The following is a 144,179-nucleotide window of genomic DNA, read 5'->3' as shown; positions in this document are numbered from 1 at the left end:
GTGGCAACTATTTGTGTTACAGTTTGGTGCTTTATTTGTATTTATTGTTTCTTAGTTTAAATGACTTGATAACAGAAGTTATTTAAATATTTTGTGTAAATTTATGCTGCGATTAATTTTAATGGAAGGAAGTAATCAAACAGAGCAGAATTACTGGTTCTTGTAGTTTTACTCATTGACAATTGTAAAAATGTACTTATAATGTGTATTGTTTTTTTGTGATGCAATAATTAAAGTGAAAAAGTGAAGCATTACTAGGATGTACAAAAAACCCCATCATAGTCCAAAACACACACACACACACACGCATACACACATATCAGGACCTTATTTGTGTGGAGTTTTTATGTTCTCCCCGTGTTTGTGTGGGTTTCTTCTGGGTGCTCCCATTTCCTCAAACAGTCCACAAAATATACTGGTTAATTGGTAAAACTTACCCTAGTCTGTGTGTATGATAGGGAATATAGATTTTAAGTGACAGCCGTAGTAATATAAATTGGGTTGAAGCACATTTGCAAACCTATACATTGCTTCCTGTGGTTTTTAGTTTTTTTCAATGTGACATTGTTTCATTGTTTTAAGTTGCAAAATCATCATCTAGAGAAAAAAACTGAAATATGCTGTTTGCAGAAGTATTTAATCCCTGTGTTGTGGAAGCCCAAGTTTACACTGGTGAAAAACACTTGACGAAGGAGGAAATAATTGGCATCCACCAGTGATCTATTAAAATAACTGTCATATTTTCTGGATAAAATCCCCCCAATTAAGTGATTATTATTCAGGTTTTGATTAAGGAGAGCTGTGAAATTAAAGACTAAAAAGCATCCAAAAAACATTACAGGCAAAGTAATACAAATGCATCAATACAATGTTCAAGTGTTTGGAGGTCCCACTGGGCACTGTAGGCTAAAGTGGAAGCAACATCAAACAACCCACATACTGTCTAGAGAAGGTTGTTCCCATAAACTAGTCCGTGCAATCAAAGTGGACACCTGAGACAGAAGCCACATTGAAGCCAACACTTTGAAGGTGGTACAAAGTTCAGTAACTGAGACTGGAGTAAAGGTGCACTAGTGAACCATATCAGGAGCTCTGCATAACACTGGTTGGTATATTAATACAATGCAAAAGAAATCATTACTCAAAATTAACCATATAAACGTATATGGGAAGTTTGTAAATAATTGTAACAGTGACCCAGATGTGGTGAAGTATAGTAATGGTAGAATTATGCAACTAAATATGGAGGACAATGATCCCAAATAAAAGGCTAAACTAATATTGTAAAAAAAAAAAGCAGAATGTTCTACCATGGCCCAATTATCTCAATCCAATCCAATTCAACTTTGAAAAGTTGGTGCACAAGTGACAGCCGACAAATGTGAACAGCCTGGAGCCTGGACGAATGGGCCAAATCACTCCTGAACAGTGTGAAAGATGAAACATACTTACCACAAAGACTTATAGTTGCTATTGCTGCAAAAGTGAACGTGTGGGGATTAAATACTTATGCACACAGCCTATTTCAGTTTTTTCCTTAATATGTTTCTGTAACATAAAATAATTTCACATTAAAAAAATAATAATTTTAAGTCTCAGTGCTTTGGAATAAAATATAATCACTATCTCTAGTGCTTCTTTTTTTAACTTTAGCTCATATCTATAGTTATAGCACTGACGATGCAATAATTATATTTCTTGTAAAGTAGTTCAGTAACTGTGAAAAATAATGTTAGATGCTATGATGACTAAAAATCACTTCACAAATAGAAATGCAAAACTAATGTGCAGTATCTTAAATCTGGCAAAAAAAGTTGCATTAAATGTTATCATGTACAAGAAGCACAATTGCTCATGACCTTTAGCGAGCAACTAAAATACATTATAGAATGCAGGTTTATCCACTTACATATTGAACCAGCAGAGCGAGAAATGTTTTGATGGTTGAGTTTTTATCAATGTTATATCATGAAAAAACAATCATCCGTTACTTAGCTGACCTTTCAGTAACTATTGATTTGATAAACAAATAAAGCTGTTTTTCATTATTCTCTATCCCTTTTTTCTTCTCAGATGCCCTTTAGAGCAATTAGAATATGATGACTGTTTTAGCAAATTCATATTACTACATCATTACGCCATTACTGTGTAGTAGGTTCAGCAAGTACATAATGGTGTGTCTATACGAATAAAATTCAAAATTGCTGATAACCCTTCGATGGCCAATCCAGGTTTTAGAACCCATAAATAAGAGCTGGAATATCTGTAGTCTTGAAAAAAATAAAGCAACAGACCAGAAGCTTTTCGTTGCTGTAATCACATAATATATGAATTACATAAATAAAGTAGCATGGAAATAATCTTTTTTTCTAAATCCAGGGAACCTGTGGTTTACTGTTCAAACTGTCAACAGGAAAGAAGCATCAAAATAAATTTAGTTTGCAACTTGTCTCTTGTATTAAAACCTTGAATACATACTAGTACTTGATAGAGAGACTCTGAAGTGATACATTACAAGCAGGAGATTGAGCAAGGTGCAAGGAAAGATACATGACATACCTTCATATCTACCCACTGCTAAAGCCTGAGAAGAGAAGTGATGAGACGAGAACATTAATAAAATAATAATAATAAGTAAAAATAATAATAATAATAATAATAATAATAATAATAATAATAATAATAATAAAATCTAGGGGGTTTATTTACTAAACTTTAAGTTTGAAAAAGTGGAGATGTTGCCTATAGCAACCAATCAGATTCTAGTTATTGAATTAGTTCATTCTATAAAATGACAGCTAGAATCTGATTGATTGCTATAGACAACATCCCCACTTTTACAAACCCGCAGTTTAATAAATCTACCCCTAGGACTCTCCGGTATGCTTTTATGAGTATGTTTAACTGACCTCAAATTTTATTATACTATTGTCATAATTGCGCCTTATATAAACCAATAGTTAATTTCTAATGTACTTATAAGTTTTAAAAAACAGTGAGTTGATGTATGAGATAAAATTATATCAAAGATTATTTTCTGGTTTTCGTATTCATATAATTGTTGCACACTGTTAGTATGATACACAGCAGTGGGAAGAAACTCATTAATGATGATTACAACAGACAGGCAGGAATAAAAACAGAAATAATGCAGCACTTGGTTGCAGCTTTTGGAAGAAGTAATTTCTAAAATAATCACAAATTTATATTTCGTATTATTATATATCAAATTTACTTTGCTTCACTTTATATCATATTTGTTCTAGTAACTTTAAACAAAAGGAATTTACGGTTCATGATAGTAATTCTCTATGCTAGCTGCTGCTTTTTAGTAATACTTTTAGTAATACTTGTAATATGTTGTCTCGTTTCTATTAATTTGTCTAGAATGCAATAAAAATTGAAATGCAAGGGTCACTGTGCATATGTATTTCTTTATTGCTTGTATAGTCACTTTCACAGTCATGTTTAATATTCACTGCTGTATCTGCAGACTCTGGTTGAGGCGCCTGTTCTGTGTTATTGGCCTAGTGTTTAAATGGGTTGAAATCCCAGTCTTGTTTGTTTTGCAGACAGATGTAGTCTCTGTTTTCCGAGGGCTAGATTTAATTGGTATGCTAGTGTTATTTCACAAAAGCTGGCTTGTATTATAGGTGATCTGGTGATTTTGTCAATCTTCCATGTTTCCTGAGGTAACCTTCTGCCATGGCCATGCATCATACTGAGAAATAGCAGAAGTTTTCTCACTGAGTTATAAGTGTAAATAACTCTATTTTCCAGATGTCATTTTACCTAAATTACTATAATAATTAACATAAATCTAAAATTGGCTAAATTCACAGAGCAAAAAGAGACATTTAAATAATATTTAGCATTTAAACTAATGAAACAAATTGATGTACCATAGCTACATTTGCAAAGCTTGCACATATTTCATGATTTCAGTCTTGTCTTGTGAAATATGTATTTTTAGTGGTGTCAGATAAATGCTGTTGAGAATATGCACTGAAAAACAGAATAAATTAAAAAAAGAATTCTCATTCTCATAGCCTGTAATTTAATTTAAAATTGCATCATCATAATATGTGCCCATTCAGACAGTCAATTAGCAATTAACCCACTTCTAAAGTTACATTTTCCATGTAAGCTTTTAAATTACCAGGGTAATTTTGTCTTTTCTCAATCATCCTCTGTGAAAGACAAACACTTGTATGAAGCAGTAGTTTTGTATTTTTCTGGAAAATGTATGCTTGGTTTTAGGAGTGAATAAAGAATGGTACCAACACATCCCCCAAGAGCAACTTCTCCCAACTATCCAAGAACAGTTTGGTGATGAACAATGCCTTTTCTAGCATGATGGAGCACCTTGCCATACGGCAAAAGTGATAATTAAGTGGCTCAGGGATCAAAACATCGAAATTTTGAGTCCATGGTCAGATAAGTCCCAGACCTTAATCCCATTGAGAACCTGTGGTCAATTCTCAAGAGGTGGGTGGACAAACAAAAACCCACACATTCTGAAAAACTCCAAGCATTGATTAGACAAGAATGGGCGGCCATCAGTCAATATGTGGCCCAGAAGTTGATTGACAGCATGCCAGGGCGATTTTCAGGGGTCTTCAAATAGAAGGGTCAACACTGCATATATTGACTCTTTGCATAAACTTAATGTAATTGTCAATAAAAGCCTTTGACACTTATGAAATGCTTGTAATTATACTTCAGTATACCATAGCAACATCTGACAAAAAGGTCTTAAAACAGCAAACTTTGTGAAAACCAATACTTGTGTCATTCTCAAAATTTTTGTCCATGACTGTATAGTCCATGACTATATCTTTATTCATATAATCCTCCATACAGCAAGCACTGAGCACACTCATTTTCCCCACTTAAACTTTGTCCCTCACCAACGCCATGCAGTCCAGAGACACAATGCACTCACAGGTAGAACATACATTTTATTGCAGCAGGCAGTCAGACATAGAACAGAAGTAAATTTTCTGCTGCACCTGAACCCCAGGGTCTCACTCAATCAGATAGCATATTCTCATTCACATTCTTCCCCAGCATGCTCCTGCATTTGTAGAACTACAACTCTCAGCATATCATTCATACTGGGGTTTGTAGTTTCATAATAACTGAAGAGTAACAGGTAGTATCATTCTGGTCTGCTTAATCTGACTACACTAAATTGTTCCTGCATCAACAATTTATGCTTTACCTACCTCTACTTACTCTCTCTATTGATTCTGCAGTGTTGGGTGCTGGTTGCAGTTAGATACTGATGCTGATGCCTACTCATTGAACTCACTGTGAGTCTGAACACTCTAAAAGGAGCATCTGTTTAGTACTGATTGGAAGAGCTCAGCATGTAATAACTAAAGGTCCAGAATGGTGATCATCCAAGGATTATGCGGTATGCACTACACTGTAAAGTGTTGGGGGTATATTTACTAAGCTGCAGGTTTGAAAAAGTGAAGATGTTGCCTAAAGCAACCAATCAGATTCTAGCTGTCATTTTGTAGAATGTACTAAATAAATGATAACTAGAAACTGATTGGTTGCTATAGGCAACATCTCCACTTTTTCAAACCCACAGCTTAGTAAATATACCCCTAGAAGTGGTTTGGGTACATAAGGGAGCAGAAAAGCCCTCCAACTATCACTGCAATCAGGACAAACCTGAAATCGGGACTGTAATGCCAGAATCGGAAAATTGGCCTACTGTGCAGTTCTGACTATCTGTTGCTGCTGGCATCTTTAGTTCATACTTGCTGACTTTCTGACTCTGTCCTCTTGGAGAACAGGTCATGTGACAGGGGTAGAGGGCGCATGGTTACATCTTTGCGTCACCATAGCACTGCCCCTTTATAAAATGCCAAAATTTGCGGCATTGAATAGCGGGAGGCGGCGCTTAATGATGCAATTAAGCACCCGCTCCCAATATTCCATACAGTTAATATGGGCATTTTTTAGGATCTGTGAGCCTCACGGTAATTCCGGTAGAGTTGGCAAGCATGCTTTAGTTAATTTGCTGGTTGGATGGATAATTGAATTATAGGGTCCTGTGTGGAAGAAAGATAGATACTGTTCACCCCAGGTCTCCCTTTACCCAAACAACCCAACATTAATTCAGTAGCAACCACATTTAATATTTATGCCTCCTTCTCACACAACTTGTCCTGATATTAAATTAATAATATTCACATTTCGTAAATTGGCCTATTTCCCCCAAAAGCATTGGGATATACTTGGCACTCCTTGCGTGGTAGGAACTATGATTAAAATTAGATTCCAAACATTTGTTGAAGTACAAGACTCAGCAAGCCATGGCAGCTATTGACTGCTATTGAAAGCTGTAGATTGTGGAACTATAAGCTCAAGCATGCTTATGGCAGACAGTACCTGCTAGGGCTTAATGGAGTTTGTGGAATATAAAAACACCAGCATTGTCTGGCCGCTAATGCCCACTGGAATATGTAGTTACTCTAGCGGATTAGAGGTGTCCGCCCGCAGGTCGCGGCCGCTACCAGGAGTGTCAGGCGAAACCCTAGGGGAGTAAATAATAGGATGTTATGTAGAGACACGATGGAAGTGGATGGAATGTAAGCTCTTTGGCCGGTGGGCCAGTGGAGACTGATGGATACAGGTGGAGCGTAAGCTCTTCAGTCAAGAAGCGGAGTGTAGACAGATGCAAGGTGAACAATTCCACTGGCGGGTTAATGAAGACTAGTGTGGCTTGAGCAGTACAGCCTGTAGTGTAGTGGCACAATAGATAGGAGCAGCGTGAACAGTCCAGCCAGCAGGGTCATGGAGCCTAGAGCAGCTTGAGCAATACAGCCTGCAATATAATGACACAATAAAGGTGTCACGGGCACTAGGAGTCTTTGCCCAGGACATCACCAGATGCTGATCTTACCAGAGTAGTGTGGGTTACACAGTGGTCCTCTGGTAGCAGGGTGACTAGCGGAACATATGACTCAGCAGATGGTGAGAGGATGCAAATAGAAAAGTCAATGACTAGCAGCAATCTGGTTAATGATTAGGTAGATATGAACACGAGGATCTTGATGGACGTGAAGAAGTGCAGGAAGGTAACGGGGAAGTCAGTGGTCTGCGGACAGCAAGTTGTACCACTGCTATAGTGAGAAGGCTTGTCCAGGTGTAGGTAGGTAGCGGGGAAGTCAGTGGTCTGCATATAGCAAGTTGTACCACTGCTTATGGTGAGAGGACTTGTCCAGGTGCAGGTAGGTAGCGGGGAAGTTAGTGGTCTGCGTATAGCAAGTTGTACCACTGCTTAATAGGTGAGGAGGTGTACAAGTGTTGATGAGTGGAAACATAGAATGTAGACAATGAGAGCACAAGGAACTTGATCCCAAACAATATGCACAAGTCTATGTTTGTGTGGCAGGTGCTGCTTGACAGAGACGAATTCACTACTGGAATCCAGGCTAATAGCAGAAGGTCAATTAGCATATGTATCTCACGACTGAACAAAGAGGTAAACTTCCCAGCAGATATGCGGAGTAATAACACAGTCTCAGGGAGATAGAGGATTCCGTGGGTAAGTGGAGAACAGTCCAAGCGGATATGCAGTAAATGAATACAGTCAATAGAAAGTAAGCATACCGCTGTTCAGTTGAGCAGGCTGTCCACGAGTGGATACAGGAACAGCTGAGCAGCTGCACGCCAGCACGAGTAAAGAAACCACAGGTGAGTGGTAGCGGTAATCAGGGTCCGGGTCAGCACACGGCAGAGAACTTGACACGGGTAGAACAACGATGAGCAATGCAGGAATTATTATTATTATTATTATTATTATTGTTTATTTGTTAGGTGCCACAAGGTATCCGCAGCGCTGTACATGGTACAAACAGTAGACTATACAGGGTAAAACAATACAGAACAATAAACACAAAGTACCAGCACTTCAGAAACTCCAGGCAGGCAAATAATGTAAAGACGGAGCGGAAGAACAGGTGTGGAGACAGGAGGGGAGAGGGGCCCTGCTCATACGAGCTTACATCCTAAGGGAGGGTAGACAAAATAAGGCACAAGAGGGAGCCAGTGAAGCAAAGGGGAGAGTAAAAAGGAGCCAGGGGAGAAACAGAAGAGGAGAGTGGTTAAGTGGATGGTTGGTAGGCCTTAAGGAACAGGTGAGTTTTAAGTGCCCGCTTGAAGGAGCACAGATTGGGTGAGAGACGGATGGAGTGAGGGAGGTCGTTCTAGTGAGGGGGGGTAGCTCGGGAGAAGTCTTGTATTCTAGAGTGGGAAGAGGTAATCAGAGTGGAGGAGAGGCGGCGATCATTGGCTGAGCGCAGTGAGCAGGCGGGAGTGTGAATGGAGAGGAGGTTAGAGATATAAGGGGCAGTAGACTGGGAGAGAGCCTTGTAAGTGGTGGTGAGGAGTTTGAAAAGGATTCTGTAGGGGAAGGGGAGCCAGTGTAAGGCAAGACAGAGAGGGGAGGCAGAGGAGGAGCGGTGTGAGAGGAAGATGAGTCTCGCAGCCGCAATGAGTATAGAGCGGAGGGGGGCGAGGTGGGAGCAGGGGAGGCCAGTAAGGAGGAGGTTGCAGTAGTCGAGGCGGGAGATGATGAGAGCATGGATGACAGTTTTGGTGGCATCTTGAGAGAGGAAAGGACGGATGCGGGCAATGTTACGGAGTTGGAAGTGACAGGCTTGAGCAAGGGATTGAATGTGGGGGGCAAAAGAGAGAGAGAGTCAAGAGTGACTCCTAGGCAGCGGAGTTGGGTTACAGAGGAGATAGTGGAGTTGTTAACAATTATAGAGAGGTCATGGTGGGAAGGGAGTCTGGGTGGGGGAAAGACAATGAGTTCAGTTTTGGAGATGTTAATTTTAAGAAAGTGTGAAGACATCCAGGAGGAGATGGCTGAGAGGCAGTCAGTTACACGAGAGAGGAGGGAGGAGGAAAGATCAGGAGAAGAGATGTAGAGTTGAATATCATCAGCATATAGGTGATACTGAAGACAGAACAAAGAGATGAGAGCTCCAAGGGAGGAAGTATAGAACGAAAAGAGTAAAGGGCCAAGAACAGAGCCCTGAGGGACTCCAACAGGGAGAGGGGAGGGGGTGGAGGAAGAACCAGACGTGGATACAGAGAAGGAGCGGTTAGCAAGGTATGAGGTGAACCAGGCATGAACAGAGCCAGAGAGGCCGAGAGAGAGAAGAGTATGCAGCAGGAGGGGGTGGTCCACGGTGTCGAAGGCCGCGGAGAGGTCGAGGAGGATGAGTATGGAGTAGTGACCCTTGGATTTGGCTGATAGGAGAACATTAGTAACTTTAGCCAGGGCTGTTTCGGTGGAGTGGAGGGGGCGGTAGCCGGATTGGAGAGGGTCAAGGAGGGAGTTGTCAGAGAGGTGTCCGGTGAGGCGGCTGCAGACAATCCGCTCAAGTAATTTGGAGGCATAAGGGAGAAGAGATATAGGGCGGTAGTTAGCAAGAGAGGTGGGGTCAAGATTGGGTTTTTCGAGGATAGGGGAGATAAGAGCGTGTTTGAATGAGGATGGGACAACGCCTGAGGAGAGTGATAGGTTGAAGAGGTGAGCGAGGTAAGAGCAGGCAGTAGGAGAGAGAGAGCGAAGGAGGTGGGAGGGGATGGGATCAAGAGGACAGGTAGAGGGTGGAGAGGAAAGAATAAGGGAGCGAACTTCTTCACCTGAAGTGGGGATGAAGGATGACCACAGCTGGTTAATGGCGGGAGGTGACGTGGTGAGGGGGGCGGGAGAGCAGTGGGAGGAGGAGATGTTCCGTCTGATGGCTTCAATTTTGGAAGAGAAAAAGGAGGTAAAGTCAGAAGCAGAGAGGGAGGGTGGAACAGTGGGAGGGGGGAGGAGGAGTGAGTTGAATGTGGCAAAGAGGCGGCGGGGATTAGAGGACTGAGAAGAGATAAGGGACTTAAAGAAGGATTGTTTAGCGTGGGACAGGGCAGAGCAGAAAGAGGAGAGGATGAATTTGAAGTGAAGGAAGTCAGCAAGGGAGCGAGATTTCCTTCAGAGGCGTTCAGCTGTGCGAGAGCACTTTTGGAGGGAGCGGGTGAGTTTGGAGTGCCAGGGTTGGGGAATAAGGCGACAACGGCGGATAGAAGAGGCCGGGGCAACGGTGTCCATGGCAGTAGCGAGAGATAGGTTGTAGAGAGAGGACGCCTGATCAGGGCAGGCCAGAGAGAGAAGGGGTGATAGGAGAGTATCCAGAGAGGAGTAGAAGGAGATGGGGTCGATGGCATCAAGGTTGCGCCTGGTGAGGGTGGCTATAGGCGGGGTGGGAGCAGGGGCGGAGGATAGAGTGAAGGAGAGGAGATGGTGGTCAGAGAGTGGGAAGGGAGAGTTGGAGAAGTCAGAGAGATCACAGAGGTGAGGGAAGACGAGGTCGAGGGAGTGACCAAGACAGTGGGTGGGGGAGGAGGTCCACTGAGTGAGGCCAAGGGAGGAGGAAAGAGTGAGAAGTTTGATGGTGTCGGGGTCGGAACGGTTGTCAATAGGGATGTTAAAGTCACCCAGTATAATGGAGGGCAGGTCAGAGGAAAGATAGTGGGGGAGCCAGGCGGCGAAGTTGTCAAGAAAAAGAGAGGTAGGGCCAGGGGGACGGTAGATGACGGAGATGCGGAGCTGGATGGGGGAGAAGAGCCGAATGGAGTGGACTTCAAAGGAGGAGAAGGAGAGGGAAGGTAAAGTGGGTATGACCCGAAAGATGCAGTTAGGGGATAGGAAGAGGCCCACTCCCCCACCTGGCGCTCGTCTGGCCTGGTGGAGTGGGTGAAAGAGAGGCCACCATAGGAGAGAGTGGCAGGGGAGGCAGTATCAGAAGAAGTGAGCCAGGTTTCGGTTAAGGCAAGACGATTAAGAGAGTTAGAGATGAAGAGGTCATGAATGGAGGACAGTTTGTTACGGACAGACCTGGAGTTCCAGAGGGCACACGAAAAAGGGAGAGATGGAGAAGGGGAGATATGGATGAGATTGTCAGGGTTGACGGAGCGAGGGGGGGGGTGAGAGATGGGACTGAGAGATTTGGGCCCTTGGTGGGGGCAGGGGGAGAGGATGGGTATAGGAAAGGAGCAAGGCGGCATGATGAGAAGTAGGGGAGTAAGAGAACGGCCGGAGGAAGCGGGGGAGGTGAGAGGGAGGAGCACAGCCGGGAGGGCGGTGGTAGGGAGCCGAGGTGGAACAGAGCAAATTAGAAGCAGGGACAAAGCAGTGTAACCAATGTAGACAATGTAAATGGAGACTAGTGGCAAAGCAATAAAACAATGTAAAGTGGAGGAGAATGAAATCACGATCTAAGCAATGTAGACAATGTACAGTGGGGAACAATAAAATAAAGGTGGAGTAAATAAAATAAATAGATTAAATTAAACAGTTTGGTAGTATGGTGAAATGAATGAAATCACGATGTAAGCAATGCAGACCGTGTGCAGTGGGGAACAATAAAATAAAATAAAATAAGAGGTGGAATAAATAGATTATAAATAAAATAACTAAATAAATAAATAAAATAAATAGATAAATTAATTAAATGGATAGATGGTATGGTGGAATGAAACACAAGAAAAGGCAGTGAGGGCTGCAGGTACCGGGAGAGTTCAGGAGAGTTCTAGGTATTCACAGGAGCAGTTCATGGGGACCAGCGTTCAGGAGCAGGAGGGTCCAAGAGTAGTTCGTGAAAGACCAGCGTTCAGGAGCAGGAGGGTGCAGGCAAAACGGATCGGAGATCAGATGGACAAACAACCGGAGCAGTGGGGACGCCTCAGGAGTTGGAGTAGCTGAAGTTCATGGCAGAGCAGCAGGAGGTCATGGGAGACAGCTCAGGAGGGGAGCCGCAGGCCTTGAGAAGAACAGCAGCGTCGGGACTGGAGGGGCAGGAGGAGGCGAAGTTACAGTCCAGGGCGTGGGTGGAGGATAGCTCCAGTGGAGGGCACAGAGAGTAACGGAGGGTCAGCGGAAGCGAGGAGGATAGGGGAATCAACAGAGGCAGCCGGGAGAGGCCACAGTGTCGGTCCGTCCGGAGCAAAGTGCAGTCATCAGGAGGAGTCGAACGACAGGTGCAGGATGACAGGCCGAACAGGACCCAGAGGAGACACACGAGGTGGAGAGGAAGCGGCACTCAAGGCCGGGGATGAGACCGGCAGTAGGCTTCACAGGCGGCGGCGGGAGGATCCGGGGAGACAGCCGGATGGATGTCCGCAGCAGAGTCCAGGCACTGAAGAAGAGGAACGCTGAGGTTGTCACTCTGGAGGACGGTGGAGGCCGCTGGGCCAGAGCCGGGGACCCGATTAGATGCTGCCAGGAGACGATGGAGGCACCGCCGGAGAAGCCAGGTAAGCAGACGGGAGCGGTAGGTCGGCGGGAGGCAGAGTGGAAGAGCGGAAGGCAGGTAGCAGGCAGCGGAGAGGTGCTGGGGCTACTCCACAGGAATAGGGAGCCCAGGCTCTGGGCTCCAGTGGAGAGCTCGTGCGGCACGTCCGACCAGGGCGGAAGCGGAAGGAATCACTGGAGATAGCGAACACGGGTAGAACACTGGATGTAATAGCGGACTGGAAGCCGCAGATGATTAGAGCAGGAATCAGCAGGGAACTGAAGACATAGTAGAACACGAGAGACTTGAAGCGGTCTGGAAACCGGCAATGAGTTGAGCAGGAATCAGCAGGAAGCTGAAGACACGGAGAAGTACACAGGAACACCTTCAGAGACTCACAGGGAATGAGACTCCAAGATCAGGCAACGAGGTAATGAACACAGGTGCTTTAAATAGGGAGCGTTGCCTGATCAACTAATTAACTAAAAGCAAAGGTCAGAAGAGTTCTTAGGAACTGCGCATGCGCAGACCATCAGGATGGCGGGCGGCCATGGTTCAGGATAGGTGCTGGCAGGAATACTGGAGAGCCACGCACCAGTGAAGAGGCACTCACGGTCCGGTGAGTGACAAAAGGTAGGTGCAGCGTGAACAGTCCAGCCAGCAAGGTAACAAAGACAGGTGCAGCTTGAGCGGTATAGCCCGTAGTACAGCAGCACAGTGGAGCCAGGTGCAGCTTGAGTGGTATAGCCCGTAGAATAGCAACACAGCAGAGACAGGTGCAGCGTGAACGGTCCAGCCAGCAAGGTAAAAGAGGCAGGTGCAGCTTGAGCAGTATAGCCCGTAGTGCAGCGGCACAGCGGAGACAGGTGCAGCGTGAACAATCCAGCCAGCAAGGTAAAAGAGGCATGTGCAGCTTGAGCAGTATAGCCCATAGTACAGCAGTACAGCGGAGACAGGTGCAGCGTGGACAACCCAGCCAGCAAGGTAACAGAGGCAGGTTTAGCTTGAGCAGTATAGCCCGCAGTACAGCGGCACAGCAGAGACAGGTGCAGCATGGACAATCCAGCCAGCAAGGTAACGAGGACAAGGAGGCGCTGAGGATCCAAGGTAAACGCACAGGAGACAAGACTAAGTCTAATCAGGCAGGTAACTTGATCAACAGGCACTGAGGAGAAAGAGGAAGTGCCTTTTCAAGTTTGGAGCTAGAACTGAGAACCAATGGAAAACATACAGAGGACACAAAGGCTTAGGGTCTGCGCATGCGTATTCAGTTGTGGAAGCCGAATGTGCGCCGTGTGACAGTGTGTATGTTGGTTAAGGAGATATCTTTATTTCTGAGAACAGGGGAAGAAATTTGTTTGTTTTAAATTTTCTATAGGAAATGCATTATATATCTGATACAATATGCCATTGCTGAGGAAGTCTTTTGTGCATCTTGGAGTAGGAAAATTACTTGTGTGGGGTTTTGTTACTTTCTTTGGGAATGTGTATTCTACAACTGAAGAAAGGATTCTAAAAATAGCTCAGACCTCACGGGGCTGGCTTACCCTGTGAGGCTGTATTCAAATCTGTATAAAAAGCACTGTCTTGTATTGAAAATTGTTCTTCTTGTTCCATCTGAGCTGCTTACTGGTACCTTTAACCAGGTGAGCAAATGAACTTCACTTGCTTCAAAGTCCTGCTTGGAAACTTCTCTATCCCTGTGACCTACAGGTTAGACCCAAAATCTAATCTGTTCCCGGCTGTTTCTGAGGTTTGGACCCAGCATCCAATAATACCGCTCTGCCCGCTACCCAGCAGCTCTGGCTAGTGTGATAGGCCAGGGAGGATTCATACACAGCAACCCTGATCCATAGGAAGAGGTCAGGAATACAAGCCCTGGTACACCAGTAACGGAAAGCACTCGCAGCGTGTATTACAAAGAAGAAACACAGTATTGGATGCCGGTAAGGAGTCCAGCGGTGGCAGCATTTCAAGCTCCTACTACTGCGGTTAGAGGGCACATTCAGGATAACTGAAGGGAACAGTTGTAAAGTAAGCCCAGCCAGTTCCCAGCAGCAACGGACAGGGTGGCACAGGTGGTCCATCCTGTCACAGTGGGTGATAGGACGGGTAGTAGGCTTAAGCTTTTCCTAGGGCGCACAGTACTCTTATTATTACTATGGGACATTTGTAGATAACCTTTGAAAATAGTACTTTGAACTTTGAAAATAATACTGTAGTTCAAATAAAATACTGATTTGTGTTAATACGTCCACACTAAAGTGTGGTTTGATCAAACCACAGGTTTTTATGCAATTTAATATGCAGTTTGTAAACTGTGTGATTTACAAAAAGCAAAACCGTACATCAAATCGCATGAATCAAAACAGCAAGGTCTCAAACCACCAGCAATGGTTTGCTGAACCACATGGCAAACTGCCACATAATAGTAAAAAGAAAAGAGCAGTGGTTCTAACAGATGAGGTATCTCAAATCACATGCTGTTGTCTCCCCAGTCATAAAGCAAATAAATAAATAAAAAATTAAATAAAGGAAACAGTGTTGTCTCCCTTACATTCCCTAACAGCCTAGCCTACTCTGCATCAAGCACGGAACTCTAGAGATGAGCCCGGAAATCTTTATCTAGTAATGATTAGCACTGGGTCCCATCTGGCTGTTGCGTACCAGAGTACATCTGTCCAAATATAGTGCAAGCTTGTGTCCAAATATAGTACAAGCATGTACTTGCAGATCTTGAGTATTCTTGCATGCTGGTGCTTGTAGAAATTCAAGCTACAACATCCACAAGGGATCCAGTGCATAAAAACACTTATAGTGCCACAAGTGTCAAATTTTGCCTTCATAAAAATGAAATAGAGACTGCTCCAGTAATACTGAAATAGAGAATGTCCCAATAATAATACAATAGAGATTGTCCTCATAATAATTGCCACCGTAATAATGGAACAGAGATTACTCCCATAATAATATATTAGAGATAAGGATAAAATAGACATTCAAATGCAAACTACTGTATAATTGCACACATTTTTCAGAGGCAGTATGTGAAAATGTAGCACAACAGACGATATACCAAATCATATACATGGGCCACATTTAAATAAATCTCTGTATCATGGGCATGACTAACTCTTGGTAACTAGATATAGTACTTTAGTCTCAAAGAAAGTACACCAACATCATGCCCACTCAGCCCAGCAATCTATATTACAACAGTGATGGCAGAATTTCTCTTTCTGTCAGTACTACACTAATGAAATCTCTTGTCAAGGCGTTTGTACAGAATTAATTCACAATTATGTATCATACAAGTGATTGGACCTCAGATCCTGTGTTTATATCAAAAACGGTAAGAGAATTCTACCACCACTACTATTATAATCCTAATTATGTGACAGCATATCTGACAGTCAATTCATGGCTCATATCTCCAACTACCCCTGTTGTAGGTCAAGGCAATTGATTGTAGTATTTTGTCATAAAGGTTCAGGTTGGAGTAGAGATAGAGGGAAATGATTGGACATGACTGTGAGTTATTTCAGGAATACTCAGGACACTCCGGCTTAGATTGGTCCACTGGTATACTTGGAGCCTCTATACTTGGTGGACAGTGGCTCCATTCCATGATGAATATAGTTAAGAAAGGCACAATATTAAGAGGATTAAGGTGTGTGCTATTCAAGTGATACACTGAGAGAGATCTCTTTCCTCACTACATCTAATCTTAGGGCTGATATGCTAATGTGTAATCTAATGAAACAAGAAAGTGTTATTATAAAGGGGATTCACTATAAGTGTTGTGTGAGGTTGATGTATAATTGGTAGAGGATGTAATGGCTTAGCATAGTTTGGGATTTAATCTAAATTTCATTTGGGGTAGTGTGTGTGTGGGGGGGGGGGGTGGGGAGGTCATGTTTCTTGTATTGAAGAAGAATGCAATCTCTACAAATGTCTACAGGAGTCCTCAACTCTCTCAAACTGTAAATAGTGTGTGTAAATACTGAACATGGACAGGTTTCCAAACCTTGGTCCTTTGACAGTACCGCTATTCAGTATATGTCATAGTTTTACACTTTTGTGTTGTTTCCCCCAGTTTAGATTTCATAATTAAAATAGCAAAAAGATACACTATGTATATATTTTACATTTCTTTTCCTGTACAAAAATATATGAATCCATATGGTAGACTGACATTTTGGGTAGATTATTTGCCAGTATAATGAAATATAGATGTTATTTGTCATTTGGATATATTGACAATTAGTCAAGTCATGAGTTGCCAGTTAGTAGTATCTGCAGAAAAGTATTCTCTTTGTTATATATTTATACAGTAAAGGGAACAATCTAGATCGCTATTGAAAGGGTTTGAAGATTGACTATTGAGAGTAAAATACAGTAGAAATAATAATACAACCTCCCCATAACTAAACAATACACAGAGTACTTTGGCCTTAGGCTTTAGCATTTATGCCAGATTGATATTCCAAACCAATCTTATTTCCTATGATATGGGAACTGAAATTCCTTGAGGACATTATTTTCTTTACAAATCCAAATTAAGATGGAAAAACCCATAAGAAATACTATCAGATCACAGACTGAAAATTAGGAAAGAGTGCTATGCTTGAAAGCTATGACCATCACATTCTCATGTTAAAATAACTTTTGTGTTAATATACTGTTTTATTTTGAGCTCTGGCAATCCTGCAAAATGTTGGCTAACGCATGTTTTCAAAGATGATTTTGGCTCAACTGACAAATGGAACAGAGGATACTACCTATATGTAACCTAAGTTCTCTATTTGAATTTTCAATGCTGTGACTAGCCCCACATTAATGGTATGTGGATCTGACCATTTAAATGTATCTCCAATCATTAGACCTATGAATTAAAAAAATCTGCTGCAGATGCTGTTTTACATTTTCAGGAGTACTCAGAATAAAAAAAACTCTTAATGCAGGATTTACAGTATTAGTTATTTACAGTATTAGGGATTTTAACCCAACAGCTAGTCATTCCTCAGTTTAGTGTGCAGATTCAAACTGTGTCTTTACTGGGATAATGAAATCATATTTAATATACTTATGTTATACTGTTATCCCTAGGGCACAAGTAGTCCTAGTCTCCCTTTTGGACATCTATTATAATTCCCTATGGCTGTGAGCACTGCAATGATCGGGGATGATATGCATACCACCATGCATAATGAAGCAATGTCCAAGCAAATATTTGTACCAATTTTGCTTAATTTAGAGGAATAACATATTTATTAGCACTAGCCGGGAGATTATTAGTTTTTGAAGAATACTTTCAGTACTATAATAATTCATAACAGAATAAACAAGCTCTTTGTAGGTGTGGAAACCCCCATACGGGATAGGTTCTTAATAGTACCCTGGAGGCCACCTTCTTAATCAGAAGAAAAACCTTTGATATGGCACCTTAAAAAAAGTAAAATGTACACACTACTCGTATGTAGCCTAATGGTCAAGCAGCTGCAATATACAGGGTGGCTGCAAACCACCTGTAAACAAAACACCACATATACTAAAATGAAATGCAGCGCTAAAAACCTTAAAGGCTAATCATCTAGAATAATACATCATGTAATAAATCATGAAAAATGGTCACAAATCACCATAGAAAATATTTATTGATAACATGTAAACATACTATGTAACAATAGAATGTTTTAAAAACATAGTCTGCAATACGCCAGCTATGCAATAATATAAAAAACACAATCAAATGGATAAACACCATTGATAGAAAATGTTGATAGCACAGTGAATTGTGATCAAAATTGTTAAATATAATAAAAAATACAACAATCCCCTACAATATAAAGTCCTTATGAGACAGCTGTCACAAAAAATAGCAAAAGAAGTTGGCCAATGGTAAAAAGTTCATACAGTCATATGAACTGTAATAAATCTGATCCAGTGTCCACAGAATATGTTGGTATAAATGTTGATAACTTGGAACAATATGTGTGGCTGTTAATTATACAATGTGAACAATCAGCCTAATTCTTCTCGGGCAAAACAATACAGTTCAGATGTACGTGTATGCTTACAATAAAACTCAATGTAACAGTCTCTGATGAGACTTTACCTTCATCTGTTTAATTTGTGTGCTCACTCGCAATGTCAAACAATACTGTCACAATAGCTCTGTATCCTTAGTAGCTTGGCACTCCTTAGCTGTAAAAGATATAGCATATAACAGATGCCTATGCACTCCCATATTTCTAAATTGGGTCTCCAACCAAGCTCATCCGACCCTGCTGCCGCTGCCGTGTACAACCCGCAAGCAGCGGGAATGAAAGTTTATCACAGCCAGCTTTCCAAAGATCTACGCCGCAAGCAATAATATCTCTACTGTGATTGCTCAAGGAAGGTATAGTTTCGATAAAGCTGTAGTAAGACTTAACCACACATCTGAAACGACTTAGTAACAAGAAAGGCGTAGATAAATAAAAATCTCAGTATTTAGCATACAAATCCTCTAACGCGTTTCATTACAAAGTAACTTCATCAGAAAGAAAATAAAATAGTAAACTTTAGGCTGGTACAAGTCTTATATACACATGAGAATTAATTAATTAATTAATTACTTAATATGCAATACAGCTGGTGACTACGTAAAAAACAGAAATGAACCCTGCTTAGAGAAAAAGAGCTGCAGCACATCAAACACATCATCATCATCATCATTTAATTATATAGCGCCAACTTATTCCGTAGCGCTTTAGAATTGGGGACAAATATAGTAAACTAATAAACAAACTGGGTAAAACAGACAAAGAGGTGAGAAGGCCCTGCTCGCAAGGTTACAATCTATTGGACAATGGGAGTTTCACACATGAGGTTAAGTCTACATTTGCAGTCGGCCCAGCCAGACTGCAAAAGTAAAAGTGACTCTTAAGCTAAATGATCCTGTCACACAACAATGGTGATCAAGGGGTAGTTGTATAACAGGTGGTAATAGGGTAATGTACTGAAGTTAAGAGGGTGGTTGAGGAATATTATAAGCTTGTCTGAAGAGGTGGGTTTTCAGAGAACGCTTGAAAGCTTGTAGACTAGAGGAGAGTCTTATTGTGCGAGGGAGAGAATTTCATAGAGTGGGTGCAGCCCGGAAAAAGTCCTGTAATCGGGAATGGGAGGATGTAATGAGTGTGGATGAGAGACGCAGATCTTGTGCAGAACGGAGTTGCCAAGTTGGGAGATATTTTGTGACAAGAGAGGAAATGTATGTTGGTGCAGCTTTGTTGATGGCCTTGTAGGTTAGTAAAAGTATTTTATATTGGATTCGGTGGCAAACAGGCAACCAGTGTAGAGACATACAGAGTGATTCAACAGAGGAAAAACAATTTGCAAGGAAAATCAATCTTGTCGCAGCGTGCAAAATAGATTGTAGGGGGTTTGAGTCTGTTTTTGGGAAGGCCAGTAAGGAGGGAATTGCAATAGTCTATGTGGCAGATGATAAGTGCATGAATTAAGGTTTTTGCAGTGTCTTGTGTAAGATATGTGCGAATTCTGGAAATGTTTTTTAGATGTATGTAACATGATTTAGATATAGAGTCAATGTGGGGAACAAAGGATAGGTGTGAGTCAAGGATTATACCTAGGCAGCGAGATTGTGGGGTCAATATGTCAATCCCAAATGTGTTAGCTAAGAATTATATAAACAATCTAAACATCACAACAAAATATATAAACAATTAAATAAGGGGATGAAAATAACAGAAAAAATTACTGACAGGAAAAATATTAACTAACAAATAAAATGCAAATGAAATGCAAATATATATATAAATATATATAAATAAATACAAATTCTAATGTATAAGTAAACATAAACCCCTAAAAAATCTATATCAAGCCCAAAGCTAACGTTTTCAATGAGCTACTAGAGCAGAACAAAAATTAAACAACACTAAAATGTCCAAGAAATATATTTGATATCACAACAACTAAATGACAAAATGAAAAATAAATATAAAAATGAAAAAAAATAAAAATAAACATAAAAATAATATATTAATGAGAATGAAAATGAAAAAGAGTAAATGAATAAAAATAAAAATAGAAATAAAAAAATAAAATATAAATACCAATGCAAATAAAAATAAAAATAAATATAAATAAGATGATAATAAAAAAAACAAAAAAAACAAAAGCAAATGAAAATTGCTTGGCGCAATGCAAAAAATATCTGAAGAACAGTCCAGAATAGCAAAATTTACCTCGATTATGATGACATTCTACAGATAATTTAAACTGGTTAGTACTATATCTAATAAGACCATTAAAATTATGAGATAAGAACCCATGTAAAAGGAATTGGTATAAACATGTAAAAGCTATATAAAAACCAGAAAATGTTCTTAAGAATATAATTCAATTCCAGATTTGCCCCGAGTTACGCCAACCTATACATGGGTGCATTGGAACATGAGCACAGCTAGGGTGGCGGATTTTGGGCAAGCTTGGTTTTCTGTGGCCGTTATATAGATGATCTATTTATTATTTGGTGGGGCACTGAACAGACGGCTATTGATTTAGTTTCTTATTTAAACCATAACACTTGCAATTTAAAATTCACACACACCTTTAGTAAAACCTCCATGGATTTCACTGATGTGAATGAGTTCTCTATACAGCGCTGCAGAATTAGTGGCGCTATATAAATAAATGATGATGATGATGATGATTTCTTGGATCGGACTTTTTTGTTGATGGGTCAAAAAAAGAAGCTCGTACCTTTAAGATAAAGATTGATACTAATAATTTCCTACACTATGATAGTGCTCATTGTAAACCTTGGAAGAAAAATATCCCCAAAAGTAAATTTTTGCGATTAAGACGATATTGCTCTACTATAGAAGGTTTTGAACAACAGGCAAAGGATAATCTCTTTTAAAGAAAGAGGGTATCCTCCTAATGATTTACAAACTATCTTAAGGGAAGTAAAAGAACTAGATAGAAGCAACTTGTTAACAGGCAAAAATGATAACAATTCTAATAAATCTCAGTTTACTGATCTAGCTTTTATTTCTAAATTTAATAATGCATCTCACAAAATTAAGAAGATTATTAGCAATTTTTATTCGATTTTGCAACAGGATCCAGTTTTAAGAACTGTTCTTCCGGAGAAACCCAAAGTATTTTTTAAAAAGAATTGTAATCTAAAGAACTTACTGGCTACTAGTTTTCTTAAAAATACCACTCAAACACAAGATAGTACCATTTTAGTTTCAACATGGTTCCCAGAACCACCGAGTGGGATCTATAGATGTGCTAAAACTAATTGCATTACATGTAGATGTGTCTAACATGGAGCTAAAGAAGTTACTTCTTCGAGTACTCAGAATTTTTTTATGTGATTGGCTTTATTAATTGTAACACAGAGATTCTAATTTATTTGCTGCAAAGCAGTTGTAATCTACAATATGTTGGGAGGACCACGAGACCTCTCAAAAGAAGAATTGTTAAACATAGACGTAATATTCTAAACAAATAATCCAATGTTAGCGTCTCACAACATTTTTGATCTGTTCATAACAGAGATCCTTCCTGTTTGTCTATATATGGAGTGGAACATGCTAAGATTACTGACAGAGGAGGAGACAGATACAATAAATTGTGCAAACCAGAAGTAGTTTAAACTCTATCATCCAGATGGTCTGGTCTGAATGAAGCTATGGAATTGAATTGTATTCTTTAGAACATTTTCTGGTTTTTATATAGCTTTTACATACTTATATCAATTCATTTTATATGGGTTATTGTTTCATAGTTTTAATGGTCTTATCAGATATACTAAAAAAACAGTTTAGATTATCTGTAGAATGTCATCATTATCGAGTTATATTTTGTTATTCTGGGCTGTTCTTCAGATATTTCTGCATTGCCCCAAGAAATTTTCTTTTCTTTTTGTTGTTATCATTCTTATTTACATTCTTATATTTATTTTTATTTTTATTTGCATTGGTATTTATATTTTTTTTTTATTTCTATTTCTATTTTTAATTTTATTTTTATTTTCATCTATTTTTTAATTCTGTTTTTATTTTTATTTTTATTCATTTACTCTTGTTCATTGTTATTCTCATTCATATATTATTTTTATGTTTATGATGTTGTGTTATCAAATATAATTCTTGCCCATTTTACTGGCAGTATAGCAAGGATTACTCAATAAGCCACATAATGAAAGCATGGTCAATGGTAATATAGTTCAAAAGTAGTGCTGTGAAGCCAGAGAAACCACAAGTGTCAGGGTACCTGGTTTACTCCGGAGGTACAAGGCACTGGATGAGACACAAGTGTCAGGACTGCAGGCTACTGGGACTCCAGAGGTACGAGGCACCGGATGAGTCACAGGTGTCAGGACTGCAGGTTACTCAGGAGGCACAAGGCACTGGGTGAGTCACGGGTGTCAGGACTGCAGATTACTTGGTTGCGTCATGGGTAGCAGGACTCCAGGTAACTCGGGAGGCACGAGACACTGGAAGATCAGCAAGCCGAGAAAATGTAGTGGTCTGCAGGGTGGGGTACTTGGGGGTCCAAGTAGGCAGGTAGCCAGGAGATTGGATCAGACACAGAGATGAACAACTGCAGAAATAGGATCTGGTTATACCACAGACTCTAGGTGCTGGATTGCTTGTAGTGCAATGGGATACAGACACAGGACCTGGATATGCCACAGAGTGTAGGTGTAGGATTGCTAGTTGTGCAATGGAATGCAGACACAGCAAAGCAGGATGGTCAAACAAGCCAGGGGTCAATGCCACATGTTACAAAATGATACCAGGGAGAAGGCAGAAGAGGAGTCACAATAAAGCCGGGTCTGGGTCATAAGATATGGTGCAAAACGAGGAGCCAAACAGAGGTCAAAACCAGAAAATCAATCAGGATTCACAAACAGGAAAACCAGCAGCAGTAAAGGCAACAGATGAACTGGCAAAGGCTGCTGGGACAGGCAGACTTATATAGGCCAGGGACAGGTGCTAAGCATCCTGGAGTAACGAGCTTAGCACTAGCAGGTAGAAGAGCAGTCCAAGTACCACAGTGGCCCCTTTGATGGAACAGTGGTACTGCAAGCTAAATACATATAAAGGCAAAAGTCCAACATAGCCCTTGGCAGACAGGAGCTGCAGGAGGCAGATCGTGACACCTTTTGAAGCTTGGAGGGCTGCACATGCAGCCATTGAATTATATCAGGTTGGCAATCACTAGACAATCTGAGCATCTAACGAACAAGAGGGCAGAGCATTGAAGATAGCCTCCTGTCACACTGGTGTAGACATGTTCAGTTCTTCAGTATGTAGAATTCTGATATTTTTCAGGATATTTCATAATTCTAAACCTTTTCTTTACATTGCTACAGATCACCATCCTGGTCTTTGTTTACAAAAAATGAATGATTTGTTCCTAAAAATTGTTGTCCCTGGAAAAGGCCCTATTTTTCAGTATAAAATAAAATTCAATAAAATTTCTCTTTTTCTGCAAGTTAGATTCTTACATGCTATATTTACTATCTAGGCTTAATAAAGTCATATTTATTTAATATATAAAATACAAGAAACATTATATAATGACATTCACTTCACGTGACGTGAGTCAAGGTCTCTATGATGCAATGGACAGTTCTATTCTATCATATTAAATTACAGTATAGGTAAACTATTATATTTGTGAGTTTGCAAATCTTTAAACTGATGCAGTCAAGGTTTCTTTTACTCACCTTTTGGATGTATTTTATTAAAGTAACAACATATTGTATGTCTGCATTCAAAAATAATTGGCACATATAGTATATCAAAGTCTTCAATATTTATTATAGGTGATTGTTGTCCAAAATGCACATGGTTAATATGTTTAACCATTATTGCAAATTAATATCAGGATTTTATAAATGTCACTATATTAGCATGCAGCGGTCATTTATCATAAATAATTTAAATTAAGATTGTAGCAATCTCTTAAATTGCATATTCATAATTTGCAGAAATACATGAAACCGTACCTTATGAAATTATTAAACAAGATACAATTCAAACATGCATATTAAACTGACTACCCACACTGATTTTTTTATAAATATTAATTTCCTATGTGGTACTATTCTACACTTTAGAATATTTAGTGTAACATACTTCCAAATTGTACTTTATGTTCATTACCTTATGCACCCTATATTGAGTTTTAGTATATTGTATTATTGGTGGCTTTAAATAAAGTTATGGTTATTAGTAATTTGTATCAAAAGATGACACTAATCGAAACTGTTCCCTTTCTACATTTAAAATGTTTTGCGTTGCATGCTTACACCTCCTTATGACTGGAAAGGCGCAACAGAGGACCTTCTGCAAATAAGGATGAGGCAGACCAACATGGAGATGCATATACAATTGCCAGGAGCTGTATCTTCTGCACCTATTAGAGGGTAGGGGCAATTACTGATGGTTGCCAGCACAAGCTGACTGCCTCTAATTGGCTGATAGTTGCTTTCTGTAATTGTGCATATATTATAGAATTGAAAAAAAATGTTCTTGCTACTTTCATTCATAAGCAAGAAGGAATATTATAACTGCTCTATTATATAAAGCCTAATAGTGACTGTGTTTTTCGTTATCAAAACAAATGCTAACAAACTTTTCTTGCACTTATGACCTGGTTGTGTGTATGCCTATACGGATATATGTATAGTATGCCTAACATAAACCTGGAGTATATGTAACGGAAGCAAAGATGTCTCTGACTCAGCAGATGGGCGTAACAATGCTGTTTTTATTGGCGTCCTTTTTGGACATAAATTACACCAAACATGCATTCAAGCCAGCATAAGGTCCATAGTGCTTAGTGAGCGTGTCTTTGAATTTAGCTGCTTACACAAGTACAAACAATTAACCCTTGAAAATGTGATTTCTTTTTACTGGGTATGATTTAATTCACATATTTATTATTAATTCATGCTTCACCATACATTAGTGCGCAAAAAGCATCATACCCGTCAACATATTTTTCTATAGAAATGTATAAACGGTACATTTCTCTCCATAAGCTACCCCATTTTCTTCTCTTCTGCATTTGTTTACAAAACTAATTGTGTGCTTGTTTACAGCCACCTGTCCCACGTTCACTCCACTCTTCACCTCCTGAAAACTGTGCAATCAAGCTTCCATCCTCTTCTCTGCACTAAGTGTGCCTCGTTGACAAGTTGACAAACTCATGCCCATGTTAAAGGATTTCCATCTATTTATCCTATTTGACCTCTTAGTCAAATTCGATACAGTCAATCACCATCTTGTCCTAGACCACATTCACTCCCTTGGCCTTAATGGAACTATTCTCTTCTGGTTCACCTCTCTAAATGCTTCTTAAATGTCTCTCCTTCTGGCATATCGTCCACTCCACTTCTTCTGTCTGTTGGGGTTCCTTCAGGTATACAGCGAAAGAAAGAAGGAGTTGAATTTACGAGCACTCCAGTCCTTAATTCCAAAGGTATCCTTGTCATGATTAAAATCAATTTTTATTTATAATCTTTAAAAGCAATACTCTTTTCTTAACATGATCATAGCAGGCAAATATCTTAAAATGTATTATAGAAAAGTGAAAAAAAAAGAAAAGTAACTTGATTAAAAATTACTATTGATCCTTCAGTAGAGCTGACAATGAAATGCTTATCTCCATATCTTACTCATGTGTTAATCAATAAACTTTATTTATTGCAACTTTTGTGAGTTATCTTCATTTATTCAATACCTGTTATTAGTGTGATTCATTGGTTCATATTGGTGGCATTACATTCATTATTTTTCTGGAGGTATTGTTATGGCTTATAAGGAATACAAGATCATTTCACATATTTATAATTTGTTTTTATGGCTCCTTTGATTATTACTTTAGGTATTTTACTGACCTATTATAGCTTGTCTTTAGTTTGATTTCATATTTGTAATATTATAGTAGTGTAGTAGAATAATATAATATTTTTATTGTTATTTCATTATAATCTTCCTATAATATTCCTGAACGATGAAATCACAGATGTTTGTTAAAGGAGAATTTATTTCTTTTTATAATGAGACTGTCATAGGAATTATTTAATTATTACCAGTGTCTGTTCCTGATAATATCTCTCTTCCGTGGAGAATCAGATCGCACACATAAGCACAGCTGATATTGTCTTTCCAAGAGAGGTCAGATTGAGTATATTAGGACAATAAATAGTAAATACATTCCTAATAAATATATACATAGATGTCACTCATTGTATATCATACCTATGTTGATGTTTTAAACTATGTCTTTCATATATTCGATTATTCCGCAAAATTATGCAATGCACCAAAAGGTATCCTATGCCCTCTAACGTAATAATACAGCTCAAGTAGTTGATGATTTAAATACAGCTTCTTTGATGTTTCAAGAGGTTTTGTATGATGTTGCAAGAAGTTTTGTTTATTCCCTAATAGTCCTATATGTTCCTGGTAGGATCTATAAGGATTCAGTCTCAACTAACAACCCTCTATCATTTTGTAAGGGACAAATGCCGGTTGTTGAAATACATATACATAGAGGTACCTGATCTATAATTCCACTCATATGCTGCAGAGTCAGATCCTATCTAATGACCCTCTTTTCTCTGTCGCAGTGATATTCTTGGGTGTTTATAAGTTAAACATTACTTGAGGTGATCTAATGACACATATCGTAAGACACGGCTTACACCGCTGCCGGCTCTTACTCTTCTGGGTCTGATGTCACTAAGGATGAACACCCAATGTACGCTTTGCCTGAGGAGTCTTAATCATGGAAATTCCTTAAAGCGCTGGTCTCATCACTGCGTTTTTGTCTCTTTATACCTCTTCTGTCAGTGAACTAATGTGCTCCTTAGGTCTACACTACAACTTGCAGACAACACTGAATTCTACCTCTGCCTGTCTTCCCTTCTCTTATCCTGTGTTTCCAACTGCTTCTTTGCCATCTGCATTTGAATGACTCAAGGGTTCTTAAAGCTCAACATGACCAGCTCATGAGCTCAGCTTTACCACACCTCCATTGAGATGTCATGTCACCTCCCCCTTTAAAACATTCCCAGAAAATTATTCTTTCTCACTCTGGGCATTACCAAAACCCTTATTCATTGGGTCATTATTTCCTACATCAACTACTGTCATATTATCTTTTTCTCACCTGTACAATCCATCATAAATCCACCCCATCAGCTCCACACAAGCTTCACCATTTCACAAAATTTCTACACTTGCTCCCTCTTACCTCCAGAATCCAATTCAAGTTACTCATCTTCAAAGCCCTCATCAACACCTTCCTTTGATAAATCTCTGACCATGTCACAACATACTTTCTCTCTTGCCCTCTTAGAATTCCCTCTGACTTGCACCTCACCTCCTCTTTGATAACCACCTCTCACTCCTAATTCCAAGCCTTCTTCCTTTCTGCTCTCCACTTATGATACTCTTTACCCCACCAGACCAAGGATCTCCCCCAACCTTTAATCTTTCAAGCACTGTCTAAAGCCCACCTCTTCACAATAGCATGTTCTACTGTATACCTACCTCATACTTCTCTTTCCGGGTCTACTACTGTGGTGTATGCAGTTCCTGTTACTGTGTGTATTTGGCAGAGGGAAACACTGGATCTTATTTTGTGATGTGTATAATTAGTGTAGGAAACTATCATCTGCATAATGTGGTTCCTGCAGATCTAAAGTAAAAAAGCATGCAATAACCACTGTGTCTTGGTTACTAAAGATTGTTATTGAAATATGAGTCACAGACTTAACACTGGCGTTGAGGATTAAACTCTTCATCGGCATCGCTCTGTTAATCAGTGGGACTGACAGCACGATTGTGGGGTGCAAAGAAGCAGCTGATGCAGACTGCCAGAATCACCCAGGCTGAATAAAAGGGCATGTGAGTTATATCATTCTTTCTCTAAGAAAGGCAGGAAAAAGGACATAAAGGCAAAATGTCAGGATACATTGGCACAATAACTGGTTTTGATTGTGCTAGGGTCATATATATTGAAAGAGTGGAACTTTTCTGTGATGCTAACAATGTACAGAGAGACAAGAAAGTAACAGTTTTATTCAGTGCAATTGGTGTCAAAACATACAATTTACTGAGCAGCTGTAAAGCCAGCCAGCAAAATACTTACAGTGGACATTTTACAAAAGTAAATAAATCCTAAATCATTAGTGATTACTGACAGATTTCGGTTTCAAGGAAGAAACCAAGCCAAGGGGCATATTTAACAAATCACGGTAGTGCACTATTGTGCACTTACCGTGGAATTAAAGTCCCGATGTGCCCTCCGCAAATTTATTAAAGGTGCATCGCAGCAGATATCATGGATATCTGCTGCTTTGCACTCCTGATCGTTTTTGCGAGCAGTCACCATTCAACAGAATGGTGACTGCTCTGGCCGCAATCTATCAAGTCCCGAAAAAAATTTTTTTTCGGGAACTTGTCATGTTAATGTACGCCAGCTGAGGCTGGCGTACATTATCAGAATTGAAGAAATCCACTGCTGTCAGCTCTGCTCCGAAGAGCAGAGCTGGACAGTGCATGTGTAGAGGGATCACATGATCCCTCCCTGTCACTCAGCGCGCTCTCTCTGCAATGATAGTTGCAGAGACAGAGTGGGGACTTTGTGCGCATGTGCACTGCACATGCGCAATTGAAGGAAGTAGAGGAACAAAGAGGAAATCCCGAGACAGCGCGTCCGAAGAGGCGGGTAAGTGTGATTTTTTCTATCACAGAAACAGCAGTTTTTCGGAACTGCTGTTTCTGTGTTCCCTTTTTAATAAATGTGAGAAATAGTTCAATCCTTATCCTTGCGATAAGGATTGATAACTATTTCTCACTTTTGCCGATTAATGATAAATGTGCCCCTTAGAGTGAAAGTGTGACAGAATACATTGCTGTACTGGGAAAGTTATCTGAACACTGTCAATTTGGAGCAGGGTTATCAAATGCCATAAAAGACTGTTTAGTATGTGAAACGAAAAGTGATAGTACCTAAAAGTAATTACTGGCTGAGCCTGAACTGACTGGGCATTGTCTATAGGTCTTTCAATGGAGACTGCAACCAGGCATGCATCAGAATTACAATAAAAAGGACTAAAATGTACTACACATCCAATCCAGTGGAATCAAAGATAGTCCTGTTTTTGTTGTGGGAAGTATTCACATGATACCAGTCAGTGCTGGTTTAAAGACAAAGGGGGGTATTCAATTGACAGCGGGATCGCCAAAAATCCCGCGCTCAAAGAATATTACCATTAATACGGTAATCCTGCGCGTAAATACCGTTAATGCTGTAATTTACTCGCTGGATTTACAGCTCGCAGCTCAGGGAGCTGCGAGCTGAAATCCAGCGAGTAATTACCGTATTAACGGTAATATTCTTTGAGCGCTGGATTTTCGGCGATCCCGCCGTCAATTGAATACCCCCCATAGAGTCTGAGTCATTAAGAAGAGCAAAGCATAAAAAAGAAGTAACTTTGCACCTGGACAAAACCATGCTGAATTGGAGGGGGAGTTAAATTTAAAATGTGGGGACAGATTTATAGTTAGGGTAGGGCATGCCCTAGATAACTTCAAATTTCAGTGTAAAATTAAAGTTATCAAATATTTGTGTGTTAGATGAAATGAAAAAACAGACAGTATTTAACTTATGTGCAAAATAATAAACTAATTTGTACCCCTTGAATTGTAACATGGTTTGTCCGGGACATTTACTCCTTTTTTGCCTGAGGTTCCTTGATGACTCAGGCCCAAACCGTGTAGAAAATGTCCCAAAATAAGCCATATCGGAGAAAATAACTGGCCACCCGCAAGTGTCAAAAGACCCTGGGAGAAAACATACAACACCCCAGGTGCATCAGGTAGCTGACAATGACTCAAATTCTGTCGACAGTAACGGGAAAGCAAACGGTCTAAGCTGCCTTGAGGTGCACACTATAATGGCAAAAGAGCGCCAAGTGATCTGGGTCAGTATGGACGTGGCAGGAATTAAATTGCACATGGTGTTAGGTACAGGCTCTGCTCTGTCAGTGATAAATGAAAGTGATTACAAATGCCTGTTTGCAAAGATTCCATTAAAGAAAATATCGGTAATGCACATATACTGGCAAAATGGTGTCCCTGCTGGGAAAAATAAAAATGCTGGTGAAATACAAAGGCAATCATTGTCATCCTCAGCTATTTATATAGAGCCACTAATTCAGCAGTGCTGTACAGAGAACTCATTCACATCAGTCCCTGCCTCATTGGAGCTTACAGTCTAAATTCCCGAACATACAATAACACAGACAGAGCGAGAGACTAGGGTTAATTTGATAGCAGCCATTTAACATACTAGTATGTTTTTGGAGTGTGGAAGGAAGCTGGAGCACACCCACGCAAACACGGGGAGAACCATAAATATCTTTAATGTAGGTTTATCCTTTTATAAATATTCTGTAAGTCTTAATAATAAAAGAATGTGAGTTGGAACTTTATTAAAAGTGAACTATTTACAAATGTTGGTGTGATTGTAAGTGTATTTGTTGTGTTTTTCTATGTAATTGTGTATTTAACATTTGTACGCCGATGAGTATGAATCACAATCACACAGGATTCTGTAACAACCGATATTTATTCATTTAGAACAATTTTTTTTACTTCGACACTGTAATTATACGTAACTCCACAGGTTGAACCAGCACTATTGGGCCATGGATGGATAAGGAAAATTCTACTTGAATGGCAGTCCATTCACATGTTTAAGCCTACCACATATATGTGTCCAAAAATGATGCAGCTATTAAAGGACTTTCAAAATTGGTAGCTGATGCACAAACCATTTTCGAAAAAGGGATGGGCATGTCAAAATTTATTAAGGCCAGTATAGAGTTGGGTTCAAATGTTGATCCAAAATTTCATAAGACCTGTATGGTACCATATACTATCCGACCAGAAGTTTTGGAGGAATTACGGAAATTGGAAGACTCTGGTATACTCTATCCTGTAGAATGGAGTGATTGGGCTATGCCTGTAGTCCCCTTAGTAAAGAAGGACAAAGTGGGAGCTATCCGCACCTGCAGAGTTTTTAAAATGACAATAAATCCAGTGCCCCACGCTGTACAGTATCCTTTGCCTAAAATAGAGGACAAAGAATGGATAGGGGGGAATCAGCGCTCCTATAAGAGGTGCTGGGGGAAAGGTGTTTGAATGCTACCTTCTTTACCCTTATGAAAGCAGCCTGGAACATTTAAAAAATAAGAGGAAGAGATGGAGCGGGTGTTTGGAGCAAAAAAATGGGGGAGGGAGAGCATGAGGGTTGGAAGGAGTGGGCAATTTGCGTGGAATATATAGTGTTGGTAAGGCTACTGGAATGAGCAGGTGAGAGAGTTAAAATGTGTCATCTTTTACACCGAGTAGTGTCGAGGATTTTTAAAGGGGACTTCAAAAATCCTCGACACTACTCGGATTTCAGATTAAGGAAATCACTTCATTCTACAGAGTCACCGCAGATCCAGAAACACCTTGGACACTTGTACAAATTTACAGACACCAATATATTGGTATCTGTGCTACATGTTTTACTTGCTATCTTTTCTCTTATGGTTAATATGCCATATTACCTTATGACTTTGTAGTATTATGGCATGACACATTTTGACACATTTTAACTCTCTCGGCTGCTCATTCCAGTAGCCTTACCTACACTATATATTGCCCGCAAATTACCCACTCCTTCCCACCCCCATATTTATCCCCCTTTTTTGTACCAAATACCTACTCCCTCTTTTCCTAAAATAGAGGTCAGTTTTGCTGCTCTCTCAGGGGGAAGCCGTATCTACAAACTTTACCTAGCTAAAGCGTGCTTACAGATAGAAATAGAGGAAGCATCCAAGAAATACCTGACTATCAATACACACAAAGGCTCACTCCTATATAACCATCTTGTGTTTGGAAAAGCTTCTGTCCCAGCGCTATGTCAGAGAGCATTGGATCAATTCCTGCAAGCAATACCAGGTACACAATGTTACCTGGAGGACATAATAGTGACAGACAAAGATGGGCAGGACCAGCTAAACAGTTTGGAAAGAGTAATAGCCCGACTACAGAAATACGCATTTAGAGTTAATAAAGACAAAAGTGAATTTTTCCAAGAAAGAATTTCCTATTGTTGGCATGTAATCGATAGAGAGGACCTGCACAAGTCGGGTGATAAAATTGAGTCAGATCTGCAAGCACCCCGGCTCCAGTCTGTGTCCCAACTGAGATCTTACTTAGGCCTAGTGAATTATTACCACAAGCTTTTGATGGACATCTGCACAGCACTCCACCCACTAATTGCCCTACTATAGATATACGCACATTGTAAGTCGACAAAAGACTGTGAAAATGCATTTTCAGAATCAAAAAGACTGATTACATCTGATAAGTTTTCACCAATTTTAATCCAAAACTGCCAATCAGACTGGTATGTGATGCCTCACCATATGGCATTGGAGCAGTGTTGTCACATCAAATGAGAGATGGAAGTGAGAAAGCAATAGTGTTTGCTTCAAGGTCATTGACAGCAATTAATTAATTATTAATTAACTAATTATTTAATGATCTACTTGTTCATCAATATATTAATTTGTATATTCAGTTTACATGTTTTCAAAAGCATAATAATTTTATATTTGTTTGTAAGATTAATTCTCATTATGGTATATATATAAACAACTTTATTAATAAGTATTTCATTTTAGTTCTTTTTTCAATTATATCACTGTTATCAATGTATTTGAATTAATGGATTTTTGTGTATGGTCATGATAACAGCTGATTATTTTTGATGAGTTTGATTACTTACATTTGACCGACTACATCACTGTTGTTTACAAGATTACCATGATGATTTTTATTTTTTACATTTTATTGGCTGCATTTTGTACACATGACCAGTAGTTTAATTGTTAAATAGTGCCCAAATACATTTCCAATATTCACCTCTGATGACACCGACATTCTTGAAATTTGTGTGTGGAGAACTGCGTCAGCTGAATCCAGCATTTTTACAGTGGATTCATTGCCCATTTATTCCCATGGATCTGTCTCCTATTGTAGCATTGTTATAATTATTGCAAATACTTTGGCTGACTAATTTGGAAACAGCCTATATGGACTACTATCATTGCTTCTCTGAGTTACCCAGAGACTAGGAACAGGTGCGAATATCAACTGCAACTTTCTGGATCCATATTACATTGAAACTGTGCCGTGGATCGGTCCCTCCACACATGGAGACTATTTATTGCAGCTAAGTACTGTCAACTTTGTCTATATGTATATATATATATATATATATATATATATATATATATATATATAAATAAATATATTTATATATATACTTTAAGATTGTTCCATTATATGCATTTTTGAGAGCATGTGAATTGACACTAACATCATTAATACTCAACAAGTGAGTTTATACTAATAGCTTTATCTAGCAGCTTTCTCATTTGGAGCCCTTATGGCAATTTGTATACAAATGAATACAAGTGAACCAATACTATTATTCTTCTGAGATTATTGAGTGGATTATCATTGCCACCCTGGAAGTTTTCTGTCAGTGATTGTGAAATGAGTATATATATGGAATTCAAATTTATTGATACTGGTGATAGACTGTATATTTTCTGTATGGACATTTTAGAAAGTCAATTAAGCTGAGTGTTATGATTGTTTTATATATGGTTTAATAATTTTTTATGATCTGGTCCAGTGTTCTTTTTATCTCTTATTGTGTGATTTGTATATATGCAGGCTACAGAATCCTTTTATCAAGAGCCGCAGTTCAGATAGACACTAATTAAGAATTATCTGTGTATTAGCAGCTGATTGTGTGGTTTTTGCATGGCACAACTGGACAGTAAATCAACACCTGGACATAGCCAGGCAAGTGATGTGGGGGTTTCTGTGATGATGACGTTATGGAGACTGTATACCCATCTGGATTTGCTACAGAGATTTCTCTTGAACCTTTTAGACAAGAGTTTTGTAAGGCACTCCATAGGATTGATTGGTAACCTTCTAGGCAGGCCCGGCGCTCCCATTAGGCAAGGTTAGGCACTTGCCTAGGGCGCCGGGCTCTGCCCGAAGGGCGCCCTCCAGAATAAAAATTACTTTAAAACTGTGCGGCGACCGCTGACCATACCTGTCACGGCCGCCGCATAGCATTCAGATGCACGGGGGAGGGGGGAAGAGGCTATTGCTCACCACCGCCGCCTCTCTGCTCTGTCTCCTCCCCTCCACTCACTAGTGTCAGTGAGTGGAGGGGAGGAGACGGAGCAGAGAGGCGGCGGTGGTGAGGTAAGGAAAGACTGGGTGAGGAGGGAGGAGGGAGGAGCCGTTTTTGCGGGGGAGGGGGGGGTGCCGATTTTTTCAAAATGCCTAGGGCGCCATGGACCCTAGCACCGGCCCTGCTTCTAGGGTAACATATACATTGTATTGTGATAACATTTTCTTATATCTGCATTTATCTTTGTTGGGAGGAGTGTGGTGTATGTAGTTCCTGTTACTTTTTGTTCTGTATATAGTGATGAAAAAGCGTGCAAAACCATGGCCTTTTGGTTATTATAGACATTTATTGAAATTTAAGTCACAGACTTAACAACTCCCAACCATGGTCATAATCTCTGCACTGTCTCCCAACAGATCCTATTTTCTCAGCATTGCCCTCTCCCACCAGACTGTAAGTTCTCACAGGCAGTGCCCTCTCTACTCTCAGATGTGCACCTCCTTCAGCAGCTTCTTCTACCTTTTTGCATTTGATTTGTGTTTCAAATGATCTGTTATACTGGCTGTCTGGCACTACAGAGATTTGAGGCACCGTAGATATAAAAGATAATGATGATGATGATGATAATGACGATTAGACAGATGTAGCCCTTGGCAGCTTTGGTTTTAGATACAGACATCGTGTCCTGACCAGTGATGTAAATAATATTCCTTAACTACAAGTATAAATGTGTCTGGCAGAACTTTCATTGGCCTTAAATGATGAATTTTGGAAGCCTGCATTGAAGTAGCAACAAACTTTCCCTTAAAAAAGAATACATCTGCTGTTCAGCTATACAAATAAATCATACTAATTAAAATGTTTCTGGTTGTTCTTTTGGAAAAATAATTGCTAATGCAGGATAGTACAAAGCCATCGATTAATACACAAAAATGCGTAAGTAAGTGTTTGGTAATTGGATGAATTGAAATAATTCTTTTAAGACATGAGCTTGTGAACTGGGGAGAAGCAAAACATTTAAAAAACCTTTGAAAAATTAATTGAAATGACAGGTTGGAATGGAAAACTTTTAACATTATTTGATGTTATTATTTCTTTCTCTTTCAACATAGTACATTTCTTAATTAGCCCCCAAAAATGTTCATTGAACATAACTAATCTGTAGAAAGCAAAAATTGCAACAAAATAAAATAATATTTCTTTGTAAGCAGTCAGGTGCAATCCTAAAAGTATCTTGCTTTGACACTTGTGAGGCATTAAAGCATAGAATATTAATAGCATCATATGCACAAACAATATTGATATAAAAGTCTGTTGTAAAAAAGTAGGTCAGCTCTTTTATAGCTGAGTGCAACATTCTTGCTATTGTGCCTATAGTGAGAGGAAGAGCTGTGAGGGGCATTACTCATTTTCTGCATGTAGATAAAAATAGTGTGCATTTACAAAGACTTGTCAGAGGTATGTCTAGTGCTGAGGAAAGAAAATACAAAGCAATAAAGAGATGTATAAAGCACCTGACACATCTCAAATACGGATGATTATACCCCAATATTGTATAAACAAATAAACATAAAATACAGTGCACCTAATAAAAATGCCACTGAAGATTCAAATTTTGAGTCAGTTCTGTACTTTTTGGGGGAAATGTAAGATTTTTGATGCATCCTACATTGATTCTTTCCAAGAGACCAAAAATAGAGTAGTTGTTCAGTTATCAGTTCTTAAAGGATAACTTCACATATGAAGTTTTTTCTCTCGTGGGTTTAATGTGCAAAAGATACTTTAAAGATCTGTAATTGTATGCAGGACTTTTTTTAAAACAACATTCACTGCTCAACTTTAAAAACTTGTAGTCCCTCAGTAACAATTGCGCTGCTCCATTCAGACCTTTCCTTGTTGGGCAGGTTCTGAAAAATAAAACTAGAACGGAGGGGGATGCAGGATAATGCATTATAATTTTATTGCAATTAGTATAACAAGATTAAAAAAAATGTACATAAAATCATCTTTAAACCTCTCACTAATCATTTGCTATAGCATGGTTCACTAGGCTGGACACAGTTCAGTTACCTGTCCCCTTACCAGTTACTCATGGCAGGATAGTCTTGAATGCTGTGTCCCAAGCCACTCTTTCTATATTCGAAGAGCCCACACTCCACACACCACTTCCAGCACCAATTAACTGTTTTGAAGCTCCTGCATCTTTATGAGGTCAACTATAGCATCAAATTTAAGCAGAATCAACCAAAAATGTATTCACACTACTCAGTTCAACCCCAATGACATCGGATTTGTAACACTCTGAAAGAGTCAATCATTACCAGAGGATTCACTATAGTTGACCCCAGAAGACATAGCTGACTATGGTTAAATCCAGAAGATGAGCTGCAGTACAATTAAATGCTACTAGAAAATGTTCATGGAAAATGGTTAGTGATGGAAGTTCCAGTGATACAGTCTTTGAGTTCTGCTTTTGCTTCATTATTCCATAAAATGCCTGTCTACACTGTATTTGTAAATTTGCTTAACACGGAATTTATAAAGAATAGATAAGGGGCAAAGACAGTCAATTAATGTTACTATGTGGTGGGGTTGGATCAGTGTAAATCCTTAAGACCAAATTTGTGCAAGTTTTCATGGCCAAATGAGAAATTAAAATTTCCCTCATATCTGCATAATATATATTTAAAAATGTTATATTATGTTAAAATACACTCACTTAGAACTCAATTTCCTGCACTGCATGAATCCAAACCAATCAGTGATACGCTGCCTACTTTTCCTTAACCAATTTTAAAGCTAAAGTAAATTTATTTGTTTACATAATATTATTTAGATTCATTCACAAGAATACTGTACAATGTTTACAGGAAGACCCTTTACATTATTTCCTTTTTAAATGTTGAAGTTGCAAAGTAAACATGAAACAAGCTTTGCATGCCTACAGAAACAACACTGTGCATGAAAAATGTTTCATTACTTAAATCTGCTGGTTTGCAGGGCATTGTCAGCTTAATTGTAAATTAATATATGCAGGTGATGCCTCTTGTGTCTAGTCATTAAGAGAAACCACTTAAAGTTTGTCGTTGTAAAAGTACTTCCTGTCATTGTTTAGCACCCTAACACAGAGATGGTCAGTTACCATACAAAGGAGATCATTATACTGTATATATCAGATCCATGTAAGGCTAGATACACACTACAGAAATTTCCAACCAATTTGTTATCTACTACAGTTTTATCAATGGCTGAAGTTCTGATCAGTCTGCCGATTCATATGCACACACTAAACACGTTTTAAACCATTCTTCCACGACTTCGCGTGCGGGCTGTGTTTTTTGTCTGTCATAACATTGTCTCAAAACATTGTGACTTAGTACACACTGAACCTATATATGGTCTTACTGCACCAATATGCTAAATAAAGATTCCTGAAAAGGAAACGCGTCATTGCCAATCATTCTATAGCATGTTTATGTATAGTGTGCGCTCGTTCGCAACTGCACATTTACTACAATTTATTTTAATATAATGGTCACAGTTAATCAACAGCAAGCTTGTGGTGTTTTACTTGTTGCTATGGTAAGAAAACTGCAAGCACAGACCCAGAGGGAAAGAAGAAGAAAGAATTGGAGTTGTTGGACAAAAGAGTGGTTCCAGAGAAAAAACTTTTTTATATGCCTCTGCTACAGGAGATACGGGGCAAAAGCCCTGATGACTTCAGGAATTTCCTAAGGATGAATGCTCCAGTTTGTCACCCCACTCATCCAGAAGGAGGAAACCTGTTTAAGTAAACCCATATCTGCAGAGCAGAGACTGGTTGCTACCCTGAAATTTCTGGCAACAGGATGGACACTGGCTGATCTTAAATACAGCACAGCAATTTCACTACAAGCTCTGGATTTGATAATACCTGAGACCTATGATGCTATCATACAAGTTCTGCATGGTAAAATAAATAGTCTGAGTAAAAACTGATTTTTTTATTAAAAAAAACCTAAACATATTAATTAACATATTAAAAACCACACAAACAAAATATACAGTATAAAATACACTAGATATGTATAAGTGCTGCTTTTGGCCTATATGCTGTCAGAATATGGAACCCTTCTCTGCTCATTAGAGATGTGCAGAGATGGGTTGAATTTGTGAAAGATGGGAAAGCTAAACAAATATTTATGAGAGAGTAAGGACAAACATTGCTTTGCGTCTAGAGCGGTATGAGACCCATTTCTAGTGTACAGACCAGAGATGGGATTAAGAAGGGAAAGCAAAATTAATATTTTAATTTAAATAGGGCACACATTAAGCATTTATAAACTTGAAAAAAACATTATTATAAAAAAATATATATAGGTGTCACAGTTGTTCATAATGTAAATGTTCACTGTTTTCCAATGGTGACTGACTGAAGCATATTTGTACTTACCATAGGTTATGAAATCCTGTATGCAAGTGTGGTAATTGCTTGGCTTCCCAAGGTAGGGTGTTGTCTGTGGAGTGGTAGGGGGCAAAATGTATACGATTGGGCCATCCGGAAATGTCCTTGCTCCTGTGTGTGTGAGAATTGTGTCCATATAGTGTCTTGTAAGAGATCCACCCCTCTGTGCCTCTGTGACTAAAATAAGAAGTTTCTCAAGTTAAGATCCTTAATGAATCAGGCCCCATATGATTGTTATATGCAGACACTTTTGCTTTCAAGTTCCTGGCTTCTACAGCTAGGTTGTTAAATCCAGACAGCGAAGGTCCAGGTGAAGGAATGTACCTTGTGACAGAAGATCTTCCCATAGAGGAAGTTGCCTCCCTGGACCTGCCACCATTCTTAGGACATCAATGTACCAGGCTATTCGTGGCCAATTGGGAGCCACAAGGATGACCGGAACTCCCTCTCTCTTTGCCTTTTTGAGGACCCAAGGTAGCATCGGAATTGGAGGGAAGAGATAGATCAACCTAAAGTTCAAAGGGACAGTCAGGGCATCCACTAGTGCAGCCACGGTGTCCCTGGTCCTGGAGCAGAATGTGGGCACCTTGCTGTTGTGTCGGGAGGCAATCAAACTTTTGGCTCACCCAATCTCTGTATTTGCAGGCTGAATACATCCAGGTGAAGAGACCACTCTCCCGGAAGAATGGAGTGCCGGCTCAGAAAATCTGCCTTTCAATTCTCCACTCCCAGAATATACACAGCAGAGATCGCTGTCAGAAAACACTCCTCCCATGACAGGATACGAAAAGACTCCATTATCATGAGGAAACGCTTTGTTCTTCCTTGATGATTTATGTACGCCACTGCTGTGGCATTGTAACCTGAATCTGGACAGAACATTCACCAATGCTCAGAGCTCCAGAACATTTATGGGAAACTTGACTTTGTCTCTGGACCAAAGACCCTGCAAACGAAGATGTAACATCACCGCATCCCATCCCTGAAGACTGGTGTCTGCTGTGGCAACAGTACAGTCAAGGATGGTGAATGGACAACTCCTGATTAAATTGTCTACTCTCATCCACCCCAGAGAGACAGGCATGTTTCCGTCTACAGCGAAAAGCACTGAGAGTTCAAGCGAAGGCTGGACCTTGACCACTTCCTGAAGACATCCAACTGAAACATCCGAAAGTGGAACCTGACATACAGTACTACTTCGTTGCTGGAGCCCATCTTCCCCATCAATTTCATGCATAGCTGAATTGATGGACATCTGAGGGCCTGAACTCGATTCACTAATGCTCGAAGATCCTTTGCTCCCTGATGTCGAAGATTACACCCAGAAACACCATCCTCTGACTCTGAACGGATTTTTTTAAAATGTTTAATCCACCCATGCAATTCCATAACCCAAGTTATCCTCGGGACTTGAATCTGCAACAAGTGGACTGACTCGGCCTTGATAAGCAGAATGTCTAGGTAAGGCACGATGGTAAAGCCATGAAATCTCAACAGGGCTGCCATCACTGCCATGAACTTTGTGAAAACGTGTGGCGTGATCACAGACCAAATTGAAGAGCTCTGAACTGAAAATGAGTGTCCTGATCAGAGAACCTGAGTAGATTGTGCTGTTCTTCCCAGATTGGAATATGGAGATATACATCCTTAATGTGTATGGACGGCAAGAATTCATAGCCATCCACTAAACAATTGTACTTGGAACCTGGAACAGTTGAAATACGAAACAGATTTCCCTCCAGCTTTATCCTTGAACCAGTTCATTTTTCAGGCATAGTAGAAATGGCACAGTGAGAGAAAAGAGAGCGGAACAGAATCAGACCGAGAAAATGAAAAATTCTCCTATATATCCCCTATATATGGTTTCAATAATGTTTGCGAAGTCAGCTATAATCTCCTAATAACTTCCCAAACCTCCCCCGGTAGTGTGAGGGGCAAGGGTAGGGGGGACAGGAATGTCCACCCCATCACGGTGGCCATCTTGGATTTCATCGCTAAACTGAGGGGACTCACTGATAGATCTGCAGCGAGAAAACCCCACTCACGTTGTTAAACAGTATAAATAGAGCGCATAATGGTGGAATGCTTGTCAGCACCACCTCCTCCGATATCGATATACTCACGCATGGAAGTGTGAGAGCAGGAGTACTGTGATCGCAGCACTGCCTGCAAACTATAAGGAGTAAACAAAAAAATTAAATAAATAAAATAAATTGCCACTAACTAGGCTGCCATAGACAGTTCTATAATACCTTGATCAACTTCTTCGGCACTTAAATTAAAACTGAGGAACACTAGGGTTGGAAGAGGGGAGGAGCTTCAGTTTTCAGAAAAGTTAACTCTTAAGTAGCAGCGTCCCCAGATAGATGATGCAGAAATGACAGAATTCTGTACATTTACAAACTGTAATGAACTGCTTTGTTCATCTATGATTGAGAACTAATAATAGGATTACTCAATGGGAGGATCTAAATATAAATATTGTCCCCCTTAAATTACATCTTTGCTTGTGTGATAATATCATCATATTAACTCTTCAAATGACAGAAAGTTTTGTAAATTTAATTAATGATTATGCTCTAACTGTACATTTGAGTGATACCAAGAATGTTAAAAACATTTAAGCAAAAAAAAAATAACATGAAATATATCTGTTGCAGTAGGAATTTAGCTTTTCTTGATTGTTTTCTCCTCTCTGCTTTATATAGCTTCATATTGTGTCTGAAGCCCTTTTCTTGAATTGTATTGCTGTGACTATTTACAGAGAGAAAATAGCTATTCCCTAGTGTTTTCTGTGTTTTCTCTGTACCAACCAGCTAGCTACTGAGCTGCTACATGGAACTTCTATTATATTGAAAGAGCTAATCAGTAGCTAATTGGTAATAAGGAAAACAGAGACAAATGGGGACCAAATACTGTATTCTCCCTGAAAAAAAGTCAAGTCAATTCTTCAGGCGAGCTCTTTACTCCCTAATAGTATTGCTATGATGTTATTGACTACTTCTAAATATGTTAATTATTATATATTTTTTTTAGGGGATTTAGCTTTTTGTTTAAAGAGTCAAGAACATTCAGAAACCAAGGAGCCAACGTCATATGAAATTTATTGCAAGTCTATCTGCGCATAAAATGATTATTATGTACATTTTGGGGCATATTCAATAGTTTTTTTCCGTGACGCGGAAAAACTATTACATTAATATGGTAATAGTTAGCTGGATTTCAGCTCGCGGCTCAGGGAGCTGTGAGCTGAAATCCAGCGAGAAAATTACAGTCAATATTAATGGTTTTTCCGCACACGATTACCATAATAACTGTAATCGTGTGCGGACCGCTAAATTTTCGGCGTTTCCGCCAAGAATTGAATATCCCCCTTTGTGTTGATGTTGGGACATTAAAAAGTTTACCAAAATATTATGACTATTCTATTATTTACTTACAGCTGTTTTAACAAGATTGTCATGTCAATAAAAGGCATATTGATAGAACTCATGTCAAATCTTCAACCTTCTTTTGGAGTTTACCTCTCTGTGCTATGGCATGTGGACCATGGCACAGAGTTGTAGCATTTGGGTTAATAATGGAGCACACTTACCTATGCATATCATACTTGCCTACTTGTCCTATCTTCTGGGAGGTCTCGAGACAAGAAAAACATGAGAATCCACCAGCACACTGCTGTCAGCCAGTAAAAAAAAGCAAAGAAGACTGCCTCCCATTTGTAAATAAAATGCACAACTATTAGTTACACACATCTGCACAAATATGATAAGCTATCAAGCTACTTTCACTGCACTTTTGCTCAAAGGAAGACCTAACTGTAAACTCTGCGGGTTATATTTAGTAAACTGTGGGTTTGATAAAGTGTAGATGTTTCCAGAGGTAGAACAACTAGAATCTAGCTGTCATTTTGTAGAATGAACTAAATAAACGATCAGTTTTGGATGGTATTTTAAGATGGCAACATAACGATGGAGCTGTATATAAAATAATTCAAATCCTACTTAAGATGTACCCATCATATCACTACAATACTTATATTATGCATGATTTTGTACACTCTATCATATTGTGCTGATATTTTCCCTGCAGCTGAATTATATTTCACTAGTGTTCTGTCACATACATGGTATACTAATCCACCAGGCATTCCAGGGGGTATATTTGCTAAACTTTGGGTTTGAAAAAGTGGAGATGTTGCCTATAGCAACCAATCAGATTCTAGCTGGCATTTTGTAGAATGTACTAAATACATGATAACTAGAATCTGATTGGTTGCTATTGGCAACATCTCCACTTTTTCAAACCCGCAGTTTAGTAACTATACCTCTGAGAGTTCCTACATTGCATGATATATTTTCCCTATATTGGGTGGCCTTTTTAAATTGAAAGTTAACTTACCAGGAGGTACCCTAAAAACCTCCAAAATGGCATTATAAGGATCACTCCCTGTAGCGACTGATCCTATGCATGCCACACAAACAGTGATAAAGAAAATGGAAGTTGCCGAATAAATTTATATTCAACAGCAAGTGTTAATAAGGGAAGGGTTATTAATGTACCTCCCTCTGTGTTCACCCTCGATGGGCTGGCCACCTCCATGGTCAATGTCTCTTTCTCTAGCCCCTATATCTGCAGGCCCACATGTTCTTGCATCTCCTCCTCCGGGGCCTGTGCAACCTGCTCACTGCATCACAGCTCTGTGAAACAAAGACGCAAAATAGTTTATTTTATATTTTATTTTTAAACAGGTACACAGCTGTAATGCACACTTATGTCCAAGTTAACAATTTCAAGTTTTTTTTGTAAGAAAGTAAATAAAATAACAAACTGTTTTACAACAGCCTTCAAATATATATCTTTTATTATAAAACTTTGATTAAACTTTATAAAGGAGTGGGCATAAAACTTATATTATAATTTTTTATATTATTTTGTTTGCTTAAAGTTATATTTATCTTAAAATTATCAATCACAATTGCATTGCACTTTTTTTGTTTTTGTGGGTTGGGGTCTTATAACAATTACACATTATTTTAAACAACATTCCAAAGTCATCTAGGATTTGGCCTATTTGACTTTTTTAAAGGTAACAAATATTCTCATGAAAATGAACTCCTAACTTAACTCTGCAGGCTAATGTGAAGCTTGGGGTGCCTCCTCCTTATGTCTCTCGACCTGCGCTGTAGTTGGGTGATGTAGTGCCTTGTGGCCCCCTGATGACACAAATGCTGATGGTAGATTTCTAGTCCCTGGCTTTCAAGGCATTACTAGTGTCAGGTAATTCAATGTCAAGGTACCTGTCTATTGTTTCTGTAACGAGCAGCAACACCTCTTTAGGAAAATTTGCTGTTCACATGCTTACAATTGAATGAAGCTTTTAAATAATTGCTATGCTGGTATGTCAACAATCTTAAACTGCCTTGGATCACAAAAATCCCTAAGAAACCTGCTGCGCAAACATTTATATTATAATATAAATTAAGAATAAATGTGCACGTGCATGATTACACCATAGCAATGCCCTACTAGGAAAAAGCACCAATATATAGTGCACAAATACGCCAAAAAACACCTGCAAACATGTCTAATCATAATATATATAAGGCACCACAAGCAAGTCAAACATTAAAAAGTTTCCAATTTCATCCTACTACAAAATACAAATATCTAACATAATGGTACAACATGAGCAGGAATACTCTGACCCCAACCCTTTGTCCATGAAGAAGTGTCAGTCCAACTTCACCTATACTGAAGTTGAGGTACTGGTGCTGAACTTGGTATAGAAGATACTTAACACCACCAGGCAACTAATGGTTGGATCCAAGCAGCGTACCTGGGAGGAGATTACAGAGGAGGTCATTGCTGTGGCCCCTATCTGCTGCCCAGTTATCTAGATAAAGAAGAGGTGCGTAATGGATTCAAACTTTTTTAAAAAATTAATACCTTATATTTTATAGTTGTCTGCAAAAATATTTATATTTAGGTAAACAATTGTTGGATCATATCGTGTGATTGGGAAAAATAGAACTAAATATAGATATACTTTCCCACAAATCCATGCAAGTGATAAAACATCTTTTTTACGCTTTACTTTATTTATGCAATATGGATATGTATATATATATATTATATATATAGATATATATATAGATATATATATATATATATATATACATATATATATATATATATATATATATATATATATATATATATATATATATATATTTCTACTTGTACATAAAAATGCAGAATTCTCAGTTACACACATTTGCAAATAATTCTAGTAAGTTAGCTCTCAATTTAAAATCACACATATGTATGCTTCAAAATAGAGAATCTTGTTGTATAGAGTTATGACCACCCTAGTATTAGAAGTGCCTTGACGGTGCAGGTGACTTACCATATATTTGCAAATGTGTGCATATGAGAATTTTGCATTTTTATGTTAAAACAGAAATAGCAACTCCTTTACCGGTTATAGCAGTGTGCTGGGGAATTTTTTTTCTGTATGATAGACTAGTTAGACTGCCTTTGTTGACCCCTGTCCACTGCCAAAAGCGATTACAGTGGGTACGTGTGCGCCAGATTTGAACCATGAAGCAATGAAAAAATGTGACCCTGTCTACTTATAGGACTTTAAGAATCTGCTGCTATTAGTTTGGCAAAATCTTGACATAAATAATGTTCTGACTGAGAAGTATATATATATATATATATATATATATATACAGAAATATAGAGAGTTAAAAGTAGTAGCTAACTTAATGACAAGAAACAAAGCATTAGCAGATTTTATTATGAAAACTATGTATAGAATTCTTCTTTTTATCATTTTGCAAAGGTGGGCTGATGCCAAAGGAAAAACCAAATAGTATATATTGGTGGTATTTTGAAAAAAAAAATGCTTTTAGTTCATTTTCTTTCAATTTTAACACCAACATAGTTGATTCAAATAAAAAAAGCATGGTTTAGGTCATCCGTTATTAGATGTACAGAGAAAATAGGAAATATGCAGTATTTGTGTTTAACAATATATAGTTTATTTTTATACTTACAACTGAACTATTGTTGAAAATTAATTTCAAAAACTCTTATTTTATTCCATGGGGGAGATTACAGATCATAATCTCACCAAAATGTACCACATTCTTAATGTAAATGATATGAAAAATGTCACACAGACCAATATTGTTGTAAACAACATCTGGCACATTGTTCGATGAGACATGTGTGGAATTGTATGCAACTTGATGGTCTTTGGCTAACTGTAAAATAGGAATGAGGCGTGATGGTCGGAAAGAGTAGTTGCTGTCTCCTGCAAGTAGAAAAAGCACACTTTAGTTAAAAAAAACAATGCAGGGTTTTGATCATACATAATACAGACACTTTAAGGTATCTGAAATGTGTAGATATAAAGGGGAAAAAAATCCTCTCTATTATTTTTTTAAAGAAAAATCTTTATGAAAAGTTTAGCCACATTGTAAAAATTTGATTTAAATATATGGAGCATTGTGGCAGCTATAGTGCTCAGTGTACAATAATACTTACAATACCAAAGTCATTTTAACTAATTGCTAATCAAGAAATGAGCTAATAGGCATACATGGTGACCTTGTCTCTTTGATAATCTATTGCAAAATGGACAAATTAGAGCTACATTTAATTGTGTTGATGTGTTAGAGATGTGGTGGTTGTAATTGAGTAACTTGCTGGCTATGACCAATTTCAAGATATTTGTTCAAATGACTACATTTATTTATTATTAATGGTAGCAAAAGAGTTTGAGGGGTGCTAAGCTAGTAACATATAATGCCTAAATACCATCATAAAAATTCACAGCCTTATATGTTTATGCAGGTACCATTAAGCATAGTCTCTAAAATGTCCAGGTGGAGAGTGCGCTGATGTTTAAATTTCTGGAGGTCCAAATATTGATCACCAGTGTAATAATCCAGATGATACATTTTAAAGTTCAAACCGAAACACATCAATGTAAAAAACTTGTAGCATTAGCTGGGTCCTCCTGTGCTGCTTCTGGAATTCATGATTTGCGTGCCCCTTTGATGTAAATATCATTATCTACATTGTGAAAGATTATAGTGAGGAACAATAATATCCTTCCACTCCTAGTTGGTTGAAAACTTGAAATGCCACTCTGCATGATATTTGCAAGAGCACTGTATCAGGTTGCAAGATTACAATCATGAAATACTAATACAAAGAAAGAATGATACACTCACAAACTATGCATAAGAAAGAGATTTAATAATTAATATGACAATTAAAATACAATAGCTTCGATAGGCTGTTAGATACACACATAATTCCCCGGATTCACAGCATGGAGACCCCACATTCAACAAGCAGACCCCAAGTTGGATGCATCATGCATCCGAGAATACTTTGATGAAGGAGATCTGGCACAGCCTTCCTGACTCACCAGCAAGGTCTAAAGAAGGTCTGATCTATGCCATTCTTATATAATCATTTTCAGTGAATACTGATGCAATACATGAAGTTGACGACAGTATCATTCTGAGTAAAACAGCTAAGTTTTCAAACTGAGCAATTACATTCATATATTGCTTAACAACAAACATTACAACAAATACTTAAGAATACACAAATACTCTCTGTCTGTTGTGAAACCAACATTACCTTAAGTTGGTAAATAACCATTGTCTGAGCTGAGTTGAAGGACATAGTCCACTGTACTAGGTTTAGGGAAAACATGGCCATAAAAGACAAGTAAATAATGGGATGAAACATTAGATGACTTAGTATCTGTTCATAAAGAGGCACATAGAAATCAATGATAGACTCCATCTTGTTTCTTAATAAAAGGAAAATACTATACTACTACAAGAACATTGTTTGGTCTTTAGCATTTGGACATGCCATATTAACTTGAAGTGTATGTACTACATTTGTGGCGCTCACATTGAAGTTCCTTGTTGTCAGCAGCAACCTTATAATGTTAGTAACCTTATGTTGTTTTTAATTTTGGGTGTGCTGTATTGCTTATGGGACATGTGAGGTTGGTCCCCCCACTGCTGTTTTGAAGCCTGACTAATGTTAAACCTTATATTCATAGTTGTCCCTGCCTGTAGGTCAGGTCTTTATATTTATTTTATGTAGTCATCACTCTACAACAGGATGTGTGTTCTACCGACTAAAGTTTGCTTGAATTAAAGGTGACCTGATCAGGAACGGGTGTAGTATTGTTGCTAATTATAAATATGTAATGATCCGGCTGTGCTCATATTGAGTTGCTGTAATATTATGGTTTATACTTGCTTTGTGATATATGTCACATAGAACATAAGGTAGGTGATTTCATGTTGAGGTGCAGGATAGTGTCTCCAATGTAGTGGTAACGTCAGATTCCTTTGTAAATGTCAAACCAATTTAGTATGTTGGACATAAGGAGGAGGTTTTCTGATCTTTTTTTCAGTGCATTATTAGACATATGAGTATTACAGTTATATGAAAGTATGTTTATCAATGCGTATATTGCTACATGCGACAGTATGGAATCAGGATTTTCTCCCTCCTGAATCCATGATATTTCCCATGCTGCCACCCTCCCCCCCCAGCACTGGTACAATCTCCCTCATTCTATCAGACTAACCCCTATCCTGTGTAGCTTCAAATGGTCATTGAAAACCCACCTGTTCATAAAGGCCTACCAGATTTTAAGCTTTATTGAATGGGGCCCTCTTCTCTTATGTTCACATTAGCTATAACTTTTGCTCACCAGCTATACTGCACACCTCCTGTTTGGGTTCTCTGCCCCTTGACTCCTCTCTTCCATTGTCTTTGCACCTTGATCAGAGGCTCTAAACTTGTTAGTTTCACCCACGCTAATGGGCACAGATTTCACTTTGCATTGAATAATCCTCGTGCAAACCATTACCTATCCAGGCTATCAGTAGATGTGTTGAGAGTTGTAGTGTTATTTATTTACTGTATTATACTGTTATACCATGTATCTTGCTGCTTGCCCTCTGGACCACATGTGGCACTCATAAATAAAGGTTATTATTATTATTATTATTATTATTATTATTATTATTATTATTAATAATAATAATAATAATAATAATAATAATAATAATAATAATAAATAATGTGTGTCAGGTTGAGGGCATTAAATATGATATGATGAAATAGAATATTACATTTCCGGGCTTAAATAAAATATTATATTGAGAAATAGAAGTGGACATGATTTTCCCTTCAGATAAATGTTTGTTTCCTTTTTAAAACATTTGGTCAATTAGCCCAGTAGGAGGTAATTAGGTTGAAAAGACACTTTGTGAGTAGACTAGCTTACGATATGCAGATCCATTGTTTTTTACAGTAAACACTTCCAAGTCACGAGTGCGGAAAGTGCGGTTTGTAACCGGTAAAGGCAGTTAGGATAGGTTTTCCTAACAAAATAGAGGTGGTATATTGTCTGACTGTGTGAATATATGATAATATATCTAAACAGGGAGTAGCTAGAGGGGCTTATCCCTGACAATGTGGTTTTTAATCAGTCTGGTTCTAAGATCTGGTGCCTTCCGGTAATCTATGACTGGTTTTGTGGATAGGATTTTGTATAGACCTTCGTCCTTTAGCAGGACAGTCCATTGATTACTCAAAATATGCTTTATTTTGTTTTCTCACTCTTTGTAATCTGTAATGAAAAAAAAATCCCAGTAAAAAATTTTGTGGGTCTGTAGTCTTCTATGTGAGTAGGTAGCTTCTATTTAAGAGCCTGATTAAAGTCCGAACGCTACTTGCATGTAACTTGTGCAGTTCCTACTATGTTAAAATCCAAGTGTATCTCAAGATGCTTTTTAATTTGAATCTGGATGTAAATATGCCCTGCCTAAACAGTGTTTGCAGTGCTTAGACACATAGACAAGATAACAAAAAATTTTTTTAACATAGAAAAAAAGATGGATTCTGAACAGCATAATCATGTATAAAAATATTTTTTAAAGAAAATCTTTACATTTTTTTACATTAATTATGTAAAAATTATGATTTCAAAACATACTATACATACAATTTGTTATTGTAGTCTATTTTAGTTAAATAATGGTGTAATTACTGACAGACATTTCTGTACTTTTTAATTCAAAAACTATCTATGTCAGTCGGCATTTACACATGCCCTGTAGTGCAAATAATGTGGGTGAAACCATGAATACTTTCGAGAAACACAGGACATGAACCAGCCACATCTTAATTGGAATACTCTTGAAGGAGCCATGGGCACTCACTGGATATTTAGCAACAATGCTATGGATGAGGAGACATGCATCACATAAAGCCTGGACATTGATGGAATGAAAAGAATTCCAATTTCCCCCCAAAAATATATATTTCTTCCTGATGGCACTAAGGTTACAAGACTATAATTCCCTGCCCCTATAACATGCAGAAATTGAAGAGTGGAGTAAAAATCGCTGCTTCAAATTAATAAACTGATTAATGCATGATAGGAATGCTGTAGCAACTATTTTAGTACCACACTAAGAACAGTCTGGGATATTCTCACCTCCACAGCTACTGTAGTCTGGAATGAGACAGAAATGTAACACCAACAATATACACACATAAACAAGCAAATAGCACTGTAAACGATATACAGAGGGAAATATTGAATAATATAATACCATTAGTTGTTACATGTGTTGTAAATGTTTATTAAAATTAGAATAAGAAATAATGATAAATCAATTATTAGATGGCAGAATACACACTCTGGGATAAGTAAAATAAATATAGTTTTATTACACAATAAAAACAGTCTATGTAAATAAATAAATACAATCTAAAAAATATCATATATCAAATATATCTGAATTAATAAATGCCAAAAATATTTTATCAGCTGCAAGTAGGTGAAACAGTCCCAAAATGAAATTTATATAGTTGATACAACAAATGTTTATGTTTATGTGTTAAGGCATAGAGTTGAACATCCAATTAGCAATGGCTAATGAGCCGGCAAAATAATGTCCATTGGATACACACTCTTATATAAAGTAAACTCATATCACACTAATTAACAGCTGTGAAAACAAATAAACAAATTAAGGGATTTACAACACATGTAACACCTAATGGTGGTACATGGTTCAAAATATTTCCTCTATATCTCATTTATAGCACTAGTTGCTTGGATGGACCGCCTATACCACCCTGTCTGTTGTTGCTGGGAAACGACTGGGCTTACTTTGCCACCGCCCCCTTTCGTTATTCCGAATATGCCCCTGCTGCCGCAGTAGGAGGAGCCTGCTGTTACCACTGAACTCCTTTATGACGCCCAGAACCACCTTCCCTCTGGGTAACTTTCACTGCTAGTGTACTTCCGTGCTGGTACACTTTTGCTGGTACCCCTGACCGCTTACTATGGATCAGGGTGCTGTGATTGGATCCCCCCTGGCCTATCAAACAGGCCAGAGCTGCTGGGTAGCGGCAGAGCGGTGGTACTGGAGAGCTGGGTCCAAACCTCAGAAACAGCCGGAGGACATATTAGATTTCGGGTCTAATCTGCAGGTCACAGGATTACAGCAATATTAAAAAAGTTGTCAAGCAGGGTCTTGAAGCAAAAAGTGATGTTTTTTTTCACAGGTGCCCTAACAAGGACAGTTCCACTGATTAAAGGTGCCAGTGGTCAGGTCATATGGAGCATCAGAATGATTTTCAATACAAGACAGTGCTTTTTATACAGCTTGGACACAGCCTCAAAGGGTAAGTCAGCCCCCTTGAGGTCTCAGCTATTATTAGAATCAAGATACCATTTGTTTATAAAAACATGGATTTACATGCATTGAAAGCTAACAATATTTACACTTATCTGTGAAATTCTAGAAATGCTGTGATGTCCTGCATCTTGTTTTTAGGAAATCTAGTATTAAGTCTTAATAAAAAAAAATAAGTCCATTGGCAATTATATAAATAAGCGCCCTGCGCTTTTTCCTTTAAATCAATTTATACCATAAGTTTCTAGTAAGTGATCCAGTCACACTGTGTATGGGGACTATCAACTTTGTTCCCATGCAAATGTTAACTTCTGGATGATATTAATACCTATTATTGTCATATATTAGCTCTGTTCACTTTTCTGTTTGTCTTCTTTGTTTCAGCCAACAATATAGTCAGCAGTGGTATGGCTGTGTGCTGATCATAGGCTCTAGGTCAGGGGTGTCCCATCTTTTAGCTTCCCTGGGCCACATTGGTCAACGACGAATTGGTTTGGGCCGCACATAAAATACACTAACACAAATGATAACTGATCATCCCAAAAAAAACCATAGAAAACAATGCTCCCTTGTTGTTGCTCAGTGCTTCAATGACATGCTAATGGCTGCTGTCAAACATTAAGTGATATTGTTACAACATTTTATGAAGGGCTTCAACACAGAGCCATTAATACAGGGAGATAAGGTCCGTGATACTCCAGGACCAGGTGATTTTTATGCACTAGTCTTTGTCCCTTGAAATAATAAAAAAAAAATCCCCTTTAACTTACCTTTTAATCGGCTTGTCCTCCGATCCTCTTCTCTTGTTTTCTCCGTTTCACTACTACTGATAGCTCGCGCGGGTGACTCTTCTGTGCTGCGCTCCGCAATGTATGTCGGGTGTTTGACGTCACGCCCGACATTCACGGCGAGTGCAGCACGGAGGAGGAGACCAGGGAGGGAGCCGGAGCGTCATCTGACGTGATCTCGTGACCGCAAGGTAAGTATTTTCTTTTCTTCTTTTTTTGCAGGATTTTTTTTTTTCATTAACAGCGTTGCCCCCTTGCCACAACCAAAACTCCTGCTGGGCCACATTTACAGGAATGCTGGGCCGCGGGTTGGACAAGCCTGTTCTAGGTTATTCTAAAGAAACTGCAGACTTTCCAGGAGGAAATGAGGTGGTTGTTTCTGCATCAGGCATCTCAAAAAGGCTCACACGTGACCTGTATCTTTGTTGTTGTTGCTGCTGCTTGTGGCAGAGGTGATGATGTCATTGTCAAACAATAACGTATCATTCTATTGGACAATGAATATGATATATATCAGAAAAGCAAGAAAATTTTTGAAAACTACTAATAAAGAAGGCAGAACAAAAAAAAATCATGATTACTGTTCGCTAGAAATGCAAAAAAAAATTTTACTCCCAAAAACTTCTATGATATATTTACAAAATAAAAATTAAATAAGGTTTGCATGGCTATTAGAAACACATAAAAATATATTTAAAAAATGACTGGCAAGAATCCTGGCATGTTTGATTTCCAAAAATGTTTCTCTAACCACACACAATCATATATGCCTATATCGTTTTAATGTAAATGTACTGAGCAGAAATGATTGTTGAGATTCGATTTGACATGCATTCACTCGTTAGTGTAATGTAAAAAAGAGAAGCATACCAATTTAAAACTCCAGTGCTCTATTAGTATGACTGCAAATAGTAAAATAACTCACACTATCAAGTGGACACTAAATTCTATAATATAGTCGCGAGCAATGAATTAAGCATTGTCATCTGTCAAGGTGAATCCACGATTATCCAATCAAAAGCGGTTACCTAGTGTTGCCAGTTATCACCATCAACATGTATTTGCACCTGACATTAGACACATGATAGTGAAATTGGTAACGATAGGCATATAAGTGTCTGCCTTACTTGTAATTACGAGAACACACCCTTACTGTACAATTCTACTTCAAACAGCCCCTTACTTCCCTCGTTCCACCGCTCCAAGCGTAAGGAGGTAAAAGCATTAGATATACATATAGATGTAGTTCACCATCATCAGTAGCAGCTATTTTTATAACTAATTCCGCAGCGCTCTACAGAGAACTCACTCCCATCAAACCCTGCCCCATTGGAGCTTGCAGTTCAAATTCCCTAACATACATACACACACACACACACACACACACACACACACACACACACACACACACACACACACACACACACACACACACACACACACAGAAAGAGAGAGACTAAGGTCAATTTGATAGCAGCCAATTAACCTACTAGTATGTTTTTGTAGCTGCACGCTTTTTTAGCGGGCATGCACAGTACAAATTGACGTGTTTTATGCTACGCAAATGAGCATATGCTCAACTAAGCATGAGCTGATAGGTCTTTTTTTGATGATGCAGTACACATCATAGTCCCATTCACCTAATGGGAGATTTACTTGCTCTTTCAATCAAAGTAGAGAACTGTGATATGTATTTTTGCTATCTTATTATATACACACTATATGCAAGCAGATTAAGTAACACACGTGTATTATTTCCAAAAACTTTTTGCATCTTTGAAGTTCTTTTAACAGCTTGGACTGTAGTTGTAATTTTCAAAATCAACTCCATATAAAGTTCATTGTTTACATTGTTTGCAATACAAATATATGCACTCATTCAAAAAATAGTATAAAAAGGAACATTTTTCAGATTGGCTATGTTCTTCATTGTACAGATAATTATATTTTCATTGAAGACAATAATCCCCTTTGTTTTCACACAAAAGATCTTTGGTTCCCCAGAGGCAGTCAGCGAAGCACACAGTTCTGTATATCTGCCTTAGTGAACAGAACAGTTTATGACTTCATATAAGATCAGAAGAAAAACCAGATAAATCAAAAATCTATTCATCTATCTTACTGAGCAGTACGAGATTATATTGTAGTATTATTTACGAGCTACATATTATTTGCTCCACATGATTTAGCTGCAAAAGCTACAGATGACAGACCAGCAGTTATAGTACCAGTTTAAATCTGTATAATCCATTTCCAGAAACTGCAAATAGGATTTACTCTGTAATGTTTGTTTCAAAAGTACTTATTAATACATATATACAGTATATATATATATATATATATATATATATATTAGAGATGAGCGCACTCGGATTTCTGAAATCCGAGCCCACCCGAACGTTGCCGATCCGAGTCGGATCCGAGACAGATCCGGGTATTGGCGCCAAATTCAAATCTGAAACTGAGGCTCTGACTCAAAATCCCGTTGTCGGATCTCGCGATACTCGGATCCTATAAATTCCCCGCTAGTCGCCGCCATCTTCACTCGGGCATTGATCAGGGTAGAGGGAGGGTGTGTTAGGTGGTCCTCTGTCCTGGTAGATCTCGTGCTGTGCTGTTTAGTTCTGTGCTGTGCTGTTTAGTTCTGTGCTGTGCTGTGCTGTGCTGTGTTCTGCAGTATCAGTCCAGTGGTGCTGTGTGCTGTGCTCTGTCCTTCTGAGGTCAGTGGTGCTGCTGGGTCCTGTGCTGTGTCCTGTTCAGTCCAGTGGTGCTGTGTCCTGTGCTCTGTGCTTCTAAGGGCATAGTTATTTCCCCAATATTCCCCTGTGTTTAAAAAAATAAAAAAAAGTTATTTAAAAAAATACCAAAAACTAATTTAATTTTTTTTAATTACCACAATATTTGCACAACCAATCCTGCAGTATAAGCCCATTGGTACTGCAATATTACCAAGTTCACACATTCAGCAGTAAAAGTCCAGTGGTACTGTGTTCTGTGCTCTGTCCTGCTGAGTTCCGTAGTGCTGCTGGGTCCTGTGCCGTGTCCTGTTCAGTCCAGTGGTGCTGTGTCCTGTGCTCTGTGCTTCTAAGGGCATAGTTATTTCCCCATTATTCCCAAGTTTTTAAAAAATAAAAAAAAAGTAAAAAAAAATAAAAAATTAAAAATTAAAAAAAAAAAATATAATTATAACCAAATTTGCAAAACCAATCCAGCAGTATAAGTCCATTGGTACTGCAATATTACAAAGTTCACACATTCTGCAGTATCAGTCCAGTGGTGCTGTGTCCTGCGCTCTGTCCTGCTGAGTTCCGTAGTGCTGCTGGGTCCTGTGCCGTGTCCTGTTCAGTCCAGTGGTGCTGTGTCCTGTGCTCTGTGCTTCTAAGGGCATAGTTATTTCCCCATTATTCCCAAGTTTTTAAAAAATAAAAAAAAAGTAAAAAAAAATAAAAAATTAAAAATTAAAAAAAATATATATAATTATAAGCAAATTTGCAAAACCAATCCAGCAGTATAAGTCCATTGGTACTGCAATATTACAAAGTTCACACATTCTGCAGTATCAGTCCAGTGGTGCTGTGTCCTGTGCTCTGTCCTGCTGAGCTCCGTAGTGCTGCTGGGTCCTGTGCCGTGTCCTGTTCAGTCCAGTGGTGCTGTGTCCTGTGCTCTGTGCTTCTAAGGGCATAGTTATTTCCCCATTATTCCCAAGTTTTTAAAAAATAAAAAAAAAGTAAAAAAAAATAAAAAATTTAAAATTTAAAAAAAAATATATAATTATAACCAAATTTGCAAAACCAATCCAGCAGTATAAGTCCATTGGTACTGCAATATTACCAAGTTCACACATTCTGCAGTATCTTGTGCTACATATAATGGAGACCAAAAATTTGGAGGATAAAGTAGGGAAAGATCAAGACCCACTTCCTCCTAATGCTGAAGCTGCTGCCACTAGTCATGACATAGACGATGAAATGCCATCAACGTCGTCTTCCAAGCCCGATGCCCAATCTCGTAGTACCGGGCATGTAAAATCCAAAAAGCCCAAGTTAAGAAAAAGTAGCAAAAAGAGAAACTTAAAATCATCTGAGGAGAAACGTAAAGTTGCCAATATGCCATTTACGACACGGAGTGGCAAGGAACGGCTTAGGCCCTGGCCCGTGTTCATGACTAGTGGTTCAGCTTCACCCACGGATCTTAGCCCTCCTCCTCCTCCCCCCCCTACAAAAAATTGAAGAGAGTTATGCTGTCAGCAACAAAACAGCAAACAACTCTGCCTTCTAAAGAGAAATTATCACAAATCCACAAGGCGAGTCCAAGGATGTTGGTGGTTGTCAAGCCTGACCTTCCCATCACTGTACGGGAAGAGGTGGCTCGGGAGGAGGCTATTGATGATGTAGCTGGCGCTGTGGAGGAACTTGATAATGGGGATGGTGATGTGGTTATTGTAAATGAGGCACCAGGGGGGGAAACAGCTGATGTCCATGGGATGAAAAAGCCCATCGTCATGCCTGGTCAGAAGACCAAAAAATGCACCTCTTCGGTCTGGAGTTATTTTTATCCAAATCCAGACAACCAATGTATGGCCATATGTAGCTTATGTAAAGCTCAAATAAGCAGGGGTAAGGATCTTGCCCACCTAGGAACATCCTCCCTTATACGTCACCTGAATAACCTTCATAGTTCAGTGGTTAGTTCAGGAACTGGGGCTAGGACCCTCATCGGTACAGGGACACCTAAATCCCGTGGTCCAGTTGGATACACACCAGCAACACCCTCCTCGTCAACTTCCTCCACAATCTCCATCCGATTCAGTCCTGCAGCCCAAGTCAGCAGCCAGACTGAGTGCTCCTCAATACGGGATTCATCCGAGGAATCCTGCAGCGGTACGCCTACTACTGCCACTGCTGCTGTTGCTGCTGTTAGTCGGTCATCTTCCCAGAGGGGAAGTCGTAAGACCGCTAAGTCTTTCACAAAACAATTGACCGTCCAACAGTCGTTTGCCATGACCACAAAATACGATAGTAGTCACCCTATTGCAAAGCGTATAACTGCGGCTGTAACTGCAATGTTGGTGTTAGACGTGCGCCCGGTGTCTGCCATCAGTGGAGTGGGATTTAGAGGGTTGATAGAGGTATTGTGTCCCCGGTACCAAATCCCCTCGAGATTCCACTTCACTAGGCAGGCGATACCAAAAATGTACAGAGAAGTACGATCAAGTGTCCTCAGTGCTCTAAAAAATGCGGTTGTACCCACTGTCCACTTAACCACGGACATGTGGACAAGTGGTTCTGGGCAAACGAAGGACTATATGACTGTGACAGCCCACTGGGTAGATGCATCCCCTTCCGCAGCAACAGCAACAGCTGCATCAGTAGCAGCAACTACAAAATGGCTGTTCGTGCAAAGGCAGGCAACATTGTGTATTACAGGCTTTAATAAGAGGCACAACGCTGACAACATATTAGAGAAAATGAGGGAAATTATCTCCCAGTGGCTTACCCCACTTAGACTCTCATGGGGATTTGTGGTGTCAGACAATGCCAGTAACATTGTGCGGGCATTAAATATGGGCAATTTCCAGCACGTCCCATGTTTTGCCCACACCATTAATTTGGTGGTGCAGCATTACCTCAAGAGTGACAGGGGTGTGCAGGAGATGCTTGCGGTGGCGCGCAAAATTGCTGGACACTTTCGGCATTCAGCCAGTGCCTACCGCAGACTAGAGGCACATCAAAAAAGCATGAACCTGCCCTGCCATCACCTCAAACAAGAGGTTGTGACGCGCTGGAACTCCACCCTCTATATGCTGCAGAGGATGGAGGAGCAGCAAAAGGCCATTCAGGCCTACACAGCCACCTACGACATAGGCAAAGGAGTGGGGATGCGCCTCAGTCAAGCGCAGTGGAGACTGATTTCCGTGTTGTGCAAGGTTCTGCAGCCATTTGAACTTGCCACACGAGAAGTCAGTTCCGACACTGCCAGCTTGAGTCAGGCAATTCCCCTGATCAGGCTGTTGCAGAAGCAGCTGGAGAAAGTGAGGGAGGAGCTGGTAAGCCATTGCGATTACACCAAGCATGTAGCTCTTGTGGATGTAGCCCTTCGTACGCTTTGCCAGGATCCGAGGGTGGTCACTCTTTTAAAGTCAGAGGAATACATTCTGGCCACCGTGCTCGATCCTCGGTTTAAAGCGTATGTTGTGTCTCTGTTTCCGGCGGACACAAGTCTACAGTGGTGCAAAGACCATCTGGTCAGGAGATTGTCCTCTGAAGAGGACCGTGACATGCCAACAGCTCCACCCTCATTTTCTTCCACATCTATGGCTGCGAGGAAAAAGCTCAGTTTTCCCAAAAGAGGCACTGGCGGGGATGCTGATAACATCTGGTCCGGACTGAAGGACCTGCCAACCATTGCAGACATGTCTACTCTCGCTGCATTGGATGCTGTCACAATAGAAAAAATTGTGGATGATTACTTTGCTGACACCATCCAAGTAGACATGTCAGACAGTCCATATTGTTACTGGCAGGAAAAAAAGGCAGTTTGGAAGCCCCTGTACAAACTGGCTCTATTTTACCTGAGTTGTCCCCCCTCCAGTGTGTACTCGGAAAGAGTTTTTAGTGCAGCGGGGAACCTGGTCAGTGAGCGGCGAAGGAGGTTGCTTCCTCATAACGTTGAAAAAATGATGTTTATAAAAATGAATAATCAATTCCTCAATGAAGTACAGCACTGCCCTCCAGATACTACAGAGGGACCTGTGGTTGTGGAGTCCAGCGGGGACAAATTGATAATGTGTGATGAGGAGGAAGTACACACTGTAGGGGGAGAGGAATCAGAGGTTGAGGATGAGGACGACATCTTGCCTCAGTAGAGCCTGTTTAGTCTGTACAGGGAGAGATGAATAGCTTTTTTGGTGTGGGGGTCCAAACAAACCAATAATTTCAGCCAAAGTTGTTTGGTAGGCCCTGAAATGATTGGTTTGTTAAAGTGTGCATGTCCTATTTCAACAACATAAGGGTGGGTGTGAGGGCCCAAGGACAATTCCATCTTGGAACTTTTTTTTTTGCATTATATGACCAATCAACAGTCGTTTGCCATGTTCAAAAAGTAAAACCAAATTTAAACAAATTCAAGAAATTAAACCAAAAGTAAAATGCCCTGTCATAATTTAAAACAAGAGGTATTGACGTGCTCTAAAACTACTGTATTGTTGTTTATATTTTATAAACACTACACTTGAAAGCTTGAGTCTTTCAATAAAAAAGTAACTGTCCATTGCACGAATATTTGCAACAGGGACAATTTTAGGGTTAAGAAAGTCAACTAATAACACTTCGACGCTGTCTGTCTTTATAAACACTATACTTGGAAGTTGGAGGAGGTATTGTGGCCCCGGCACCAAATTTACTACCGGGGCCACTCCACTGTGCAGTCCATATTTAGGTGTATCAGATATTAAACAACGGTGACAGTTGATGCCCAATTTTTTAATTATATTGTGGCCTCGGTACCAAATTGTGTACCGGGGCAACCACACTACGCAGTCAAGATAGATAGATGCGTATCATAGATAAAGTACATTCAGTGGTGTGGGGCAAATTGAAAAATATTCAAAATGCACTGACATTATCAAAAACAAGAGGTTGTCACACGCTAAAACTCCAACATGTAGATGATGGAGAGGATGGAGGAGCAGCCGTATGTGCAGTGTAATGCAGACCTGTTGAAGGTTTTTTATATATTTTATTGTGGTGCCCAGTGCCCACTCCTCTACGCAGTCCAGATACATTTATTGGTGCGAATCATAAAAGTTCAGGGTTTTTAATATATATTGTGGTGACCCACTCTTCTACGCAGTCCAGGTACATTTATTGGTGCGAATCATACAAGTTGATGGTTTTCTTATTATATATATTGTGGTGACCCACTCCTCTACGCAGTCCAGGTACATTTATTGGTGCGAATCATAAAAGTTCAGGGTTTTTAATATATATTGTAATGACCCACTCCTCTACGCAGTCCAGGTACATTTATTGGTGCGAATCATACAAGTTGATGGTTTTCCTATTATATATATTGTGGTGACCCACTCCTCTACGCAGTCCAGATAGATTTATTGGTGCGAATCATAAAAGTTCAGGGTTTTTAATATATATTGTGGTGACCCACTCCTCTACGCAGTCCAGGTACATTTATTGGTGCGAATCATACAAGTTCAGGGTTTTTAATATATATTGTGGTGACCCACTCCTCTACGCAGTCCAGGTACATTTATTGGTGCGAATCATACAAGTTGATGGTTTTCTTATTATATATATTGTGGTGACCCACTCCTCTACGCAGTCCAGGTACATTTATTGGTGCGAATCATACAAGTTGATGGTTTTCTTTTTATATATATTGTGGTGACCCACTCCTCTACGCAGTCCAGATACATTTATTGGTGCGAATCATAAAAGTTCAGGGTTTTTAATATATATTGTGGTGACCCACTCCTCTACGCAGTCCAGGTACATTTATTGGTGCGAATCATACAAGTTGATGGTTTTCTTATTATATATATTGTGGTGACCCACTCCTCTACGCAGTCCAGGTACATTTATTGGTGCGAATCATACAAGTTGATGGTTTTCTTATTATATATATTGTGGTGACCCACTCCTCTACGCAGTCCAGATACATTTATTGGTGCGAATCATAAAAGTTCAGGGTTTTTAATATATATTGTGGTGACCCACTCCTCTACGCAGTCCAGGTACATTTATTGGTGCGAATCATACAAGTTCAGGGTTTTTAATATATATTGTGGTGACCCACTCCTCTACGCAGTCCAGGTACATTTATTGGTGCGAATCATACAAGTTGATGGTTTTCTTATTATATATATTGTGGTGACCCACTCCTCTACGCAGTCCAGGTACATTTATTGGTGCGAATCATACAAGTTGATGGTTTTCTTATTATATATATTGTGGTGACCCACTCCTCTACGCAGTCCAGGTACATTTATTGGTGCGAATCATACAAGTTGATGGTTTTCTTATTATATATATTGTGGTGACCCACTCCTCTACGCAGTCCAGATACATTTATTGGTGCGAATCATAAAAGTTCAGGGTTTTTAATATATATTGTGGTGACCCACTCCTCTACGCAGTCCAGGTACATTTATTGGTGCGAATCATACAAGTTCAGGGTTTTTAATATATATTGTGGTGACCCACTCCTCTACGCAGACCAGGTACATTTATTGGTGCGAATCATACAAGTTGATGGTTTTCTTATTATATATATTGTGGTGACCCACTCCTCTACGCAGTCCAGAAAGATACCTCGTTGCAACGTTTTGGACTAATAACTATATTGTGAGGTGTTCAAAATACACTGTAAATTAGTGGAAATGCTTATTATTGAATGTTATTGAGGTTACTAATAGCATAGGAGTGAAAATAAGCCCAAAAACTTGATTTTTAAACTTTTTATGTTTTTTCCAAAAAAAATCCGAATCCAAAATCTTAAATCCGAACCGAGACCTTTCATCAAGTGTTTTGCGAGAAATCCGGATCCAAAACACAAAACACGAGACCTCAAAAGTCGCCGGTGCACATCCCTAATATATATATATATTTATCAGACTCAGACCAATCGAGGGTGCCAGACAATGCACTAAAAAGAGCCGTTGTAACTCACAGCAAAAAGCAAGTTCATCATTGAGCTTCGAATCAGCCCCAATTCCTAAAGAATTATAATATAGTTAGGTACCTTTGACGTAAAGTGCAGATTGCAAACACTTTGTGCAATACTGATGAAACAGCAGCAAAGTGGAAGGTAATACATATATACACACATCTATTTAGACATCCATGCTTACATTACTGTGGCTTTACAAACGCTACAAATGGCTAAACAAATGTTGTCAGGATTTGGGTAAAACTAATTCCACACATAAGAGGTGGATTTTTTGGTCTTATGCCCAGGCATGAAAATGGCCTTCTTATCACGTGCAAGAACTGCTTCCACTGGGGCAGGATTTACACAAACAACATCATCCTCATCAACATCCTCATTAGCGCCCTCGTCAGCTACACAAATATCCCCCTCATCCTGTTGCAATTCCAAAGTGGCATCCTCAACTTGTGTATCACTGGCTACACTTGGGCTGTTCATGCACACATCTGTAGAAATGCTGAAAGGGGGTACACTATCAGACAGGTCAGGATTACAAATAGCACTCGTGGATAGACTCTCCACAGGGATTTGTGTCATTTCTGAATCTGAACATACATTTTCCTCTAATGCCTTACTGCTTTCTTCCAGCTCGGCTTTTACACGTAAAAATATTTGGACACCACCTTTGGAGTCCAAATGACAAGGTCTTGCTTGGTTATGACTGACCTTACAAGAAGATGCCTCAGTGACAGTTGCAGAACTAGCACTCATAGAGAAAGGCGAAGGCCTCATTCTTTCCTTGCCACTGCGTGTGTAGAATGGCATGTTAGCAAATTATTATTTTTTTCTGCAGATAACTTTGCCTGGATTACAAGTCTTTTTTCTTCACCAAGGTGAAAGGTGTTTTTTTACATTTTTGTTACCACCCCTTCATACATCTCAAATCTCATATCAAAATACTCTTCCTCCTGTCCTCTTAGATCTACCTCCCTTTGACCTGCACCGTGTCTCATTTTTGGTAAACACCTCTCATTCGCGCCTACAAGATTTCTCCCGTACTGCTCCCCACTTATGGAATTCCCTACCACACCCATTCAGGCTTTCCAACAGCCTACAAATCTTTAGAAGTTCTCTAAAACCCCATCTCTTTTTTAAAGCTTACCTTATCCCTGATGATACTATTCACACTAATACACCATCACCACTGTAAGCCACACTCGCTCCTCTTGTTTCAGCTGTGCCGTTTCCACTTACAATGTAAGTTTTCTAATGAGCAGGGTCCTCGATACTCATTGTTTTCATGCCTGCATTTATTTTGTCTGCCTTCTCTGTCCTTGTTTTATGTATGTCTTTGTTTTCCCCACTGTACTGGACTGTGGCTCCTTACAAATCTACAATATTAATAATAATAATAATAATAATAATAATAATAATAATAATTAATAATAACAATCAGAGTGAACAAAATGTAAATAATCCAATGAACAGACCCTCATATAGTCATTCTTCCTGTTTTGACTTTTAGCAGCCCAGACTACAGTACAATTGTATGTGCATTGCATTTGTTATATAACATTGAATACAGTACTGCAGCATTGGCAGTGTGATTTATTTCTCCCTTTCTTATTACATATTTTATACCCTCACTACCACACACTGACCACAGCAAAACTCAATTGTTTTCATTACTTGTCATTAGCACCATTAGCTGTCATGGTGATCTCAATCAGGGGTGCCAAGATAGGGAAGCCCCCCTTTGGGCCAAGCAGTGACATTCAGGTCCCTATCTGAGTCAGACTGAGATCTTGGAAAAGTGACTTCCTGGACTAATAGCTTTCAATCCCGGCTTTAGACAAAGCTGCTTACTTAGCCTCAGGGGGCACCATTACATATCTTGGAGTAGAAATACACACGTAATTCATTGCAATTCCAAACTGTATGACTTTTATAAAACACAAACTGGCACAAAACACATTTTTTCTGTACTTAAGTTAGTCATTACCTATAAATATAGAAATACAAAGAAAATCCATTGTGATATCAACCAGTTTATTTGATCAAATATTTCAGGCAGGGGGCATTTTAAAAGCAAGTAAATGCAAGTGCATTGCTAACAAATGGTTACATAAAATATTGTTATTCATACAGCAAAATTTAGTCATTCATACAGCAAGAGAAGGAGATATGTCAGTAGAAAAAGTATCTGTGTGTTCACAGCACCCTCATGTCATTATTAATGAACGTAAAAATGAAACTCAACAAGCTGTCATGAAAGCTCCCTCCAGGAAAAGAGAAAATCTATTAGCAATCCGCTAAAAATCTATTTTGATAAAAAATGATGGAGCAGTTCTTTTAATAAACAGGACTAAAGAGTCACAAAGTTCCACAACTTATGGACAGAAACTGGTAGAATTATACCAGATTTACTCAATAGCACTTCCACCTAACTGTCATTGGACCACCTACCCATGTTTAAGTGAATCATCTGAATGTGTGTATAGTGCTGCCAGTTGAATTGTTACTGAAAAGACAAGTACCCCTAAAATGTGGAGATAATGACTTCCTTAAAAGTCAATCAACAATGGTAAATTGTAAATTTACCCACCCATGCAAGATGTACAAGAACAATAAGTACACTTATTGGATCATGATATAGGTAACATTACATTGATTTGGAACAAAGAAATATTATGCAATAATTTCAAGCTCTATATTTTACAAGATATTCAATAACAAATATAAATGTTAAGTAGCACCATCTTAAGATTCTAAGACTTTAGGGCCTGATACTGAGTTGAAGGAGTGTTCTAATGTAGGCTGAGTACAATAAGGGCATGTTCACTCAAATGCAGCTGAGGCAGACCAGCACAGAGATGCATATACAACTGCCAGGAACCATACATTTTGCATCTGCTCGAAGATGCACTGCTACTTCTCATGAGATGTCTATGACACAACACAAAAAGTGACACAAATATGCTATTTTTATGGATGGCTTTATTTTTAACAGTACATTACACTCAATTTGCAACTCAGCATCAGGCCCTTAGCAAATAATGTATGATGTGCAATACTGCTGAGGCACACCAAACTCGATTTGGTGACATTGAGTGCCTTACTGTGCACTACTGATTGAGTTTTTGAGGCCGTCTTTGCACTGACCAATTTGAGGCGTTTGGCAGCATAAGGGTTTTCCTTTGTAAGTGTGAACTAATGTGTTAAGTTCAGGAGACAGTGCTTACCCTTTGCAACTGTTGCTCCTCACTTCTCTGATAAATGCCATCTCAGAGCAACAATTGACATGCAGTTCAGCAGATACCTCCAACAGATTGGTCACAGAATGAACATTTGACTTGCTGAAAGGAAGATTTCATTGTGTGCCATTTGGCATAATATGGCTATTAAAAACTGGCTTCTTATAGAAAAGAAGTTCTGGCTGAAGAAGATTCATGTAAGGATATACGGAAGAAGGGCACAAGATTAGGGATTATGTTATCCAACAATACTAGAGTTATGCAATATTATACTGTATAAAATGAAATATAAAAAAAACCTATGAGTCTTATTAACAGTTTAGAGCAAACACACCCTGAGGCTGAAATATTAATCATTGTATACTACGTTTCAAAGCAAATCAAAGTAATATATAGTATCAATATAATCCATGTTGCATATAAATACTGATCAGCCATTATTTTGTTCTTAAATATAATTTGCCTAGGATATGCCACCTACCAGAAATTTGCCCCATGCATTTAAAAGACATACCTGTATTTAAAATCCTGTATATCATATGTTATGGGATTTTCACATGGCTAGATAAAATATAAGCTAGAGACATTTGTTATTATTAACAAATGTTTTAGTACAATGAAACAAACAAAAAAGAAAACAATTTTACTGGAGTCTACTTTGCCTCGACTTTTGCCATGTGGACCTTTTAATTGAAGGAGCACCTTGCAGAGGTAGGTGGTTTTACATCTGCTACCTGTTCAGTGGGGTCAACCTCATCTGCGAAAGATGTATCCAGGATTGTGACCTGGTCTATCATTCCCTTGGTTGATATTTTTTGTTAAGTATTGTATTAGGAAGTTCTACTTTTTAACCATCTTCATCCACTGGGCATTCATTATTTTGAATTCCTGTACTGTACTATTTTGTTCTATGAAAAGTAAATAACTGATTGTCTGACTCGATCACTGTGGTTTCAAAGCAAAAAAAAATGTTTTAAGATGCAAAGGAATCACATACTCAAAAAAAACAGATTTTATAAGAATGATCAGATCAGAACAGAACAAAATATCACTAGCAAGATTAACAAACACAGCTAGTCTAGCACAAGAGCTTCTTTGAGATACACTGCAATCCAACTGGTCACAGTAGTACAATATATTCAGAGAGATAGGGTCATAAATATTATTATTGCCAACATCAGGTTTCAGGTCCACTGGTCATACAAGGACATTGGTCATTACTACAATGTTGAATTTAGGATAAGAACTTGTGAGTTTAGCACAGACATGGAAAATGAGAATTGTTTACTGACCAATGTAATGTTGAATTTAGAGAAGTGAGAAGCAATAAATAATGGTTAACATCCCAAGGTGATGTTGAATCTGGACAAAAACTCAGTAAATGAATATTAGTACAGTTTAAGTATATATAAGGTCTAAACCTAGTATTGCATTGGTATTGATTGTTTTTGAGTAAAACCCCTTTCAATGAGAGAGCAATTCTCATTGTCCTCAAACCTCTTTAATGAATGGAATCCCTGCCATGAGCAATGTCTATGCATATCCTATTGCACAATGAGTCTCTATGGGAATATGATGAAATAGTGATATTAACAAGTGATGGGGTTACATCTTGCCACTACGAAGCAATTAAATGCAACCACATTTCTCCAATCATGCAATCGCAAGTCTCGTTGAATCGCGATTAATTATTCCACCCCTTTTTCTTGTAGCGTGCGGTTGTCTTTTTCTGACCAAGAGCTATTGTCTTGTTGAGCTTTGCTGACCATCTTTGGAGAATATTTGGTACCTAGGCGGTGATGGAATCAGAATCATTGGTCAAAGGGTCAAAATCGTATAGTCAGCAGAGTCCAAGTTATACATGAGCAGAAATTGGATGAATAACAGACATATGGAGCACAGTAATCTGGCAAGGATTGCTGCTACTGGACTGCCTTATGCAAGAAGGAGCAGCATTGTTTGTGGGTATTTAGTGAATGCATGTCTTTGGGAAGATTCATATTGTGTACAAATTTACACAATATGAATCTTCCCAGGCAGCCTGAAAAAGCCTTTTCCAAGTTTAGCGAGCTACTTTATGGTTCTCCATCTGCTCTGCCACCCAGATATAGTCAATGCGGTTACATAATAATGTCATAATTCACACTCCTCGTGATGAATGTCATCCAATCATTTTATTAAATTATTTAAAAAAGGAAAACAATTGGTTGGAGTTTTGCAAGCTACGGGTAATACATATTTCCCTGGATGTACTGTCCATAAAGGTGAATTGCATAGATTAATACATTGTGTTACAAATTGCCCCCTGTATACACCAACTCCAGCAGTGATAGAGCAACCTCAATAGGCAGCAGTCATGTGCCATAATTAAAATAAGGAGAAAAATTGCAAGAGGTTTACCAAACATACTTTAATATTACAAAAAAAACAACTGCAACCGTGTGTATGGTGTCAATCAATGGGTCAATGTACTGCGGTAAATAAAACAGATTTATTAATAACAAATATCACATATAAAACCCAATATGCTAAAAAAAACATTAAACTGAATATGTATCCAGACATACACGCCCAACATTGGTAAAATAGCTTCTACAGTTGCTCCTAAATAATAAACACAAGGTTCAACATATACCATGAGCTGAGATACTGAAAGTGAACTTTGCTTAGGTGTATATACAATCACCCTCAATAACTCTGTTCCATATGCCCAATTTATGAGCTATAAATAAACACTTTTCTCGGTGCGTTTTTTGTTCCACATATGGTCAAACAATGGAATGGGAAAAAAATGTCAGCATAAAAGTTCAATAAACACAATTCCCGATGTACGTTGTTGATGTGCATCAATGAACATACGCATAATTGGACATGTGCAGAAAACTCTTACCGGAGATCACAGTCAACCATAGCTGGAGTTCTTACCAGGATACTTGGCTAAGGGCAGACTAATGTGTCACACAGCTGCATGTGCACTAGTTTGATAACGTCCCACAATGCTGAAGCTATCCGGCGTTAATACGGCTCCTTGTTTAAGCCGTTTGTACTATTTGTGACTGTAGATGAACATCCAAAATGTAATGTGTCCTTGATGCAATAAAATTAGCCACAAGGAAACGCGTACTGTTAGGAGCACAGCACGGTGGGCAGCAGGGTGGTCTAGTGGTTAGCACTTCTGCCTTACAGCACTGGGGTCATGAGTTCAATTCCCAACCATGGACTTATCTTTGAGGAGTTTGTATGTTCTCCCTGTGTTTCCGTGGGTTTCCTCCGGGTGCTCTGGTTTCCTCCCACATTCCAAAAAAAACATACTGGTATGTTAATTGGCTGCTAACAAAATTGACCCTAGTCTGTGTGTGTGTGTGTGTGTGTGTGTGTGTGTGTGTGTGTGTGTTAGGGAATGTAGACTGTAAGCTCCAATGGGGCAGGGACTGATGTGAGTGAGTTCTCTGTACAGCGCTGCGGAATTAGTGACGCTATATAAATAAAAGGTGATGATGATGATGATGAACACTCCAACTACTCAGATCAGGGTCCAAGTAGTATAGTCATCGCCACTCAAGACCCCTTTCATCACCCCTATTGTGGTATTGGTAACAGCCCATTTAGCATCAGAGAGTATATTTGGTTTTGTTTTTGATACTTTAATATTAACTGTGATGATCATTGATCTCCAGTTATATGCAAAATTTGAGAAAATACATATGTGTAATGGTATTAGGAAAATAAGTTATTAATAATAATAATAATAATAATAATAACAATAAGATTACATGATAAATGGCCAATGATTATCAATGTGATATGAGAATAGGTTGTAAAGTTTACATGAATACATGTATTCAAAGTTTCATATAACAACAAAACATATAACTGGAATATTCATATTTAGTTCTATATATTTCATATGTCATTTATGATGAATTATGATAAATATGAATTTTTGAACTTATATAATAATGCACAGATATTTGCATACATAATACTATACTTTTGGGTGTATGAAAATATAAAATGACACAGCAAATTACACAGCATTTTATTTTTTTATTGCACTGTGCACATACACAAAGCAATATCATTTTTTAAACTATAACACATCTGTGAATATTTTACTGAACAATTTCCAAAAATCTGTCATTCTGTAAGAGATAGATGTTAATTACAAATTATAAAAGTCACTAACATTAGACCCCTTAGTGCTATAGCAGGACCTTATTGCATTTAGCAAGGCCTTTACAAATAAACATATTTATTAGCAATGCTATATATACTGAAAATATATTCATAAGATGCCAAAAAAACAGAACAATATTGACCAAATAACAGATATATTTCTATACACACAGACTTTTAAAACAGTGCTGAAAAACGCTACAGTTAAAAAAAGAAAGAAATATTAAAAAAAAAAATGTTATCTGACATATACTGTTACACTAAATGCTTCTTCTCATATACAGATCCTAGACATGTGGAAGGAGTTTGAGAAGACAAGCAGACTCCAAACAAAATGTAGAGAATGTCTTATTGGAGGTGATAGCTGCTGATGAATAATATTTTGTACTAGTTGCATTTTCTTTTTCAACTTTATTATGGTTTGTGTTCTTATTGTTGTTTTATTATTTAATATTGACATATTTGTAAATACATTTTCTTGCTTTCTCACAATTCTGATTCTTTATGCTTAATTTAACATTTTTGCTATTTTTAATTTTACTATGTATTTAAATCAGTTTTTCATAATTAGCTGATATAGTGCTGCAGGACATCATGTGATAAGCATAGCAAATGCCTGACACACAATATTGTAGTACACTGGCAGAAGTATAGTGAAAAATGTTGCATTCAAATACTTCTAACTACTGTGTAAAATTATAGGCAATGCATATAATATATGGCACTTAAAATTCGTTGTATCATATATGCTAGACACACCGCTAAGCCCTATTTTAACTTGGATGTTTCCATATGCATGACTTATCTCTATATTCTCTTTTGAGCTGGACTTTTCTATATGCTACATGCATCTATATGCTATGTTAAATTAGATGTACGTTGAAATATCTGCAACTCAAAATATACACATAAGATGCTATTGTGCACACATATTTTTGCTACGTTCGGGTGCATTTTTACATTTAACTGTAAATCACGCCCAGTGTATTAATTGTTATTGTTTTTTCTTTGCCTGAGAAATGTATTAGCATCTTAAAAGCAAAATCAAATGGTTATTAGAGTGTATCTATATAAGTGATTGTTACTAAGTATATATTTTGGGTTATATGTGACAAATATAGGTGTGTACAGTATAGTACAAAATTGATACAGGGACTTTGAGTGTGGTTAAGGGTTTTGTGTATTTAGTGATGTAAAACATTGGAGTGGGTTTTGGTGTAAGCAGAAAGAAAAGTCTGGGGAAAAGCAGCAAGACTTTCCTTGACTTGTCTTGCACAAGTGAAAACATCATCACTGCCTACAGCACACAGCCTACACACCTTGGGCCCAACCATTAAATTCAACAATTATGTTTTCTCCTATATATTATATACCATTATTTATGTTTCATGTAACTGCTGATTTCATGTAACTGATTTGTGAAACCAAGGAATTTGTTTTATTTTATTGGAAAACTATTGATTTTCATTACTCGCGTGGTTAGGTAAGTTTGAGGTCCATTTCTATGGCATAACCACTTTGCATTGTCCAACAAGAGAAGAGACACTTTCAAAGATACAGATTCTTTACCTCTTCTTGGTCTTATTGTTGAAGGTTTAAGTGTATAGTAAGGGGCTTCATAGGCTTATTGCACATCAGTCAGGAATGCCCAGGTCCGGCAAGGTTCACCCATTAGCCTGTGTGAAATGTGTTTTCTGCATTTCATTGCATAGATCCATGCAGAGTTCTATAAAAAATATGTGTACAGCCAGCAAGTACCAATTTGTGTTCTCATAATGCCACTTGTGAGACTCTGGCTCAGTACCTATGGTTCATTAATAATTGACAGTTGTTTCAGAAAATGTTTTCCTCCTTGGTTGATCCCTGGATAGTGCACTTTAACATAATGGAGACTAGGGCAAAAGGTGAATGATCAGGATTGAGTGTTATAACCTAATGGCTGCATATCTTCTTTAATGGTTTAAAAACAGAACAATCTAAATAAATATTAGTTGACATTAATTGGAAAATTCCATTGGAATATTGGAATTGTAGTACAGTATATTACTGGAAGGAAAAATATTAGAACAAGTAGACGTGGATCCCCTCCACACAGATTGGTTACGTTAGGACCAGCTATAAAGGTTATTAATTGAGAAATACACTTCTGTGTTAGGAGTTACAAAAAACACATTCCACAATAGATCATGTCTGATAGGGTGCTCTAATAATACCTTAATACATTATGTTAATTTGTTAGCAGCACTTTACAGCTGCACAGGATTTAGCATGGATAATTCTGGATTATTGTTTCTCCTTATTATTCCCTGCTCCCTATAGTGTTTACATCTATTAATGTATCAAGCAGAGACATATAGCTGAATTGTGTGTTTTCCAGCAGTAGTAGTTATTAAGCTAACTGATGCAGTCATACCTTTCTGGGCCCTGGGGGAATTATATCTGGTAAAGCACTCATTCCCTCTTTGGAGTGGGTGCTAGTTTATGCATACCGATATATTATTGCCAGCTTAGCGTATACTTATTTGAAATATTTGGTGTATATTCTAATTATTGAAATTCCTTTTTTTACTTATATTATAATAATCTAATATGTATTTGGGCATGATTTGGCCTTTTCTCTTTATTACTTCATTAGTTTTGTTTCCATGTCATTGTGAGGTCCTCGGACAGGTTTGGGTGTATATTAAACGGGTAAAGGAATCAGAATTACTGACACTGCAGTTACAGCGTTAATTAGATTGTTATCTGTGGTTTTAGATTTTTCTCACAATGCAACTTTGGTATCACAAGAACACTTGGTTGAAAACCAGACAACAAAGATGGCTAGAGCAAATGGTTTGATCCATCACATGGCAAATTGAACAAAGTGTATGTAAGAATGGTGTGTCTGAACATAAGCAGCATAAGGGTGCAGCCATGGCTATGATGTTGGGGAGACATGAGCTATAATTGCTTAATATGCAAATACAAATGAAGTGGGTGTTGATTTTATTGACTTAAGGCAGTGTGAGTTTCTTCTCATTTACATAGTGGAAAATGGGAGATGAATGTCTGTAAAATGTACAAGTTGGGAGAGGGAGGGGTGGTTGGTCAGAAAGGGAACCCCTGTTCCTTCTCATAAATTGCACCATGTCATGTTTTTCAGATCTGTATTGTCATCAACAGAAGACAGAGGAAGCATCTTCAAGATGTAAGAACCAAAGTGAGGACTGTGAAACCTATCATCATTTACAAATAGGAATCAAGCCGTTTGTTAGACAAGATGGGGACTCATATTTTTAAAATTATATATTCAATTGATCACATCCATATGTATAGAATAAAACAGGTACTTTCAGTTAAATCCCTCATAGAAAAAATGAAAAGTGATAATGTGAGCTTGGTCATGTTTGTAAAAAACAGGTTAATTCTATTGGCTAACGCATAAAGCAAATCCATTCTGGTGGACATTGTATAAACACCATTCTATTGGCCAGTATAAGATGCAGACCCCATCCTACTAGTAAATATATGATACAGTCACCATTCTGATGTCTAATTTGCAATACAAACCATATACTGATACCTAGTACACAATTAATGCTCATATTCTTTTGGCAATATATACAAATACAAGCCTCTATTGTAATGGGTAGTAAAAAAATATAAATCAACTTCTGTAAAAAGGAAAAGGAATACATGGATAGGGCCTTTAAAATCAGGGCTGCCAAGAGGAATTCAGGGCCCGGGTACAGCAAATTAATGGGGCCCCCCATCATAGTCGAGTAAGCCCTAAAAAATCACGGGTGTGGTCATACATTCAGGGGCGTGTCAATGCGGCGTTGGGGCGTAGCTAGCCTAACGGCGGTGCAAAAATTTTCGGGGATGTGGTCATACATTTGGGGTCGTGGCAATGCGCCGTTGGAGCGTAGCTAGCACATCAAAATCACTAGGTCCTGAATTCACCAGAGCGTGACATATGTCCCAGAACTCCTGACTTTTGAAACATCTAGCGCCACAGTGTAGTATAGAAAGAATGCAATGTGTACACAAAGAGTTCGGTCTTGGCCTGCGCCCACTGGGCTCACCAAACACTCACCAAACATTGGCATTGTCCCTACTAGAATCACAACATTTCACACACTGTGCTGCTCTGTCCTACCTGTTCTTCTCACTTTCTAAACCTGTGGCTGCTGGTTTCTTTAGTTGTGGCTTGCCTGGATCTTGGAATGTAGAAGGACCTATTTGGGAAAAAAAATGGCTACATTTAGAAAATTACAGTCAGACGCAGCGTTAAATCAATAGCACCCACGATTAATAATTAGGCCTTCCTCCAGCCCCAACATTAAAATAATAGTATTCACATTTAATAAATAAACCTATTTCCCATCATGCAAACAGCCTAGCAATACCTATTTCCCGCAACCATCACTGCCATTAAATAATTCATAGTCACATTTAATAAATAGACCTCATTCTCCCCAAACTCACATCCACATTCAATAGCCCCCAAATCACCCCATCTTAAATTAATAATCCCCACTATTAAATTGCCTCACCATCACCCTACAAACAAAATAGCGCCCATTAATTAGCCACCACCTACCGCACACACACTACATTGCAACAAGCCCCATCACAACTACACTGCACCCTCCATGCTGCTTTCCCCCCATTTTATTCACTCTGTGCCTCTCTGCCCCTGTTTTCCTCCTCTGTGCCACTCTGCCCCTGTTTTCTTCCTCTGTGCCTCTCTGCCCCTGTTTTCCTCCTTACTCTGTGCCTCTCTGCCCCTGTTTTCATCCTCTGTGCCTCTCTGCCCCTGTTTTCCTCCTCTGTGCCTCTCTGCCCCTGTTTTCCTCCTCTGTGCCTCTCTGCCCCTTCTTTATAGTACTGTCCCTCTGTTTCCTCCCCTTGCCTCTCAGTTTCTTTCCTTACCTTTTATCAGCTTCTTTATTTTCTTCTCTTCTCTTCTGTCTTCTCTTCTTTCTACTGCTTTGGTCTTGTCTGGCTGCGGCGCTCCTCACTGACTGACTGACTGCCGGGCGTGACTTGATGACGTCACGCCCGACAGTCAGTGTGAATGGAGAAGACAGGAGAGGAGGGACGCGGCGAGCCGCGGTCACGTGAGTATTGATTTTTTTATTTTTTTTATTTCTTACAGCTCCCCCTGCCAACGGACCGCTCTCCCCCCCTCCCCGGGAAAAAGAAAAAAAATATATTTTTCAAAAATGCAAGATACAAAAAATGTTAAAAAAATATTTTTTTAAAAAAACAGCAGTGAGGGCCGGGGTAAAATGTACCCGCTCCCCCCCCTCTCGGTGGCCCTGTTTACAATACATTGAGTTAAAGAACAGGTCCATACAAGGACACTAGGAGAAGCAGAGGAAAGACAGAATATTTAAACATACCTGGAAATTAATTATACTAATGAGAGAAAAGAAACTGGCACTAAATACTGACAGAACATGTATAAAATAGCCTTGCCCACAGGCAAAGTACAACATTGTGAATGTGGCTGTAAAGCATGGAGCTAGAAAATACAAGGGGAACAGAGTGAATTATATTGCGGCTAAGCCTGAGAATGCTGCATGAATAAAAAACATGAAAGGACAATTTCACTGAAATACTAGCAAACAGAAAATTTGAGAGTTGCATTTTATAAGACGGACCAGTTGGAGAGGCAGAGAGAACACATTTATCAATATTCTAGAGATAGTCAAACTCTAGCAGGTGTAGAGCAAACAAGTGCAAGAGAAAGGCTGTATGGAGAGGTAAAACTGTCTCCAAATAAATGTAGACATCTAAACTTAGAAAGAAATTAGGAAAGGTATAGACAACGCTAAAGCAGGAAAGTAAGCTGACACTTATGCCAAAAGCAGGAAAGGAAACTGACATATCTGTCGCTTCATTTAATATTTGTGTATCCTACTTTTATATAGTACCTGCATATTATGAAGTGCTTTATAAGGACTGTTTAATCATTTATAACAGTCCCTGCCCCATTGGAGCTTACAGTCTAAATTCTTTAACATGCACACATACACTCCAGGGCTAATTTCATTAATATAAGCAATATGGAAAAAAACAAGTTTTCCTAATAATCAGCAAGATTTTTTAAAAAAGCAACTTTAGTAATTATAACATCTTCACGTTTAGTTTACTAGAATCATTGTTACCCCACAGAGCAAACAGCAATGGAGGATTAAACCACCCTAACAAGTGTGGGGGAAGATATACAATTTGCTCTTTACTAGTCCTTATTAGCCAGCCATGCATCCAATAAACATAAGTTTGCTGGCAGTTATCCAGCCGGAGATGTAGATCCATAAATCCAATGAACAGACAGCTGTTTCAATAGTGTTAAATCTCATTAGCGTATCATCGGTCTCATCATGTTAGAGATCATCAAGGAAAGAGAACAGTGCAATAGAAAAGTCAGTAGTGGAATGGAATCCCAAAGGGACCAGGAAGCAAAAGAGATCTCATCAATCATACAAAAGGACCGTTTAAGCAAAGGTTTCATCCACTGGCAAAACCTATAAATTAAAACAGAAATTAAAACACTAGTGACTAGACAAAAAAGGGCATCAGATAATGAAATTGTGTATGATCCCTATGTTACAAGAAAAGCAGAAGAATAAAATACTTATCCATTATCACAAAGCATTGTCTTTGGCTGAGTGTTACATATAAAGTAAGTGCTCCTCTTACAAACAGAAATTAGCTGGTATTCATAGATTACATGTTGTGACAAGCTAGCTTTGCTCTTCTTACTTTTCTGTGATAATGAATATGTTCAGAGATATGCAAATACAGAAAACATGTAATTATTTATATAACTTGCACTGCTATAACACTGAGTCCAGATTTGCTATCATTAGATTTGTTAAAAACTACTCAAATTCAGTATATATAAATATTTGATATATATGCACCAGTGCTTACTTGCACCTATAATGCCACAAGAGCTGCCACTAAAAGTCTTGGCCCCCTTAATAGAAAAAAAAATTGCACCACCTTAGTATAATTTAATACAACTGTGCACCTTAAGCACAATATATATAGAAATGTAACCTCTTACAAAATAAAACATAGATCTATATCCCCATTAGAATTCAAATACTGCTCTGTGTCTCCTTATGCATAAAAATTATTTTCTGTGAACTCTCTTTAAAAATAAAGATATGTGCCGCCTTAGCAATTATAAATAAAATATTAATATTCTAGTGGCCAAAATCTGTTCTGTAGTGTAGTGGGAATAATAAATACTAATGAAATTAGGTCTAGTAAGCACTCTTACATAATAGGTGGGCAGCCACTCAGGAGCTATCTCTCACGACTCTCCATTCTTTTTGTTACCAGTACCAAATCTGGCACCCTTTTCACTTCTCTTCCACAATCACAAAGCCGAAACTCTGCCAATGCTGAGCTTCCTGGAAGAGAATAATTCCTTGTTATTGCATGACTCCTTGTTGCATCTATCCATCTAGACATGGTCCCAGCAGCCTAGATATCATCTTTCAGGGCAACAAGTGCTTTCTTCAATGTTGCAGTGAATATCTCATCTATCTCAGGGCTTTAAAACCCCCATCTTGTCAGCAGCTTAATTTTTTTTATTGAAGGAGTTCAGAGTATTGAAACAGAGAGGAAATACAAGTACATATGAGTTAGATTTAAGAAGTCTTAACAAAGCCTATAATAATTATGGATGCAGTAACACAATGTAAAAGTAACAAGATATCGGTATTAACTAATTGTCTTTCCCTTTTCACTTTCTTGTAAACAAATCCCTAATAAATAAACAAGTGAGGCGATCGGGTTTGAATACTAGGTATTATACATCACTACAAGAATTATTATTATTATTATCATTTTATTTGTTGGGCGCCACAAGGTTTCCGCAGCGCCTTACATAGTACAAACAGTAGACCATACAGGGTGAAACATTACAGAACAATAAACACAGAGTACCAATGCTTCAGAAACTCCGTGCAGACATATGGAGTAAATATGGAGCAGAAGATTCGGTATGGAGACAGGAGGGGAGAGGGGCCCTGCTCATGCGAGCTTACATCCTAAGGGAAGGTGAACAAAAAGGCACGAAAGGGAGGCAGTGATACAAGGGAGAAAAAGGGGCAGGAGAGAGGGGGAGAACTGTAGAGTAGATGAGGGGTTAAGTGGATGGTTGGAAGGCTTTCAGGAACAGGTGAGTTTTGAGTGCCCGTTTGAAGGAGCATAGATTGGGTGCGAGACGGATGGAGCAAGGGAGGTCATTCCAGTGCAGGGGGGCAGCTCGGGAGAAGTCTTGTTAATTTTGAGAAATCGTGAGGACATCCAGGAGGAGATGGCAGAGAGGCAGTCAGATACGCGAGAGAGGAGGGTGGGAGAGAGGTCAGGAGAAGAGATGTAGAGTTGAATGTTGTCAGCATAAAGGTGATACTGAAGACCAAAGGAGGAGATGAGCGCACCAAGGGAGGAAGTGTAGAGCGAGAAGAGAAGGGGGCTGAGAACAGAGCCCTGGGGGACTCCAACTTGGAGGAGGGATGGGGCAGAGGAAGAGTCAGAGGTGGAGACAGAGAAGGTGCGGTTGGCGAGGTAAGAGCAGAACCAAGCATGGACGGAACCAGAGAGGCCGAGAGAGAAGAGTTTGCAGTAGGAGGGGGTGGTCCACGGTGTCAAAGGCAGCGGAAAGGTCAAGGAGGATAAGTAAGGAGAAGTGCCCCCTGGATTTGGTTGATAGGAGATCATTGGTGACCTTGGCTAGGGCAGTTTCAGTGGAGTGGACGGGGCGGTACCCAGATTGGAGAGGGTCAAGGAGGGAATTGTCCGAGAGGTATTGGGTGAGACGACAGCAGACTAACCGCTCAAGTAGTTTGGAGGCGTAGGGGAGAAGTGAGATGGGGCAATAGTTGGCGACGGAGGTTGGGTCAAGATTGGGTTTTTTGAGGATAGGAGAGATAAGAGCGTGTTTAAATGAGGAGGGTACTACACCAAGGGAGAGTGATAGGTTGAAGAGGTGTGCCAGGTAGGAGCAGGCAGTGGGAGAGAGAGAGCGAAGGAGGTTAGAGGGGATGGAATCAAGAGGACAAGTGGATGGTGGAGAGGAAAGAATAAGGGAGCGAACTTCTTCACCTGATGTGGGGCAGAAGAAGCACCAGAGTTGTTTGTTAAAGAGGGGTGGAGCAATGAGGGCAGTGGGAGAGGGGTTAGAGGAGGAGATGTTAAGTCTGATGGCTTCAATTTTGGAAGAGAAAAATGTGGCGAAGTCAGCAGCGGAGAGGGAAAGAGGGACCAGAGGGGGGGGAGAAAGGAGGGAGTTAAAGGTGGCGAAAAGACGGCGGGGATTAGAGGACTGAGAAGAAATGAGGGATTTAAAGAAGGTTTGTTTAGCAAGGGAGAGGGCAGAGCAGAATGAGGAGAGTATAAATTTAAAGTGAAGGAAGTCAGCCAGGGAGCGAGATTTCCTCCAGAGACGTTCTGCAGTGCGAGAGCACTTTTTGAGGAAGCGGGTGAGTTTGGAATGCCATGGTTGGGGGATGAGACGGCGTCGGCGGATGGGAGAGGCAGGGGCGACAGCGTCCAGGGCAGTAGTGAGGGAGTGGTTGTAGAGACAGGATGCCTGGTCGGGGCAGGCCAGGGAGGGAAGGGGAGAAAGGAGAGAATCAAGAGAGGAGGAGAAAGAGATGGGGTCAATCATTTCCAGGTTGCGTCTGGTGAGGGTGGCTTTGGGCGGGGTAGGAGCAGTGGAGGAGGACAGAGTGAAAGAGAGGAGATTGTGGTCAGAGAGTGGGAAGGGAGAGTTGGAGAACTCAGAGAGATCGCAGAGATGAGAGAAGACAAGGTCGAGAGAGTGACCAAGACAGTGGGTGGGGGAGGAGGTCCACTGGGTGAGGCCCAAGGAGGAGAGAAGGGAGAGAAGTTTGATGGTGGCCGGGTCTGAGCAATTGTCAATGGGGATGTTAAAGTCACCGAGTATGATAGAGGGAAGGTCAGAGGAAAGGTAGTGGGGGAGCCAGGCAGCAAAGTTATCCAGGAAAAGGGAGGTAGGGCCAGGGGGGCGGTAGATGACGGAGAAACGGAGGTGGATGGGGGAGAAAAGACGGATGGAGTGAACTTCGAAGGAGGAAAAGGAGAGGGAAGGTAAGGTGGGAATGACCCGAAAAGTACAGCAGGGGGACAGGAGGAGGCCCACACCACCACCTGGACGTTCATCCGGTCTGGTGGAGTGGGTAAAGGAGAGGCCACCATAGGAGAGGGCGGCGGGTGAGTAGGTGTCAGAGGGAGTGAGCCAGGTTTCAGTGATGGCGAGAAGGTTAAGAGAGTTGGAGATAAAGAGGTCATGGATGGAGGTCAGTTTGTTGCGGATGGACCTTGAGTTCCAGAGGGCACAGGAGAAAGGGAGGGAAGGATGAGGGGAGATGTGGGTAAGATTGTCGGGGTTGCTGGAGCGAGGGGGAGAGATGGGATCATGTGAGAAGGACTGGTGGAGGTGGCTCGGGGAGAGGATGAGAATGGGAAAGGAGCGGGGCGGCATGGTGAGAGATGGGGGACAGGAGTGAGAGAGACGAGGCAGTGGAGGCAGGAGGAGAAATTGAGCTAGGTCAAATAAGGGCTGACGGAGCAGAGAAAGACAGTAGGAAGGACTGTAAAGGATTGGGGAACAGAGTGAAACAGACGGGCAGTGGCAAAACAATATGAATGATGCAAAGTGGGGAAGAGCCGGGGCAAAGCAAAGTGGACAATGTAAAGTGGAGGAGAATAATATAACAGTCAGAATAATGAAATGAATCTAAATAACATCTTCAAGAGAATAATATATAAAGGAAAAAAATTAATTTGCCATGCCATTTGGGAAGTCGGGGTTTGCAAAAAAAGTAATGGATTTGTAAGGATTAAGATGGAGTCTATGTTGTAATATATGCCAAATTTATCTAACAGCTATTAAAAGTGGATTGTTTAATATTTGAGTATGGACCTCCTGGTCATGGAGATGGAGAAGGGCCTTAATATTTAAGTTTGGGATAAATTGCTTTTCTACCGCCAGGTTGGTGTAAATACTAGTGAGCAGCTTATGTTTCATTATTTCTTATTTGTTCAGCTTTCATTATTGTATATTTACTTTTATTTTCTGCTTACTTTATGTTGTTCTGGAACACAGCCGCTCTTTTGCCTTTTACAATTGCTTCTACACTAGATTATAAACTATTTAATCTTACATTTAATTACAAACTGGCCAATCACCTAAGCTGCTAGTCCGGTATATTAGACCAGAACATAGCAATCTGTCATGCTATCCTTTACACATGGCATTATTTATTAAAGGGCAAAAAAACCCTAACATCAGCAAAAAGGGGTGTTTTCATCAGAGATATTGCTTAACTGTATACATCAAAGGGTCACCACTGGTGATATACTGCAAAGCATGGAGAAGCCTATTTAACAAGGATCTGAATCTCTGGGTGGTGATAGCATTCTGCTATAGCATGTCTGCTATAGTAGAATGCTATAGCAAAAATGCTTTATTGTTTATATTGGCAAACATTTTAAATATTTTTTTTTTATTTTTCATCTATTTAAAAATAAACAAAGAGCAAGCAAACCTTTTATCCCAAGAGGTGGAATGGAAATCCTCAGTCTGGTGACCCACATGCGCACTTCCCCTCAGACTAGTGAACAAGTAACTTAACCATAACCAGTCTTGGACTGGTGCATGGCCCACAGGGGAAATATAATGGTAGAGGCCCACCAGTGGGGGTGTGGCCAGCACTAGAGAGGTGTAACCACATGACTAGAGGGGGTGTGGTAAGTCCACAAAGGACAGCTAGCACCATATTGCAGTTTATAAATAATGCAGTGTGTATATAAAGAGTACACAGTCTTGACCTGTCTATTAGAATGGGTAGAACAGTCACCAAAAATCGTGATTGTCCCACTAGAATCAGAACATTTGACAGACTATCCTGCTCTCTCGTACCTATTCTTACTACTTTTACCACCTGAGGTTAAATCAATAGGACCCATGATTAATACTTAGGCCTTCCTTCAGCCCCAACATTAAAATAATGGTATTCCCATTTAATAAATAAATCTATATCCCTCCAACCAACCCCAATATAAAAGTAATAGTATTCTCATTTAATAAATAAACCTATTTCTCTCCCTCCAAACAGCCTCAGCAAAAAATTAATACTATTTACGTATAATAAATATAGCTATTTCCCGCAACCCTCACTGCTATTAAATAATTCATATTTACATTTATTAAATAGACCTCATGCTCCAAAAACTCAGCCCCACATTCAATTAATAGGCCCAAAACTACCCCATCTTCAATTAATAGTCCCCACTATAAAATTAAATTGCCTCACCAACACACCACAAACATAATAGCACCCATTAATTAGGCACCACCTACCTTGCCACAAGCACACTACATTGCCACAAGCCCCCTGTGCCATCAAACACGCACTACATTGCCACAAGCTCCCTGTGCCATCACACACACTACATTTCCACTAGCCCCCTGTACCATCACACACACATACTACATTTCCACAAGCCCCCTGTGCCATCACACACACATTAATATGCCCCCTGATGATCACACTGTGCCCCCCATGCTGCTTTTTCTCCCCCCTTCATAACACTGTGCCCCCCATGCTGCTTTTGCTCCCCCCTTCTCCTGGCCCCCCTTCATCACCCTGTGTCATGCTGCTTTTGCTTCCCTTTCTTCTGGCCCCCTTCATCACTCTGTGCAATGCTGCTTTTGCTCCCCCTTGATTACACTGTGCCAACCTGCTTCCCCCCTTCATCGCTCTGTGCCATCCTGCTTCCCCCTTCACTCTGTGCCATCCTGCTTTCCCCCTTCAACACTCTGTGCCAACCTGCTTCCCCCCTTCATCGCTCTGTGCCATCCTGCTTCCCCCTTCATCACTCTGTGCCATCCTGCTTTCCCCCTTCATCACTCTGTGCTATTCTGCTTCCCCCCTTCATCGCTCTGTGCCATCCTGCTTCCCCCTACATCACTCTGTGCCATCCTGCTTTCCCCTCCTTCATCACTCTGTGCCACCCCCCCTTTCATCACTCTGTGCCATACTGCCCCCTTCATCACTCCGTGCCATCCTGCTTCACACCCTTCATCACTCTGTGCCATCCTGCTCCTGCCCTTTCATCACTCTGTGCCATCCTGCTTCCCCCTTCTTCACTCTGTGCCATCCTGCTTCCCCTCTTCCTCACTCTGTGCCATTGTGCTCCCCCCCTTCTTCATCACTCTCTGCCTTTCTGCTCCCCCCTTCATCACTCTGTGCCTTTCTGCTCCCCCCTTCATCACTCTGTGGGATTCTGCTTCCCCCCTTCTTCATCACTCTGTGCCATCCTGCTTTCCTCCCCATGCCTTGGTTCCTTTACTTACCTTCTTATTGGCTTCTTTCTTCTCTTCTATTCTCTTTTCTTCTCTTCTAGTCTTCTGTCTTCTAGCTTGCTGGCTCCTCTCTGCGCCGCTCCTCACTGAATGTCGGGCGTGACGTGATGACGTCCCGCCCAATATTCAGTGCGAACAGAGCAGAGAGGAGGGAGGAGAGGCGTCGGCACCACGATCATGTGGGTTTTTTGTTTTTAAAGTACCCTGCTCCCCCCACCAATGAAGAGGGCAGAGCCATAAGGTGTCGGGGCCCACGGGGAATACCCCGGCTCCTTGGTGGGCCAGCCCGACCCTGACCATAACCGCTCTGGGCCAGTGTCCCCGAAGCAGTTGAATACCGCCTAGCTGCCTTGGCAAGATTATAACAATAAATTAAGGCAATATGTGTTGGTGTGTAGGAGCGCTAACGCTCCGTCTCCTATCGGGTTGCCATGGTTACCAGTAGTTTTCTGGTGGTCTAGGAGGAGAGCAGGAAGTGGGGCAGGACATCGGCGTCTGGATTGCGCTACAGCGCATGTGCCAGCACCTGATAACCGGAAGTTCGGATTTGTGCCGTCATTTCCATCCAGACAAGTGAAGGGGACAGTCGCAGCTATAGAAGCTGCGTGGCTACAGTAACCGGAGGCTCCCTACATACAATACTAGGAGAGTCTTGTACCACAACGTAAACTGCACGGCTGTGCAGCATATATAAAAAGCCTGCCTGCATCATCTGCATAAGAGTGTATAATCATATTACAAGACTGCATCTGCATAAATGCACATCTACATACAAGTGTGTACTGCATATATCTGTATTGCCTAATTACTGCATCTGTTGTTACTACTGAATACTGCTGTACTAGAAGCAACTGTGAGTAACTACATTCATCTGTTGTAAAATGCATAGCGGGGAAGTTTTCCCCAAATAACACACACTGTGACATAACCTTTTACAAAACCCAATAACGATACGGACACCAAATTGGAATGAATGACGGAATTTATTAATCGGAATGAGAACTTTAAACTAAGAGGACTGTAAGGCAGACGAGAGCAAGGCAGTCAGGAACGCAAAACCAATAAAGGTGGAAAGGTCAGACCATAGTACCACCAACCCAGGATCATACCTTATCTATTGGGCGGTACTAAAATCAAGTCCAACGGCAAGACTACGCCCCCTATTATAACCGCCAGTATAAACCATACAATATCGGCCCAAAGGTCCTCATCACAGACAGACCAACCATGGTATGACACCATAACCACAGAGGGGTAGTGACCTATGACAAGATCAACCGAGCACCATATGCACAGTTACCGACTGCACTGCTCTCCTACACTGCAACAACTAATAAAAAAGACCTAGCCCATAAAACTTGTAGGGAGGGCGGGCGGAATCCGGAAGCTGGAAGAACATTATCCTGTCTGCACTGACTTATAACTGTGTATAAGTCCCATCCCCTTCCTGTTCCGATTGGCTGGAACTCCAGGCATCCACAGATAATAGGTTCTTTGGTAAGTCACTCACCTGCATGATTTTAACTACGTTTAGTCTGATGGCCACACTTCTCTTATCATCTATAAATAAACAGCAACCTGTTTAAGTTACAAAAGCGTTGTGGCTTAACATCCACATTAACACCACTGAACACCTTTAGTAACATCAGAAGGTATAACCAACAATATGCAATTTTGCAAACATAGAAAAGCAGTCCTATCGACATATCTAAATAAATAGATCTCATAGAGTTAAACTCACCAAATAAACATACATGTACTGTATATCAAGACAAATTTTTCTATATAACAGCCTAAATACTTGGCTCATGCAATTTTACAGTTATATACTTGCTTTATTCACATCTATTTTTTTATATTTTTGCTCTATTTTACACTTCAAAAGGACAAACTTGCTTTTGCTTATCTCCAAAAAGCTATGATGCTAATTTATCGAGCAGTGATTTATATGCTTTTTTGAGTCCACTTTAATTCAATGCACTTTGTAAGTTCTGTCCTGAGATGTCCTTCTTCTTACTTAGAGATAAGCTGATAAAATAGTTCTAAATATGTCATTGCTTAAGAAGGCACTTTGAGCAGATTAAAAGAAATAAGAAGACTGAGGAGCATTTAAGAGTTATAAAGAAGGCTTTATATTCTTTAGTCTCCTACTTTACTTTTTGACCTAACACACCGTTTCAACTTTTGTAACCAAGCATTAGTCTTGTTAATTTCTTACAGCAATTTTATGTCCTTCACAGCCCGAAAATAAACCTTCAAAAATTACATTGATTCTAGATATGGTCAGTTTATCTGACATCTTGTTGACAATAGAATAAAATTACTGCAGAAATTGAAATTAAATTACATAGATTTACAGAACTTTGAAGAAAGATGGTGTAAAGATGAGATAGGCTGCCAAATCAAATGTGGAAAATTAGGTAATTATAAATGATGTCTCACAATAAACATATAGGGCCTGGTTCATTAAGGAGCATAAATGGTGATACATTGCACATGTCCAGAACCGGACCACAGAACGCAGAAACATATAAATCATCTTCAATCACAAAGGACCCTTACTACAGCCTGCAGTTTCAGGGGTGGAATGGGGAGAGGATTTGGCGTATGTACTTAGTCAATGTACAGTAAGGGCATGCCAAGCTCAAGTGTACACAGCAGCATCCAATTCAAGCTTTGGGTATCTCTAAGGCACATGTTTTTTAGATGTAACACTTCCACCAGCTACAGGTCAGGTATAAGTGCTGAATACAAGTGATGGCAGCTGTGTATGTTTGCTGAAACTAGGGATGTGCACCGGCGACTTTTGAGGTCTCGTGTTTTGTGTTTTGGATCCGGATTTTCGTTATTTTTGAGGTTCGGATTTGTCTCGCAAAACACTTGACGAAAGGTCTCGGTTCGGATTTAAGGTATTGGATTCGGATTTTTTTTGAAAAAAACATAAAAAGTTTAAAAATCAAGTTTTTGGGCTTATTTTCACTCCTAGGCTATTATTAACCTCAATAACATTCAATAACAAGCATTTCCACTAATTTACAGTGTATTCTGAACACCTCACAATATAGTTATTAGTCCAAAACGTTGCAACAAGGTATCTTTCTGGACTGCGTAGAGGAGTGGGTCACCACAATATATATTAAAAACCCTGAACTTTTATGATTCGCACCAATAATTGTACCTGGACTGCGTAGAGGAGTGGGTCACCACAATATATTAAAAACCCTGAACTTTTATGAATCGCACCAATAAATGTACCTGGACTGCGTAGAGGAGTGGGTCACCACAATATATATAATAAGAAAACCATCAACTGGTTTGATTCGCACCAATAAATGTACCTGGACTGCGTAGAGGAGTGGGTCACCACAATATATTAAAAACCCTGAACTTTTATGAATCGCACCAATAAATGTACCTGGACTGTGTAGAGGAGTGGGTCACCACAATATATATAATAAGAAAACCATCAACTTGTTTGATTCGCACCAATAAATGTACCTGGACTGCGTAGAGGAGTGGGTCACCACAATATATTAAAAACCCTGAACTTTTATGAATCGCACCAATAAATGTACCTGGACTGCGTAGAGGAGTGGGTCACCACAATATATTAAAAACCCTGAACTTTTATGAATCGCACCAATAAATGTACCTGGACTGCGTAGAGGAGTGGGTCACCACAATATATTAAAAACCCTGAACTTTTATGAATCGCACCAATAAATGTACCTGGACTGCGTAGAGGAGTGGGTCACCACAATATATATAATAAGAAAACCATCAACTGGTTTGATTCGCACCAATAAATGTACCTGGACTGCGTAGAGGAGTGGGTCACCACAATATATATAATAAGAAAACCATCAACTTGTTTGATTCGCACCAATAAATGTACCTGGACTGCGTAGAGGAGTGGGCACTGGGCACCACAATAAAATATATAAAAAACCTTCAACAGGTCTGCATTACACTACACATACGGCTGCTCCTCCATCCTCTCCATCATATACATGTTGGAGTTTTAGCGTGTGACAACCTCTTGTTTTTGATAATGTCAGTGCATTTTGAATATTTTTCAATTTGCCCCACACCACTGAATGTACTTTATCTATGATACGCATCTATCTATCTTGACTGCGTAGTGTGGTGGCCCCGGTACACAATTTGGTACCGAGGCCACCATATAATTAAAAAACCCTCCACGTGTCGGAATTCCACCAAACAAGTATCTGGACTGCATAGTGGGGTGGCCCCGGTACCCAATTTGATACCGGGGCCACAATACCTCCTCAAAACATGCTCCAGACAATTCGTCATTGACAGACCCCAGACAGACAGGGTCGTAGTGTTATTGTTTGACTTTGTAAACCCAAAAAAATGTCCCTGTTGCACTTGCACATAGTCGTGCAATCAAGACTGACTTTTTCATTTAAAGGCACGATCTTTCAAGTGTAGTGTTTGTAAGTCTAAGTCATATTATACTTTTGGTAAAATTGGTTTTTTTGGTTCCTCTTTATGGTAATTAATTAATAATAGAATTAAAGTAGGAAATAGAATTAAATAGAATTAAAGTAGGAAATAGAGTGGTATAGAGTTGTAGTGTGGTATAGATAGAGTGGTCCACACAATATAATAATAAAACCCTCAACTGGTCTGAATTCCACCAAACAAGTATCTTGACTGCGTAGTGTGGTGGCCCCGGTACACAATTTGGTACCGAGGCCACCATATAATTAAAAAACCCTCCACGTGTCGGAATTCCACCAAACAAGTATCTGGACTGCATAGTGGGGTGGCCCCGGTACCCAATTTGATACCGGGGCCACAATACCTCCTCAAAACATGCTCCAGACAATTCGTCATTGACAGACCCCAGACAGACAGGGTCGTAGTGTTACTGTTTGACTTTGTAAACCCAAAAAAATGTCCCTGTTGCACTTGCACATAGTCGTGCAATCAAGACTGACTTTTTCATTTAAAGGCACGATCTTTAAAGTGTCAGAAAGAGAGAGAAGACACAGGAGAGGAGAGTTGTAGCTGGGGACCTGGGGTGGAAGCTCCCAGGCTCCCCCAGCATTGCCTGGAAGTCTGAGCGTGGTGACTGAGCCAGGGCAAGGAATGTGTGCCCTGGATGAGGGGGAGAACTCCATGCCACTATAGTGAACCCAAGAGAGAGGGGGACACTGCACATGGAAGAGGCCCTGGAGTGAGGGCTGCTACAAGAGGCATGGTAGCTGTAGTGTCAGATCCTGAGGCTGAGAGTACACAGAGTGACGTGTCAGAGCACAGGAGACATTATCCCCGCAGAGGAGGGATGAGCTGCAGTTGAGAGGTCTGCTGTTGAAATAGGACATGCACACTTTAACAAACCAATCATTTCAGCGACAGGGCCTACCAAACAACTTTGACTGAAATGATTGGTTTGTTTGGGCCCCCACACCAAAAAAGCTATTCATCTCTCCCTGTACAGACTAAACAGGCTCTACTGAGGCAAGATGTCGTCCTCATCCTCAACCTCTGATTCCTCTCCCCCTACAGTGTGTACTTCCTCCTCATCACACATTATCAATTCGTCCCCGCTGGACTCCACAACCACAGGTCCCTCTGTAGTATCTGGAGGGCAGTGCTGTACTTCATTGAGGAATTGATTATTCATTTTTATAAACATCATTTTTTCAACGTTGTGAGGAAGCAACCTCCTTCGCCGCTCACTGACCAGGTTCCCCGCTGCACTAAAAACTCTTTCCGAGTACACACTGGAGGGGGGACAACTCAGGTAAAATAGAGCCAGTTTGTACAGGGGCTTCCAAACTGCCTTTTTTTCCTGCCAGTAACAATATGGACTGTCTGACATGTCTACTTGGATGGTGTCAGCAAAGTAATCATCCACAATTTTTTCTATTGTGACAGCATCCAATGCAGCGAGAGTAGACATGTCTGCAATGGTTGGCAGGTCCTTCAGTCCGGACCAGATGTTATCAGCATCCCCGCCAGTGCCTCTTTTGGGAAAACTGAGCTTTTTCCTCGCAGCCATAGATGTGGAAGAAAATGAGGGAGGAGCTGTTGGCATGTCACGGTCCTCTTCAGAGGACAATCTCCTGACCAGCAGGTCTTTGCACCGCTGTAGATTTGTGTCCGCCGGAAACAGAGACACAACATACGCTTTAAACCGAGGATCGAGCACGGTGGCCAGAATGTATTCCTCTGACTTTAAAAGAGTGACCACCCTCGGATCCTGGCAAAGCGTACGAAGGGCTACATCCACAAGAGCTACATGCTTGCTGTAATCGCAATGGCTTACCAGCTCCTCCCTCACTTTCTCCAGCTGCTTCTGCAACAGCCTGATCAGGGGAATGACCTGACTCAAGCTGGCAGTGTCGGAACTGACTTCTCGTGTGGCAAGTTCAAATGGCTGCAGAACCTTGCACAACACGGAAATCAGTCTCCACTGCGCTTGACTCAGGCGCATCCCCACTCCTTTGCCTATGTCGTAGGTGGCTGTGTAGGCCTGAATGGCCTTTTGCTGCTCCTCCATCCTCTGCAGCATATAGAGGGTGGAGTTCCAGCGCGTCACAACCTCTTGTTTGAGGTGATGGCAGGGCAGGTTCAAGCTTTTTTGATGTGCCTCTAGTCTGCGGTAGGCACTGGCTGAATGCCGAAAGTGTCCAGCAATTTTGCGGGCCACCGCAAGCATCTCCTGCACACCCCTGTCACTCTTGAGGTAATGCTGCACCACCAAATTAATGGTGTGGGCAAAACATGGGACGTGCTGGAAATTGCCCATATTTAATGCCCGCACAATGTTACTGGCATTGTCTGACACCACAAATCCCCATGAGAGTCTAAGTGGGGTAAGCCACTGGGAGATAATTTCCCTCATTTTCTCTAATATGTTGGCAGCGTTGTGCCTCTTATTAAAGCCTGTAATGCACAATGTTGCCTGCCTTTGCATGAGCAGCCATTTTGTAGATGCTGCTACTGATGCAGCTGTTGCTGTTGCTGCGGAAGGGGATGCATCTACCCAGTGGGCTGTCACAGTCATATAGTCCTTCGTTTGCCCAGAACCACTTGTCCACATGTCCGTGGTTAAGTGGACAGTGGGTACAACCGCATTTTTAAGAGCACTGAGGACACTTGATCGTACTTCTCTGTACATTTTTGGTATCGCCTGCCTAGTGAAGTGGAATCTCGAGGGGATTTGGTACCGGGGACACAATACCTCCATCAACCCTCTAAATCCCACTCCACTGATGGCGGACACCGGGCGCACGTCTAACACCAACATTGCAGTTACAGCCGCAGTTATACGCTTTGCAATAGGGTGACTACTATCGTATTTGGTGGTCATGGCAAACGACTGTTGGACGGTCAATTGTTTGGTGAAAGACTTAGCGGTCTTACGACTTCCCCTCTGGGAAGATGACCGACTAACAGCAGCAACAGCAGCAGTGGCAGTAGTAGGCGTACCGCTGCAGGATTCCTCGGATGAATCCCGTATTGAGGAGGACTCAGTCTGGCTGGTGACTTGGGCTGCAGGACTGAATCTGATGGAGATTGTGGAGGAAGTTGACGAGGAGGGTGTTGCTGGTGTGTATCCAACTGGACCACGGGATTTAGGTGTCCCTGTACCGATGAGGGTCCTAGCCCCAGTTCCTGAACTAACCACTGAACTATGAAGGTTATTCAGGTGACGTATAAGGGAGGATGTTCCTAGGTGGGCAAGATCCTTACCCCTGCTTATTTGAGCTTTACATAAGCTACATATTGCCATACATTGGTTGTCTGGATTTGGATAAAAATAACTCCAGACCGAAGAGGTGCATTTTTTGGTCTTCTGACCAGGCATGACGATGGGCTTTTTCATCCCATGGACATCAGCTGTTTCCCCCCCTGGTGCCTCATTTACAATAACCACATCACCATCCTCATCATCAAGTTCCTCCACAGCGCCAGCTACATCATCAATAGCCTCCTCCCGAGCCACCTCTTCCCGTACAGTGATGGGAAGGTCAGGCTTGACAACCACCAACACCCTTGGACTCGCCTTGGGGATTTGTGATAATTTCTCTTTAGAAGGCAGAGTTGTTTGCTGTTTTGTTGCTGACAGCATAACTCTCTTCAATTTTTTGTAGGGGGGGGGAGGAGGAGGAGGGCTAAGATCCGTGGGTGAAGCTGAACCACTAGTCATGAACACGGGCCAGGGCCTAAGCCGTTCCTTGCCACTCCGTGTCGTAAATGGCATATTGGCAACTTTACGTTTCTCCTCAGATGATTTTAAGTTTCTCTTTTTGCTACTTTTTCTTAACTTGGGCTTTTTGGATTTTACATGCCCGGTACTACGAGATTGGGCATCGGGCTTGGAAGACGACGTTGATGGCATTTCATCGTCTATGTCATGACTAGTGGCAGCAGCTTCAGCATTAGGAGGAAGTGGGTCTTGATCTTTCCCTACTTTATCCTCCAAATTTTTGGTCTCCATTATATGTAGCACAAGATACTGCAGAATGTGTGAACTTGGTAATATTGCAGTACCAATGGACTTATAATGCTGGATTGGTTTTGCAAATTTGGTTATAATTATTATATATTTTTTTTTTTTTTAAATTTTTTATTTTTTTTTACTTTTTTTTTATTTTTTACAAACTTGGGAATAATGGGGAAATAACTATGCCCTTAGAAGCACAGAGCACAGGACACAGCACCACTGGACTGAACAGGACACGGCACAGGACCCAGCAGCACTACGGAACTCAGCAGGACAGAGCACAGGACACAGCACCACTGGACTGATACTGCAGAATGTGTAAACTTTGTAATATTGCAGTACCACTGGACTTTTACTGCTGAATGTGTGAACTTGGTAATATTGCAGTACCAATGGACTTATAATGCTGGATTGGTTTTGCAAATTTGGTTATAATTATTATATATTTTTTTTTTTTTTTACATTTTTTATTTTTTTTTACTTTTTTTTTATTTTTTACAAACTTGGGAATAATGGGGAAATAACTATGCCCTTAGAAGCACAGAGCACAGGACACAGCACCACTGGACTGAACAGGACACGGCACAGGACCCAGCAGCACTACGGAACTCAGCAGGACAGAGCACAGGACACAGCACCACTGGACTGATACTGCAGAATGTGTAAACTTTGTAATATTGCAGTACCACTGGACTTTTACTGCTGAATGTGTGAACTTGGTAATATTGCAGTACCAATGGGCTTATACTGCAGGATTGGTTGTGAAAATTTTGTGGTAATTAAAAAATATTAAAGTAGTTTTTGGTATTTTATAAAAAAAACTTTTTTTTATTTTTTTAAACACAGGGGAATATTGGGGAAATAACTATGCCCTTAGAAGCACAGAGCACAGGACACAGCACCACTGGACTGAACAGGACACAGCACAGGACCCAGCAGCACCACTGACCTCAGAAGGACAGAGCACAGCACACAGCACCACTGGACTGATACTGCAGAACACAGCACAGCACAGCACAGCACAGCACAGCACAGCACAGCACAGCACAGCACTAAACAGCACAGCACTAAACAGCACAGCACTAAACAGCACAGAACTAAACAGCACAGAACTAAACAGCACAGAGGACCACCTAACACACCCTCCCTCTACCCTGATCAATGCCCGAGTGAAGATGGCGGCGACTAGCGGGGAATTTATAGGATCCGAGTATCGCGAGATCCGACAACGGGATTATGAGTCAGAGCCTCAGTTTCACTTTTGAATTTGGCGCCAATACCCGGATCTGTCTCGGATCCGACTCGGATCCGCAACGTTCGGGTGGGCTCGGATTTCAGAAATCCGAGCGCGCTCATCCCTAGCTGAAACATGTATTTACAATCTGCAGCAACTGTAAGAATGTATGTTATGTACAGTAGGCCTTCATAACATTCTAATAAATGTATTTTATGGGGGTGGAAGGGGGGAAACCTCTTTTTTAATTTTTAAGGTTTTGTCATTAATGACTATACAATTAACAGGTGACGTTAATTAAATTGTTGTTTTTTTTTGCTTTTCTGTGCATTTTTTTGTGATTTGATATTCTACATATGAATTGGACGTATCCTGCAGTCTGTCAGAGCAGAGCGAACCTAGACCCGCATTCCTCAGCAGATGTATCTTCAGATCCACTCCTTGTTGAATGGGGACGTGCGTATAACACCCCATGTATGTGCATTTAAAAAAAAAGGGCACTTTAAGTTTGTTTCGAGTTTATTAATTAATCATGTCCATTTTTGCGTTGCAGTATGTATAAAGTGTTTAGGAGATAAAAGGAAGTAGTCAAGAACTCCCTGGGGTAAATGTATCAAGCTGCGAGTTTGCAACTCCAGCGATTTTCTCAGGAGAGTTGAAACTCGTCGATGTATGAAGCTGAGATTTCATGCAAAATCGCCAGAGTTGTGCTTCTGTCAAAATCGCTGTTTGCAAATTCGCCAGAGATCAAACTCACCACTGTTTGCCACTGCAGCTATACAGCTCTCAAATGTATGAAGCTGCGAGTTAGCAAACTCAGGAGAGTTTGCTTCAAAACACGCCAGATACAACACGCTGCTTGATAGCAGCGTGTTGTACAAACACATCACTGTTACACTGCCCTGGCAGTGTTAAAATGGTAAAGAACAGATAAAAGTTGAAAAAAAAAGCGTGCGGTCCCCCCGCTATTTATGCTTAACCCTAGTGCTGCCTGACTAGTGCTGGTCCCGTGAAAATCGGGGTAAAATTTTGCGTGGGGTTCCCCCGATTTTCACTTTACCAGCACTAGGCAAACCAGCCAGGGTTGGCGGCACTATAGCAGGGGGACGCGCAGCAGGGGTCCCCCTGCCATAATGACTAACCAACCCTAGACTGTTCAGCGCTGGGCTGGATTCCCTAGGGAGTGGGGTCCACTGAAAAAAACGAGCGGGCCCCCCCCCCTAGAAAGTGCTGATAGCACTAGGGCTCTCCCTACCACCCCTGGGCTGTGGGTAGTAGGGTAATACGGCGTAAAGTAGTAAAAAAACAAACTGACACCAATTTTGTTTGTGGAACTACAAGTCCCAGCCAGCCAGGTTGCCAAAAGCAGTGTGGCCATGCTGGTGCTTGTATAACTACAAGCACCAGCATACCCACGGCAGCCAGGGCATGTTGGCACTTGGAGAACCACAAGTGCCAACATGCCCTGACATCCCTGGCTTGCTGGGCCCTGTAGTTCCACAAAGAAAAAAGTTTACAAAGCCACAACACCCTCTTATAAACCACATACATTTATTAAAAATAATAAAACCCACAATAAAGACACTAACCACCCTCTTTTAAACCACAAGTATTTATTAAAATAATAAAACCCAAATACTTACCAATAATGCCTTCTTTCTTGCTCCAATGTCACTTGTTATTTGTAAATCCATCTTGCCGGCTTGCCCCAGTCCCAGCCATTTGTACCTCCATAAGGGAATCTTACTGTATTACAGGTTACGCAAGTAGCGTAGCGCAATGCGCAATGCGCTACGTTAATTGCGTAAGCGCTAGATACAGTATTATGTGATTTCCCAACTAGCGTGGGAAAATACCATAATACAGTAGTTAGCTCTTACGCAAACAGCGTAAGAGCATTGCGAGACGGACCTCCTACTAGGTAGGAGGTGTTTGCGGCGGCTCCTGGTTTTTTTTCTTTTTTTTCTTCAAGCAACACTAAAAAGTCGGGATGTACAAATATGTGCCCCTTCTGGGCGAAGAGTTCCTGTTGGCAAAGATTCCTTTATGGAGGTACAAATGGCTGGGACTGGGGCAAGCAGGCAAGATGGATTTACAAATAATAAGTGACATTGGAGCAATAAAGAAGGCATCATTGGTAAGTATTTCGGTTTTATTATTTTAATAAATACTTGTGGTTTAAAAGAGGGTGGTTAGTGTCTTTATTGTGGGTTTTATTATTTTTAATAAATGTATGTGGTTTATAAGAGGGTGTTGTGGCTTTGTAAACTTTTTTCTTTGTGGAACTACAGGGCCCAGCAAGCCAGGGATGTCAGGGCATGTTGGCACTTGTGGTTCTCCAAGTGCCAACATGCCCTGGCTGCCGTGGGTATGCTGGTGCTTGTAGTTATACAAGCACCAGCATGGCCACACTGCTTTTGGCAACCTGGCTGGCTGGGACTTGTAGTTCCACAAACAAAATTGGTGTCAGTTTGTTTTTTTACTATTTTACGCCGTATTATCCTACTACCCACAGCCCAGGGGTGGTAGGAAGAGCCCTAGTGCTATCAGCACTGGGCTGGTTCTTTCTAGGGGGGGGGCCCGCTCGTTTTTTTCAGCGGACCCCACTCCCTAGGGAATCCAGCCCAGCACTGAACAGTCTAGGGTTGGTTAGTCATTATGGCAGGGGGACCCCTGCTGCGCGTCTCCCTGCTATAGTGCCGCCAACCCTGGCTGGTTTGCCTAGTGCTGGTAAAGTGAAAATCGGGGGAACCCCACGCAAAATTTTTCCCCGATTTTCACGGGACCAGCACTAGTCAGGCAGCACTAGGGTTAAGCATAAATAGCGGGGGGACCTCAAGCTTTTTTTTTTTTCAACTTTTATCTGTTCTTTAACATTTTAACAGCTGCCGAAGCTCTGGCAGCTGTATGACAGGTCAGTGTAACAGTGATGTGTTTACATCTCACTGTTACAACACAGTTTGCCAAACACAGGAGAGTTAGCTAAACTCGGGAGTGTTTACATCGCTCAAAATCGCCAGAGATGACCAGCGATTTTGAACATGAGTGTCAAAATCGCAGCTTGATACATTTCCATTTTTTTAAAATGCGATTTAAACACGCTGGCAAACTCGCACTTTGATACATTTACCCCCCTATGTCTATACATTTATATGACAAATTTGATCAAATAACCCCTTTGAAAAATATTATATTCTGTACGTGATCAAATTTTAATTGGGAATACTTTCTAGAAGCTTGCACATGCAGTCCACCTGCACATAATTATTTTTCCTTTGGCAGAGATGATGGTGATCTGCAGTAATCTCCATTGATAATTAACTGTGTCTGCAAAGAGAGGAGTCTGGAATGCTGATTGGGGAGGAGAAAGGGACAGGAATGTGTATCAGTTAAGAGACTTAACAGTTAAGTGCATGGATGATAGGAAGATGGGCGATAATTGCTTGGGGGGAAGAGGGCTTTAATTGAATGGGGGGTGATAAGTGGACTGTGTGTATCTCAAAAATTGGTCTATACATTTTCCTTTTAAGGAGTGAAGTGTCTGTTTACGCATGCTTATAAATGCAAATCTATGTTTGTGTTTAAATATGTGAGTGTAGGTGCATATCTAACATCATTAAGTTCTGTAGATGTGGAAAATAAGTGGAACAGATAAGTCTTAAATTGTTTTAAGACAGGCTTGAAGGGTTGCAGAATGAAAAGATTGAGAACCCCTAATGTACAGTACCTGAAAACAAGGAATGAAATCTCGTTAAAGGTATATTGGAGCCAGCCACAGAACCTGAGAGAACAGAGGGATTGATAGATAAGGAAGGAAGCAGAGAATAGATAGGGTGCACTGGGACTCTATAAGCTGGTATAATATTACAATAGGTGAATATATGTATTATAAAACGTAACTTTTATTAGTCACTAAAACAGCGAGATATCTAAAAGGATATCAAATCTAAAAACAATTGTACAATAAACTAGCTGGATGCTCTCTACTAGCCTGATATAATACTAATCGGGGTTGGATTTGATAGATCCTAATGTATGTGAGGAATATATACCTCCTATCTAGATATAGTCAACAATCTCAAATCTTGATCACACTGTGTCTGGATAGAACTGAGAAGTTTAAAGTATTTCTGTAAAAGCCGCTGCTATCCCATCATAGAAGCCTCACTGATTAGCTTTTTTTATTGCTGGCTAGCTAAGTAGCTTCTTGCCTGCTAATAGTTGGCTGATGCATAAAATCTTAATCCTTACAAATGATTGGATGAAGATATAGTTCTCAGAACAACAGTGCGATAAATGTCTATACAAATTCAGATTATGGGGTGTGATTTGCTAACTACCTACATAGCGCTCCACTAACTCTGGATATATTGGAGCAATCAATCAAACAAACTAACCCCTGTAGAAGTATAATGAGGCTGAGGCATCCAGCGGAACGCCAACACGCGTTTCGCTATTTGTGCCTAGTCTTGGCAAGCTGAGACACAGTCTGACAGTTCTTTTATACTGTCAGAGTGGGGCAATTGTCATGACGTAGACAAAAATTGACATAGCGAATCACAGAGAGATTTATAAATGGACAGTGACGTTAGCCACTAAGAGGAGAACAGAAAATCTCAAACTCCTCCTTTAATCTGTTCATTGGTTACAATTGCAGTATATGTTACCATAGTAACGAAACAGCGGAATAAAATCCGAATAACTTTACACACTAGAGATGGACAGTGACATTAGCCAATAAAACGATAACACGTATTAAAAGGCTCCTCCTATTTACTGTTCATTGGTCGTGATCCCGGCAAACGTTATTTCACCCATTACGGAGAAAGGACATATAATTTTAATTATCTTTCTCAAGATCGTGATTGCCGAGGATATCTATTCATTTGGTAGATCTCAGTTGAGAACCAGGCATAAAAAGCATGAACATCATAATAAAATTAAATGATCATTAAACTATGGAATTTTTACCATTAAGTCTGGAATTTTCAAGGCGTTTCTAAGGTTACCGAGTTTAAACAAAAGGCGTAGTCATAGTAACAAGTTAGCAGGTAAAAACACTGTGTATCGTACAAAGAGGTGATTGATATCGACTTAGGAGCAACAACAGACCAGATACTTTAGTAGATATCTCTATAATATATCAAATTTATTTATTACATAAGGTCAGTTCGTTAAGTTTATGAAGCCAGAGGATTTAAGAGTATTAATCACCTAATATCGTTAATCCACTTACCTTATCATGGTTAGATATTTTTTAGCAATAGTAATCCCATAATTATCACATCACTATATAATACAATTACTGCTGCATACAGATTTTATCAGCATAAGAATTATCAATATTCACCTATATATAAGAGGTGCTAGTCAATATATTGGGTGCTATACCAAATACATAAATAAGTGCTATGTTTTCTGGCTGCAAAAACTTAATGTATCGATTTTGTATATTAAATAAATTTGATACATTATAGAGAAATTAACCAAAACATTCGGGTCTCTGATGTTTTCAAGCCCATATTAATTATTTCTTTGCACAATACACAGCATATTTACCTGTCAATCTGTCACCTAGACAATGCCTCTGTCAAACTTTGTCATTTTAAGAAATGCCTCTTAAATTCGTGGCTTAATAGCTATGTCCTCTGGCTTCATAAACTTAACGAACTGACCTTATGTAATAAATAAATTTGATATATTATAGAGAAATCTACTAAAGTATCTGGTCTGTTGTTGCTCCTAAGTCCATATCAATCACCTCTTTGTACGATATACACGTTCTTACCTGCTAACTTGTTACTATGACTACGCCTTTTGTTTAAACTCGGTAACCTTAGAAACGCCTTGAAAATTCCAGACTTAATGGTAAAAATTCCACAGTTTAATGATCATTTAATTTTATTATGATGTTAATGCTTTTTATGCCTGGTTCTCATCTGAGATCTACCAAATGAATAGATATCCTCGGCAATCATGATCTCGAGAAAGATAATTAAAATTCTATGTCCTTTCTCCGTAATGGGTGAAATAACGTTTGCCGGGATCACGACCAATGAACAGTAAATAGGAGGAGCCTTTTAATACGTGTTATCGTTTTATTGGCTAATGTCACTGTCCATCTCTAGTGTGTAAAGTTATTCGGATTTTATTCCGCTGTTTCGTTACTATGGTAACATATACTGCAATTGTAACCAATGAACAGATTAAAGGAGGAGTTTGAGATTTTCTGTTCTCCTCTTAGTGGCTAACGTCACTGTCCATTTATAAATCTCTCTGTGATTCGCTATCTCAATTTCGGTCTACGTCATGACAATTGCCCTGTCACACTTTTAAAAGCATTTCTAAAGTTGCATTTGTTAAAGTTTGTCACGAGCAAAGTCCTGCAAACAAAATTTTATTATGATAATAAAATTTTATTATGAACTCATATATATAACCGTTACCAAATGATTCTGATGATAAAATTGTATTATCAAAATCATTTGGTAAAGGTTGTATATATGATTTCACTATACCCTTCATCTGAGCCTTATCCGAGAAGAAGAGGATAAGGATTGATATTATGTAATACCCTTGGCGATTAGTACATTAGTTGTATCACATGCAGTGAATTGCAACATCCAACCAGGCAGCAGAGTGGCAAATGGGAACACTATATATAGACACATAAGATTCATGAATCCATCTTCCCTTGAAAAAGTCCATCGGACGAAATGCGTTGGGTCACGCCCATTATTCATCTATTGGCAGAACACGGATATTGTATGCAGTTTTTTTATATCATTCTGTTATTTTTCCTTATTATGTTTTTCTGACAGCATTTAGTAGAATTAAAAATATTATTTTATTCAAGATTGCTATACTCTATGTGTACATATTGATTATCTCACATGTCTGTCTATTAGCACTGATTCTCAATTATTTTCAATGTACCAAATGCAAGATTGGATTACCTTACATAATCAAATTTAGTTGCTTTGACAGAATACATACATTTTCTTTTGGTTAGTGCGCAGTTCTATTGTTATTTTTTGTTTTCAAGTGTTACATTGTAAACATTCTACTCTATTATTTATTTATTTGTATCTGTTTTGTTTTTCTACATACAAAACGGAGGTGGAGCATGGAAGAACGCTGCACACTTTGGATCATATTATACACGTACCTATTGTTTAAAAATTAATTGGAATAGGTATATTCCTAAAATCAATATTGTTTGGTCACTTTATAAGGGCTACAGATTTTCCCAGATTAGTGGTTTCATCACTATGTAGCTGTTAACACTATGGTTTCTACTTATTTTCAATTTGTAAAACATTATAGGTGTGATGGCACTTCATATTATAAATTTGGCTGCACCCACAGTAGTGTTTGAGAAGTTTATTATTCTAACTATTTTATATATGTTATTACATCTGCACTGAAGGGTCCATGATGCATGGGCAGCATGGTGGCCTAGTGGATAGCATCTCTGCCTCCCAGCGCTGGGGTCATATGTTCAATTCCTGACCATGGCCTTATCTGTGTGGAGTTTGTATGTTCTCCCCGTGTTTGCGTGGGTTTTCTCCAGGTGCTTTGGTTTCCTCCCACACTCCAAAAACATACTAGTAGGTTAATTGGCTGCTATCAAAACTGACCCTAGTCTCTGTCAGTCTGTTTGTGTGTATGTTATGGAATTTAGACTGTAAGCTCCAATGGGGCAGGCACTGATGTGAATGAGTTCTCTGTACAGCGCTGCGGAATCAGTGGCGCTATATAAATAAATGGTGATGATAACAGACAAATTCCTTTTCGAGAGTCTGTCTTACCTTTCAGACTACTTGTTTGTTGGAACTTGAACTATTGTACAAAACAAGTCAATCTCCCCTCTCTGTAGATAGATTAACATGGCTTTTTTAGGCAACTTATTAAAGTTCATTGGTATAGGTAATTTAATATTAAAGACATTTGTGTAAGTGTTTTAGTATGGGAGCAGGAGACAATTTATTTAGATAACTTAATGGAGAATGTTAGTACAGGATTAATTGGGCAACAGCGAAAGTCAGGGAATATATATAAGTATCCTAGTTGTAATCATGTCTTAGAGGTGTGGATGTGATATCTGCATAGAGTTTAAAATACATTGCATTATTTTGGAACATTGTGGCTTAATGTATAGTTCTATGTAGGTAAATTACTAGGGAAAGGAGTTACACACTCTAGGGCCCATATTTGCGTAGAATTGGTGATAGAGTTCATTTATCAAAGAGATTCCTGCCTACCTAACAAGTATCATGGCAGTACAAGAAGAGTCCTTGGACATATGGCTGCTCGATGGGAAGCCCTGAAGCAATTGACAGGTCAGGAGACCTGTCAGACCAAGAGACCTTTCATTTGCATCAGGGCTCTGCAAAGAGCAGCTCTACTGTATATATATACTGTATGATTTTTTTTTAAGTCCTTTGGTTTAAAAACAGTAAGAAACAAGAAGATCCCTTTGACACACATTGTCACCCATATTGCTCTGGTCACCAGTTGTTCATTGCATGTTGAGAGGAGTGGGGATATTAATATTAATATTATTATTATTATTATTATCATTGATTTTTATGGTGTCAAAGTGCTCCGTGTGAATGACAGTAGGGAAAACAAAGGGTAGATAAAACAGAGACATACAAAGTAGAAATTATAAATGCAGACATTAAACTAAAGTGTAGGAAGAGAACTGCTCCTTTGAGAGCCTACAATCTATTGGGTAAAGAGCAGATCTGAGACAAAAGAATCGGGCATTGCAGGGGCAAACGCAGGATTTGTAGAGGGGGGTTTCCACACCATGCCGCCAGTGGACGTGACCAGCATGCATGGGGGCGTGGCTATAATTGTAGACAGTGCTTGGCTGCTCTCCAACTCTTCCTATCCCCATAATATACATTGGCAATGCTGCGTGGACTACTGTTAGGTGCACACAGCTCTCCGTTTTCAAGCAGAGCTGTGTGAAGCGAGGGCAGGGTCCAGCCACCTCAATTATACAGTGCCCCAGGCTTGGAGGGGGTTTCCAGACACTAGGAAACTCCCCCTCGGTTTGCCTATGCATTGTGCATATTAGAGATTGGAATGTGAACAATGTGTAGCAGTGTGAGTAGTATAGGTGAGAGTGGGGTAGACACTGATAAAGAGGTGTGTATCCACCATTAAAGCATACCTACTTTCCCCTATTGTAATGTTGTCAGTTGGAGAACTACAGAGATTGCAGGAAGGAGCTCAAGGTGATACAATTATGGTAGAGCTGGCAGTGACCAAAATTCTGGGGGAGGTAATTTGCCTCATTAAAGGAATGTCCCTGATTGGTACACATTGGTAATACTGGGTGTAAAAAGATGTATTTTTTCAGTATTACTGTACCAGCTTTGCAAAAACAGAATGAGACAGGCTCGTTGACACCCTAAATGTTGCTTTAGAGACCTTTGCTGGTTATTTATAAAATAAACATTTTTCCTAATCTTGGCTATTCCATTTATGATCTCTGTATCTTTCATCATCATCATCATCATCATTTATTTATATAGCGCCACTAATTCCACAGTGCTGTACTCACTCACATCAGTCCCTGCCCCATTGGAGCTTACAGTCTAAATTCCCTAACACACAAACACACACACACACACACACACACACACTAGGGTCAATTTGTTAGCAGCCAATTAACCTACCAGTAAGTTTTTTGGAGTGTGGGAGGAAACCAGAGCACCCGGAGGAAACCCATGCAAACACGGGGAGAACATACAAACTCCTCACAGATAAGGCCATGGTCGGGAATTGAACTCATGACCCCAGTGCTGTAAGGCAGAAGTGCTAACCACTTAGCCACCGTGCTCAGGGCCGCCATCAGAAATCATGGGGTCCAGTATGGCTCCCCCCCCCGGTGAGCACCCCCCACCCCGATGAGCGCCCCCCCATGAGCAACAGTGCAACACAAACTTACCTGCGATCATGTGATCTGCCTGTGACAGCCAGATCACATGATCGCAGGGGAATGATTTCTCCACCCCGATCGCATTATGGTGCCTGGCTGTCACGGTGACAGCCAGGCTGAAGACATCAGCGCAGAGTAGCGGAGACCATCGGATTGCAAGACAGCGAGCCCCCAGGTAAGTTTGTGTTGCGCTGTTGTACCGGGCCCCCTGGTGAGCCCGGGCCTGGTACAACAGTACCCCCTGTAACCCCCTGATGGTGGCCCTGACCGTGTTGCCCCGTGTATGTTCAGTCACACATCTCTGTGTGACTGAACATACATGCTTGAAGGTTTGAAAACGAGAGGAAATTCTTATTGTGTGAGGGAGGTAACTCCAAAAAGTGGGTGCAGCCTGATAAAAATCCTGTAACTGAGAATGGGAGGATGTGATGAGAGTGAAAGAGAGACGCAGATCTTGTGCAGAATGGAGGTGTCGAGTTGGGAGATATTTTGAGACCAGTGCGGAGATGTATGTTGGTACAATTTTGTTGATGGTTTTGTACGTTAGTAGAAAAATATTATATTGAATTTGTTGAAAAACAGGCAACCAATGTAGAGACTGACTGAGTGGCTCAGCAGAGGAAGAAAGTGTGAGATATACATTCTGGAAATGTTTTACAGATGTATGCAGCATGATGTAAATATAGAGTTGATTCGGGGAACAAAGCATAGTTGTGAGTCAAGGATTACACCTAGGCAGCGAGCTTGCGGGGTAGGATTTATAGTCATGTTGTCAACAGAAATATAAATGTCAGGCAGGAGTTTTCTGTTGGGAATATTATTATTTCTGTTTTTGAAATATTGAGTTTGAGTTGGCGAGAGGACATCCAAGATGAAATGGCAGAAAGACAGTCAGTAACGCGAGACAGATGGTGAAAGATCAGGAGAGGATAGATAAATTTGTGTATCATCCGCATAGAGATGATACTGAAATCCAAAGGAGCTTATTAGTTTTCCAAGAGAAGTGGTGTAGATAGAAAATAGTAGAGGACCTAGGACTGAGCCTTGTGGTACTCCAGCTGATAAAGGAAACAAAGTGGAGGCTGTTTCAGCGATTAGATAGGTAGGATGAGAACCAGGATAGGACAGTGTCTTGAAAATCTATGGATTGTATCATTTGTAGGAGGAGAGAGTGGTCAACAGTGTCAAATGCAGCAGAGAGATCCAGGAGAATTAGAAGAAAGCAATGGCCTTTAGTTCTCTGAATTATGTCTTAAATAAATTCTGCTTTCTCTTAAGTGCACTGCTACTTATTTATCACACTTGAAAACACTAATGTATGTCACTAACATGGATTTCAATTATAGTAATTACGTGTTTGGGGTTTAATTCAGCTTGGATTTGTAGGTCTAATCATTATATCTCGAGTGGTAACAATAGCTTATTACAGCTTTGTCTAATCTTTCAAATACATTGTGATTTAGAAACCTACTGTAAATTAACCCAGTTTTGTACTATATCAGATAATCTGGTAGAAACTTTCAGAAATGTTTTCTGTTTTATTACTTACATATTTTACTGCATGGAATGAGAAGTCCATTTTTATAGAGTCCCTAAATTTACATCCTGGATGTGTGACATTATCAGAAAGGTTCATGGACTGTCAATATCACTCGCTTAATTCACAATGACTAGGAGATAAATTTGCCATGCAGGTCAAGGATGAACTGAATACAGGCTATGAAGGAAATTGAATGTTTGCTTATAGATTTTTTTTCCTTTCATCTTATTGCTCTAGTTCTGTAGCTGGTGTCACATGTTTGAAAACTAATCACATGCAAAATTCGGCTGATATATAATTGTGCAATAAATGAAGTATTATTATTATAATAAGAATTATTATTTTTATTATTGTTGCTATCATCATAATTTATTCCTTTAGTGCTTGGTTTATTCTTAAATATGTCTTAATAAAAATCATAGGACTTAGGGGATATTATGACTGTTATCATGAAAATAAGCGGATATTGTAAATATTTTTATTACATATTTCACTTTAGTGTCTTTGAAGATTTATTATTATTTATTGCTTAAAGTAAAACAAAATAAGAAGGGGAAGAAAAAAGAACTTAACCTCATTAGTAGTAATTATTTTTATTAGATCTAACTTCCCATTTTATCAGTATGACATTTATATTTTTAAATGTGATTGGGAAAGTGCTACCCACCTGACTTTTTTAAACCAAATGTGTAACATTTCTTATCAATTTTATATATTTTTTTGCTTATTTCTTTCTACTTCTATTTAGATTGTTTTTATATTTCATCGCATAATCTTGTATTAACAATTTTGGTAACAATAGCTTTATAATTTTAGAAGATTTAAATAAAAGTAAGATTTTAATTAATTAGCTTGTGCATCCATTACAAATTACTTCTCTCTCTTCATATATACATTTGAAATACAACAAACAATATAATAAATGTAACAGCAAGCAAATGTGCTTCTCTGTATAGGTGAGAATATCCAGATATTTTCACCTTTGATACATTTGCTTAGCTGCATATGCATCTTCTACAACAGGAACCTTGGCTCCTCTCCATTATCTCATATCCAAACCTTTGTCAAAGAAAATAACAATAAGAAAGGTTCACCCACATTCCGAGCAAGCAAACACAGCAGTAGAATCACGGACATGCCTCCTAAATATATGATCTCTGCCCATTATACCAAATGAGACAAAACAAACACTTGTTCACTATTTTATTTTATATCTTGGTCAGTTGTAATCCAGGTGATATTTTTTCTTTTATCTCATCAACATCATCACCATTTATTTATAGAGCGCCACTAATTCTGCAGCGCTGTATAGAGAACTCACTCACTCAGTCCCTGACCCATTGGGCTTACATTCTAAATTCCCTAACAAACACACACATACACAAAGACTAGGGTCAATTTGTTAGCAGTCAATTAACCTACCAGTATGTTTTTGGAGTGTGGGAGGAAACCTGAGCACACGGAGGAAACCCACACAAACACGTTTTAACAATGATGAACATACAAACCGCTGGACTTACTAAGCTGGGGTCTGCAAAACTGCCACAAAACCGCCATCAAATGGGCAAAATGAAAGAGCTGGTTGTGAGTAGCGAGATAGCGAAAACTGCATTGAGCTACTTTACCATTCAGAACATAAGAGAAAGCACCATTGACATTTAAATTATTTGGGAAATCATTATTTATTGATTACGGGGCAAAATTAATTTAATCTTAACTTATGAGGGAATTTTTTATGGGGACATTATTATAGCATTATATTATGGGGAAATGTGAATATATAATACTATTAAGTGATTATTAATGGTGGATATAATTATTTATGTTTCACAATTTGGCATTACATAGTGCCCAAATAATATAATAATTAAATAATTTTGTCCCCTTAATATAATGAAACGGCGGTTTAGCTTATGCAATCCGCCACATCGCCATCCATTTTAAATCACAGTCTCAAACCGCCCTGTTGTAAATGCGACTGTTTGGACCACTAAACCGCCGGCGATGTGTGGTGGTTTAAAACCACGACAAAACTTGATTCTTCGCAAATCTAGCCCCATGACTGACTGACGTGAAATTATCAAAGACTCCCCTTTTCTGTGATGTCATCATGCACAATTCCCTATGTCTCTAGCAGGGCCTGATTCAACTTTGGATAGAAGTCTATTTGCGTGAAATAGCTCTCTGTATGCCCAGAAATAGACATTATGCCTATAATTGAAATTGCTTAAAATTCATGTCCAAATGCAAATGACACTTATGACTGCCTACGACTTGGGAGAGGGAAGGGGCGGATTAACGTCGCCAATGTACAGTGAGGTCTTGTTGCCGGGTATGGCAATGCAGATGTGGACGATTTCAGTTTCTCTTAAATAAGTGGTTTTTTAGCCGTAACCTTTAGACCAGCTACAGGACAGATGTAAGTGCCGACTGATAGTGATGACTGTGATGGCATCGTGTTTATATTAAAAACTACATGTATGCCTGACATTAAATAGCAAAGAACATCCCCACTGATACCTTTATTGAGGAGTTGGGTATACCTCTTGGGAAGTTATGTTCTTTATTGTTTAATATACATGCAAACTATGATTGCTGCTCTCAGTATTTGGGGTTACTGAGACACAATGGTTACTTTTATTGCAGCAGATTGGCCTACGTATATGTTTTCAAACGCGTAATAAGTTCTCTGCTTTTAATGCTTATATTCAAGACTTGCCCCATTCTCATGACCACCTGGCCATACATTGCTTTGAGCAGCTTGCCTTTTTCTATTTTCCAGACATTCAAGCTGGCCCATGGACCAGGCAAGTAGAGTGACCCTTGGCTGCAGCACAGACTTCAATTACTGGACTTCCATCAGTCTTATGTCCAGCATCTGTTAATTGGTTCTTGGACCCTAAAACTGAGAGACAGCCTGAGAGACTGCTGTCAGAAGTCCAGTGATTTCAATAAGTGCTGCAGCACAAGGTCTAAATCTATGTGGAGCAGGATGATTTAGTTTCCATGGGCTCATCCCAGCTGTGACCATTGACTATGTTAGTTACTCTACTGGAGACAGCATTCTTCTTTATATGAAATGTAGAGGTAATTTCATAATCCATTGGTCCTGTGTACTTTGTACACCCTCTTATTTGTTGCCTAAACCTTTGGAACGTTTCCTTTTTACTGCTGACCAGGAAGTTCATATACATCATTTAGAAAAAATTAAGTTTGTAAATCAGGACTGCTGAGCGGCCATTCATTTCTGCATTAGGCTTTCTTTTTATTTGGAGCATGGCAGATTTGATACTTCTCATTGAAACGCATTACATTAAAATTATTACATAAGAAATACAGTATATCTTGACAGGTAATTTAGTACATCTTGCTTTATACTTAAAAGAGTGTGCTTGGAATAAATGCTCTTATTGGTAGTCATTACATGCATTGAGCACTTGTGTTAAGGTGGCTGAAGAGAAAGCACTGCCAGATTGTTATAGCTTTCCTCACTACATATTGAATAGATATGCACAGTATCCATCTTCATGACAGCCTTTACCAAACACACTATTAACGTGCAGTAAAATGGGTTGAAATAGACAGTGCAAGCCTCAGTTATCAGTTACTTTGAATGAAATAAAAATTGAAATGTGAGTAGCCAATTGTCTTGTGAAAGTAACATTCAATCTTCAGGATTTTCCAATAGCCACATTTATGGGCACTGTAAATATACCTAAGACAAGCGCAACTTTCAAATGAGGAAAGGACAAATACATACCTCGGTAAAAGCATTGCTTGGCAGTGGACTGGGTATATCATAATATTTATTTAATGCCTTGTATGTTATGTTCCAATTTATCTCCATTACTACCCTGGATGGCTATTACTTTTAGCTGCTTGATAACATGATATCTTTACAATGGACAAACTGCTCCTTCTGTATCTTTAGACTCTGCACTATGAATAAAGACATGTTTCTTCACCATGTTCTGTATTTCTAAAATAAACTTCAAATTTTGTTACTATTATAATCTCTATTGAGACAAATACATTTTTTATTTTTTGATCTGGGGGTCAGTAACCAGTGTAATTAGAAACAAAATAGACTAGATTTTGAAAGTATGGATTGTTTGCTAATGTTGCTGAAATGTGTAATTCTGCATTAAAACCATAGCAAACAAAACATAGATTAGCTTTTATTTAGCTAGTGCAAGTTAGACAATGAAAACAACTGTCAAATTGATTGGTATTTAGTGCAGATTTGCACCTCTGAGCAATGTTAGTTAACATTGATTGGGATTGGATTGGGGAACTTAAAATGACTCTGAAAAAAATTCTGGAATTGGCCTCAAGTGAGTGGGACCAAATCAACTGTAGAGGGAGTCAACACAAAGTAGGTGGAATAAGCACACAGTTATCCATCGGTGGTAGAAGCAAATGCAACACGTAATAATAGGCAGTCATGTCAATGCAAAGGGGAACTAATGCACACAAAAAAGCTACAAAGCATTGTGCTCTACCCAAAGTATTTAAAGAATGTAAAGAGCTGAAAACTGGGCTGCGCCACATTTTGTACACATAAAGTCAGTTGATCTGCAATCACCAATTACATTTTTAATACTATTTTAGCTAATTCAATACGTACAGGGAATATTAGTTCCACAAATTGCAATACATGTTCAGCTGACCAACTTGCGACAAAATCTTCACCTTCTGGCCAGTCCTACACTAAATATAAATATGGATTCAATCTAAATGTTAACATTATCTTTGCTATGCTTTGTAACTGTGCCAAGTTTTACCTGCACATAACATTTAAAGGTAAGTAGTCTCTAAGCAGCTATTAGACACCTAGGGAATCACCTGACACAAGTTGGGTGTCAGGGGATCTACAATAAGAGTTTGGTCACAAAACTCATTTTAACAAAAAATACTATAAAGTATTGGGCTCTACCCCAAGTATTTAATGAATATAAAAAACTGAAGACTGGGGTGCAAGATGTGATTGACCATATTAGATAAATAAAAAAATAACTGTGATTAATACTTGTAAACACTAGCAGTCTGCCGTGACTTTAGGAACTCTTGCTTTTGCCTGATCTGTGACTGGTAAATTTCTCTATGCTCAAACTTGTGTTGCAAGTTTTGCAAAGCAGTGACTAGAAATAGTTAGATTGTATTGTTCCGAACAGTTGCATACCTCTATATGTCGTCATCATCATTGTTTTTTATATGGTGCTATAGATTTCATAGCGCTTGACATAGACATACAGTACATCAGAACAGTAAACATGAAAATGGGTACAGATAAGCAGAATAAAAAATGCAATTAACAAGAATCACCTAGCATACAGAAACAATGACAATAGTGACGATAACAGGTACATGAATATACATAAGAAGAATAATGTATGGATGCAATTAACAGGACAAATCACATGTCATACAGAAACAATTCAACATAAGACATGACAGGGACAAGCAAATTTAGGTATTTTATCATCTGCTTTTTTACCTGTAACCATAGAGCATGCTGATCTGACTTCATAATTTGTTAAGGCGAAAGGGAACAAGTTGGAATAGCTGACCTCTCCTGGTTTTGTTGATCTGTGGGCTACTAACACATCCTTTCAATATTTAATTCACAAAACCATATTTGATTCTGTTCAATAAGTTTAACTATTGCCAAATATGCTGGCACAATTGTATTTGGTCAGTCTGGCAGAGCAGCATAGGAACACATCACTGCACCACTGCATCTTCCCCTGATGTCATAAGGTGCAAAATGCCAGTCAAATTTCTCTCTATAAGGATGTGTACTGTGTGTTCCAAAAATGCATCTAAAGTAGATATCAATGATCATTATAATAACTAGCTTTCCAGGTGTGTTCACCACAAAGGTAAACGCTTCAAGCATCTATAACAAAAAACATATTTTGTAACAATTGTGTATGAGCCATAAATGTGCCTCAGTAGCATGTTTAACATTAGGATCAGTGATTTTGGGTAGTTTGAATTAATAACAGTGCAGGGAGGGTTAGCAAAGGGATCGGTACTGTGGGACTGGCAATGAGTCCAGAGGAAATGGAGTTGGCAATGGGATCTGTGCAAAATAGTCCACAATGGCATCAGTTAAGGGGAGAGCTATTCAAAGAGTTAGCTGGTGATATAGTCAGTGCATAGGAGCCCGGGTTAGTGATATTTTCGTGGCAATGGGAGCTGGCCATATGTTCAACAAAGGGAGGTGAGACTAGGACTAGTGCAAGGCAGAAGGCAAGCAATGGGATAAATGCAAAAACCACTAAAGCAGTGTTTCCCAAACCTCAGGGAGCCTTAACAGTGCTTGTTTTACATATTTCTAGAGCACAGGTGTATTTATTATTGACTGACACATTTTGAAAGATCCACAGGTTATTATTCCATTTGTGACCTGGAAAGCAGTATGTATTGTTTAGGGTCCCCCAGGACTGGGTTTGGGAAACACTGCACTGAAACATTACATTTATTTATTTCCCAAATGCTTATACTAACACAAAACCCTGTACATCCCATTCCTGTTGTATACACATCTAAACACTAGTTTTCATCAACAAACCGTCATATCAAACTTATTGCTGTACCGCCTCAAACATTTCACAGCACCCATTCTACATATTTCATCAGTTTACTAACTTACTTGTACTGGTGCAGATCAGATCCAAAGCACAGGAGACATCCGTCTCGGTGGAACCGAAGTAGACTGGCAAGAGCCTTCACAGCCCTTGCTCAGAGACAGACAGCCTTGCAATTCGCTGCCAGAACAGCTTCAGGATAATCAAGAGAATTAGACAGCAGGAGCGGATGCCACAATCCCCTACCCTCCATGCCATCAGGCATGATGGGTGTGACAAAAAGTGTTCAGATGCAGTTTGTTTAATTTGACTGTTTTATATTTCTAATTAATTTAAAAAAATTGTTATGCCAAAGAGCTGTAACAAAATACTACTTTATATGCTCTTTCTGACTTCTATTTACACATCAATCTAGTGACTGAAAAACAATACAGAGAGCATTCGACTATATATATAATACAAGGAGCATTCTAATAACATCACCAGAATACAGAAATCATTGTAGTAACAGATACGCAATACGAAAAGCATTCTAGTACTATATATATATATATATATATATATATATATATATATATATATATATATATATATATATAATGGCTTAATGGCAGAGGTATGTGTCCCAGGCTTCCAGCATTGTGTACGTTAAAAAACCAGGGAGAAGGTGTAGATGTGTGAGTAAAGCTTCAAACAGGGTATTTCCTTGCACTTACAAAACATGGTAAGGGTCCATGGTTTTATGTATGGAGAAAGAGAAGGGTGGGCTCCATACATAAGACCCAGTACGGGTCTTCTGGCCTACCAGTCTCTAAACAGACTGATCAAGAGATGCACCTGTGAGATGCCTGTGAAAAGGCAGCTAGAATATGCAATAATTTTCTTAGACCTGGGGAGTTGAGTTGCCTCCTGAGACACTCTGCTGTGATAAGCAACAATACATGTTTGATTTGTGTGTTGGACACAAGATCCTGCACAGGAGAGAGGGCCTCCAGAAATGTATTAGTTAGTAGCCAGACATCTAGGATTTTGTTTGTTATGTTTTGTTTGCAAGCTGGTGAATAAAACTAGCTATGTCTATAAACTGAAACCTTTTGATTTGTGTGGTTTACTGCTACTGCTCATCGCCATCTTTGCCCAGGAGATTGTACCAATTCCCCTGATTATGTTACAATATATATATACATATATATATATATATATATATATATATATATATATATATAATGTTCTATGTGCAATAGAGAGTGCATTTTATAGACATTTAAAAAATACAGAAAGAACTCTAGTGACGGATATACAATACAGGGAACATTCGAATGACCTGTATGGAATACAGAGAGAGAAGCCTTGCAACAAATACAAATAATTATACATATATATATATATATATATATATATATCACTTTTTCTTTTCAAGTTTCCCTTAACTTACCTTTCAATCGCCTTGTTCTCCGAGTTTGATCCCATTCTCTTCTTTGATGCTGTCGCTGTCCTGCGCTCCTCCGTGCTGTGCTCGCAGTGAATGTCGGGCATGATGACGTCATTTCGCCCGACATTCACTCCGAGCGCAGAACGGAGAGGGGGCAAGGGGGGGAGCCAGATCGCCACCTGACCTGAACAATCAGGTGACCGCAAAAGGTAAGTTTTTTGTTTTTTTTTACAGGAGTCCCTGCCTTGGGCCCTCTTGTTTGATGGGCCCCGGGCACTTGCCCAGTTGGAAAGACGGCCCTGCAGTGAGCTTCTTAGTTCTGACCTGACAAGATTGAAGAGTGAGGACACTGTGAAGAGAGGTTTGTGTTTGTGATGTATGTGTGTCTACTCAGCACACAAATAAAAAAATCTGCAAATGTATCTGCTACAATGGTTTTATACCATCTGCTCCATTACTTATATTTTGAGTTACATACTCTGTAAATTTGTGTTGTTTTAGTTTGTATTTTTTTACTCCTAATCTGTCCTATGATGACCCATTGTGCTCACATATGTGTATTTGTGAAAGATGGAAGTGGGAAAAAATGCCTTTTCAAGCATGATGGGAGCTTCACACTCAATGTGGTGGTTTCATTGTGGGTTCCCTTTCTCATTGTATCCCTTATTTCATATCTGCCCTTTCCCTCCATGTCTTCCCGCTTCACTCACATATAACCTGGTATGACATACAGGATGTCATAGGAGTTTAAATCAGTCATGTAGAGAAGTATGAGCAAGACATATGGTATAGGATGGGAATGTACCTCCCCAAAACTCTCTAACAACAAGCAGCCTTGACCTGCTAGTAGCACACCAGGCCCTTTGGCTATTTCACCTGTCACTAAAAATGGTCTTTAGAACATTAAAGATCAGTTATTATAACAAAGAGAAAATCTACAATTTAGCAGTAGTTAAATTCAACTGTTCATTATGTAAAAGTCTCTCTTCACCTTGTGTAGGCGATGAGTGCACTGCAATAACACAGCTGTAATTCAACAAATGTTGCTATAGGCCTGTTAAAGCCATATAGGAAGGAATTATGAACCCCTAGAACCTTCTTTAGAAGATCTTCTCCTATAGCAGCCCCTTTAAAATGCTAAACGCTTGATAACATAACCATAACTCTTTAACCTTAGCACTAATGCTACTTATTACATATGTAATAAGAGACACCACACCAACTTGTTGACAATTATCTCTAGTTATTAAATCAACCTTGCACTGATATGGTGGATGGAGAACACTGTACTCATACTTGGCTACTGAGCAATACTGATCAGGATGTCCCATCATGAGTCACCCATCCTCGGGACATCTGTATTATCTGCCAGTTTTATTAAGCACACCGTTGTAGTGCATTCTTAAACTGGGACACTAATCCCCAGGCATTCTGGAAATTGACTCTTCCAGGCTAATCGTAGCGCACTGTAAGCCATCCCAAATGTGCTCTACTTGCACCAAACTTAAGCCGACTCTTTGAAGTGAACAGGTTCCAAACGCCTCACTAGCATCAATGTGCGCTTTCCCAACCTTGCTTTCACTCCAAAAGTAGTTAAAGCCTCAGGACTTCAGTCCCGGCAGCTATCCCATGCACCAGATGGTTTCACATACCTCCAAGGCTAGAACAGCACACTCATACCATACCTCGTGCTGCACGCCAAGTGGCCCATTATCTTTGAGGCTAGACCAGCACACCCATACCATACCTGACCTGGGCACGATAACCACTGCCTGTGCACCAAGTGGATCATTACATTCTGAGCTAGACCAGCACACCCGTACCATAACTCGGCACGCACACCATGTGGCCCGTCATACCTCTGAGGCTATACTAGCACACCCGTACTAGATACCAGAACCTGTGCATCTCCAAGCACAAAGCCTCAAGCCAGAACTATAACCCGGGCAATGATAACACAGGATCCAGCAGTCGGGAAGGGTGGTAGGGCTGCTTCTGAGGATCAAGAGAATGAATTGACTCCTCCATGTCCTTTATATAATCTGTCCCCTTAATCCTGACCTTACCCTTTTCTGTACATAGTCATCACCACCTCCTTGGTTAGTTAACCCTTAGTGGGACAGACAATTATATACACAAATCTCAGGTCTTAATTTATGTCAGGCTTAATCCAACTCTCAGTTCTAATTCCAAGTAATGCAATATTTTCCAAAAGTATTCAGTTTCTCCCTAGTCTTAACTCATGATAGTAGCAATTTAGACAACAAAATATTGCCAGTGTGGTGAACAGTACATCCAGTTTCCACCAAAATATTTGTAGGTAAGCATTTATGTAAAGAGAATATATACATAGTTATATCCATAGTTTACTCCATTTAATTCTCTGGACAGTAAAAATTTACTCACAAAGTTAACATCTCAGTTAGTGTTGTTAAAACTGTTATTGGTGATTTTGGAATTGATAGTAATCCAGTTTAGTATTGTATTTTTAACCAAACTGGCCTGTCATCCCTACCAATGGGTCAGAATTAAAATGACTGAATTTAATTTTACAGAATTGGTTGACAGATAGTCACACTTGTAGTTATTACTGTGTTGGCAAATTTGCAGCAGACATGGATGTTCAGTGATTGCAATAGACGACTGCTTTGGCACAGGTGTATGAAGCCATAATAATACTATAGCAGGTCATGCTTTAACTGTGCTTCCAGTCATACTCTCTTAGCAATGAACCATGCCAAGTTTCATGGTTAATTTATAGGGAATTTTACACAATAGACAACTTAGCAGTTTATAAAAAAAATCCTCCTTAAAAATGTATAAAAAAGTTTGATACATAATTAGTAGTACTATAGCCTTTAAAGCATTTTGTGCAAAAATCTCACCCCTGGCAATGTGTAGCTGCTTAAAGGGTATTTAATGTAAATAAATGCAAGTGTCAAAAACTTAGATGAATTCAACATAGTTTATATGTAAACAGCCTCCCCTTTTGAGCTCTGTTAATTTACTTTTAAACTTTTCAAAGTATAATGTAATTCTGTGTACTTTATATATTGTTATACAACATTGTGTTGAGTCACAAACAACTGTATTTTAAATCTATTACATTTTTCCATTGATTCAACTTCAAATTAAATCTGTTAAATTGAAACAAAATTGCATTTTTATATACATACTTAGACATTAAAATGAGCTGTCAATGTGACTAAGTAAAATCCCTTTTTGTTAGCTTTTAGTGCAGTATAGCGAGTGTACTGTAATTCTGCTCAGCATGCCCTCTCATCATTTGCTGTTGGAAGCATTCTGACATAAGCTGTAAAGGCTGGTCCACTCCCTTCAAAGGCTCCTGGGGGCAATCAGTCAATTTACATTCTACTGGTTTTGCACTTTAAACTGCTTTTAAAATTGATGTGTCCGGAGATTGACAGCTTAATGGCAAAAAACAATGTGCCAACGCTTTTGTGCATGCTTGTAAAATTCTAAAAAACTACTCTGCCATACAAAGTGCAGGAGTCATGGGTACAACAATGAGAGACCTTACAACAATATAGGAGGTTGGAACAAAACTAATGACATTTTTCATCTTTCCTTCTAGACAGGTCAGCAATGGATTTTTTCAGTGTACTAAACCCATGGTGTCGGAAATGGGTAAATGACATGCTATATATCAGCTATTCCGGATTTTGTTTAAAGAGCTACTAAAGCTGAAATGTAAGTGGATTCAATATAAAACATCATGAAATCTTTGACATTGAATGGAAATTTCAAGTGCCGAGAAGCTCACTAATGTCCTTCACTTGGTCAAGAAATTTTATATGCAACAAAAAAACCCTCATGATCATATTATACATTCAAATATTATAAAATTGTGTTTGTTAATTATACTAGTAACTATCATACTGCTTTGTAAAGCTATAATGTTCTGGCATTACAGTTCTGTTTTTTCTTTCTCATTCTGTACGATGCCTTTCCGTGCTGCGTTTGAAACACATAGAATTTATAATCCATTAATTAAGTTGGGACAATGACTAACAACACATTCTGCTGTGAGGTTAGGGTAGAATTGGTAGAACTACCTAGTGAAACTTGCAAAATTTCACGGGCAAAGACAAATATTTTATGGAACAGTGTGACAATTTTGCTCATCTCCATCTACAAGTCAATAGGTCAATAAACCACTATGAATTTTGTGATTGGTGGAGCTCTCTCTCTTGTCTATTAGGTATAACTCTCAGCAGGTAAATTCGGAAAGAACATGAACTGGAATAAGAGACTAAAAAGAACACTGCATTGTCATAAGAAAAATTATATCCTGTTTCTAAATAAGACTCTGACATCCACAGAAAAGAATATCAAATCACAGATAAATTCTTTAAACTTGCATAAATATTGTTCAGACAGTCTGTGCTGTGGTGTGTAGTTGTGGGCATACAGGGCCAGATCAATTAAGGTACATAAAACGAACATAATTTTTTTTTACATGCTCGTAATTCATCTAGGAACGGATCTATAGAAATGTCTCTTGTTGAATACAGGTATAGGTATACTCTGCTCTGACAGACAATACACTGTAGTATACATCCAATACATATGTGGACTATAAAGTCCCAAAAGAACGCACTAAAAAAAGTATTAAATTATTGTAACCTGTTAATAATATAATTAATTAATTAATTAAAATTGTGCATTCTTGTAATCCAAGATGGCAACCGCAATCAGAGGCTGTCAGAGCGGAGGAGCTCGGTGGAGGAGGCCAGCCACCAAACCCCGGTAAGTAATCCAGAGGCTCCGGCACGTGACAGAGATGTCCAAAGCTTGAATTGTATGTCGCTGCATGCGCTTGAGCTTGGCATGTCCTTACTGTACTAAATGCATAAGCCTTTTCCCCTACTTGTTACACCCATGAAATCATAGGCTGTCGTAAGAGATGCCTTGCATTTGAAAATGAATTGGAACTCCTTTGCATATAATCCGTTTCTGGGTATGCGCAGAGTTATTTTTTAATGTAAAATACGGCATTTACATTCCTTCATGAACCAGATCTACAATCTTCAAGCTCTGCTGGTGCTTCATGACTGCACAAGGTATTCTACCTTGTAGCATGGTTTGGATTCCAGGATGAATAAAAATGATAGGGGGTGTCATGAACACACAGCCTGTTTCAGATACAACAATCTGAAACAGCTGGCTGTTGCTGGAGTTATCTTGGTCACTTACCAATGAATTTACAATTTCTGCCACCGCAAAGTATTTACTATTGAGTCCCCTTACGTTCACCAAAACCATTTATTAATATTACACACTTAAATCATATACACATGTAGCATGAGCCTTACAAAGAATCACGGAGAATATGCTAGATTAAATGTATTTAATCCAAAAAATATTTTCAAGGCTTAGTTACAAAACAGTTAATAACAAGACATACAAAATAAGTTGCACAAATAAGTTTCAGAAAAAATATAGGAAATAAAACCAGAGTCACTAACTTACTCATTAAGACTTGGCATAAGAGGAGTACACTTTCGGAAAGATGGAACATTTCAATCTAGATAGATCTCCTCAAAGAAATGAACAATTTTACTAGGCAAGGCAGCCAATTTAAGACTTTTACACATAGCTCTCGCCCCCACCTTTGGAGGTTAGCTCTCTCAATCAGCACAGATTGATTCTCAGAATGACACAGGGATTTCAAAGTGAATTATCTATCCCTGAGATATGTCTGGTATTTCAGAGGGTATGATTCTCGCCTCAGCTCTTTCTGCCCTGCTGGTTAGGTCCACATGCTCTGTCCTTGGACCTGGCTAATTTCAAAAGACTCTTTGTCAATTGCACAGGTCACTTAGGTCAGTCAGCAAAGCACACTTTGAAAGGTTACATACAATATACACATTGTCTGACATGAATATTATGGGAAAATAACAATCATACATGATCGGCACAAGGAGAATTCCAGATGACAGACCTACAAATACTAAAATAATATTAAAAATATGTTACAATTATTTATGTTTAACATATGCACAATATATGTATGTTAAAAGTCACCAGGGAATTCCATAAACAAATTAAACCATGAGATGGTTGGCCACACAACTCTGGGGGTACGTAAAATCCATTTTATTTTACAAAGTTATTTTTTTAATAATACACAAGTTTCAATTTGAGACAAGGTTATTCTAATATTCAAGTGTTTTTTGCCTTCAGTGACAGTTATGTATTCATGCAGCACTATCAATTTGAATCATGTGACAAAAGTGAGCTCCAGGGCCGGCGGAACGTCATCACCCATTTCTCACAGTTTAATGTACTTTTCAATCCTTGGCCCAGTCTTAAGTATGTACACCAGAACATCAATGTATTATATGTATTATTATTTCATGTTATTAGGTACATTTTGCCCTTGCTATTACCTGCAATATTGTATGTATTAGAAATATAAAAAATATTGCTATATTGTGTGAAAATAACAGGACAGCAGAAGTCATTTTTCTTTTGTTAGCTAAGGTAATTACCATTTGTCTAAAATGTCCATTATTATGAGGTGTGGCTTAGATTTGGTTTGTAATCAGAACAATGTCTGAGTGACTTGACGTAGATAGCTGACAGCCCATGTTAATTAGCTAGAACAACAGGTAATCTGAGTGGTAATTAGGTTAGAACTAGAGATGTTCACTGACCCTATGTTTTGGTTTTGGTTTTGGTTTTGGCTCTGTATTGACTTCGTGTTTTGGGTTTGGTTTTGATTTTACCAAAACCGCCCTTACATGTTTTGGTTTTGGATCTGTATTTTTTCTGCAAAATTGCTAAAATATGCTAAAATCATATAATTTTGCTCTTTTTTTGCTTCTACAATTTCCAATTTTTTATTTCCAGTCATTTCCAGTCAATTTTGTCCACCTCACATGTCACAATACTATTTTAATATACTTTCGGCCAAAGATTGCAGCAGGCTGGATGAAGGCTAAGCAACAGAGCAATGAAACAAACACATTGTAGTTCATAGCACATCTAGGAAACTTTGTCACACAGCAGTGGCAGAAAATAAAAGTGGTGCAAGATAGAATTGTCCTTGGGACCTCCCATCCACTCATATGTGAAATAAGTTAAACATACTCACACCGAAAAAGGAGGGGTAGCAGATATAGTTTATCAAACCAAGCACTTCAGCGACAATGAGTGCCACATTTGTGGCTCAAGTGCTTGGTTTGTTTCGACCCCCACAAAACAAGCTAACAAATGGCTTAAGGCAACTAAGCAAACAGTGCTGTCAATGAAATCTACAGTGGCAAGATATTGTTGTCATCATCTTCAGCCTCATCCTCACCCTCACCCTCATCAGTGTGTACATAATCCTCACACATTATTAATCCATCCCCGCTGGAATCTAACATTACGGAAGTATCTGAACTTTGGTGTAATTGTAGGTAAAGGTGTTTCTTGTGGAATTTGTGGTTCATTTTATGGCAGAGCTGTCACGATTTTTGGGCAATTCTTTTAGACCAGGCCAAATTTCAAATTGTTGTGCTGACTCATCTGCTTTACCACTGGGTGTCTTGGGAAAGTTAAGTTTTTTTCCTAGCAGCAGTTGCCAGAGAAATTGAAGGAGGAGACATTGTTGTATCATGTACCACATGAGCTGTCAGCTTGCTGAGCACGAGCTCAGGAGGGGATGAATTGGTATTGTGTGAGGATGATGTACACACTGATAAGGGTAAGGATAAGGGTGAGAATTATGACAGTGTAGATTTCAGGCTCTGGGATCTAGCTGAAAGAAGAGAGCTAGATTATGCTGGTATGCTTGTTAATATTTTGGATAGAATGGCATGTTGGCAATTTTATGTTTTTCCACAGTAAACTTTCACCTTTATTAGAGAGGTGTTTTTTTTTTTTTTACCAAGGTGAAAGCTTCTTTTTTTTGTTTCCCTGACTTAAAACCGAACATATTTTTTAGCAGATGACGTAGAGGGATTAGTATCATCATGACTGGTGCCAGCAACTGCTTGGTACTCCTGATCTTGGAGACTTATAAGAACACTATCAGCCCTCCTGTTTCTGTATGAGCAATGGCACAGAGCAATGTCACTGGAGACTTATAAGAATACTACCACCCCTCCTGTTTCTGTATGACCAATGGCACTGGAAACTGATAAGAAGAACCTTGCCTTCCCTCCTCTTTTTTATTTAGCTTTGACGCTGGCTAACTGCACTGGAGATTGCCAAGAACGCTGCTACCCCTTCTGTGTCTATCTGTGAAATGGCGCAAGATCTCGGTGAAGGACGGTACTTATAGAATCCAAAAATTGCTAGATTTAACGATGAAACAATGACGATTTGCCTTGTTTTCAGTTCCGAGGGTGCACAAAAGTACCAAGCCTTTCTGCTCCCCCCACTTCTTCATCACTCTGTGAGATTCTGTTGCCCCCCTTCTTCATCACTCTGTGCTTATCTGCTTTCCTCCACCTTCTTCATCCATCTGTGTCTTTCTGCTCCCCCCTTCCTCATCACTCTGCACCTTTCTGCTTCCCCTTCCTTCTTCATCATTCTGTGCCATTCTGTTTTGATCCCCCTTATTCATCACTCTGTGCCTTTCTGCTTTCCTCCCCCTTCTTCATCACTCTGTGCCTTTCTGCTCCCCCCACTTCTCTATCACTCTGTGTCTTTCTGCTTCCCCCCTACTTCATCACTCTGTGCCTTTCTGCTCCCCCCACTTCTCTATCACTCTGTGCCTTTCTGCCCCCCCCTTATTTCATCACTGTGCATTTTGCTTCCCCCCCTTCATCACTCTGTGCCTTTCTGCTCCCCCTTTCTTCATCACTCTGTGCCAACTTGCACCCCCCCTTCATCACTCTGTGCCATTCTGATTCCCCCTTCTTCATCATTCTGTGCCTTTCTGCTCCCCCCTTCTTCGTCACTCTATGCCATTCTGCTCTCCCCCCTTCTTTATCACTGTGTGCCTTTCTGCTTCTCCCCCTTCTTCATCACTCTGTGCCATTCTGCTTCCTCCCTTCTTCATCACTATGTAGCTTTCTGCTTTCCTCCCCCTTCTTCATCACTCTGTGCCTTTCTGCTCCCCCCACTTCTTCACCACTCTGTGCCATTCTGCTTCCCCCCTTCTTCATCACTCTGTGCCTTTCTGCTCCCCCCTTCATCATCATAGTGTGCCTTTCTGCTTTGATCCCCCTTATTCATCACTCTGTGCCTTTCTGCTTTCCTCCCCCTTCTTCAGCACTCTGTGCCATTCTGCTTACCCCCTTCTTCATCAGTCTGTTCCTTTCTGCTCCCCCCTTCATCACTATGTGCCTTTTTGCTTTCCTCCCCGTTCTTTATCACTCTGTGCCTTTCTGCTCCCCAAACTTCTTCATCACTCTGTGCCATTCTGCTTCCCCCTTCTTTATCACTCTGTGCCTTTCTGCTTCCCCCGCTTCGTCATCATTGTGTGCCTTTCTGCTTTGATTCCCCCTATTCATCACTCTGTGACTTTCTGCTGTACTCCCCCTTCTTCAACACTGTGTGCCATTCTGCTCCCCCCACTTCTTCATCACTCTGTGCCTTTCTGCTTCCCCCCTTCTTCATCATTCTGTGACATTCTGCTTTGATCCCTCTTATTCATCACTCTGTGCCTTTCTGCTTCCCCCCTTTTCATCACTATGTGCCATTCTGCTTCCCCTTCTTCTTCATCACTCTGTGCCTTTCTGCTTTGATTCCCCCTATTCATCACTCTGTGACTTTCTGCTGTCCCCCCTTCTTCATCACTCTGTGCCTTTCTGCTCCCCCCACTTCTTCATCACTTTGTACCTTTCTGCTGCCCCCCTTCTTCATCATTCTGTGCCATTATGCTTTGATCCCCCTTATTCATCACTCTGTTCCTTTCTGCTTCCCCCCTTTTCATCACTATGTGCCATTCTGCTTCCCCCACTTCTTCATCACTCTGTGCCTTTTTGCTTCCAACTCTTCTTCACCACTCTGTGCCTTTCTGCTTTCCCCCCCTTTTTCATCACTTGGTGCCTTTCTGCCCCCCCATCTTATTCATCACTCAGTGCCTTTCTGCTTTCCTCTCCTTGCCTCTGTTCCTTTACTTACCTTTCTATTGACTTCTTTCATATCTTTTCTTCTCTTCTTCTCTTCTTCTCTTCTTGTCTTCTGTCTTCTTGCTGGCTCCTCTCTCCACCGCTTCTCACTGAATGCTGGGCGTGACGTGATGACATCACACCCGGCATTCAGTGAGGAGCGTTGGAGAGAGGAGGGAGGATGGTTGTGTTAGTTTCTTTTTTTTTTTTAAAGTCGGGGCCCACCAGGGAATACCCCGGCTCCCCAGCAGTACAGTCCAACCTTGACAAAGAATACATATACTTAATTTATAATATTCATATAGCAAATTATGTTTGCTGTTTAAAGTATTTATTTGTATTACTCTCTTTATTAAAGTATATTATATAATTGTATTAAAAGAAAAAGCATTATTGAATGAACAAAAAATGTATAATTTTTTTTATTTTTTGCCGGGTGATGCCCGACATGCTTGCACCGGCCCTGGTGAGACCAGTACTCTTCAAATATAAATGATGACATCATGACGATAGATAGATAGATAGATAGATAGATAGATAGATAGATAGATAGATAGATAGATAGATAGATAGCAGATATGTAACACCCCTTTGTAGTGTAAGGGCATGTATGTAGGTTTATCAATTCGTACAGCTTGTCTATGGGTTTTCTGAACGTTCCGTCTTTAATAGTAGCGCAGTGCCTCCACCTTAGTCAAATCACAGCAGGGTTTTCATTGACTAGTGTTCTAGATTAAGCAACACCAGAGGGAGACTAAGGAACCCTTTGCCATCCGTTTCTGGACCACAGACACACACAAAAAATATAATCATACTGAATTGAATTTAGAAGCCACACCAGCATATTTATTGCTAAAACCAAAGCTTAGAAAAAGATTTTTTGAATCTTGTATAAAATTAGACTATTACAGTGTAAACAATGCATTCGCATCATCTTCACAAAAAACACACTACAAAATGTTATATATATATAACACCTGAAACAGATCTATTTGGCCTATTATAAAGTAGAGTTACCTCTATTGCTAGACTAAAATATTGATGTAAAACTCTACTCAGATATCTGTCTGAATCACTCTGCATACACTTAAAATAAAATAAAAAATGTAGTCCTGAAGAAACAAATACATATATCTTTATAGATATTCAGCTTTATTATAAGGTAGTTTAAATACAGGCCCCTTCTTCTTTCAGCTTCAATATAAAGTAGTTTACAGCCTGAAGACCTAGACCATATCCCAATCCACTTATCTTCCACCCTTAGAATTCGCTCTAATCACTTTAATAGTAATTCCCAGTTAAACCAGAATCTCATTTGTACCCAGGTGAATTTTATGGGCTTTGGTAACATCCACAATAATGACAGCTTTCCCGTTGCTCCATTTCTTCACTGGCTTTCTTTATATTCATTTAATAGGCTCCATGCCAAATAAATTATCTCCATTGTATATATTGCATGAATAACAGAACACTTTTGCATCTTTACCTTTCATTTGATTCAGTCCAATCACCCTAACTAACTATCCCTATCCGTGCTGCAAAAGGGTATAAGTTAACATCCTTCAGGGCTCCCCACCACAGCCCTATCTAACTAACAAATATGGTTTAGTCAAATCACTTGGACAATATAAGAAACCTTTATACTTATCAAACTTTATCTCTCTTTCTTTGCTCCTCTGTTCAGACCTCTCACAGCAACCCAGCTTATAGTGCCTCCTGTTATGGCGTTGTCCTCTGCCTATACACCGCTGGTCTCTCACGACACCGTTTCCTATCCTATCCTCCATGCTCCTTCTCCTCTTCTTTCACCCAACCATTTTTTTCTTCCCAGCATGCCTTCCCATCTTCTCTGCTCATACAGGCTGTTCTCTTCTTTTTCTATTTTCACTGGTCTCCAGGCTTGCCGGGACACTAGCCGGAGGTCATGGTACCAATGTACATGTGCGAATCTGCTAGCACTACAGATAGATAGAGAGATATATAGGTAGCTGGAAATGTGTATTTCGGAGAAATGTTTCATAATTACCTTTTCTTACAAAGCTATCTGCTCTTCCTACAGGCAGGTTAATGAATCATGCCATTACATCTACCCTCTCTGACAGCTGTCAAAGTTATTTGCAATGAACATTTCTGTGCCAAAAAGCGGTGACGACCTGTTTATTAAAAGAGCACCAATTTATTTTTTTCTGAGTTCTGCCTTATGAGATATTCTGCTTGTAGGTTTTGTTGTCAGTAAACAAATGTTTAGTCTACACAGCTTATCTGTTTCTTTAGATAGGCTCAGAATGATTTGCTGAATCAGCTGTACATAAGCATTGTCAGAGGCATGAATGCTGACAATCCTAATTGCCTTTAGTATATGCCTTGTGTCCTGCAGGCTAGATGAAAGGCACACAGTCTTTCCAGTCTCTCTTATAATTAACAAAATCATTCTCAAGAAAGTGGGTTGTCGGAAGAATAAGCAATTAAGATAAAAGGAGAAATATCTACTAACACATAAATTGTCTGGGTTTCATCACTACTGGATCACTATGTATATATATGATTGCTAGCTGTTCTGAAATTGTGCCTGGACAGATACCTGTAATCAACATTAATTACTACAGATGTAATTCATGAATTGTGCAGGAGCCTCTATGTCTGAATATGTGGCTGCCCTGTTCACACACTTCTGATTATATTGTATTGGGCTTTTTATATCATACTGTACTGAAATGTTGCTTGCACACATAATTATAATGTAATAATGGATAATTATAGCACAGCTCTCTCTCTCTATATATAGACTTTAAACAGTCTTTTTAGATTTTTTTCAACACTGCTATTTCACAAACTGTTCTGGATGTGTTGTGTGGTGAATTCAGATGTGTGATAGAAACTAGGGGGTATATTTACTATGCAGCGGTTCTGTGGAACCACAGATTTCCTGAACTTTGAAGTCATTTCACTTGAAACAGCAATTTTACTAAAGACCAAACCTGATGGGCTTTGTCTTTAATAAATTTGCCATTTTAAAAAATGACCTAAAAGCGCAGGGAATCGACAATTTTACGGAACCATCACATAGTAAATATACCCCTAGGTGTCAGTGTCCAATGGCATTATAGCTGAGTGCCTAATAACACAGTTTAGTGTACAAAATTATCCCAATTACCTGGTTTAGAGAAGGGAATTACATACCTTTAATTTAGTTCAGGGTTATTCCTCATAGATGGATGGATAGACAGTCAGACAGACTGATAGAATTATACAAAACCCTAACCCATTGGGGAGTTTGAATCATGAGCTGGTGAATTGCTGAACTGTATATCAGCAATAAATATCACAGTTACGTGCAGTCTTTCAAGTCCTCTTTTTCATATTGCGTCCTGCTGGCTCTGTGAAGAATGCACACAGGGCAGCCTCCTTGATCTCTTGTCTCATATTGAAATAATTCAGACAGTGCACCACCTTAAGTCCATAAGTGCTTTTAAAATTGCAAGTCATAAAGCTTAACTTTTTCATGATTGACTAACCGAGATATATCAATCTGAAGAAAAGTACATGTTTAAAACTCATAAATGTATGAAAGTATTAAGCTTCAAAATTACAAACAAACCAAAATGTGAGTAATTTATGGCATTCATTTGTTACTGCTTTTGATAAATCTAATTTAGTAGCAAATTGAGAGCAGAAATCATCCTGGATATAACAGTTGAGAAAAGCCAATAAAAATATTGTATGCAGACATTAGGGGTGATTTACTAAGCTACAAGACTGTGCCGCCGCAAAGGGCTGGTTTACGATATCATGAGCCATTTTTCTGCTATTGCACTTGTTTATATGGGTAAGCTTTGCATATTAAGATAACAGTGAATTTGGGGATGCACAATTTAGGAGAGATTGGAGACATGTTCTTATAAGAACATCTACGTAAAGAACCTGCATCTATTTTCTAGAGATGGGTTGGGTACGATCTGCCGATGGTGAATATGTCGACAGTTATGTAATGTAATGTTGACACCAAAATACTGACAGTATTAATGTCACAAAGTCGACATTCAAAGGTTATTACAGGGCATTACAGCCGCCGGCCCCGCCGGCAATACAGCATGAAACAGTTAATATTTTGTAAAAAAAAATAACACCAACCCACCCCCAGACCAAACACAATGACCTGCTAGCACCTTACAGTACAATAATACACAATGATGGCACTATAGCAGGGGAACCCAGCATATGGGCTCCCCCTGTCATAATGTTAACCAGCAGGGACTGTAGTCTCTAGGAGTACCGACCCCCAGGCTATAAGCACTGGGGGTGGGTACTCCTAGCCCCAGCTCCAGCCCCAGCCCCAGTGCTTATAGCCTGGGGCTGGGTACTCCTAGCCCCGACCCCAGGCTGTAGTCTCTAGAAGTACCCAGGCCCAGGCTATAAGCACTAAGGCTCTTTCTGCACCCATGGGCAGTGGATGTGGTGTAATAAAAATATATTTAAAAGTAAAGACACCATTTTGCCTTGGTGCACTACAGGTCCCAGCAAGCCCAGACTGCCATTAAATGTTTGTGCATGCTGGTGCTTGTAATACTGCAAGCACCATCACACTCATGGCTGACAGGGTATGCAGGCACCTGGGGAACCACAAGTGCCAACATGCCCTGGCACCCAGTCCCCACTGTGACTTATAGTGCACCAAGACAAAATGTAAGTAAACTACACACCTCACTGTAAAAATATATATTTTTTAAATAAATATAAAACACCAACCCCTGTATTACTCACCAACATCCAGGTTCTTTATCTGTAATGCATGCTTGTCCCTAAAATAAAATGTAATCCCTCGATCTAGTAGCTTACACCTTAAAGAAAAGTCATGTCAATAAAACGGTATCTCTAGCAGTTTGTGCCTAAAAAAAAGTCATGTCCATTAAAAAAAACTAGGACTCAGTGGAGACCTGGATGTCCCGAAGTGGCATGTTAGAACCATTGACCAGGATTAAATAGATGCACAACTGCATGTTATGTGGAAGAAAGAAATTAGTTCAAGTTTACTATCGCAGGGGAAAAACTCACAATGTGTCATTTAACTCATATTTTTTAATCAGTCCCGAAAGTCTTTTGGAAGGACTGACTTTAGCAATTTAGAATTGACGTCAGTGTTGAAATCCACACCAATTACAGTATGATCTGTGCTACATTTTCCAGCTGCTGAAAGAATTTGTTGAATAAAATAAACTGTCACTCCACTGAGAGAAAGGTGGTTGTACTGTGTCACTATAATATTTCCTACTTTGATGGGGGCCTTGTTGTGAACAAAGATAGCAGTCAGACCTAGAGTAGAAGGTTTGTGGGAATGACTACTAAGAGTGAGCTAGGTGTCTGAAGTGGGTTTCTGTAGCAAAACTATGCCTACATTTTTGATTTTGAGAAATTGTATGATTATTATTCATTTATTCAGTGAATTTAAACACTTCACATTTAGATACAAAACCTTCTTCTACCTGTACATGCTCTTTGAAGACAAATTGCTTGCTCAATCAGTTAAGCTAAAGATGACTGACCATGGAACTGGGTGTGAAATGGGGAAAAGATGCTGATACTTGTAAGGAGGGATGAGACCAAGGAAAAATGACACCAAAGAGTGCAGAAGGCAAGGACACTAAGCACCCAAAAGATTTCAAAGTGTGCCATACCTAGGGGATAGACAGGAAGAACTCTGCTGGGACCAAGGTAAGGATGAATATGGGAAACAACATCAGAGAAGGAACACCAAAGAAAAGTTTGCTCTCCAAGTTTGGTGGTGAGTTCCTATACTGGTAGCTGGGTTCAGAAGTCTGGGAGGGGGGTGTGATGGTTCACAAAGGCATGATGTAAACAAGTGGGATATGTGGAAATATGCTGATGCAACAGCTATGTAACTCATTTAAACATATAAATTAGCAACATTATAAATTCCAATATGTACCAACTAATAAATAGTATTTAAATGAAATAGTTACTAACTATATTCAGTTAGCAGGCTAACATAATAACATATCTGCCAAGGAGATAACATGAAGCCATCAGCAACCTGCAACAAATGATTACATTTGCATAGTTTCATAGGGCTCCTGACAAAACTTAGACCAATACATTCCCAAACCAGCTGTTTGGAGCTTAGGTCATCCAAGCCTATGTCTGCTAAACTGTGCTTTTGAACAAGAATTAAAAAGTGAGAAACAAAAGAGAAACAGGTGCTGATGTTAGAGGAGAGGCGGCCATCTCCTTACACACAATGCCCATTTTTCTAATTAGGTCCATTACTTGATCTGGGCTCTTGACAATATGTACTCTCCCTTCATGCATAAAAGCAAGATGAAAGGTAAACCCACACATATATCAAATCTTGAGATTGCCTAGAGCTTTAGTCACAATGATCAACTCCCTCCACTTTCTGATTGTATTTGTGACCAAGTCCTGGAAAGTTAACAGGTTTGCCTCCATGTATGGCATCACTGGGACATTTCTTGAGGCTGATAGGATTTATGCCTTTGTGCAATAATAATGGAGCCACAGAACTACAACTCGAATCGGCTGATCTGATGTAGGTTTTGGTTGTAGAGCACACTGAGCAAGGTCCAAGATAGTGGAGCAAGGCAGGAGGTTCTATTGACTCTGGAACATTTTTAATTGAGATTGTTGTGTCTAGAGCAATGTTTGAGATCCTCAACATCATTCAGGAGCATCTACTCTTAGACTATGCAATTATTGGTCAAGTTTGTCCTGGAATTTGCTGATTCATCTGTCCAGCACATTGATATGAGTATCAATTGACACTCTATTCACTTTGTTCATTCACCAAAGCTTTAAGTTGCATCTGGAAGGTGGCCTTTACCTTATGCATGAAGTCTATGAGCTGTTGAGTCTCATGGGAGTCTGGGTTTTCAGTGCTTTCCTCCAGGTTGGGATGGTCCTGTGCAGTCAGGAGGTGAGAGAGAAATTGCTTTATCTTTTTTTCAAGAGAAGGACACTGTGCCATCTAGAACATGCTTGCATTTTTCTCGTGAAATAATTTCAGGATGAGAGCATACCACAGAGTCCTTACAAACAATAACTTTTTTGTAGAGGCTAGTTAAGAAATGACTGTTGCTTGCCTCCTCAACTAATCATCTTGGAATTATTAGGATTCTATGTGCTCTGTTATCTCTGTGTGTGTAGACCACATTCCTATGAAATCTATCACTGCGTAACTGCTGAAATATGAAACTTTCTGCGCATGTGTGAAATGCTCTGTTGTCCTTCTCTGTATAATAAATCAACCTCATTGTTAAGCTGCATGTGTGATGAGCTCCTGTATTCAAACTGCACCACTCACCAATGGTTACATTGTTAGTAGCATAGTTCCATAAATCCTCTGCTAACAGGAATTACATCTCTCTTCTAGGCATCTTCTGTATTAGGTGCAACAATTGCTGATCACTGAATATTACAGATGTGGGACAACTTTGGAGCTATCACATCCACCTGACTAGTGAGCTTACAGCAAATAGGCTATGTTGTGTGTGTCCACTGCTTTGCTTACAAGTGATGGACCTTTGTAGAGAGAATATATTTGCTGTCACTGAGACTTCCAAGTTAGGAAATAACAGAGACCCACAATGCTGAATCTGTAGGTGAGCAGTATAGTCCCAATGCGGTGTGATGCCAAAGCTGTATGGCATGTGTCAATGTAAATTAATAAACAATTTGAGGGTGATAGATGAGCAGTATAGGTCTAATGTGGTATGATGCCAAAGCTGTAAGGCATGTGCCAATGTAAATTATTAAACAATTTGAGGATGATTTGCCCTTAAAGAAGATCCTTTGAAAGCCCTATGCTAGGTGATCCCAAAGTGGAAGAGTAGATACCAGTACCTGCAGCAGGTATGACATTTAGGTTGGGCATCCTCACAGTCTCTGCCTGATTTAGAACCAGAAGAACTTATCAAAGGTGAAAAGGGGTCATCATAGGCTGCATACCTTCATGGGGTCTCTCAGCTACAGAATGGTTTAAGTATTCTTAAAGCCCAGAAACCAACTACTGTAAAATCATACTCAAATGTTAGCATTATTAAATGTGTGTATAAATATTACATATTTATTACATATTTTCAATATTGAAAGGTCTATGCTTGTAACTGTAATTTTTTTTAAAGTAATATAGACAACACTCCATACTACTTAAAACTGTAACTACACTGGTGTGCAGTGGATACTAGGGCCATGTGATTCCAGGTTAGTGTAGAAACAGGACTTTAATATCACCAATTTGAATTTTTAAAAAAAGACTTCTATAGAACTTTTTTACCACCAAAAAGTGGGTGACACTTATTATGTCTCTTTGAGGAAATCTTTACATATAAACATAATTTCACATTAATACACAGAGAGCAGGGGAAGACCTACAAATATCAGGCAGAAACTATTAGTAACGGTAGTATGGGTAGACTGATTTAGATAATAGCATAAATTAACTGTTTCAAGTTAAATGCATGGTAGACCCTGCCCACAAATTAAACTAGTCTTTCTATAAACTGCAGTCTTGATTAGTAAGTTGCAATGGCTTAAAGCAGTTTATTTTTTCTCTATGGATTACACTTATTTTGAACTCATAGTAATAATGTGTATTCGTTTTCTTGTATATTTGATAGAATTATGTTTCAGCTAGTATAATATTTATGTGCAAACTCCTACAGATGGTATGAGACAGATGATTACCAAGACAGCTGTGCCACATGGGCAATTAGTAAGCAATGGCAGGTTGTTACTGTAGTTGCAAACAGTAATGTTATAATTAGTGTTATCACAATATGTCAAGACAAAGGAGGGGGAGGTACAAAAAAGGAAAACGATGAATGACAGTTACTATATACACATGTCTATGCTTTGCAACATTATGCATTAAATTCATGAATACCGAAACCACAAGTTCAATGTTAAAATTTAGAGTAGTATGTCCAACCTGCAGTACATAAAGAAATACTTATTATACCAATAATAGTTCAATCTAACACTCTGTGTTGCCATGTTACTCATTAAAGGACTTTTATGCCTAAAATACATGTTAATAAAAAAAATGAAACAACTTGGATTTATGAACTTAAGTTAATGTACAGATTGCATTAGTTTTTAAAGGCTGATGGAGAAAAGTTAAGTATTGTGAAGGCCCCCCCTTGTGGCCTTATCTGCAAACACATGCAGTACTCTTTGTCCCAGCTGGCTGGTGGTTATGGGCAAATGATATCAGGGAGCCTGAATGCACAAATGCAAATAATGCTGGACACCAGGCCATCTCAGTTCATAGACAGGAAGTATAAACTTTATTCAACTCCTATATCTCCAGCACAGTAATCATAACGGTTGCAAGAATGGACACGTATAAAAGACCAGTCTACTCCTGCACATGGCTTAAGCAGAGTGTAATGTTACCTCTCAATCTCCTCACACTTCTGCAAAATACTTAGTGGTTAACAGCATGTTTTCAAACCAGCAAGTTACATACCAACTGATGCTGGGAGCAGTAGCTTCACAGCTCAAATGATTGCAGGCATGTCGGCAATCACATCAGTTTTCCAAGACCTCCATCCCAATATCCAGGGACTTTAGTTAGCTGCAACCATCCTCTTATCCAGACACTCCTCTGCCTTGAAGCCTCTACTTCCCATTCCAGCCGCACTCCCATGTAGCCTTTCTGCACCCTGCAGCGGGCACTTTCCAAGGAGGCTACTCCAGGGACAGCCACACACTAACGCCACTGGCATTACAGCAGTTGTCCACTTAATAAATTGGGTTAGATCGCAGTCCCCATGGTGGTCTATGAGAAATGCTGCAACCTACGGTAAATGGGCATAAGGAAGGAGAAATTTCCAATGACAAAACTGTACCACTCCAGTATCTGGGAGTACAAACTACCCATTGAGTTTACACACACTTCCAGGTGTATTTCATAAGGTTTCAGCAGAAATTCAATGTACCATCAGTAACATAACCTGTAGCAGCATGATGAGAATGTTCCTGCAATTCCAGCAGCAAGATTTAACAAAGTAACAAAAAAAAACCAATGGTATTGGAAAAAGACATTGAAAATACACCATACTTACATAGATGACACACAGGCCTGCCAAACACTTTGTGCAACCTACAAGCTAAGTAAAGAAGATTTAGATTTGCTCATTCATTGGGAGATGTTGTTATGCCTGTGATCTCATTGCTTGTGGTAGAATAGCAAAGAGACTGCTTTGGGGCCATTTGCATGACAGTTACACTGTAACTATTTATTTCTGTATCTCTGTATGAGTTCACAATAGGATTGCATGAAAGCAGGCGTATGCTGGTTAAGAAAACATGTCATGTCATGACCCAGCCACTCTCTCCAACAAATGCCACATATCATTCCTCCCCTTTGCATCCAAACTTCTCGAATGGCTTGTGTAAAACCACCTGAAGCACTTTCTCTCACATCTGCCCTCTTTACTCTACTGAAACTGCCCACACTAAAGTGGCCAATGTCTACTTTTAGCTAACTCGAAGGGACACTTCTCCCTGCTCATATTCCTTGATCTCTTCTCTGCATTCACATCTGTTAATCACCCTTTTCTCCTCAACACTCTTCGCTCACTTGGCCTTTTCAACACACATCTTTCCTGGCTCCTTCAGTTTCTCTACTTATCAGGGCCGTCTCTCCCGTTGGGCACAATGGGCAGGTACCCGGGGGCCCTGCAGCCCAGGGGGCCCGTCAGAGGCAGCGGAAAAAAAAATCCTGAACAAAAAAAAGAGGAAAATACTTACCTTCCCGTCAGCTGGCGATCCGGTTCCCTCCCTGGTCTCCTCCTCCATGTTTAGCTCGCAGTGCATGTCGGGAGTGACTTTTCACGCCCACCCGACATCCATTGCGGAGCGCAGCACGGAGGAGGAGACCAGGGAGGGAACCGGATCGCCAGCTGACCGCAAGGTAAGTATTTTATTCTTTTTTTTTTTCAGGATTATTTTTTTTTGCGCTGCCTCTGACGGGCCCCCTGGGCTGCAGGGCCCATATATATAAATCACTTTTTTTTTTACGTTTATATATATATATATATATATATATATATGTATATATATATAGGGACCCCGGTGCACTGCTTTGCCCGGGAGCCCATAATGTTGTTAAGAGGGCCCTGCTACTTATGCTACCTCAAACTTAATAAGTAAATTTTCCTCTTGCTCATGTCACTACCACTTCCTGTCACTACCACTTCCCCTCCTCTCCATCATGGTTGACAACTTCACGCTCTGCCCTGTTTCTCATGCCTTAGTCCTTATCAACATCAACTCTGCTCTCAGTTTTGCTCCACACATCTCGTCCCTTTTGCAGTCTTGCTGTCTCCCCCTGTGTTAGATTTTGGCAGAGTATGGTCCCTTAGGATAAAACCAAAACATTGGTCCAATCTCTCATTATCTCTCACCTCAATTACTGCAACTTCCTTCTAGTTGGCCTTCCCCTCACCCGCTTTTCCCCTATACAATACATCCTGAACACAGTGGGGATGCTAATCATCCTCTCCCGCTGCTCCTCACCTGTTGCACCATTCTGCAGATCCCTTCACTGGCACATTATTTCCTCCAGAATTCAATTCAAAATACTCATCGTCACTGACAAATTCCTCACCAATGCTTCCCCTTAATACATATCTGTCCTCATCATGAGATAATCCCAGCTCGATCTCTCTGCTCCACTTCTGACCTATGTGTCTCTTCCAGTCTAAAAACCACCTCCACGTCCACTTGTGTCTTATTCTCTCCTACTGCCTCAGCTTTACCCCTCCATCTAGCCGGTAACTCTCATGAGGCTTCTCTATCCTATGTCTCATTTCAGCACCTTCTTTGTCTTCCTTGAATGTACCTGTTATGTTTTTGTTATGTTTTTATATTTAACTTGAATATATGTGTGCATATACCATATGTGTGGAGTTTGTATGTTCTGCCTGTGTTTGCGTGGGTTTCCTCCGGGTGCTCCGGTTTCCTCCCACACTCCAAAAACATACTGGTAAGTTAATTGGCTGCAATCAAAAATTGACCCTAGTCTCTCCCTCTCTGTATGTCTGTGTGTGTGTGTGTGTGTGTGTGTGTGTGTGTCTATATTAAGGAATTTAGACTTTAAGCTCCAATGGGGCAGGGACTGATGTGAATGAGTTCTCTGTACAGCGCTGCGGAATTAGTGGTGCTATATAAATAAATGATGATGATGATGATATACCATATGTGTTTTACCTGTATTTGTACTTGTATGATTTATTCTTGTATTAGCACTCACATGTTTTGCTTTTATGTTTAATTGTTAGTCATGTGATTTTTATGTTGCTTTGTGGCGCCATACAGATGATAATGGTATCAATGAGAATATCTTCCACTATATTATATTGGAAAATATCCTCATTGATACAATTGAATTTTGTTGAATGAACAGTAATGCTGCAACACTTACATTATTATCAGCTGATTTGTGCTTGTATGCAGAGCTCTCACATTACTGCTGCTCTTCCAATCTGTGATGAACAGTGGGGAGAAGTGCCAGTATGTTCAAAATAAGTGCCAGTACAAAATAACAGTTTGCAAATAGTACAGTGTCTGTAGTCACACAGCAACAACTAGAAGCATTTAATGTTATACAGTTATAAAACATATTCCTGGGCTCTTATGGCTTATTTTATGACATCGAACTTTCCGAAACTGTTAGACACATCTAATCCTAGCATAACTAACTCTCAGGCTGAAGGATTGCTCATCTAGTGGTTTCAATTACATAAATATGTTATATTGTTTTAGTATAGTAACACTGTGTTACAGTTGTCTAAATTTGTATGGCAGAGGAAAATTTGGCTTTCTTTCAAATAACTCTGAATCTCAGGGATTCCATACTTTCTGTTGTTGCCAAGATAGCTGAACATTTTAACATGCTTCAATCCTATTACTTCTCAGCACAGTCTGTTTCAGCTCTTAACATGACAGATGTCAAAGGGGTATTTTATGACATACTATTTCAGTCATCTTTGGTAAAACACATTTGGCGGTCAATGTACAGCTATGACAACTTCAACAATAAACTAGTAGCTATTTGGGCACCGTAAAGTGCTTTTTTGAAAAAAATAAATAGATCTTGCTCTTGGTTAATGTAAAAAGCTTTTTAATAGAGATTGAGTAAAGTTTAGAAAAGAACATTTCATGCTACAATAAGAAATCCCTATAGTAAATAGAACTCAGATAGCTGACGTTTTCTGAAAAGCTGACGTGAATGCTGAGGAAGCATTACTTTTTTTTACATTGTAGGATATTGCAATACTTTTAGATAGTTATATATATATATATATATATATATATATATATATATATATATATATACACACACACACACACACAACACACACTCACATATATATTTAGGGAGAGAGAGATAGTTTCTTGAATGACAAAACTCATTATTAATCTGGCATATTTATGTCATACTTGCCAACTCCCGGAAACAAGTTTCCGGGAGAGGGGGCGTGACTGGAGGGCGGGGCGAGGCCAATCGCGTCATTTTGCCCCCCCCCCCCAAAACATAATTTGCCTCGCGGGGGCGGGGCCTAAATGACACGATTGACCTCGCCCCGCCCTTTCCCGCCCTCCAAAATGGCGTGATTTACAGAGAATCGCGTCAAATGACGCAATTCTCTGTGATATTCAGGATCCGGGAGAAATGCCAGCTCGCAGAGAGACTGACCCGAATTTCCGGACTTTCCAGGAGAGTTGGCAAGTATGATTTATGTGCATTATACATTTTTGTGGCTAGACAAAATAAGTGACTTTGTTGAAATTGACTGAAAAAATAACAGGTCTATTTGCATGACTAAAAGGCTATGCAGCAACCTGCAAAACCAGGAACGCTACTTATGTGACTAAATTATCTTGTCCTACTGAGAAAAAAAAACTTATCTCACACTGGTGAGGGATTCCCCACTCCCAATCTACCTAGGTCAGCTCATCGTTCCAAAATATAGCTGCTCATTCCATAATGGATACCATTACGTAAAACAAAAAAAAGCTGTCAAAAGTTTTCGTGGCTACAACACTGGTTCATAAATTACCTCATTATTTTCCAATATAATTTAGAAATTGAGTCATTTGCTATTATAAATTTTTATATGTTAACCTGATACATTAAGAAAAGGAAAAGTATTTCAGTGATGCTCTTATCTCAAGAGAAATTTTTATTCAGTATCAATAATTTTGAAGATATTCAAAATGTATGGTGAAAAATATAAAAAATATAATATCCTAGTCATACACAAGAACTAGAAATAAAATGCATTGGTACGCTCTTACTATTCTACTACTACACCAGGGGGTAAATAAATCAAGGTCCGATTTTGCCAGCGTGTTAAAATCGCGGCAAATCGCGGGTGTTAACCCGCAATTTTAGTTAAAAACTCTGCAAATGTATCAAGGTGCGATTTTTACCCTGAAGTTCAAAATCGCTGGTCATCTCTGGCGATTTGCAGCGAGTTAAAACACTCCCGTGTTTGTCAAACACTCCCATGTATGGCAAACTCTCTTGTGTTGTAGCAGCATGTTTTAAACACATCACTGTTACACTGGTCTGTCATACAGCTGCCGGAATAGATTAAAGTAAAAAAAAAAAGCGTGGGGTCCCTCCTCTATTCATGCTTAACCCTAGTGCTGCCTGACTACTGTTGGTTCTGTGAAAATTGAGGAAAAATTTTGCGTGGGGTCCCCCCGATTTTCACTTAACCAGCACTAGGCAAACCAGCCGGGGTTGGCAGCACTATAGCAGTGGGACACGCAGCAGGGGTCCCCCTGTCATAATGACTAACCAACCCCAGGCTGTTCAGAGCTGGTCTGGATTCCTTAGGGAGTGGGGTCCGCCGAAAAAAACGAGCGCCCCCCCCTAGAGACACGCAGCCCAGTGCTGATAGCACTAGGGCTCTTTCTACCCCCGTGGGCTGTGGGTAGTAGGGTAATATCGGCAATTAATATTGAAAAAAACAAACAGACGCCATTTTGTTTTGTGGAACTACAAGTCCCAGCTAGCCAGGTTGCCCAAAATATTGTGACCATGCTGCTGCTTGTATAACTACAAGCACCAGCATACCCACGGCAGCCAGGGCATGTTGGCACTTGGAGAACCACAAGTGCCAACATGCCCTGACATCCATGGCTGGCTGGGTCCTGTAGTTCCACAAAATAAAATGTTTAAAAAACCACCACACCCTCATAAAAAACACTTAAAATTTAATAAAAAAAAAACCCCACAATAAACACAGTAAGCACCCTCATTTACACCTTATATTTTTATTAAAAATAATAAATTCCCTGATACTCACCGATGAAGTCTTCTTTCTTTTGTCAGCAGCTTTCAATCCATAAATGGCTGTCACAAATGTCCCAAATAAATTTGTAGATCCAACAGTCCGGCTTGCCCCAGTCCCCAAGTTATTTATACCTTCCAAATGTCCAGGCTTGACCAAGTCCAAAAACAATTTGTGGATCCAAAAGTCTTGCTTGCCCCAGTCCCCAAGTTATTTATACTTCCAAAGTCCTGGCTTGTAATCTCTTCTTTTCTTCGCCCAGGAGGGGCCCATTGTTGATAGTAGTCTTCATTTCTTCGGCCAGGGGGGCCCAATATTTGTACATCCCCAAATTCTTTGTTCTTGATTGCAGAAAAATAAAAAAGACAGGAGCCACCGCAAACAGCTCTTAGCAAGCTAGGAGCTCCGCTACGCAATGAGCGTTGCACATGTGCAATGTCTATTTACAGAATTAGGTCATTTTCCCACGCTAGTGGGGAAATCACCTAATACTGTAAATAGACATTGCGCATGAGCAACGCTCATTGTGCAGCGGAGCTCCTAGCTAGTAGGAACTCTGCTACGCAATGAACGTAGTTCATTGCGTTAGGTTTATTTACAGTATTAGGTGATTTCCCCACTAGCATGGGAAAATGACCTAATACTGTAAATAGACATTGCGCATGAGCAACGCTCATTGCGTAGCAGAGCTCCTAGTGCTGCCTAGTCAGGCAGCTCTAGGGTTAAGCAGGAATAGCGGGGGGACCCCACGCTTTTTTTATTTTTTAACTTGAATCTATTCTTTACCATTTTTACACTGACAGGCAGTGTAACAGTGATGTGTTTAGCAAGCAGCGTGTTGTATCTGGCGTGTTAGAAAGCAAACTCTCCTGAGTTTGCTTACTCGCAACTTCATAAATTTGAGAGTTGTATAGCTGCAGTGGCAAACAGTCGGGAGTTTGATCTCTGGCGATTTTGCAAATAGCGATTTTGACAGAAGCACAACTCTGTGAGTTTCAACTCTCCCGTGAAAATCGCTGATTTTGCAAAATCGCACCTTGATACATTTACCCCCTGGAGTAATATGTACAAGTTGATTAAAATGACCGAATTAAAATTTTACACTGGTAACAGCTGATTGTAGTGACTTCAAAGAGTTGTGGTGTTTTACCATGGAGACTTAGACATGTGTCTAATTTGGGTTTTGTGGTATTGTGTGTGAGATATGTTATTCTCACATTCTTTCTTTCCCTAGCAAATTGATTCCAGACATGTTGAAACTGATTTCCTAAGGACAGACATTCTTGTACATACGCTGGTAAATGCTGAACATGACTAATGGCTATTAAGTAGCAGCATTCATTTACATTGCTCCTTTACTACAACATTTTTTCCAGGCTGTCAACTTTTGATATATGATTTTTTTTTAATTATGTTTTATAATGTAGCAGTTTATTTATTTAGATAGTAGTTGTGGGTAGTAGGTGGGATTAAGTCGATTGTAATTTCAATTAGCCAGTCTTTCTTCCCTCGAGTACCTCTAGACTGGTTCCCCTGTTTTTTGTGTTATAGCCCAGAGACTGTGCAATATATTTTAAAAGCGCTGTGCAGAATAACTGGGAGTACTGATTAAGTGGGCTGCTACCGATAAAGTAGCTAGTTCTAGTTGTTCATCATAGGTAGAGAGTGTTCAAAATTCCATCAAATGTCATGATTTCTATGGCTACAAACAAGTTTGTGGTACAATCTTCAATAGATCCTGATTCAATTTTGTGATTTTAGGATTGCTGTTCTTATTCAAGGTTACTGCTTGCATTCACAATTGGTGATTAACTGTTCACATTCATCAGCCAATATTTCCTTTTGAGATTTGCTGTTCACTGAGGTTGGCTGATTGCTTAAAAAAATAATAGCTAAAATGTATCAATTTAAGCATGAATCTGTTCAAGCTGTTTCCTTCATGGCTGAACAAACATGGTCAAACCTGTTCAATTTGCCAAAATTTAAATACATTTTTTTAATTGATCTAAATTTCAAGAAATGTTTGAATATTTGTAGCATGCAGTCAGAATTCCATTCCCTGATTCCGTACACCCGAACTACTGTTTTCACATACAAGGAAAGTATTGTAAGTATTTTTTTCTTTAGCTTTCTTCAAATCCCCTCCATACTGTATTTGAAATGTGTTCTTTAATCATATAGTACAAACTGTCACATTTTATCTGTAACTATTAACCAAATTATTTTCATGGCTAAATGATGCATTGTTAATATGTTTCTGGAATCCATTGTGTCCATCAGAGTAGATACTTTATTAAATATTTGTTCATTTCAGCATTAATCACATTATCCTCTACTGTTCAGGAGACTCAGTTGGTAAATCATTGAATCAAATATCTACCATGTTTTGATGCCAGATTTAAAATTCCTGGAATAAACTTCTAGTACCTGGCTAGTTATAGTCTTCGATTTTGTAGATAATTTCTATTAGAGTTGGAAATACTCGCTAGTACTTGGTTGTCCTATCACTAGAAAGATTGGAGACACCAATCAATGATAAAAAGCACAAGCACTCACACAGTCCAGAAAAGATTAAATGGTACTGAGTACTTGGTTTATACTGTAGTCAGACAGTCTCCAAGGAAAAGTTAAAGACCAAAGTGGGGGTCATGTCAGGCTGTGGTTGAGAGTAGTCAGAGTCCAAAACCAGAACAAGACAAAATGAACAGTAGGAATCCCACAAACTTATCATTACTGCCTATATCCAAACAAGCGGCATGGAGCTTCCTACACTATGAAGTGCAAGGAGATAATAAAGAGGCTTCTAGCTAGCCAAATCCCATGTAATTATTCACATGATCACACTGTATGAACAGCTGCTCTGAGCAGGCCCGGCGCTCCCATTAGGCAAGGTTAGGCAATTGCCTAGGGCGCCGGGCTCTGCAGGGCGCCTCGAAATGAAAAAAAAAATGACTATGGTCATTTAAAACGGAAATCCACGGGGAGGAGAGGAGGGAAGGGGCTATGAATCTTACCTGCATGAAGCTGCTCCTCTCTGCTTTGTCTCCTCCCCTCCGCTCACTGACAGTGACAGGCCGTGATGATGTCATCATCACGGCCCGACAGTGTCTGTGAGTGGAGGGGAGAAGACAGAGCAGAGAGGAGCAGCTTCATGCAGGTAAGTTAAAGAAAGACATGGGGAGTTGAGGGGAGGGAAGCGCAGCGCCAATTTTGAGAGGGGGCGCCGATTTTTAAAGGGGGGGTCGCCGATTTTTAAAGGGGGGGGGCGCCGATTTTCACACTGTGCCTAGGGCGCCAAGGACCCTAGCACCGGTGCTGGCTCTGAGGCATCCATAGCTACCAAGCAATCGGCCAAGAAGGAGAAACTTTGCATGGAGCACTTCTGCACCCACCGGTCATTACAGGCATTACCCAAACGTCTATTCTCCTGAATGGTAGAAGTTTAATTTGGCTGTGAGCTGATTGTGGCTATAAAGAGGCAAATGAGGTGTCTCTCTCAGGTAGCAGGATTTGAGGGGCAGCAAGATTTAGAACCTTATATTAAAAATCATAAAATATTGGTGCTGGTAAAATCTAAGTTACTTGTTCCTATTTTAGTAGTAGATCTAATAATGATCATTGTGACAATATCGGTCTTCTAAAGTCTATAATTCTCAAAAACGAAAATGCAGAATCTGTGTAAGGCATAAGATGGCGGCCAATTCAGTTTCTGTCTCAGGCAGTAGAATGACAAGAGCCTCCCACTCCGGTTGCCAATGATATACATGTGTCAGTAATCATAAAGAAATAACCTGTATTAGTATCCCAACAAAGGACCATATAGTGCTAAATATTTCTTCACCCATTTCATAAAAGGGCATACTGCAAATTTGTTATCACAGGCAATAACAGTGTTAGCAAAAGGCTTCCCCAAGATAATAGAACAAATCATTAAAAATACTTTATTCTTTAAAAAAAAATACTTTTCTTAATTTATAAATTATTGTTAATATTTGTATTTTTTAAAAAAAATAAATGTTGTTCTTTTTTTTTAAATTAAGTGGAATTGAAAGACTCTATGTGGGTTTTCAGCTCTACTGTGAATATATGATCTGAATGGCATTTACACAACTACAGAGACTGACCCCGCGTGCTCTGTGCCAGCATCACTGAAGCCTCTGCAGTATTTTCTTGATGAATTGTAACTATAAGGCTTTAGGTTCTTTTAATCACAGTGGTAAGCAGCAATAAAAAAAAACTTACTTAATGCCATGAAAGGGCTTTTAGTAATAAATAGTCCCTAGAGTCACCAAAATGGTTAATATCATATATTGCCTAGGTTCCCAAAGTGTGCGCCGCGGCTCCCAGGGGTGCCACGGCGCTGTCACCGGGGTGCTGCGGCCAGGGTATGGAAAAAAACCAACTTACAATACCCAGCATTCTCCTCCCTTCTCATTGAATGTTGGGCGTGACGTCATCACGCCCGACATTCGGTGACAAGCGGCAGGAGAGAGGATGCAGGGTCCCGGGCACCGCCAAACTGGTAAGAATAAAGAAGAAAAGACAGAAGAAATAGAATAAAGAAGGTCAAGTATGGTAAGTAAAGAAACGGAGAGGAATACTGATAGGAAACAGCTATGGAGGGGCAAACGAATGAAGGAGGTGGCAGAGTGAGCATGCTGAGGGGGCACAGAGAGTGGATGCAGAGGGGGCACAGAGTGTGGATGCAGAGGGGGCACAGAGTGTGGATGCAGAGGGGGCACAGAGAGTGGATGCAGAGGGGCACAGAGAGTGTGGATGCAGAGGGGCACAGAGATTGTGAATGCAGAGGGGCACAGAGAGTGTGAATGCAGAGGGGCACAGAGAGTGGATGCAGAGGGGGCACAGAGTGTGTGGATGATAATGCAGGGGCACAGAGTGTGTGGATGATGATGCAGGGACACAGGGTGTGTGGATGATGATGCAGGGGCACAGAGTGAGTTAGCTGTAAATTATTCTTTGACAGAAATATAATTGAAAAAATATATAAAAATATTATTTTCCCTTGGGTTTATGTGTATCTTTGCATACAACTAAATAAGTATCTCTGTCCTGACCCTAAATACTTGTATTTTTTGACCCAACTACTTATAAAACGGGACTGCTCGGTAATTATTTTGGAGGGGTGCCTTGAAAAAATTATGGAGACTCTAAGAGTGCCGCGAACTTAAAAAGTTTGGGAACCACTGATATTTTGCAAAATGTAACTATAGCTATGAAAATGATTCTAGCCTTATCATACAGAGCATATTTTTCTTAGTAGGCTGTGGGGACACTGAGTATATGGATATTGTAAATGAAAGATACATTTTCTTTTGCCATGTATGTATGTAATGTATGGAAGAAATATGATGCGCAGTTGAGGAAGTGTTTTGAAATAAGATTTATTTAGGTTACCATTTCATGGCTGAGATCTTCCCCCCTAATAAACTCCCAGGGCTCTCGACTCATCTGGGATCCATACTGTCCTGACAATCATTAGTGCTCTTGGCAGAATATCTGCATGGATCAATGCAATTCAAGGACTTAATTTAATTCCATGGTGTTTGGAATGTTTTACAGCCAAGAAGATGGAAGTGTTAAATCATAACACAGAAATAATGTTTTAGATTTGGAACAGAGCTGCATAATTGTTTCAACATTCTGTCCCTAAAAAAAACACAACTCTTTTCAAATACTTTTATACTGCTAATTGGCCAAAGAGTTATTTTCTGTGGAACAAAAATCTAAATTTTAGAGAACTGTGATTTCCCTCAATCCATTGCTCTTTACCATAAGCTTAATTAATTGAGTGATTGGAAATAAGTAACAAAAGACATATGGGAAATCTATCACAGATTAATCTTTCTTACTAGTTTCAAAATCATCAAAATCGCTAAAACAAGTGAATTTATTATCCAAATAGCTAATTTCTTACACAAGCATGGGAAATTGTGGTGATTTTTAACAACTTTTGGTAATTTTAAAAAAGGGATTTGCCAGAAATACTATGTAAATATCTGAGCTTTTCCCATTCAATTCAATTGTCCATAAGTCTTGGAGCCCCATATCATTGCTAATTCCCCCCCCCCCCCACATCAGTAGAGATTCAATTAGCCCACTGGACTCTCCACAACACTAGAGAATCACAAAAAGCCAGCGGGGAAAACTGCTTGTGATTGGTTGCTGACAAGGTGGCGTCCTTGAAATTTCCTGCTTTGATCATTTATTCGTGGAAGTATAATTGTGACGATGGATTGTTTTTTTTCCGCCAAGCCTCCAGCCATCTCACTACAAGGGGTGAGAACAAGGAGAATCATTTTGTTTTCGATTGGAATATGGTGGATCAAGAACCAAGAAAGAAGAAAAGGTTATATTTGATACAGTGATAAACAGGGCTT

At 39.6% G+C, this 144,179-nt stretch overlaps 1 long non-coding RNA gene across 1 annotated transcript; it reads left to right on the top strand.

The window, feature by feature from the left end:
* The first annotated feature begins 71,897 nt into the window (after positions 1 to 71,897).
* Positions 71,898 to 120,649, top strand: LOC142142703 (uncharacterized). The gene is made up of 4 exons (XR_012689291.1): positions 71,898 to 72,931; positions 115,966 to 116,081; positions 117,073 to 117,140; positions 120,559 to 120,649. It is a non-coding gene; the product is annotated as an uncharacterized LOC142142703 (long non-coding RNA).
* Positions 120,650 to 144,179: the final 23,530 nt, after the last annotated feature.

Source organism: Mixophyes fleayi, chromosome 3 (genome assembly GCF_038048845.1).
Source record: "Mixophyes fleayi isolate aMixFle1 chromosome 3, aMixFle1.hap1, whole genome shotgun sequence".
Taxonomy (NCBI): domain Eukaryota; kingdom Metazoa; phylum Chordata; class Amphibia; order Anura; family Limnodynastidae; genus Mixophyes; species Mixophyes fleayi.
The sequence above is the reverse complement of the archived record's forward strand: the minus strand, read 5'-3'. Positions and strand labels throughout refer to the sequence as shown.